Source organism: Mya arenaria, chromosome 3, assembly GCF_026914265.1.
Source record: "Mya arenaria isolate MELC-2E11 chromosome 3, ASM2691426v1".
NCBI classification, from domain to species: domain Eukaryota; kingdom Metazoa; phylum Mollusca; class Bivalvia; order Myida; family Myidae; genus Mya; species Mya arenaria.
Window position 1 is genome coordinate 65,608,984 of NC_069124.1, and position 113,112 is coordinate 65,722,095.

Genomic DNA, 113,112 nt, shown 5'->3' on the forward strand with positions numbered 1-113,112 from the left:
TCTAAGTAAACATTTTATTACATAGTAATAAAACACACAGAGCAGTATAAAAATCATAATTTATATTGATGATGATTTATATATGTTCATTCATAAGACCATTACATTATAAGTTATACTGTACCTGGTAATGTACATACAGATTCCTCATTAAAGATTATCACTGTCAGATAGTAAAACAGCCTTATGTATTATTTGTGTTAATTTTCAAAGTAAATGTTTTAGAATAGATGATATTTTTGTTATTAATAATACTCAAATAAGAATAGTAACCGCAGTCTTTGAACCATCTACCCCACCAACCAGAACTAAACTGTCCAGGTAAACAGTCAAGCGATTTATAGCTCATGACATTCTAATTATATCACAATAATGTAATATAAACTCATTTAAATGACAAATCTAATAAAAATAAATAAATAATAACAAACCTGGAACGATAATTAGTCCAAATTTATCGCTGTTATTATTCTTCGTTATAACCCGGAAATAAACCGGAAGTCACCGCAAAGGATTATCCGGATGAGCTAAAACCCGGTACCAGGTATCGATATCGAGAAAAGCCGTTATCACAGTTTATGATACCGGATTATGTTGATACCGTGTTATTTAAAGTATGCATTGGTTGTCAAAAAGCAATTAATAACGGACCGTGGATACTTGAAATCATCATCTGATATTAACCCTGATATCAACATAATTCGGTATCAGAAAGTGATACCGGATACCTGGGGATACCAAGTACCATATACCAGGTTTTTAGCACAAGCCTGCAAATCCGATGAATGTTTTTCATTGGCACTTAAACGGTTTCCAACATAAATTTAGGAATTTGTAAGAAATGTGTTTATGTTCAGTATTAACTAGTCTTACAATCTTAACATTGATAATTGTGATCTTGTATCGTTTTGGGCCGCGTCTTATAATCAAACTATGCTTTAGTTAAAATATTAGTATGTGTTCTTTTATGTGGGAAGTCAGAAAGATGTATGCTGAATAAAATACCAATGAACAAGAACTTGAATACCGTTTATAAGACATTCACAAGGCTGAATTAAGGATCTAATAGTAACGGCATTTTCGTAAGTTTCATCTGAAACGAAGTTTAACCCTTAATCTTACTTTCCTGGGGCATATGTTCGAACTTAACATTTCAGTAAGTATTATAAGTATTAGGTGTGACCCTGATGTTCCTTTTATAGGTCGGATAACAATTAGAAGTAGTTTGCATTGCGCTTTCCGTTGCAAACTACATGTACATAGAATGTTGTTGGCAATATATATGCGTTTTTTTCCTGTCTCATGACCGTAATATACAGAGATTTTGTGTGTTTTAGTCGTTTATCATGCCGAGGATTAAGTGATAAACAATCACATTGCCAGTACCTTCGCACCTAATACCATATCGTGGCAATAGGGGCTCCAGTATCATATTATTGGTTTATCACCGCTTCAGTGGAATAGATGTTAGTTGGAGTTGTGGACATGAGAAATTATATGGTTAAACGTGGGTTTCATTTGAAAACAATCAATGCTTGTATGACTGGCCAGACGAGATGTATCCCAGTATTCAGAACAAATGACGCTAGCTACTAGAGCGTGCAATGAATGATGAAAAAATGTAAAAAAATATGCCAGAGTGCGCGGCAGATGATATCTGCGAAAATAATAGGATTAGTCCGCTAAGTAAACCAGGACAAAGGTGACATGACAGTTAAGAACATTGATATAAAACACGACACTGACAATTATTGTAGCACAGTCCTAAACACCTTCAGAATTGAATAGAAATAATTGTAAACACTACAAGTGAAAATGTAAAATAATGTGAATAATGTTCAATGGATAAAATTTAGAAGCATAAATAAATAGAAACACATCCTGAAATAGAGGAAACCAACACAATTGAAAATGTCCATGCAAGTTCAATGTTCAATTAATGGCATAATCACGAATGCTCGTATTCTTAACGAAATGATTCGCTTAAGCAGATCCTATTAAATGATAACGCAACTTACACTTATCCAGATTTGGCTCATTTTGTGCATAGGACGGAAGGTAAAACTCCGTTTAAATAATTTGTCAACTATTTTCATGTTGTGTAAAATAGATTAGTATTATATAATTCGATATGGAAACTTACCCTCCCCCCAACCACACATACACAAAAATGATATTGAGTATTAATGTCAGAACGAGGGTTTCATTCCAATTTTATCGTTTGATTGATGTATATTATTTTCGAAATTGGTTGCCGAAAGTAGTTCGATTTCCTGTGAACACGCTATAATCTCATCGGATACAGCTCCATGTTATAAAATAATCTTTGTTCATTACGTTCGCTTGCTCACGACCTTATCGTGAACAGTATCCTTTCTGTCCTCCATTTAAGACCTTACAATATAGATACTCCTGAAACAGGAAAAACACAGCATGGTACATATGTCAGTTGAAACAAATTAGTAGGCATCTTTGAATACATGTTTCGCTATTTCCTAGTGCACGAAGATGGTATTAGACTAGTCGCAATCAGATTCTGTTTGTGTTAATCTATGATTTCGGATATTTGGATGTTTGCCTTTAAAAAGGGGTTTCGTTAAAAGGTAAGGCTACTGGGCTTGTCCCTGTAGTTTTTATTGTATTTCTAAAACAACTTGATAATGTTGGGAATATAGGTTAGGTTGAGTCCTCGAAAACCAAATTAACCTACTGTTTAAATTATTGCTGAACTATCGCGAACACCAAGGTGTATCGGTAAATGATTTATAATGTCAACCCGATATTCTTCTGCCTTGTCAGATAAACATTCTCCTTCCACGGTATTAACCTGGTATTCTCTATTTATGATAAAATATACGTAGCGTCTAAATTCCAAATCTGATTGTGATTTCTGCTAAAATATACGTAATCTTACACACTCAGATTTTCAAATGTTTTAATTTTCAACACGATACGGCTGATTCATGGGCTTATACTACAAGTTGATTTCACCGCTACAATCACTTTAACATTTATAGCATGCTTAAGAATTCCGAGGAATTTGATGCACAGCTTGTTTGGGGCGCCCATCATCATAATACTCATTCCAATAGCAGCTTCCTAGAAAATTGAAAACTTCGCCTGATTATCATACACAATCAATCAGTATGCCTACGGCAATTTAATGTAAAAGGGGAAATACTTAGATGTTACTTTACCATTTCATCTGAAACGATTGTCTGCACAAGTAATAAGGCAATTATAGTTTACAATATAAGGGGCACAACTGTGGAGTTACACCCCACAAGCGAACGTGACGGAGATATTTTGCTCGCTAACACTGTCACCACGTTTCATCATGATAAAAGTTATTGTCGGTATTATATATTTATACAACTACTATGTGTTAATGTTAAAAGGGGTATTTCGTTACAGTGGCGATTTACCCCCTCGAGCGCACTTTTCCGATATATAAGGCCCACAAACATTGCCACATAGATTCATAACGATTTGTTTATCAATTATTTAGTATTTTCCCTGCCAAAACCGTGAGTTTTTTAATATCAAAAAGGCATTGACATTATTAAGCGCATGAGAAACTTTAATGAGAAGTTGTGACCACAAACACTTTCACCAAAGTTTTATTATTATTAGATGAGACAAAAGCTATCTTCTGCACAATATTTACACCTTCACTTTTAAAAGTAAAAAAGTAAAAGGGACGTAACTCTGAAAACACTTGTGATTTACTCATTTATCACTAGGTTTCATTATAATTGGGTAATAATTGTTGACGCCGCCGACACGTCAACTGACGCCAATAACGCATATTGGTCGACATAAAATAGTGTCTAAGTTTTTAATGAAAGCTGTATTTTAATAAAAAAAAACTGATATATCATTTCACAACATTAAGTCGTGCAAAACGTTCTATAAACAAAAGAGGGAAAATCAGATACATTTTCAAAACAGCTGTGTAAAGTTAGCTAAACATACAACATTGGACATTGGACATTTAAAATCGAATGTTGCGCTGGCACGACATTGGACATTGGACATTCAAAAGTGAAAGTCGGGCTGGCACGACATTGGACATTGGACATTCAGAACTGAAAGTCGTGCTGGCACGACATGGGACATTCAAAAATGAATGTCGTGCTAGCACGACATTGGACATTGGACATTGGGATTTCAAAAATGAATGTCGTGCTGGCACGACATTGAACATTGGACATTCAAAAGTGAAAGGCGTGCTGGCACGACATTGGACATTCAAAAGTGAAAATCGTGCTGGCACGACATTGGACATTTGACATTCAAAAATGAATGTCGTGCTAGCACGACATTGGACATTGGACATTTTGATTTCAAAAATAGATGTCGCGCTGTCACGACTTGGACATTGGACATTCAAAAACGAAAGTCGTGCTGGCACGACATTGGACATTACAAATATTTCGTTCTGGTTAGTTGTTTAGTTAATAAATATCAATTTTGGACCTATGATAGACAGAGACTTCGAATGATCTTTAAAGATAGATTTTAACAGTTCACGCGTCCAATAATAATACGGGACCAGTACTGTTGTCGAATTTAACGGTTTGTTTTATATTTGAACAATTATTGAGCGCGATATTTATGAAATGTTGCAGATGTTAGCACCAATAAATTGAAATCCCAATTGAACAAAATTATAGTCATTGTATACATAAAGGCAGTAGATATATCACTACATAATGATCCTTTACAATTGTTATTGTATAATATCAATATGAATTATTGTTTGGGACGCAATTTTGCATAGCTCAATCCTTCAACAGCTAATGAATATTTTCCCTAAGATTTTAATGAAATATACTATTGAGATTAATCGGCTATTCATGAATCAACAAAGAGAAAACAGAAAATGGTTTAACAAATACCAAATAGTAAACTTAGTTTCATTTTACATTGCAATACCTTTCTAAAACATACAAAAACGGCTCTTTGACTACACATATTAAATGAGGATACATTATACTGAATTTATATAAACAGAAAAACGAACATGCCTGCCTGAGGATCTTTTATATGTTTTGTAATTTGTACCTATTTACGTATAATGTATAATGTTAATATTAAGTAAGTAATCATTCGACTGAAATTGATTAAAAAAAGAAAGGAACTGGTTGATTTGACATATTTGTTTGTTTTTTTAAAAAGGATGATTTTAACCGCTTGCATCTATGAAATTAATACGTGCTTAAGCAAAATAAGAACTAACAAACACGCGTTGTGTAACAAGTAAAATAATACTGAAATAAAATGTAAAATTCAGTCGTATTCTTTACTTTTATATAGGCCTATAGACTGTTTACAAGGTCCACAAGTCTCAGCCTACAGATACAACACACATAGCTTCTTTTCAACAACTTATTTATTCGTTTGTTTGTTTGTTGAAGTAAAACATGTGAAAGTTGTACACAGCATACTGGTCTTAAATAATCAGTTCAACTAAGCTTCATCGACGTGAGTTGTTCATATATATTTTAGTTGGTGATCTTTCGGCGGTCCTTGTTCATTCATAGAACACTGCAGTCGATGGAATACAACGCAGCAGTGTATATGCTAGTTAGTCAAAATGTTGGGTATATGTAGCATTGCATTCTTCTCAATCTTGCAACCTGTTTTTCTTCTATATGATTTTGGCAGTACAAAAATATCGGCCTAATACAGAATTGTGTAAAAGCTCTTTAGTAATGAAATTACTTGCCTCAATTCGAACATATTATTCGAATTCAAAATGTTCAACAACAACCCTATGAACTAAATATGAACTGACATACATTTTATAACTACAACTGTGGCGCACTCTGTACGAGATATATAAAATTTGCTCAAGGTAAGTAATAAAGGAAAAAGATGTGAGTAATGTATAGGCCAGTTGAAACATACCTTTTAAGAAAGAATAACTGTTCAAAATTTCGGAATACATTATAACTCACTTTCCATTGTCTCTGCATTTCTCTTATTATTTTAGTAGCTCTATATAAGTACAAACAACCTTCATATTATACCTTTAACCTGTACAAAGGTTGTCCAGTGTAGATCTTGAACCTCCAAAAGTATTACCTTGAACTGCAAATTACTGAGCTAGTTTGTTGACTCGTGAATCTCATTACGAACAGTTGTTAAACTCGGGCTCAAAGAAACATCATTAGCCCAGTTTTTCCTGATCTTCAAAACAACTGATGTTGCATTTCCCTTAACTCAGCTCTTAAGTATCTCATGCTCAAATGGTTTCTCGTTTACTATGTAACTGTGAAATTGCCTTTATTCTAAAATGATGTTTAGTTTGAAGAATATTCTGGGAAATAATGTGGTATGGTGAAGCAAAACTGATACATCAATGTTGTATAAATTTTATTTATGTGAGCATATCAATTCAATTAAGCAAACTTCACCGACGTCACTTGTATTTCAACGTAGATGATCATCTGGGCTGCCTATGTTCGCTCAAAAAGAACTGCACTCACTGAAATGCAACGCAAAATTTTCTATTTGTTTCTGGTCTATACATTATCATTTGCTTAGTGTACATGTCGATATACAGTGAAACCAGTCTCTATCTCTAAAATACTTCAATTCATACAAATATTTACACTACATCCATATATTAAGAGGTTGCCAAGAAACAAATGTATGTTCAAAGGGACACCATTCAAGCATTTCAAGATGTCAATGAAGGTTCAGTTATCAACAGTTAATTTTATTTATAAATATTTAAGCATGATTTACCTACAAGTGCATCATTTTAAACATACGTAGGGGTATTTAAGACAATAGAAAACAAAAACAAAGGATGATTTTAATTTCAAAAGTCGTGCGCATTTCAACGTCACTGTATTACACAAATAGTCTTAGTTGAAGATGCTCTACACTACCATATCAACATAATATAACATTATTTGTAGGAATAGTTTTCCGTATCTTTCTTATTCGGAGAGAAATCACCAAACTGTTACAAGGGTGTGCTGAATGAAATTTTATAAAACATTTTATTGACATTGTTTTGTATTTATATGTATAAATATTTTAGTATTATATGAATAAATGCGATCATCTGAACATGGAAGTGCAATGTAACTATTGCATTAGCATTTCCGGAAAACGTTTTTACAATTTTGGTTTGTCTTGTAATGCGTCAATTTTTGAGTGGTTATCTGCAAACCAGTGATATAAGACTGCTGACATAAGATCAGATCGCAGATTTTCGAAGATTAATGTTTACGGTTAAAAGCGTTACGAACGGTTTAAGAAAAATGCATGTTTTGAATTAAATATGGAAATCTGATTTTTTGTCAGCATTTTTATATTACTGGTTTCCATGCATTGTTGCATAAATTGGCTAGTTCCAAGACAAAAAAAAATAATAAAAAAGTTGTCAAAGCTTTTAATCTGTGGGAGTGCAGCATTAACATTTTAGCTATCATTTAAAGCAACAGAACCTACTTCAAGCACATGGTCCATTCTAGGCATGCCACTGGCTCCCCTAATTCTCTGACGTTTGCTTTGATTGTAAATTGTCCCTTCACTATGAACGGCAGTTCTGAGAAGTTTCGTCTTTTATTCAAGAAGTTATCTTGAAACTGAAAATTAACGGCCATTAGACATGCGGTAAAGCTCTTCCTTGGCTTGATTCGAAGGGCTTTTTCTTTCTGAAACAAGCTGTTTCATCAGTATAATCCCCAATAATGTTTTAGAACATAACACAATAGTCCTCGGTAATGTTACAGAACATAATACAATAGTTCACGGGAAGGTTCCAGAACATACTGCAATAGTCCCCGAGAATGTTCCAGAACATAATATAATAACCCTCGGGAATGTTCCAGAACATACTGCAATAGTCCTCGGGAATGTTCCAGAAAATACTACAATAGTCCTCGGGAATGTTCCAGAACATACTACAATAAGCCTTGAGAAATCTTTCACAACATCTATATTAAGACTATTGTTTATTCTAAAGCCTTGTTTTATTCCAAAACTTCATCATCTTGAATAAGTATAGAATATAGAATATTCTTAAACAAAACTGCTTAAATAAATAGCAGTATAATTAACTTGAATTTATCTAGGCCACCTAACAATGGAACTAGATTAGTGAGTGCTGAGTTCAAAATACATAAACATGTAACAACAGCATGTCCTCGATTTGTTTCATCTCTGATTTAAGTATAAACTTAATAACAAGGGCCTTTTCAAATTTCCTTCTTTGATCAAATAATTGACTTTTTTAATATTTACGACCTGGTAACTTTTTAAGTCGTTTAATCGAGATACTAAGTCATTTTCACGAACTATAAAGACATTTAGACGAGCTAGATTTCCGTTTTAAGCATAAAGGATATTTAAGAGTTTCCTTCCTGTCATTCATAATAGTTCTGATCTCTTTTAAACGGCTTTTCATAGTTATAATTAGAATTAGACTTATATATGTGAACAAATCTTATGTTAAAATGTATTGATTTGAGATTGTAAACTGTGGTTCGCCCATTAAACAATTGTTTCGGGTAAAATATATAATGGGCAAACATATATCGTAAAAATTTACCTATGGCCATCAGGGCATTTCATTGTGACAATAAACATATATATACATGTATATACCGGTTGAAAAGTACACGTCGTGATGTTGAGCGTTGACTTGACAAAGTGGCAAACGTCAGATACATAACATTTCTCTCCAAGAATATAGCAAAGCTCCGTTTCACCTGATGTCTTCAGTCGTATGCTCAAACTTGCCTAGGATGACAGAGAACGATTGATAAAAGAAAATATCATTTTCAATCCAGCTATGCTAGATTAATGGCCATGTTTATTGTTTTTAATTTAGACAAAAATAGTTAATGTCCGGTGGCATGATAATTCCAGCACTATGAACATTATTAGGAGCAAACAGAAGAACCCAACTGCCCTATCTGTAAACATCCCTTAACATAGGTCAACGCAATTCGAAAAGAAACTTATTTTCGAGTCGTCGTTCTGTGACGGTTGCAGTTACAACGCTATGTTTATGTGCTGTGATTATAAAATTAGTACGAAACACTGCATGTTCCCGGTTTAAACTTCACAATGTTTAAATGGTACAAGTGTTCAAGTACTACTACTTACATCAACCTTATTCGAGTTACCAATCATCTTTGTGAGCGTCGCATTCATACTCAGATTGACGTAGCCAAGGTCCATTTGCACGGGGTCGGGTTGAATGTCAAAGGTGAGGGGTACAGGCGTGCTGTTGCAATTCCGGAAGCTTAATCCGCATTTGACTGCATTTGGCTAAGACATATATAACAGGTTGTTTTTTTCGTGCACTATGTTTCTCATTGTTTAAAAACTCAGTGTTGAAGTATGTCGTTTCAAGCACCAAACTGTGTTTTATTTCTCATCTTCTGTGATCATTGGTATATAGGAGTGGACTTGACGATTATTCGGTCGCTCGGTGGCTCGGTCTTACCCGAGGGATAATTTGTGAAAGATTTGACGCTTTTAAATATTTTTTGAGCATAAAATGCAGATCAAAATCGACTTCGGTTACAAACCGCTTATTCTTTACGGAGGTATGTCCTCTTTTCAACTCAGAATCGCCCCCACTCCCCCCCCCCTCCGCCAAAAACAAAACAAAAAAAACGGTTTCTGGACAATTATATAAGTCATGACCGAGTTGACTGATTTAAATATATAATGGTATACGCATTTTACACGATGGATAACAATGTCATGAAAGGTCTGACGGGTATAAATAATATTCGGTACATATGTTTAACCCGACAAACCAGACCTAGCTTAGAACTTGGCAAATCAATGTGTCTAGATGATAACTAATGACAGGGTCGATGGATTTAAATACTTTTTGGTACAATGTACAACACCAAACAACATTTGACTATTCAAACAACTAATTCGTGACGGAGTTATGGCCTCTTTTTAACTTTAATTGGCTAACAGACGCTTTCTAAACAATTCATCATGAATACAAGTGTTTAACACATACGAATATATATAATAGTCGACTATGGTGACAGTCCACCAATGTTTGATGGAGTTATGGCCCTTTTTTAAATATATAGTTATATCATTCCTATATCCAGGCGGCGAATGGGGTTATTCATCACTCTTGTGAATGCTCTTGTTTAATATTTTTTGAATATTACTTATAATAACAATTTACTAGTATTTTTAGTATTTTTCACTGATAATTATATTAAGTAAAAAATAAATCACTTACCATATATATTGCAGAATCAACGGAATAAAAAGCACACACATAACATAGAAACCATGAAAATAAACATATTATAATAAGCTTAAGCATTTTGTCCTGATATTTAATACCTAAGCGGAAAGCGTGATAGTTTTCTTCTCGATTTTGTGGAAAAAAACAAAAACATTTGGTTCTTAATGGGTTTAACAGGAAATTACTTCATGTATATGTTACATATTGTGACATTATCTTACCGGACATGACGTCACAATTAAAAAGAAAGAAAATTGTGTTAATTTTTAAGCTATTTACGTATTTCTGGTTTGATATCATCTTAGTTTGAGTGATTTTGCTTCTAAACAAAATAGAAATGATCGGATGTATATGTGGTTTTACATTATCTCATGTTCTACATTTCTGAAATGCATTAAGAGCGAAATTTGGCATTGCATTGGTGATCAGTTTGCCACTAGTACAGGCGAAACAGGTAGGTAGCTTTAGCTATTTTCTTCCTGGAAAAGACATTGGATAAATCTGACACTCATCATACTTTAATGCACAATTGTATGCTACTTGTAATGGCAATATGTTATTTGGCTCTTCAAAGGCTCACTTAGTGACATATTTGCTAAACTCTTTGAATGAAATTGTGTATAATATTACGACTCGTGAAAGATCCTATATATTTAATTAAACCAAAAACATTCAAATACAACCCAATCGAAAGGTCAATCAAAACTCTATAAATATTCATTTGCGTACAAATAATCTTCCAAATTTGGACACATATAGCAATACCACAATACTTAACAAAATGAGCCGTTTCATTTGTTCTATTAGTCAGAATCCTTTTAAATAGAATGACCAGTTCACTTCATAACAGTATTATACATGTGCCCTTAGTGAAAAATCATTTACTTTAAATAGACATGGACTGCATAACGAGATTTCTGACCATCGGTAGGTTCGGATAGTTATCAAATGTGTTCTGTTATTTATACGAATTTCCAACATTTTGTACAAAGTCTGACCAAGATCCTGGAACATGAGGTGCAAGAGTAGAAATGTGACATCTGAAGTGTTAATAATATATTTTGCTTTTATATTTGATATTGTGGATATTTTTGTACTGGTATTACTTATATTCACATTTATCATCGAAGTTACAGAAAATACCTTCGCTTTATGAAGAATACATAGCACTATTGTCGTCTACACAATAAACAGAATTCCACTGACGCTTACCTTATTCGATCTTGATGGCGTATGATAATTTGAATATTCATTAATGGAAATGTTTTCTTAAAATTTAATGCTTGCTAGTTTTTCTTAGTGCAGTCCCTAGAGGTATTTGTGTGCATTTTTGTCCAGAGCGTTTCTTGGTATATTTTTGTCGGGGGATGTCTGAAGTTCATATTTAGCGAGGGTGGACAGCTGGCATCCTCCAGGTTACTATGGTAACCAAGATAACAGCCAATATGGCCGCTGTTTTCTTAGCCCATGACTAGTCTTACAGTATTTATTATAGCTATTGAACACAAACATTTATTGACTTAAATGTTTAAAGTAAGTTATGTTCTATGCTAAGCTTTCTAACATACTGACTATCAAGGTCACCAAAGGTCAAGGTCATTTCAAGGTCGTTCATTAAATGGAATGGTTAGATGTTTGATGTGTTATATTTAGAAAGAAAACATCTTTTTAATAACTTGTAATGAGGATTAAAGTCGTACTTTATCATTAGTGGCTAAAACAAACTTATTCACTGAATGATAATTATTAAACAAGGCCCTTGTCAATACTATTACTTTGAGATGTGTTTCATTTGATAAATGACATTGAAAACTACATTGAGACGGTCAGTAGTCAAATATTCAAATATGTACCCTCTAAGGCATAAAACAAAGGTCCACATACATACAAACACCACATACAAACGTACAAACATCAAAAAAGCTTAACCGATAACAGACCTTTTTCAAAACAAATCTAGTTGAGCTAGCACCCGAAAAAGGCTAGGAATGTCCATACCCCCACTAGCATAACATCGACAAATAAGATACTAACAATAACAAACTAAATGATTTAAACATGATTTGTTTACCAAATTACCTTATTAAATAATAATTTTGGCTGAACGAAAATCTCTGGTACGAAAGATATTGCGTTGCCCTTAAATAGAGGAAACGATACTGGGACAAGCCAAGCAGTCAACGTCTCCCTGCGATCTTCTTAAGTGGCACAAGGACCATTGAAAAACAGACACTCACCTAGAGACACGCACGTAATAAATATAATTATTTAGAGAGACACAACAGACAATCAACTAGCTGACTGTACATGGCCACAAGTTGGGCAGTAATGTTTTAGCACTTCTAACAAAAAGTAATTGAAGTGTAACATTCATGTTTCAGCATGTCAATATTTGACAACAATATTGTTTTTATAAAGTGGTATTTCCCAACAACGGAAGAAAGTATGAGGAAATTCGAATCGAATATTTCAAATAAACGATAAATATAACTAAAGTGTAGTCCCGAGACTCAATACGTCAAAACTTATTGGGAGTTCAGGGTTCAGGTATTAATTAAAATTTGAACACCTTTTGTGTAACAATTTCACAGAGGATTCACTGCAACAATCTTTACTAAATTGCACACTTTACTAAGATTATAACAACTGTACATCAACGCTAATGCTTGGTTGGTGATCCCTAGCAATCATTTAAACTCACTGCCTGTAAAATTAAATGGTGTGAACATTAACCAATATCTAACAAGCGGGATTACTATGTTGCTCCTCAAAATAAATATTTAATCTATTAAAATTTTTATGAACACTAAACCTGACGTAACCAAGTGTTTATTTGAAAGGAATTCAATAACACAGGTACGATCGGTTTTAATTAGGCCTCCATTACCTTCCTATACAATTATAATGATATATCAGAAACCAAATTAAGGTCACGCTTAGGTTACATTATATTGCAAACTGAAAGTGAAACTTGGTCGCAAGTGAAAGAAGGCCAACCTTGAGATATTAACATACTTTTTTAGAGACTTGTCCACAAAATATTGAGCATATTTCTATACAATCCAAATCATTACTAAATCGAAACACAATAAACTCAGGCAAAAAGTCAAAAGGTCATTATCGATATCAATTTGTAAACAAACGTGTTGATCATATTTTTATCAAAACGAAGGCATGTTTTAAAATTTAAATACCCTTCTTCCTAGCGAGTCATCTGGTTATGCAAATTATCAAGCATAAATTTATAGCATAACTTCTGATTTTCTTTCTCTACAAAGACCTATTTTATGAATGGTTTAGTGTAAGTTGACTTATTTTTATCTTATCTTTCTTTAATAAAAATCGATTAAACGTATGAAATTCAGCCAGTAACGGGCTATACATTTATTAGCAGCATTAAAACTACCTTAAACCTATCATCTACCTACGACAGAGCTTGATGTTGAAGCCCGTCATCTCTCCAAGACAGAGCTTAATGTTGAAGCCCGTCATCTCCCCAAGACAGAGATAAATGTTGAAGCCCGTCATCTCCCCAAGACAGACTTTGATGTTGAAGCCCGTCATCTCCCCAAGACAGAGCTTGATGTTGAAGCCCGTCATCTCCCCAAGACAGAGCTGAATGTTGAAGCCCGTCATCTCCCCAAGTCAGAGCTGACTGTTGAAGCCCGTCATCTCCCCCAAGTCAGAGCTGAATGTTGAAGCCCGTCAACTCCCCAAGTCAGAGCTGAATGTTGAAGCCCGTCATCTCCCCAAGTCAGGCCCGTCACATACCCAAGTCAGAGCAGAATCTTTAGGCCTGTCACTTACCCAAGTCAGAGCTGAATGTTGAGTCCCGTCATCTACCAAAGACAGAGCTGACTGTTGAGGCCCATCACCTACCAAAGACAGACCTGAATATTGACGCCCATCAGCTGAATGTCGAGGCCCGTCACCTACCAAAGACAGAGCCGATTATTGAGGCCCGTCACCTACCCAAGTCAGAACTGAATGTTGTGACCCGTCACCTACCCAAGTCGAAGCTGGATGTTGTGGCCCGTCACCTACCAAAGACAAAGCTGAATGTTGTGGCCCGTCACCTACCCACGACCCACTAACAATTCTCAGTTGTATTAAGTCTTAAAATATAACTTTTCTGACTTTTGTCGGAAAATCGTTTCCGAAAAGTAAGGACAGTCGAAACCTGTTGCCACGATATCCAAGGGACTGTCCAAGCGAATATCGATCAAAGCGGGAATGCTTAACAAAGAGTATAACAAATTGCGTCTTTTACATCCAGTTCGAGCCAACGAGATAATCGAGCCAATCGTTTCGACTGTATCTTCAACTTCTTAACAAACACAGTTGCAAATAAGATGTCTAGACTCACTTACAATCTTAACAATGAGAAATAGGACTTCTAGTTTCATTTTACATAGACCAATTATATTCAATTCATCTCTGTACATTCCACAGGAACTACGGGTGAATTCAATTTGCCTAGGGCCAAAAAACAACAAGTTGAACTCACTTTCCAGTGTCTCTGCTTTTCACCAATTACTGTAATTATTCAAGACAAATGCAAAAAAGTTTCATATAATACCATTAAACCTGTAAATAAATGTGTACAGTGTAGATCTTGAACCACCTAGAACCGGAGTATAAGCTTAAAGTGCCCATAACTGAGCTACCTTGTTGACGTGTTAATCTCATAACAAACAATTGTTTAAATCGGATTCAAAGAAACATCATAACCTCTTTTTCTGATATTCAAAACGACTGAGGTAGCATTCCCCTAACTCAGCTCCCAAGTATCTCATGCTCGGACAGTTTTTTTTTTGTTTATTACGGAACGTAACAATTTCTTTTATTTAAAAAAAATATAATGAGTCAGTTTTGTTAAAAAAGGGTAAACTCGATGCTTGAATGTTTCAGGAAATACTGTTTATTAGTATGGTGAAGCAAAACTTATACATCAATGTTGTACAAATCTTATTTATGTGAACATATAAGTGCAACTAGGCAAACTTCTCCGACGCCACTCTTTCAACGTAGATGATCATCATGTTTGTTCAAAGTAAACTGCAATCACTGAAATAAAACCCACAATTTATGTTTTACTTTTGGTCTGTAAAATTTACATTTGCTTAGTGTACATGACAATATACAGTGCAATCAGTCTTTATTGTTCCCTACAAAACTTCAATTCAGATGTTTACACTACATCCATATCTCAAGCGGTTGTCCATAAACAATAGTAGGTTTGAAGGGACACAATTCAAACATTGCAAGATGTCAATGGCGGCGCAGTTAGCAATAGTAAACAACACTTATCACTATGAAAAAATGATTAAAATACAAGTACATCATTTCATATGTAGGTGTATTTCAGACAATTGAAAATTTTACAAAGGTTGATTTTAGTTTCAAAAGTCGTGAGCATTTCAACGGCATTGTATTATATTAATATTCTTAGTTGAAGATGCTCTACACTACCATATCAACATAACATAACATTCATTGTACTATTGTAAGAATTGTTTTCCGTATCTTTCTTATTCGAAGAGAAATCACCAAACTGTTACAAGGGTGTGCTGAATGGAATTATTTAAAGCATTTCTTACACAAATAAAAAAAACAACAACATTTTATTGACATTACTTTGTATAAATATATACACATTTTAGTATTAAATGAATAAAACAAATCATCTGAACAGGGAAGTGTAATGTATGCTTTACATTAGCGTTTCCGGAAAACGTTTTAAAGCTGCATTCTCACAGATTTACAGTTTTTACAACTTTGGTTTGTCTTGTAATGCGTCAATGCGTTTCGGCCGGTTTAAGAAAAATACATAAATCACTTTTTGAACTTAAATATGAACATCTGTGATCTGATTTTTGGTAAGCAGTTTTATATCACTGGTTTCCAAGCATTAGTGACGTTCAAAGACAAAATATTAAAAAGTTGTCAAAAATGTTAATATGTGAGTGGGTAGCTTTAACATTTCAGCTATCATTTAAAGCAACAGAACCTACTTCAAGCACATGGTCCATTCTAGGCATGCCACTGGCTCCCCTAATTCTCTGACGTTTGCTTTGATTGTAAATTGTCCCTTCACTATGAACGGCAGATCTGTGAAGTGTCGTCTTTTGTGAAACAACTTACCTTGAAACTAAAAATTAACGGTCATTAGACATGCGGTAAAGCTCTTCCTGGGCTTGATTCGAAAGCTTTTTTTCTTTCTGAAACGAGCTGTTTCATCAGTATAGTCCCCAAGAATGTTTCAGATCATACTACAATAGTCCTCGGGAATGTTCTAGAACATAATTCGAAAGTCCTCGGGAATGTTCCAAAACATACTACAATAGTCCTCGAGAATGTTCCAGAACATAATACAATTACCCTCGAGAATGTAACAGAAAATACTTCAATAGTCCTCGGTAAGGTTCCAGAAAATACTGCAATAGTCCTGGGGAATGTTACAGAACATAATATAATAACCCTCGGGAATGTTCCAGAACATACTACAATAGTCCTCGGGAATGTTCTAGAACATAATTCAAAAGTCCTCGGGAATGTTCCAGAACATAATAATATAACCCTGGGGAATGTTCCAGAACATATTGCAAAAGTCCCCCGGAATGTTACAGAACATAATATAATAACACTCGGGAATGTTCCAGAACATACTGCAATAGTCCCCGGGAATGTTCCGGAACATACTGCAAAAGTCCTCGGGAATGTTCCGGAACATAATAATATAACCCTGGGGAATGTTCCAGAACATATTGCAAAAGTCCCCCGGAATGTTCCACAAAAATACTGCAATGGCTCCCGGAAATGTTCCAGAACATACGGTAGAAGTCCGCGGGAATGTTCCAGAACATACTAGAATAGTCCCCGGCAATGTTCCAAAACATACTACAATAGTCCCGGGAAATGTTCCTGAACATACTACAATAATCCCCGGAAATGTTCCAGAACATACTATAATAGTCCCCGGAAATGTTCCAGAACATACTACAGTAGTCCTCGGGAAGGTTTCAGAGCATACTACAATAACCATCGAGAATGTTCCAGAACATTCTGCAATAGTCCTCGGGAATGTTCCAGAACATACTACAATAACTCTCGAGAATATTTCGGAACATACTACAATAGTCCTCGGGAATGTTCCAGAATATACTACAATAACCCTCGGGAATGTTCCAGGACATACTACCCTATTATTCGGAAATGTTCCAGAACATACTATAAAAACCCTCCGAAATGTTCCAGAACATACTATAATAACCCTCGAGAATGTTCAAGAACATACTACAATAACCCTCGGGAATATTTCAGAACATACTACAATAGTCATCGGGAAGGTTCCAGAAAATACTACGGTAGTCCTCGGGAATGTTCCAGAAAATACTACGATAGTCCTCAGGAATGTTCCAAATCATATTACAATAAGCTTCGGGGAAGTTCCAGAAATTCTTCAACAATCATCGGAAAGGTTCCAGAAAAAACTACAATAGTCTTCGGGAATGTTCCAGAAAATACTACGATAGTTCTCGGGAATGTTCCAGAATATACCACAATAATCCTCGGGAATGTTCCAGAACATAATACAATAATCCTCGGGAATGTTCCAGAACATAATACAATAGTCCTCGGGAATATTTCATAAAAAACTACAATAGTCCTCAGGAATGTTCCAGAACATACTACAATAACCCTTAAGAAATCTTTCTTAACTTTTATATTAATAATATTCTTTATTCTAAAGCCTTTTTTAATTCCAAAACTTTTGAAATAAGTATAAAACATAGAATATTTTATAACAAAACCAGTTAATTAATAGCTGTATAGTTTACTTGAATTTATCTACGCCATCTAACAATGGAACTAGATTTTTGAGTGCTGAGTTCAAAATACATATACGTGTAACAACAGCATGTCCTCGATTTGTTTTATATCTAGGGCCTTTTCAAATGCCGAAAAGTCCTTGTAAGATCAAATAATTGCCTTTTTAATATTTAAAAAAGCAAACATGTATTCGTAATAATATCCTTTCTCAGAATGCATAGGTTGATTGGAGCTCACCAAAATTTAATAATTGTGAAATCAAGCTAATCCGTTTATTAAAATCTTTTTTAATCAAACATGAACAAAATTGCGCGCTCTGTTATACGATAACAATATGTATTAAATTAAAACTTTTAATATATCATACGTTTGTATAGAGATGACATTCGTGTCTTTTTTATCGTCAAAACGACCTAGTAACTTGTTAGGTCGTTTAATCGAGATACTATGTCATTTTCACGAACTATGAAGACATTTAGACGAGCTACGTTTTCGTTTTAAGCATAATGGAAATTGAAGAGTTTCCTTCCTGTCCTTCATAATATTTCTGATTTCTTTGAAAAGGCTTTTCATAGTTGTTATAATTAGCATTAGACTTATATATGTAAACAAATCTTTTTTGTTTATTACGCAACGTAACAATTTCTTTTATTTAAAAAAAATATAATGAGTCAGTTTTGTTAAAAAAGGGTAAACTCGATGCTTGAATGTTTCAGGAAATACTGTTTATTAGTATGGTGAAGCAAAACTTATACATCAATGTTGTACAAATCTTATTTATGTGAACATATAAGTGCAACTAGGCAAACTTCTCCGACGCCACTTCTCTTTCAACGTAGATGATCATCATGTTTGTTCAAAGTAAACTGCAATCACTGAAATAAAACCCACAATTTATGTTTTTACTTTTGGTCTGTAAAATTTACATTTGCTTAGTGTACATGACAATATACAGTGCAATCAGTCTTTATTGTTCCCTACAAAACTTCAATTCAGATGTTTACACTACATCCATATCTCAAGCGGTTGTCCATAAACAATAGTAGGTTTGAAGGGACACAATTCAAACATTGCAAGATGTCAATGGCGGCGCAGTTAGCAATAGTAAACAACACTTATCACTATGAAAAAATGATTAAAATACAAGTACATCATTTCATATGTAGGTGTATTTCAGACAATTGAAAATTTTACAAAGGTTGATTTTAGTTTCAAAAGTCGTGAGCATTTCAACGGCATTGTATTATATTAATATTCTTAGTTGAAGATGCTCTACACTACCATATCAACATAACATAACATTCATTGTACTATTGTAAGAATTGTTTTCCGTATCTTTCTTATTCGAAGAGAAATCACCAAACTGTTACAAGGGTGTGCTGAATGGAATTATTTAAAGCATTTCTTACACAAATATAAAAAAAACAACAACATTTTATTGACATTACTTTGTATAAATATATATACACATTTCTGATTTCTTTGAAAAGGCTTTTCATAGTTGTTATAATTAGCATTAGACTTATATATGTAAACAAATCTTATGTTGAAATGTGGTGATTTGAGATTGTAAACTGTGGTTCGCCCAGGTAAACAATTGTTTCGGGTAAAACATATAATGGGCAAACATATATCGTAAAATTATACCTATGGCCATCAGGGCATATCATTATGACAATAAATATAAATACATGTATATACCGGTGGAAAAGTACACGTTGGGATGTTGAGCGTTGACTTGACCCAGTGGCAAACGTCAGAAACGTAACATTTCTCTCCAAGAATATAGCAAAGCTCCGTTTCACCGTGCTCTGTCTTCAGTCGTATGCTCAAACTGGCCTAGGATGACAGTGAACGATTGATACAAGAAAAGAATTATTTTCAATCCAGCTATGCTAGATTTGTGTCATATTTGTTGTTTTTAGTTTACACTAGAGTAATAAATGTCCGGTGGCATTATGTTTCAAGTACTATAAGCTTTATTATGAGCAAACAGAGGAATCCAACTGCCATAGCTGTAAACATCCCTTACCATAGGTCAACGAAATTCGAAAAGAAACTTAATTTCGAGTCGGCGTTCTGTGACAGTTGCAATTACAACACTATGTTTCTATACTGTGATTATAAAATTAGCACGAAACACTGCATGTTCCCGGTTTTAACTTTAAAATGTTTTAATGGTACAAGTATTCAAGTACTATTACTTACATCAACCTTGCTCGAATTACCAATCATCTTCGTGAGTGTTGCATTCATACTGAGATTGACGTAGCCAAGGTCCATTTGCACGGGGTCGGGTTGAATGTCAACATGCTCAAAGGTGAGGGGTACAGGCGTGCTGTTACAATTCCGGAAGCTTAATCCGCCTTTGACTTCATTTGGCTAAGACATATATAACAGGTCAGTATTCCTTTTTTGTGCACTATGTTTCTCATTGATTAAAAACTCAGTGTTGAAGTATGCCGTTTCAAGCACCAAGATGTGTTTTATTTCCCATCTTCTGTGTTCACTGGTATATAGGAGTGGACTTACCGTTTTTCCCCTCCTAATCTTAGAATTTGCTAAGAAAAGATGTCCGGACATGAACTCTCATGAAAGGTTTGACGGGTATAAATAATATTTGGTACATATGTTTAACCCGACAAAACCAGACCTAGCTTAGAACTTGCCAAAACAATGTGTCTGGATGATAACTAATGACAGGGTCGATGGATTTAAATACTTTTTGGTACAATGTACAACACCACACAACATTTGACTGATTCAAACAACTAATTCGTGACGGAGTTATGGCCTCTTTTTAACTTTAATTGGCCAACAGACCCTTTCTAAACAATACATCATGAATACAAGTGTTTAACACATACGAATATATATAAAGTTCGACTATTGTGACAGTCCACCAATGTTTGATGGAGTTATGGCCATTTTTTAAATATATAGTTTATATCATTCCTATATCCAGGCGGCCTATGGGGTTATTCATCACTCTTGTGAATGCTCTTGTTTATTATTTTTTGAATATTACTTATAATAATAATTTACTAGTATTTTTAGTATTTTTCACTGATAATTATATTAAGTAAAAAATAAATCACTTACCATATATATTGCAGAATCAACGGAATTAAAATCACACACATAACATAGAAACCATGAAAATAAAAATATTATCTTAAGCTTAAGCATTTTGTCCTGATATTAAAATCAACAATGAGACCCTAGACTTAAGGAAACAAAATATTATACTGAAAGCTTTTTTATAATTTACAATGCATAAATTTCCTTATTATAACACAGATTAAGGTCTCATATAACACTGATTAAGCAGCAATAAATGATCACTTGTTATCACATGTTGTTTTTTCCGGCTAAAAATAGCCACCATGTATTTCACTGCATTACACATGTGTAATATAACATTACCCTGTTTTTATAGGTGAGATAATATATCACTCCGCGTGTTTGTAAAAAAAAATAATGGCAAAATTAATTGCTTAATTGGCAGTATTGTAGCAAGTCTTACGTTTTCTTTCTCATTTTTTATTTATGATGAAGATTTTCTTAAATAAAGAAGTACATTTTCCATTTAATACCTAAGCGGAAAGCGTGATAATTTTTTCTCGATTTTGTAAAAAAAAAAAAATTTGGTTCTTAAAGAGTTTAACAGGAAATTACTTCATGTACATATTATAAATTGTGATGTCATCTTACCGGACATGACGTCACAATTAAAAAGAAAGCAAATTGTGTTAATTTTTAAGCTATTTACGTATTTCTGGTGTGACATAATCTTAGTTTGAGTGCATTTTACTTCTGAACAAAATAGACACGATCGGATATATCTGTGGTTTTAAATTATCCCAAGTTCTACATCTCTTAAATGCATTAAGAGCGATAAATGCCATTGCATTGGTGGTCGGTTCTTCACTAAAACAGGTGAAACCGGTAGGTAGCTTAAGCTATTTTCTTACAGGAAAAGACATCGGATAAATCTGACACTCATCATACTATAATACACAATTGTATGCTACTTGGCAATATGTTATTTGGCTCGTCAAAGGCTCACTTAGTGACATATTTGCTAAACTCTTTGAATGAAATTGTGTATAATCTTACGACTCGTGAAAGATCCTATATATCTAATTAAACCAAAAACATTCAAATACAACCCAATCGAAAGGTCAATCAAAACTCTATAAATATTCATTTGCGTACAAATAATCTTCCAAATTTGGACACATATAGCAATACCACAATACTTAACAAAATGAGCCGTTTCATTTGTTCTATTAGTCAGAATCCTTTTAAATAGAATGACCAGTTCACTTCATAACAGTACCATACATGTGCCCTTAGTGAAAATCATTTACTCTAAATAGACATGGACTGCATAACGAGATTTCTGACCATCGGTAGGTTCGGATAGTTATCAAACGTGTTCTGTTATTTATACGAATTTCCACCATTTTGTACAAAGTCTGACCAAGATCCTGGAATATGAGGCGCAATAGTAGAAATGTGACATCTGAAGTGTTAATAATATATTTTGCTTTTATATTTGATATTGTGGATATTTTTGTACTGGTATTACTTATATTCACATTTATTATCGAAGTTACAGAAAATACCTTCGCTTTATGAAGAATACATAGAACTATTGTCGTCTACACACTAAACAGACTTCCACTGACGCTTACCTTATTCGATCTTGATGGCGTATGATCATTTGAATATTCATTAATGGAAATGTTTTCTTAAATGCTTGCTAGTTTTTCGAAGTACAGTCCCTAAAGGTATGTGTGTGCATTTTTTGTCCAGAGCGTTTCTAGGTATATTTTGTTGGGGGATGTCTGAAGTTCATATTTAGCGAGGGTGGACAGCTGGCATCCTCCAGGTTACTATGGTAACCAAATAACAGCCAATATGACCGCTGTTTTCTTAGCCCATGACTAGTCTTACAGTATTTATTATAACTATTTAACACAAACATTTATTGACTTAAATGTTTGAAGTAAGTTATGTTCATATGCTTAGCTTTCTAACATACTGACTATCAAGGTCACCAAAGGTCAAGGTCAAGGTCATTTCAAGGTCGTTCATTAAATGGAATGGTTAGATGTTTGATGTGTTATATTTAGACAAAAAAAAACCATCTTATTAATAACTTGTGATGAGGATTAAAGCCGTACTTTATCATTAGTGGCTAAATCAATCTTATTCACTGAATGATTGTGTGGACCCTGATCAAACAAGGCCCTTGTCAATACTGTTACTTCGAGAGGAGTTTCATTTGATGAATGACATTGAAAACTACATTGAGACGGTCAGTAGTCAAATATTTACCCTCTAAGGCATAAAACAAAGGTCCACATACATACAAACATCACAAACAAACGTACACACATCAAAAAAGCTTAACCGATAACAGACTTTTTTCAAAACAAATCTAGTTAAGCTAGCACCCGATAAAGGCTCCCCACTAGCATAACATCGACAAATAAGATACTAACAATAACAAACAACATCTAAAGCAAATGCGACTAAAAAAACATGATTTTTTTACCTGAATTAAATAATAATTTTGCCTGAACGGAAATCTCTGGTACGAAAGGTATTGCGTTGCCCTTAAATTGAGGAAACGATAATGGAACAAGACAAGCAGTCACCGTCTCCCTGCGATCTTCTGGTGGCACAAGAACTATAACAAAACAGACACTCAACTAGAGACACGTACGTAATAAAGATAATTATAAGAGAGACACACAAACACAGACAATCACCTAGCTGATGGACATGGCCACAAGTTGGGCAGTAATGTTTTAGCACTTCTAACAAAAAGTAATTAAAGTGTAACATTCATGTTTCAGCATATCAATATTTGACAACAATTTTGTTTTTATAAAGTGGTATTTCCCAACAACGGAAAAACGTATGAGGAAATTCGAATAGAATATTTCAAATAAACGATAAATATAAATAAAGTGTAGTCCCGAGACTCAATACGTCAAAACTTATTGGGAGTTTAGGGTTCAGGTATTAACAAAAATTTGAACACCTTTTTGTGTAACAATTTCACAGAGGATTCACTGTAACAATCTTTACTAAATTGCACACTTTTCTAAGATTATAACAACTGTACATCAACGCAAATGCTTGGTTGGTGTTCCCTAGCATTCACTCTCTCACTGCCTGTACAATTAAATGGTGTGAACATTAACCAATATCTAACAAGCGGGATTACTATGTTGTTCCTCAAAATAAGTATTTAATCTATCAAACTTTTTATGAACACTTAACCTGACGTAACCAAGTGTTTATTTGAAATAATTCTATAACACAAGTACGATCGATTATAATTAGGCTTTCATTACCTTCCTATACAACCAAAAACCAAATTAAGGTCATGCTTAGGTTACATTCTATTGCAAACTGAAAGTGAAACTTGGTCGCTAGTGATCGAAGGCTAACTTTGAGATACTAACATACTCTTTTAAGAGTCTTGTCCACCAATTGTTGAGCATATTTCTATACAACCCAAATCATATTATTAAATCGAAACACAATAAACTCCGGCAAAAAGTCAAAATGGTCATTATCGATGTCAATATGTAAACAAACGTGTTAATCATATTTCTAACAGAACAAAGGAAAGTTTTAAGATATAAAAGAACCCTTCTACCTAGTGATTCATATGGTTTACCATTATGCAAAATATCAAGCATAAATTTATCGCATATTTCTGAATTTCTTTATCTACAAAACCCTATTTCATGAGTAGTTTAGTGACATATTGTTTATTTTATCTTTCTTTAATAAAATCGATAAAACATATGAAATTCAGCCAGTAACGGGCTATACATTTAACAGAAGCATTAAAACTACCTTAAACCTGTCACCTACCTATTTGATGTTGAAGTTCGTCATCTCCCAAAGTCAGAGCTTGATATTGAAGCCCGGCATCTCCCAAAGTCAGAGCTGAATGTTGAAGCCCGTCATCTCCCCAAGACAGAGCTTGATATTGAAGCCCGTCATCTCCCCAAGACAGAGCTTGATGTTTAAGCCCGTCATCTCCCCGAGTCAGACCTGAATGTTGAAGCCCGTCATATCCCCAAGTCAGAGCTGAATGTTGAAGCCCGTCATCTCCCTAAGTCAAAGCTGAATGTTGAATCCCGTCATCTCCCCAAGTCAGAGCTGAATGTTGAAGCCCGTCAACTCACCAAGTCAGAGCTGAATGTTGAGGCCCGTCATATACCCAAGTCAGAGCAGAATGTTTAGACCTGTCACCTACCCAAGTCAGAGCTGAATGTTGAGGCCCGTCACCTACCCAAGACAGACCTGACTATTGAGGCCCGTCAGCTGAATGTCGAGGCCCGTCACCTACCAAAGACAGAGCCGATTGTTGAGGCCCGTCACCTACCCAAGTCAGAACTGAATGTTGTGACCCGTCACCTACCCAAGTCGAAGCTGGATGTTGTGGCCCGTCACCTACCCAAGACAAAGCTGAATGTTGTGGCCCGTCACCTACCCACGACCAACTTACAATTCTCAGTTGTATTAAGCCTTAAAATATAAGTTTTCTGACTTTTGTCGGAAAAGTAAGGACAGTCGAAACCTGTTGCCACGATATCCAAGGGACTGTCCAAGCGAATATCGATCCAAGCGGGAATGCTTAACAAAGAGTATAACAAATTGCGTCTTTTACATCCAGTTCGAGCCAACGAGATAATCGAGCCAATCGATTTCGAGCCAACGCGTTTCGACTGTATCTTCAACTTCTTAACAAACACAGTTGCCAATAAGATGTCTAGACTCACTAATAATCTTAACAATGAGAAATAGGACTTCTAGTTTCATTTACATAGACTAAGTATATTCAATTCATCTCTGTACATTTCACAGGAACTACGGGTGAATTCAATTTGCCTAGGGCCCAAAAAACAAGTTGAACTCACTTTCCAGTGTCTCTGCTTTTCACCAATTACTGTAATTATTCAAGACAAATGCAAAAAAGTTTCATATAATATCATTAAACCTGTAAATAAATGTGTACAGTGTAGATCTTGAACCACCTAGAACCGGAGTATAAGCTTAAAGTGCCCATAACTGAGCTACCTTGTTGACGTGTTAATCTCATAACAAACAATTGTTTAAATCGGATTCAAAGAAACATCATAACCTCTTTTTCTGATATTCAAAAACGACTGAGGTAGCATTCCCTTAACTCAGCTCCCAAGTATCTCATGCTCGGACAGTTTTTTTTGTTTATTACGCAACGTAACAATTTCTTTTATTTAAAAAAAATATAATGAGTCAGTTTTGTTAAAAAAGGGTAAACTCGATGCTTGAATGTTTCAGCAAATACTGTTTATTAGTATGGTGAAGCAAAACTTATACATCAATGTTGTACAAATCTTATTTATGTGAACATATAAGTGCAACTAGGCAAACTTCTCCGACGCCACTTCTCTTTCAACGTAGATGATCATCATGTTTGTTCAAAGTAAACTGCAATCACTGAAATAAAACCCACAATTTATGTTTTTACTTTTGGTCTGTAAAATTTACATTTGCTTAGTGTACATGACAATATACAGTGCAATCAGTCTTTATTGTTCCCTACAAAACTTCAATTCAGATGTTTACACTACATCCATATCTCAAGCGGTTGTCCAGAAACAATAGTAGGTTTGAAGGGACACAATTCAAACATTGCAAGATGTCAATGGCGGCGCAGTTAGCAATAGTAAACAACACTTATCACTATGAAAAAATGATTAAAATACAAGTACATCATTTCATATGTAGGTGTATTTCAGACAATTGAAAATTTTACAAAGGTTGATTTTAGTTTCAAAAGTCGTGAGCATTTCAACGGCATTGTATTATATAAATATTCTTAGTTGAAGATGCTCTACACTACCATATCAACATAACATAACATTCATTGTACTATTGTAAGAATTGTTTTCCGTATCTTTCTTATTCGAAGAGAAATCACCAAACTGTTACAAGGGTGTGCTGAATGGAATTATTTAAAGCATTTCTTACACAAATATAAAAAAACAACAACATTTTATTGACATTACTTTGTATAAATATATATACACATTTTAGTATTAAATGAATAAAACAAATCATCTGAACAGGGAAGTGTAATGTATGCTTTACATTAGCGTTTCCGGAAAACGTTTTAAAGCTGCATTCTCACAGATTTACAGTTTTTACAACTTTGGTTTGTCTTGTAATGCGTCAATGCGTTTCGGCCGGTTTAAGAAAAATACATAAATCACTTTTTGAACTTAAATATGAACATCTGTGATCTGATTTTTGGTAAGCAGTTTTATATCACTGGTTTCCAAGCATTTGTGACGTTCAAAGACAAAATATTAAAAAGTTGTCAAAAATGTTAATATGTGAGTGGGTAGCTTTAACATTTCAGCTATCATTTAAAGCAACAGAACCTACTTCAAGCACATGGTCCATTCTAGGCATGCCACTGGCTCCCTAATTCTCTGACGTTTGCTTTGATTGTAAATTGTCCCTTCACTATGAAGATCTGTGAAGTGTCGTCTTTTGTGAAACAACTTACCTTGAAACTGAAAATTAACGGTCATTAGACATGCGGTAAAGCTCTTCCTGGGCTTGATTCGAAAGGCTTTTTTTCTTTCTGAAACGAGCTGTTTCATCAGTATAGTCCCCAAGAATGTTTCAGATCATACTACAATAGTCCTCGTGAATGTTCTAGAACATAATTCGAAAGTCCTCGGGAATGTTCCAAAACATACTACAATAGTCCTCGAGAATGTTCCAGAACATAATACAATTACCCTCGAGAATGTAACAGAAAATACTTCAATAGTCCTCGGTAAGGTTCCAGAAAATACTGCAATAGTCCTGGGGAATGTTACAGAACATAATATAATAACCCTCGGGAATGTTCCAGAACATACTACAATAGTCCTCGGGAATGTTCTAGAACATAATTCAAAAGTCCTCGGGAATGTTCCAGAACATAATAATATAACCCTGGGGAATGTTCCAGAACATATTGCAAAAGTCCCCCGGAATGTTACAGAACATAATATAATAACACTCGGGAATGTTCCAGAACATACTGCAATAGTCCCCGGGAATGTTCCGGAACATACTGCAAAAGTCCTCGGGAATGTTCCGGAACATAATAATATAACCCTGGGGAATGTTCCAGAACATATTGCAAAAGTCCCCCGGAATGTTCCACAAAAATACTGCAATGGCTCCCGGAAATGTTCCAGAACATACGGTAGAAGTCCGCGGGAATGTTCCAGAACATACTAGAATAGTCCCCGGCAATGTTCCAAAACATACTACAATAGTCCCGGGAAATGTTCCTGAACATACTACAATAATCCCCGGAAATGTTCCAGAACATACTATAATAGTCCCCGGAAATGTTCCAGAACATACTACAGTAGTCCTCGGGAAGGTTTCAGAGCATACTACAATAACCATCGAGAATGTTCCAGAACATTCTGCAATAGTCCTCGGGAATGTTCCAGAACATACTACAATAACTCTCGAGAATATTTCGGAACATACTACAATAGTCCTCGGGAATGTTCCAGAACATACTACAATAACCCTCGGGAATGTTCCAGGACATACTACCCTATTATTCGGAAATGTTCCAGAACATACTATAAAAAACCCTCCGAAATGTTCCAGAACATACTACAATAACCCTCGAGAATGTTCAAGAACATACTACAATAACCCTCGGGAATATTTCAGAACATACTACAATAGTCATCGGGAAGGTTCCAGAAAATACTACGGTAGTCCTCGGGAATGTTCCAGAAAATACTACGATAGTCCTCAGGAATGTTCCAAATCATATTACAATAAGCTTCGGGGAAGTTCCAGAAAATACTTCAACAATCATCGGAAAGGTTCCAGAAAAAACTACAATAGTCTTCGGGAATGTTCCAGAAAATACTACGATAGTTCTCGGGAATGTTCCAGAATATACCACAATAATCCTCGGGAATGTTCCAGAACATAATACAATAATCCTCGGGAATGTTCCAGAACATAATACAATAGTCCTCGGGAATATTTCATAAAAAACTACAATAGTCCTCAGGAATGTTCCAGAACATACTACAATAACCCTTAAGAAATCTTTCTTAACTTTTATATTAAATATTCTTTATTCTAAAGCCTTTTTTAATTCCAAAACTTTTGAAATAAGTATAAAACATAGAATATTTTATAACAAAACCAGTTAATTAATAGCTGTATAGTTTACTTGAATTTATCTACGCCATCTAACAATGGAACTAGATTTTTGAGTGCTGAGTTCAAAATACATATACGTGTAACAACAGCATGTCCTCGATTTGTTTTATATCTAGGGCCTTTTCAAATGCCGAAAAGTCCTTGTAAGATCAAATAATTGCCTTTTTAATATTTAAAAAAGCAAACATGTATTCGTAATAATATCCTTTCTCAGAATGCATAGGTTGATTGGAGCTCACCAAAATTTAATAATTGTGAAATCAAGCTAATCCGTTTATTAAAATCTTTTTTAATCAAACATGAACAAAATTGCGCGCTCTGTTATACGATAACAATATGTATTAAATTAAAACTTTTAATATATCATACGTTTGTATAGAGATGACATTCGTGTCTTTTTATCGTCAAAACGACCTAGTAACTTGTTAGGTCGTTTAATCGAGATACTATGTCATTTTCACGAACTATAAAGACATTTAGACGAGCTACGTTTTCGTTTTAAGCATAATGGAAATTGAAGAGTTTCCTTCCTGTCCTTCATAATATTTCTGATTTCTTTGAAACGGCTTTTCATAGTTGTTATAATTAGCATTAGACTTATATATGTAAACAAATCTTATGTTGAAATGTGGTGATTTGAGATTGTAAACTGTGGTTCGCCCAGGTAAACAATTGTTTCGGGTAAAACATATAATGGGCAAACATATATCGTAAAATTATACCTATGGCCATCAGGGCAAATCATTATGACAATAAATATATATACATGTATATACCGGTGGAAAAGTACACGTTGGGACGTTGAGCGTTGACTTGACCAGTGGCAAACGTCAGAAAAGTAACATTTCTCTCCAAGAATATAGCAAAGCTCCGTTTCACCGTGCTCTGTCTTCAGTCGTATGCTCAAACTGGCCTAGGATGAAAGTGAACGATTGATACAAGAAAAGAATTATTTTCAATCCAGCTATGCTAGATTTGTGTCATATTTGTTGTTTTTAGTTTACACTAGAGTAATAAATGTCCGGTTGCATTATGTTTCAAGTACTATAAGCTTTATTATGAGCAAACAGAGGAATCCAACTGCCATAGCTGTAAACATCCCTTACCATAGGTCAACGAAATTCGAAAAGAAACTTAATTTCGAGTCGGCGTTCTGTGACAGTTGCAATTACAACACTATGTTTCTATACTGTGATTATAAAATTAGCACGAAACACTGCATGTTCCCGGTTTTAACTTTAAAATGTTTTAATGGTACAAGTATTCAAGTACTATTACTTACATCAACCTTGCTCGAATTACCAATCATCTTCGTGAGTGTTGCATTCATACTGAGATTGACGTAGCCAAGGTCCATTTGCACGGGGTCGGGTTGAATGTCAACATGCTCAAAGGTGAGGGGTACAGGCGTGCTGTTACAATTCCGGAAGCTTAATCCGCCTTTGACTGCATTTGGCTAAGACATATATAACAGGTCATTATTCCTTTTTTGTGCACTATGTTTCTCATTGATTAAAAACTCAGTGTTGAAGTATGCCGTTTCAAGCACCAAGATGTTTTTATTTCCCATCTTCTGTGTTCATTGGTATATAGGAGTGGACTTACCGTTTTTTCCCATCCTAATCTTAGAATTTGCTAAGAAAAGATGTCCGGACATGAACTCTCATGAAAGGTTTGAAGGGTATAAATAATATTTGGTACATATGTTTAACCCGACAAAACTAGACCTAGCTTAGAACTTGCCAAAACAATGTGTCTGGATGATAACTAATGACAGGGTCGATGGATTTAAATACTTTTTGGTACAATGTACAACACCATACAACATTTGACTGATTCAAACAACTAATTCGTGACGGAGTTATGGCCTCTTTTTAACTTTAATTGGCCAACAGACCCTTTCTAAACAATACATCATGAATACAAGTGTTTAACACATACGAATATATATAAAGTTCGACTATTGTGACAGTCCACCAATGTTTGATGGAGTTATGGCCCTTTTTTAAATATATAGTTTATATCATTCCTATATCCAGGCGGCGTATGGGGTTATTCATCACTCTTGTGAATGCTCTTGTTTATTATTTTTTGAATATTACTTATAATAATAATTTACTAGTATTTTTAGTATTTTTCACTGATAATTATATTAAGTAAAAAATAAATCACTTACCATATATATTGCAGAATCAACGGAATTAAAATCACACACATAACATAGAAACCATGAAAATAAAAATATTATCTTAAGCTTAAGCATTTTGTCCTGATATTAAATCAACAATGAGACCCTAGACTTAAGGAAAAAAATATTATACTGAAAGTTTTTTTATAATTTACAATGCATAAATTTCCTTATTATAACACAGATTAAGGCCTCATATAACACTGATTAAGCAGCAATAAATGATCACTTGTTATAACATGTTTTTTTTCCGGCTAAAAATAGCCACCATGTATTTCACTGCATTACACATGTGTAATATAACATTACCCTGTTTTTATAGGTGAGATAATATATCACTCCGCGTGTTTGTAAAAAAACAATAATGGCAAAATTAATTGCTTAATTGGCAGTATTGTAGCAAGTCTTACGTTTTCTTTCTCATTTTTTATTTATGATGAAGATTTTCTTAAATAAAGAAGTACATTTTCCATTTAATACCTAAGCGGAAAGCGTGATAATTTTTTCTCGATTTTGTAAAAAAAAAAATTTGGTTCTTAAAGAGTTTAACAGGAAATTACTTCATGTACATATTATAAATTGTGATGTCATCTTACCGGACATGACGTCACAATTAAAAAGAAAGCAAATTGTGTTAATTTTTAAGCTATTTACGTATTTCTGGTGTGACATAATCTTAGTTTGAGTGCATTTTACTTCTGAACAAAATAGACACGATCGGATATATCTGTGGTTTTAAATTATCCCAAGTTCTACATCTCTTAAATGCATTAAGAGCGATAAATGGCATTGCATTGGTGGTCGGTTCTTCACTAAAACAGGTGAAACCGGTAGGTAGCTTAAGCTATTTTCTTACAGGAAAAGACATCGGATAAATCTGACACTCATCATACTATAATACACAATTGTATGCTACTTGGCAATATGTTATTTGGCTCGTCAAAGGCTCACTTAGTGACATATTTGCTAAACTCTTTGAATGAAATTGTTTATAATATTACGACTCGTGAAAGATCCTATATATCTAATTAAACCAAAAACATTCAAATACAACTCAATCGAAAGGTCAATCAAAACTCTATAAATATTCATTTGCGTACAAATAATCTTCCAAATTTGGACACATATAGCAATACCACAATACTTAACAAAATGAGCCGTTTCATTTGTTCTATTAGTCAGAATCCTTTTAAATAGAATGACCAGTTCACTTCATAACAGTATCATACATGTGCCCTTAGTGAAAATCATTTACTCTAAATAGACATGGACTGCATAACGAGATTTCTGACCATCGGTAGGTTCGGATAGTTATCAAACGTGTTCTGTTATTTATACGAATTTCCACCATTTTGTACAAAGTTGACCAAGATCCTGGAACATGAGGCGCAAGAGTAGAAATGTGACATCTGAAGTGTTAATAATATATTTTGCTTTTATATTTGATATTGTGGATATTTTTGTACTGGTATTACTTATATTCACATTTATATCGAAGTTACAGAAAATACCTTCGCTTTATGAAGAATACATAGCACTATTGTCGTCTACACAATAAACAGAATTCCACTGACGCTTACCTTATTCGATCTTGATGGCGTATGATAATTTGAATATTCATTAATGGAAATGTTTTCTTAAAATTTAATGCTTGCTAGTTTTTCTTAGTGCAGTCCCTAGAGGTATTTGTGTGCATTTTTGTCCAGAGCGTTTCTTGGTATATTTTTGTCGGGGGATGTCTGAAGTTCATATTTAGCGAGGGTGGACAGCTGGCATCCTCCAGGTTACTATGGTAACCAAGATAACAGCCAATATGGCCGCTGTTTTCTTAGCCCATGACTAGTCTTACAGTATTTATTATAGCTATTGAACACAAACATTTATTGACTTAAATGTTTAAAGTAAGTTATGTTCATATGCTAAGCTTTCTAACATACTGACTATCAAGGTCACCAAAGGTCAAGGTCATTTCAAGGTCGTTCATTAAATGGAATGGTTAGATGTTTGATGTGTTATATTTAGAAAGAAAACATCTTTTTAATAACTTGTAATGAGGATTAAAGTCGTACTTTATCATTAGTGGCTAAAACAAACTTATTCACTGAATGATAATTATCAAACAAGGCCCTTGTCAATACTATTACTTTGAGATGTGTTTCATTTGATAAATGACATTGAAAACTACATTGAGACGGTCAGTAGTCAAATATTCAAATATGTACCCTCTAAGGCATAAAACAAAGGTCCACATACATACAAACACCACATACAAACGTACAAACATCAAAAAAGCTTAACCGATAACAGACCTTTTTCAAAACAAATCTAGTTGAGCTAGCACCCGAAAAAGGCTAGGAATGTCCATACCCCACTAGCATAACATCGACAAATAAGATACTAACAATAACAAACTAAATGATTTAAACATGATTTGTTTACCAAATTACCTAAATTAAATAATAATTTTGGCTGAACGAAAATCTCTGGTACGAAAGATATTGCGTTGCCCTTAAATAGAGGAAACGATACTGGGACAAGCCAAGCAGTCAACGTCTCCCTGCGATCTTCTAAGTGGCACAAGGACCATTGAAAAACAGACACTCACCTAGAGACACGCACGTAATAAATATAATTATTTAGAGAGACACAACAGACAATCAACTAGCTGACTGTACATGGCCACAAGTTGGGCAGTAATGTTTTAGCACTTCTAACAAAAAGTAATTGAAGTGTAACATTCATGTTTCAGCATGTCAATATTTGACAACAATATTGTTTTTATAAAGTGGTATTTCCCAACAACGGAAGAAAGTATGAGGAAATTCGAATCGAATATTTCAAATAAACGATAAATATAACTAAAGTGTAGTCCCGAGACTCAATACGTCAAAACTTATTGGGAGTTCAGGGTTCAGGTATTAATTAAAATTTGAACACCTTTTGTGTAACAATTTCACAGAGGATTCACTGCAACAATCTTTACTAAATTGCACACTTTACTAAGATTATAACAACTGTACATCAACGCTAATGCTTGGTTGGTGATCCCTAGCAATCATTTATACTCACTGCCTGTAAAATTAAATGGTGTGAACATTAACCAATATCTAACAAGCGGGATGACTATGTTGCTCCTCAAAATAAGTATTTAATCTATTAAAATTTTTATGAACACTAAACCTGACGCAACCAAGTGTTTATTTGAAAGGAATTCAATAACACAGGTACGATCGGTTTTAATTAGGCCTCCAATACCTTCCTATACAATTATAATGATATATCAGAAACCAAATTAAGGTCACGCTTAGGTTACATTATATTGCAAACTGAAAGTGAAACTTGGTCGCAAGTGAAAGAAGGCCAACCTTGAGATATTAACATACTTTTTTAGAGACTTGTCCACAAAATATTGAGCATATTTCTATACAATCCAAATCATTACTAAATCGAAACACAATAAACTCAGGCAAAAAGTCAAAAGGTCATTATCGATATCAATTTGTAAACAAACGTGTTGATCATATTTTTATCAAAACGAAGGCATGTTTTAAAATTTGAATAACCTTCTTCCTAGCGAGTCATCTGGTTATGCAAATTATCAAGCATAAATTTATAGCATAACTTCTGATTTTCTTTCTCTACAAAGACCTATTTTATGAATGGTTTAGTGTAAGTTGACTTATTTTTATCTTATCTTTCTTTAAAAAAATCGATTAAACGTATGAAATTCAGCCAGTAACGGGCTATACATTTAAGAGCAGCATTAAAACTACCTTAAACCTATCATCTACCTACGACAGAGCTTGATGTTGAAGCCCGTCATCTCTCCAAGACAGAGCTTAATGTTGAAGCCCGTCATCTCCCTAAGACAGAGCTAAATGTTGAAGCCCGTCATCTCCCCAAGACAGAGCTTGATGTTGAAGCCCGTCATCTCCCCAAGACAGAGCTTGATGTTGAAGCCCGTCATCTCCCCAAGACAGAGCTGAATGTTGAAGCCCGTCATCTCCCAAGTCAGAGCTGACTGTTGAAGCCCGTCATCTCCCCCAAGTCAGAGCTGAATGTTGAAGCCCGTCAACTCCCCAAGTCAGAGCTGAATGTTGAAGCCCGTCATCTCCCCAAGTCAGAGCTGAATGTTGAAGCCCGTCATCTCCCCAAGTCAGGCCCGTCACATACCCAAGTCAGAGCAGAATCTTTAGGCCTGTCACTTACCCAAGTCAGAGCTGAATGTTGAGTCCCGTCATCTACCAAAGACAGAGCTGACTGTTGAGGCCCATCACCTACCAAAGACAGACCTGAATATTGACGCCCATCAGCTGAATGTCGAGGCCCGTCACCTACCAAAGACAGAGCCGATTATTGAGGCCCGTCACCTACCCAAGTCAGAACTGTTGAACTCACTTTCCAGTGTCTCTGCTTTTTCACCAATTACTGTAATTATTCAAGACAAATGCAAAAAAAGTTTCATATAATACCATTAAACCTGTAAATAAATGTGTACAGTGTAGATCTTGAACCACCTAGAACCGGAGTATAAGCTTAAAGTGCCCATAACTGAGCTACCTTGTTGACGTGTTAATCTCATAACAAACAATTGTTTAAATCGGATTCAAAGAAACATCATAACCTCTTTTTCTGATATTCAAAACGACTGAGGTAGCATTCCCCTAACTCAGCTCCCAAGTATCTCATGCTCGGACAGTTTTTTTTTGTTTATTACGGAACGTAACAATTTCTTTATTTAAAAAAAATATAATGGTTCAGTTTTGTTAAAAAAGGGTAAACTCGATGCTTGAATGTTTTAGCAAATACTGTTTATTAGTATGGTGAAGCAAAACTTATACATCAATGTTGTACAAATCTTATTTATGTGAACATATAAGTGCAACTAGGCAAACTTCTCCGACGCCACTTCTCTTTCAACGTAGATGATCATCATGTTTGTTCAAAGTAAACTGCAATCACTGAAATAAAACCCACAATTTATGTTTTTACTTTTGGTCTGTAAAATTTACATTTGCTTAGTGTACATGACAATATACAGTGCAATCAGTCTTTATTGTTCCCTACAAAACTTCAATTCAGATGTTTACACTACATCCATATCTCAAGCGGTTGTCCATAAACAATAGTAGGTTTGAAGGGACACAATTCAAACATTGCAAGATGTCAATGGCGGCGCAGTTAGCAATAGTAAACAACACTTATCACTATGAAAAAATGATTAAAATACAAGTACATCATTTCATATGTAGGTGTATTTCAGACAATTGAAAATTTTACAAAGGTTGATTTTAGTTTCAAAAGTCGTGAGCATTTCAACGGCATTGTATTATATAAATATTCTTAGTTGAAGATGCTCTACACTACCATATCAACATAACATAACATTCATTGTACTATTGTAAGAATTGTTTTCCGTATCTTTCTTATTCGAAGAGAAATCACCAAACTGTTACAAGGGTGTGCTGAATGGAATTATTTAAAGCATTTCACAAATATAAAAAAAAAAAACATTTTATTGACATTACTTTGTATAAATATATATACACATTTTAGTATTAAATGAATAAAACAAATCATCTGAACAGGGAAGTGTAATGTATGCTTTACATTAGCGTTTCCGGAAAACGTTTTAAAGCTGCATTTTCACAGATTTACAGTTTTTACAACTTTGGTTTGTCTTGTAATGCGTCAATGCGTTTCGGCCGGTTTAAGAAAAATACATAAATCACTTTTTGAACTTAAATATGAACATCTGTGATCTGATTTTTGGTAAGCAGTTTTATATCACTGGTTTCCAAGCATTTGTGACGTTCAAAGACAAAATATTAAAAAGTTGTCAAAAATGTTAATATGTGAGTGGGTAGCTTTAACATTTCAGCTATCATTTAAAGCAACAGAACCTACTTCAAGCACATGGTCCATTCTAGGCATGCCACTGGCTCCCCTAATTCTCTGACGTTTGCTTTGATTGTAAATTGTCCCTTCACTATGAACGGCAGATCTGTGAAGTGTCGTCTTTTGTGAAACAACTTACCTTGAAACTGAAAATTAACGGTCATTAGACATGCGGTAAAGCTCTTCCTGGGCTTGATTCGAAAGGCTTTTTTTCTTTCTGAAACGAGCTGTTTCATCAGTATAGTCCCCAAGAATGTTTCAGATCATACTACAATAGTCCTCGGGAATGTTCTAGAACATAATTCGAAAGTCCTCGGGAATGTTCCAAAACATACTACAATAGTCCTCGAGAATGTTCCAGAACATAATACAATTACCCTCGAGAATGTAACAGAAAATACTTCAATAGTCCTCGGTAAGGTTCCAGAAAATACTGCAATAGTCCTGGGGAATGTTACAGAACATAATATAATAACCCTCGGGAATGTTCCAGAACATACTACAATAGTCCTCGGGAATGTTCTAGAACATAATTCAAAAGTCCTCGGGAATGTTCCAGAACATAATAATATAACCCTGGGGAATGTTCCAGAACATATTGCAAAAGTCCCCCGGAATGTTACAGAACATAATATAATAACACTCGGGAATGTTCCAGAACATACTGCAATAGTCCCCGGGAATGTTCCGGAACATACTGCAAAAGTCCTCGGGAATGTTCCGGAACATAATAATATAACCCTGGGGAATGTTCCAGAACATATTGCAAAAGTCCCCCGGAATGTTCCACAAAAATACTGCAATGGCTCCCGGAAATGTTCCAGAACATACGGTAGAAGTCCGCGGGAATGTTCGTGAACATACTAGAATAGTCCCCGGCAATGTTCCAAAACATACTACAATAGTCCCGGGAAATGTTCCTGAACATACTACAATAATCCCCGGAAATGTTCCAGAACATACTATAATAGTCCCCGGAAATGTTCCAGAACATACTACAGTAGTCCTCGGGAAGGTTTCAGAGCATACTACAATAACCATCGAGAATGTTCCAGAACATTCTGCAATAGTCCTCGGGAATGTTCCAGAACATACTACAATAACTCTCGAGAATATTTCGGAACATACTACAATAGTCCTCGGGAATGTTCCAGAACATACTACAATAACCCTCGGGAATGTTCCAGGACATACTACCCTATTATTCGGAAATGTTCCAGAACATACTATAAAAACCCTCCGAAATGTTCCAGAACATACTACAATAACCCTCGAGAATGTTCAAGAACATACTACAATAACCCTCGGGAATATTTCAGAACATACTACAATAGTCATCGGGAAGGTTCCAGAAAATACTACGGTAGTCCTCGGGAATGTTCCAGAAAATACTACGATAGTCCTCAGGAATGTTCCAAATCATATTACAATAAGCTTCGGGGAAGTTCCAGAAAATACTTCAACAATCATCGGAAAGGTTCCAGAAAAAACTACAATAGTCTTCGGGAATGTTCCAGAAAATACTACGATAGTTCTCGGGAATGTTCCAGAATATACCACAATAATCCTCGGGAATGTTCCAGAACATAATACAATAATCCTCGGGAATGTTCCAGAACATAATACAATAGTCCTCGGGAATATTTCATAAAAAACTACAATAGTCCTCAGGAATGTTCCAGAACATACTACAATAACCCTTAAGAAATCTTTCTTAACTTTTATATTAATAATATTCTTTATTCTAAAGCCTTTTTTAATTCCAAAACTTTTGAAATAAGTATAAAACATAGAATATTTTATAACAAAACCAGTTAATTGATAGCTGTATAGTTTACTTGAATTTATCTACGCCATCTAACAATGGAACTAGATTTTTGAGTGCTGAGTTCAAAATACATATACGTGTAACAACAGCATGTCCTCGATTTGTTTTATCTCTAGGGCCTTTTCAAATGCCGAAAAGTCCTTGTAAGATCAAATAATTGCCTTTTTAATATTTAAAAAAGCAAACATGTATTCGTAATAATATCCTTTCTCAGAATGCATAGGTTGATTGGAGCTCACCAAAATTTAATAATTGTGAAATCAAGCTAATCCGTTTATTAAAATCTTTTTTAATCAAACATGAACAAAATTGCGCGCTCTGTTATACGATAACAATATGTATTAAATTAAAACTTTTAATATATCATACGTTTGTATAGAGATGACATTCGTGTCTTTTTTATCGTCAAAACGACCTAGTAACTTGTTAGGTCGTTTAATCGAGATACTATGTCATTTTCACGAACTATAAAGACATTTAGACGAGCTACGTTTTCGTTTTAAGCATAATGGAAATTGAAGAGTTTCCTTCCTGTCCTTCATAATATTTCTGATTTCTTTGAAAAGGCTTTTCATAGTTGTTATAATTAGCATTAGACTTATATATGTAAACAAATCTTATGTTGAAATGTGGTGATTTGAGATTGTAAACTGTGGTTCGCCCAGGTAAACAATTGTTTCGGGTAAAACATATAATGGGCAAACATATATCGTAAAATTATACCTATGGCCATCAGGGCATATCATTATGACAATAAATATAAATACATGTATATACCGGTGGAAAAGTACACGTTGGGATGTTGAGCGTTGACTTGACCCAGTGGCAAACGTCAGAAACGTAACATTTCTCTCCAAGAATATAGCAAAGCTCCGTTTCACCGTGCTCTGTCTTCAGTCGTATGCTCAAACTGGCCTAGGATGACAGTGAACGATTGATACAAGAAAAGAATTATTTTTAATCCAGCTATGCTAGATTTGTGTCATATTTGTTGTTTTTAGTTTACACTAGAGTAATAAATGTCCGGTGGCATTATGTTTCAAGTACTATAAGCTTTATTATGAGCAAACAGAGGAATCCAACTGCCATAGCTGTAAACATCCCTTACCATAGGTCAACGAAATTCGAAAAGAAACTTAATTTCGAGTCGGCGTTCTGTGACAGTTGCAATTACAACACTATGTTTTTATACTGTGATTATAAAATTAGCACGAAACACTGCATGTTCCCGGTTTTAACTTTAAAATGTTTTAATGGTACAAGTATTCAAGTACTATTACTTACATCAACCTTGCTCGAATTACCAATCATCTTCGTGAGTGTTGCATTCATACTGAGATTGACGTAGCCAAGGTCCATTTGCACGGGGTCGGGTTGAATGTCAACATGCTCAAAGGTGAGGGGTACAGGCGTGCTGTTACAATTCCGGAAGCTTAATCCGCCTTTGACTTCATTTGGCTAAGACATATATAACAGGTCATTATTCCTTTTTTGTGCACTATGTTTCTCATTGATTAAAAACTCAGTGTTGAAGTATGCCGTTTCAAGCACCAAGATGTGTTTTATTTCCCATCTTCTGTGTTCACTGGTATATAGGAGTGGACTTACCGTTTTTTCCCCTCCTAATCTTAGAATTTGCTAAGAAAAGATGTCCGGACATGAACTCTCATGAAAGGTTTGACGGGTATAAATAATATTTGGTACATATGTTTAACCCGACAAAACCAGACCTAGCTTAGAACTTGCCAAAACAATGTGTCTGGATGATAACTAATGACAGGGTCGATGGATTTAAATACTTTTTGGTACAATGTACAACACCACACAACATTTGACTGATTCAAACAACTAATTCGTGACGGAGTTATGGCCTCTTTTTAACTTTAATTGGCCAACAGACCCTTTCTAAACAATACATCATGAATACAAGTGTTTAACACATACGAATATATATAAAGTTCGACTATTGTGACAGTCCACCAATGTTTGATGGAGTTATGGCCCTTTTTTAAATATATAGTTTATTTCATTCCTATATCCAGGCGGCCTATGGGGTTATTCATCACTCTTGTGAATGCTCTTGTTTATTATTTTTTGAATATTACTTATAATAATAATTTACTAGTATTTTTAGTATTTTTCACTGATAATTATATTAAGTAAAAAATAAATCACTTACCATATATATTGCAGAATCAACGGAATTAAAATCACACACATAACATAGAAACCATGAAAATAAAAATATTATCTTAAGCTTAAGCATTTTGTCCTGATATTAAATCAACAATGAGACCCTAGACTTAAGGAAACAAAATATTATACTGAAAGCTTTTTTATAATTTACAATGCATAAATTTCCTTATTATAACACAGATTAAGGCCTCATATAACACTGATTAAGCAGCAATAAATGATCACTTGTTATCACATGTTGTTTTTTCCGGCTAAAAATAGCCACCATGTATTTCACTGCATTACACATGTGTAATATAACATTACCCTGTTTTTATAGGTGAGATAATATATCACTCCGCGTGTTTGTAAAAAAAAATAATGGCAAAATTAATTGCTTAATTGGCAGTATTGTAGCAAGTCTTACGTTTTCTTTCTCATTTTTTATTTATGATGAAGATTTTCTTAAATAAAGAAGTACATTTTCCATTTAATACCTAAGCGGAAAGCGTGATAATTTTTTCTCGATTTTGTAAAAAAAAAAAAATTTGGTTCTTAAAGAGTTTAACAGGAAATTACTTCATGTACATATTATAAATTGTGATGTCATCTTACCGGACATGACGTCACAATTAAAAAGAAAGCAAATTGTGTTAATTTTTAAGCTATTTACGTATTTCTGGTGTGACATAATCTTAGTTTGAGTGCATTTTACTTCTGAACAAAATAGACACGATCGGATATATCTGTGGTTTTAAATTATCCCAAGTTCTACATCTCTTAAATGCATTAAGAGCGATAAATGCCATTGCATTGGTGGTCGGTTCTTCACTAAAACAGGTGAAACCGGTAGGTAGCTTAAGCTATTTTCTTACAGGAAAAGACATCGGATAAATCTGACACTCATCATACTATAATACACAATTGTATGCTACTTGGCAATATGTTATTTGGCTCGTCAAAGGCTCACTTAGTGACATATTTGCTAAACTCTTTGAATGAAATTGTGTATAATCTTACGACTCGTGAAAGATCCTATATATCTAATTAAACCAAAAACATTCAAATACAACCCAATCGAAAGGTCAATCAAAACTCTATAAATATTCATTTGCGTACAAATAATCTTCCAAATTTGGACACATATAGCAATACCACAATACTTAACAAAATGAGCCGTTTCATTTGTTCTATTAGTCAGAATCCTTTTAAATAGAATGACCAGTTCACTTCATAACAGTACCATACATGTGCCCTTAGTGAAAATCATTTACTCTAAATAGACATGGACTGCATAACGAGATTTCTGACCATCGGTAGGTTCGGATAGTTATCAAACGTGTTCCGTTATTTATACGAATTTCCACCATTTTGTACAAAGTCTGACCAAGATCCTGGAATATGAGGCGCAATAGTAGAAATGTGACATCTGAAGTGTTAATAATATATTTTGCTTTTATATTTGATATTGTGGATACTTTTGTACTGGTATTACTTATATTCACATTTATTATCGAAGTTACAGAAAATACCTTCGCTTTATGAAGAATACATAGAACTATTGTCGTCTACACACTAAGCAGACTTCCACTGACGCTTACCTTATTCGATCTTGATGGCGTATGATCATTTGAATATTCATTAATGGAAATGTTTTCTTAAATGCTTGCTAGTTTTTCGAAGTACAGTCCCTAAAGGTATGTGTGTGCATTTTTTGTCCAGAGCGTTTCTAGGTATATTTTGTTGGGGGATGTCTGAAGTTCATATTTAGCGAGGGTGGACAGCTGGCATCCTCCAGGTTACTATGGTAACCAAGATAACAGCCAATATGACCGCTGTTTTCTTAGCCCATGACTAGTCTTACAGTATTTATTATAACTATTTAACACAAACATTTATTGACTTAAATGTTTGAAGTAAGTTATGTTCATATGCTTAGCTTTCTAACATACTGACTATCAAGGTCACCAAAGGTCAAGGTCAAGGTCATTTCAAGGTCGTTCATTAAATGGAATGGTTAGATGTTTGATGTGTTATATTTAGACAAAAAAAAAACATCTTATTAATAACTTGTGATGAGGATTAAAGCCGTACTTTATCATTAGTGGCTAAATCAATCTTATTCACTGAATGATTGTGTGGACCCTGATTAAACAAGGCCCTTGTCAATACTGTTACTTCGAGAGGAGTTTCATTTGATAAATGACATTGAAAACTACATTGAGACGGTCAGTAGTCAAATATTTACCCTCTAAGGCATAAAACAAAGGTCCACATACATACAAACATCACAAACAAACGTACACACATCAAAAAAGCTTAACCGATAACAGACTTTTTTCAAAACAAATCTAGTTAAGCTAGCACCCGATAAAGGCTCCCCACTAGCATAACATCGACAAATAAGATACTAACAATAACAAACAACATCTAAAGCAAATGCGACTAAAAAAACATGATTTTTTTACCTGAATTAAATAATAATTTTGCCTGAACGGAAATCTCTGGTACGAAAGGTATTGCGTTGCCCTTAAATTGAGGAAACGATAATGGAACAAGACAAGCAGTCACCGTCTCCCTGCGATCTTCTGGTGGCACAAGAACTATAACAAAACAGACACTCAACTAGAGACACGTACGTAATAAAGATAATTATAAGAGAGACACACAAACACAGACAATCACCTAGCTGAATGGACATGGCCACAAGTTGGGCAGTAATGTTTTAGCACTTCTAACAAAAAGTAATTAAAGTGTAACATTCATGTTTCAGCATATCAATATTTGACAACAATTTTGTTTTTATAAAGTGGTATTTCCCAACAACGGAAAAACGTATGAGGAAATTCGAATAGAATATTTCAAATAAACGATAAATATAAATAAAGTGTAGTCCCGAGACTCAATACGTCAAAACTTATTGGGAGTTTAGGGTTCAGGTATTAACAAAAATTTGAACACCTTTTTGTGTAACAATTTCACAGAGGATTCACTGTAACAATCTTTACTAAATTGCACACTTTTCTAAGATTATAACAACTGTACATCAACGCAAATGCTTGGTTGGTGTTCCCTAGCATTCACTCTCTCACTGCCTGTACAATTAAATGGTGTGAACATTAACCAATATCTAACAAGCGGGATTACTATGTTGTTCCTCAAAATAAGTATTTAATCTATCAAACTTTTTATGAACACTTAACCTGACGTAACCAAGTGTTTATTTGAAATAATTCTATAACACAAGTACGATCGATTATAATTAGGCCTTCATTACCTTCCTATACAACCAAAAACCAAATTAAGGTCATGCTTAGGTTACATTCTATTGCAAACTGAAAGTGAAACTTGGTCGCTAGTGATCGAAGGCTAACTTTGAGATACTAACATACTCTTTTAAGAGTCTTGTCCACCAATTGTTGAGCATATTTCTATACAACCCAAATCATATTATTAAATCGAAACACAATAAACTCCGGCAAAAAGTCAAAAGGTCATTATCGATGTCAATATGTAAACAAACGTGTTAATCATATTTCTAACAGAACAAAGGAAAGTTTTAAGATATAAAAGAACCCTTCTACCTAGTGATTCATATGGTTTACCATTATGCAAAATATCAAGCATAAATTTATCGCATATTTCTGAATTTCTTTATCTACAAAACCCTATTTCATGAGTAGTTTAGTGACATATTGTTTATTTTATCTTTCTTTAATAAAATCGATAAAACATATGAAATTCAGCCAGTAACGGGCTATACATTTAACAGAAGCATTAAAACTACCTTAAACCTGTCACCTACCTATTTGATGTTGAAGTTCGTCATCTCCCAAAGTCAGAGCTTGATATTGAAGCCCGGCATCTCCCAAAGTCAGAGCTGAATGTTGAAGCCCGTCATCTCCCCAAGACAGAGCTTGATATTGAAGCCCGTCATCTCCCCAAGACAGAGCTTGATGTTTAAGCCCGTCATCTCCCCGAGTCAGACCTGAATGTTGAAGCCCGTCATATCCCCAAGTCAGAGCTGAATGTTGAAGCCCGTCATCTCCCTAAGTCAAAGCTGAATGTTGAATCCCGTCATCTCCCCAAGTCAGAGCTGAATGTTGAAGCCCGTCAACTCACCAAGTCAGAGCTGAATGTTGAGGCCCGTCATATACCCAAGTCAGAGCAGAATGTTTAGACCTGTCACCTACCCAAGTCAGAGCTGAATGTTGAGGCCCGTCACCTACCCAAGACAGACCTGACTATTGAGGCCCGTCAGCTGAATGTCGAGGCCCGTCACCTACCAAAGACAGAGCCGATTGTTGAGGCCCGTCACCTACCCAAGTCAGAACTGAATGTTGTGACCCGTCACCTACCCAAGTCGAAGCTGGATGTTGTGGCCCGTCACCTACCCAAGACAAAGCTGAATGTTGTGGCCCGTCACCTACCCACGACCAACTTACAATTCTCAGTTGTATTAAGCCTTAAAATATAAGTTTTCTGACTTTTGTCGGAAAAGTAAGGACAGTCGAAACCTGTTGCCACGATATCCAAGGGACTGTCCAAGCGAATATCGATCCAAGCGGGAATGCTTAACAAAGAGTATAACAAATTGCGTCTTTTACATCCAGTTCGAGCCAACGAGATAATCGAGCCAATCGATTTCGAGCCAACGCGTTTCGACTGTATCTTCAACTTCTTAACAAACACAGTTGCAAATAAGATGTCTAGACTCACTAATAATCTTAACAATGAGAAATAGGACTTCTAGTTTCATTTTACATAGACTAAGTATATTCAATTCATCTCTGTACATTTCACAGGAACTACGGGTGAATTCAATTTGCCTAGGGCCAAAAACACAAGTTGAACTCACTTTCCAGTGTCTCTGCTTTTCACCAATTACTGTAATTATTCAAGACAAATGCAAAAAAGTTTCATATAATATCATTAAACCTGTAAATAAATGTGTACAGTGTAGATCTTGAACCACCTAGAACCGGAGTATAAGCTTAAAGTGCCCATAACTGAGCTACCTTGTTGACGTGTTAATCTCATAACAAACAATTGTTTAAATCGGATTCAAAGAAACATCATAACCTCTTTTTCTGATATTCAAAAACGACTGAGGTAGCATTCCCTTAACTCAGCTCCCAAGTATCTCATGCTCGGACAGTTTTTTTTGTTTATTACGCAACGTAACAATTTCTTTTATTTAAAAAAAATATAATGAGTCAGTTTTGTTAAAAAAGGGTAAACTCGATGCTTGAATGTTTTAGCAAATACTGTTTATTAGTATGGTGAAGCAAAACTTATACATCAATGTTGTACAAATCTTATGTGTGTGAACATATAAGTGCAACTAGGCAAACTTCTCCGACGCCACTTCTCTTTCAACGTAGATGATCATCATGTTTGTTCAAAGTAAACTGCAATCACTGAAATAAAACCCACAATTTATGTTTTTACTTTTGGTCTGTAAAATATACATTTACTTAGTGTACATGACAATATACAGTGCAATCAGTCTTTATTGTTCCCTACAAAACTTCAATTCAGATGTTTACACTACATCCATATCTCAAGCGGTTGTCCAGAAACAATAGTAGGTTTGAAGGGACACAATTCAAACATTGCAAGATGACAATGGCGGTGCAGTTATCAATAGTAAACAACACTTATCACTATGAAAAAAATGATTAAAATACAAGTACATAATTTCGTATGTAGGTGAATTTCAGACAATTGAAAATTTTACAAAGAGGATTTTTATTTCAAAGTCGTGCGCATTCCAACGTCAATGTATATGAATAGTCCTAGTTGAAGATGATCTACACCACCAAATCAACACAGTATAACATGAATTGTAAGAAAAAAATCTAAAATGACCAAACTGCCACGGCATTATGGCACAAAATATATTGAAAATGTTTGTATTTATATATAAGTATTTTAGTATTATAAGTATTTTTAAGAATAAATGCGATCATCTGAACATGGAAGTGTAATGTATTCTTTGCATTAGCGTTTCCTGAAAACGTTTTAATATTTTAACAATCATTTAAAGCAACAGAACCTACTTCAAGCACATGGTCCATTCTAAACATGCCACTGGCTCCCCTAATTCTCTGACGTTTGCTTTGATTGTAAATTGTCCCTTCACTATAAACGGCAGATGTTCGAACTGCCGAGCTCTATTCAAGAAGTTACCTTGAAACTGAAAAATAACGGCAATTAGACATGCGGTCTAGTTATTGCTCTTCCAAGGGCTTATTGTATATATAAAACGTACGTTTTTATCAGCTTGGTAGTGGTTGCAAATCGACATCATTTAAAATACCATTTTTAAAACACATAAAAATAACATACTATTTGATTAAAACATGTCGACGGTTTATGGACAAGACCCTATTGATGCTATGCGCATTTCAACCGGCAAATATTTATAATGCGATGTATAATCTAAAGATAATATGCGGACGTTATATTAAATCAATGATGGTATAACTCTTTTATATGACATCATGTTAAGTCAAACATGCCAAAATAACTGAGAGTTTTGGAAATAAAATTGACAAAAACCCTTAGATAAAATAAATCAATTAAATCCAAGATTTTGGAAATAATTAAGCACTACTGAATTTTTTATACTTTTTGAGAGGTTAAGGTTTTTACTCCAATCAGAATGTTCCAGAACATACCACAGTAATCATCGAGAATTTTCCAGATTATACAATAAAAACATTGGGAATGTTCCTGAATATACTACAAAACCCCTTGAGAATTTTCCAGATTATACAATAAAACATTGAGAATGTTCCTGAACATACTACAAAACCCCTTGAGAATTTTCCAGATTATACAATAAAAACATTGAGAATGTTCCTGAACATACTACAAAACCCCTTGAGAATTTTCCAGATTATACAATAAAAACATTGAGAATGTTCCTGAATATACTACAAAACCCCTCGAGAATGATCCCGATTATACAATAAAACATTGAGAATGTTCCTGAACATACTACAAAACCCCTTGAGAATTTTCCAGATTATACAATAAAACATTGAGAATGTTCCTGAACATACTACAAAACCCCTTGAGAATTTTCCAGATTATACAATAAAAACATTGAGAATGTTCCTGAATATACTACAAAACCCCTCGAGAATGATCCCGATTATACAATAAAAACATTGGGAATGTTCCTGAATATACTACAAAACCCCTTGAGAATTTTCCAGATTATACAATAAAAACATTGAGAATGTTCCTGAACATACTACAAAACCCCTCGAGAATGATCCCGATTATACAATAAAAACATTGAGAATGTTCCTGAACATACTACAAAACCCCTCGAGAATTTTCCAGATTATACAATAAAACATTGAGAATGTTCCTGAACATACTAAAAAAACCCTCGAGAATGTTCCAGATTATACAATAAAAACATTGAGAATGTTCCTGAACATACTACAAAACCCCTCGAGAATGATCCCGATTATACAATAAAAACATTGAGAATGTTCCTGAACATACTACAAAACCCCTCGAGAATTTTCCAGATTATACAATAAAAACATTGAGAATGGTCATGAACATACTACAAAACCCCTCGAGAATGTTCCAGATTATACAATAAAAACATTGAGAATGTTCCTGAACATATTACAAAACCCCTCGAGAATGTTCCAGATTATACAATAAAAAAACATTGAGAATGGTCCAGAACATTCTACAAAAACCCTCGAGAATGTTACAGAGCACACCACAATAACCCTTTAGAATGTAAAACATACTACAATAACCCTCAAGAATAGTCCAGAACATACTACAATAACCATCGAAAATGTTCCAGAACTGACTTCAATAACACTCAAGAATAGTCCAGAACATACTACAATAACCACCGAGAATGTAGAACATACAACAATAACCATCGAAAATGTGCTAGAACAAAGTACAAAGCCTTCAAGAATGTTCCAGAACATATTACAAAACCCTCGAGAATGACAAAGAACATGATATAATAGCCCTCGAAAATGTTCAAAAACATACTACAATTACCCTGGAGAATGTTCAGGAGCATACTACAATACCCTCGAGAATGTTCAAGAACATACTACAAAGCCCTCGAGAATGTTCATAAACATACTACAAAGCCCTCGAGAATGTTCAAAAACAAACTACAATAATCCTCGAGAATGTTCAAGAACATACTACAAAGCCCTCGAGAATGTTCATAAACATACTACAAAGCCCTCGAGAATGTTCAAAAACAAACTACAATAATCCTCGAGAATGTTCAAGAACATACTACAATACCCTCGAGAATGTTCAAGAACATACTACAAAGCCCTCGAGAATGTTCAAAAACATACTACAATAACCCTCGAGAATGTTCAAAAACATACTACAAAGCCCTCGAGAATGTTCAAAAACATGGTACAATAACCCTCGAGAATGTTCATGAACATGCTACAATAACCATCGAGAATGTTCAAGAACATACTACATAGCCCTCAAGAATGTTAAAAAAAAACACTAAAAAGCCCTCGAGAATGTTCAATAACATACTACAAAGCCCTCGAGAATGTTCAAAAACATACTACAATAACCCTCGAGAATGTTCCGGATTATACTACAATAACCCTCGAGCAACCTACAAGAATATCGGGTTTTTTTCCTTAAGCTTAACATTTTGAATTAGTATGAAGCATAGACTATTTTCTACAAAGTCGGTTAAATAAATAGCAGTATAGTGTACTTGAATGTATCTATGCCATCTTGCAATGAAACTAGAGTATTGAGTAATGAGTTCGAAATACGTTTATATACATATACGTTAAAAAACTGCATGTCGTCGATTTGTTTTATTTAAGGAATGAATTGCGGGTTTGATGTCATTATCGGGGTATGAATGCAATTGGGCTGATCTAAGTGTGTGGAGGCCGAAGGACTCCACTCGTACTTTGACCAGCCCAATGCGTTCATATCCCCGATAATGACATCAACCCCGCAATTCATTCCTTATATTTACACCATTAGTTCATTACTTTATTCAAGAAACGTTAAAAAATACTTCATTTCATTTCGGATTACCTTTCAGTTATCCTTTCTTACCCGTTCTTTAAATAGGACGACCCGACTGTTACCGGAAACATTTTTTCAAATGACGTCACAATAACGCGGGAAAAGATCAACCACTTGAAATCACTTTAAAACGTAAAATTAAAACACCTTTGGCAACAAAACGTATAAAATATAATAACTTAGCACTTTCTAAAATGTTGATTTATATTTTACGGGACCTGCTGACACAATACAAACAATAACAAGATCAATAGTTTTTTATGTATATTGTTATGCGATGAATTGCGACCCGAACATATCCGAAGATGTTGCGTTCATCGATTGATGAACGCAATTGCCGAAAGGCAGTTCATTTAAGGAATGGAAGTTGAGGTGTAAATATTTCCGGTTTACGTATCAGCTTTATCAAATAATTACCTTTAATAATTAACTTATGTTAAAAAACAAAACAAAATATGTGTTCGTAATGATAAATCTTCTCAGAATGCGAAGGTAAATGAATGCTCACTAAAATTTCATGATCGTGTAATCCAGGTATTAAAAATCCTTTTGAATCAAACATGAACAAAAAAGCACACTCTTTGATACAATTAAAGTGTTTTTAGTATAATTATCATACATGGCATACAGATGACATCCGAGTCATTTTAATCACGTTAAAGCGACTAATGTCTGCCGTCTAAACGACTTTGTAACTCGCTAAGTCGTTTCAACGAGAAACGTCAGTCACGAAAATTGAGATTCTAGGTCGTTTTAACGAAAACTAAACACCTTTTAACGAGCTACATTGTCGTATGAAGCATAAAGGAAATTTAGGAGTATCCATTCTGTCCGTCATTATATTTTTGATTACTTTTAAACGACATTGCATAGTTATAAATGTAGAGATTTGAGATGGTAAACTGTGGTTCGCCCAAGTAAACAATTGTTTCAAGTTATTGCGTGAAATAAATATTGGGTAAAATATATCGTAAATGTATAACTACTGACATCAGGGCATATCATTGTGACAAGAAATATATACATATATACCGGTTCAATAGTACACGTAGGGATATTGAGCGTTGTTTTGATGAAGTAGCAGAGGTCCGATACGTAACATTGCCCTCCAATAATATAGCACAGCTCCGTTTCACCGTTCGATGTCTTCAGTCGTACGCTCAAACTGGCCTAGCATGACAGAGAACGATACCGGATAAATTTATTTTCAAGTTTGTAATTAACACTACAATAGTTAATGTCCGGTTGTATGATTTTTTCCAGAACTGTGATCTTTATTAGGAGAAAACAGAGAAAACCCTATCTGTAAACATCCCTCACCATAGGTCAACGCAATTCGAAAATAGACTCCTCCTTGTGAAAGTTGTACTTACAACACTATTTTTCTACACCGTAATTACAGAATTAGTACGAAACATAAAATGTTCCCAGTTTTTACTTTAATGATTTTAAAGGCCTAGTTTAATCCCCCCCCCCCAAAAAAAAACTGTGTATTGTACACAATGTTTGTGTATTGATCTGAGCCAATAAACAAATAAACAGGAAATTGGCCCCTACTGTGACATCAGTACAATAAGCAGGAGATGCACAGCTGGGGATTGTCATGCAAAACATTCCTTAAACTAGGCCTTTAATGGTACAAGTACTCAAGTACGAGTACTTCGCTACTTACATCGACTTTGTTCGAGTAACCAATCATCTTCGTGAGTGTAGCACTCATATTGAGATTGACGTAGCCAAGGTCCATTTGCACGGGGTCGGGTTGAATGTCAACATGGTCAAAGATGAGGGGCACAGGCGTGTTGTTACAATTCCTGAAGCTAAATCTGCCTTTGACTGCATTTGGCTAAAACACATATAACATTTTTTTTCGTGCAATATGTTTTTCATTCTTTTAAAATCAGTGTTGAAATATACCGTTTCAAGAAGCATGATGTGTTTTATTCCCCCACTCCTGTAATCAATGTTATATATGAGTGTGCCTATCAATTATTCGGTCGATCGGTCTTTTCCGAAGGATAATTCCTGAAAGGTTTGACGCTTTAAAATAATTGTACAGCATAAGATGCATAGTGTTGAAGTATGCCGTTTCAAGCACCAAGATGTGTTTTATTTCCCATCTTCTGTGTTCACTGGTATATAGGAGTGGACTTACCGTTTTTTCCCCTCCTAATCTTAGAATTTGCTAAGAAAAGATGTCCGGACATGAACTCTCATGAAAGGTTTGACGGGTATAAATAATATTTGGTACATATGTTTAACCCGACAAAACCAGACCTAGCTTAGAACTTGCCAAAACAATGTGTCTGGATGATAACTAATGACAGGGTCGATGGATTTAAATACTTTTTGGTACAATGTACAACACCACACAACATTTGACTGATTCAAACAACTAATTCGTGACGGAGTTATGGCCTCTTTTTAACTTTAATTGGCCAACAGACCCTTTCTAAACAATACATCATGAATACAAGTGTTTAACACATACGAATATATATAAAGTTCGACTATTGTGACAGTCCACCAATGTTTGATGGAGTTATGGCCCTTTTTTAAATATATAGTTTATTTCATTCCTATATCCAGGCGGCCTATGGGGTTATTCATCACTCTTGTGAATGCTCTTGTTTATTATTTTTTGAATATTACTTATAATAATAATTTACTAGTATTTTTAGTATTTTTCACTGATAATTATATTAAGTAAAAAATAAATCACTTACCATATATATTGCAGAATCAACGGAATTAAAATCACACACATAACATAGAAACCATGAAAATAAAAATATTATCTTAAGCTTAAGCATTTTGTCCTGATATTAAATCAACAATGAGACCCTAGACTTAAGGAAACAAAATATTATACTGAAAGCTTTTTTATAATTTACAATGCATAAATTTCCTTATTATAACACAGATTAAGGCCTCATATAACACTGATTAAGCAGCAATAAATGATCACTTGTTATCACATGTTGTTTTTTCCGGCTAAAAATAGCCACCATGTATTTCACTGCATTACACATGTGTAATATAACATTACCCTGTTTTTATAGGTGAGATAATATATCACTCCGCGTGTTTGTAAAAAAAAATAATGGCAAAATTAATTGCTTAATTGGCAGTATTGTAGCAAGTCTTACGTTTTCTTTCTCATTTTTTATTTATGATGAAGATTTTCTTAAATAAAGAAGTACATTTTCCATTTAATACCTAAGCGGAAAGCGTGATAATTTTTTCTCGATTTTGTAAAAAAAAAAAAATTTGGTTCTTAAAGAGTTTAACAGGAAATTACTTCATGTACATATTATAAATTGTGATGTCATCTTACCGGACATGACGTCACAATTAAAAAGAAAGCAAATTGTGTTAATTTTTAAGCTATTTACGTATTTCTGGTGTGACATAATCTTAGTTTGAGTGCATTTTACTTCTGAACAAAATAGACACGATCGGATATATCTGTGGTTTTAAATTATCCCAAGTTCTACATCTCTTAAATGCATTAAGAGCGATAAATGCCATTGCATTGGTGGTCGGTTCTTCACTAAAACAGGTGAAACCGGTAGGTAGCTTAAGCTATTTTCTTACAGGAAAAGACATCGGATAAATCTGACACTCATCATACTATAATACACAATTGTATGCTACTTGGCAATATGTTATTTGGCTCGTCAAAGGCTCACTTAGTGACATATTTGCTAAACTCTTTGAATGAAATTGTGTATAATCTTACGACTCGTGAAAGATCCTATATATCTAATTAAACCAAAAACATTCAAATACAACCCAATCGAAAGGTCAATCAAAACTCTATAAATATTCATTTGCGTACAAATAATCTTCCAAATTTGGACACATATAGCAATACCACAATACTTAACAAAATGAGCCGTTTCATTTGTTCTATTAGTCAGAATCCTTTTAAATAGAATGACCAGTTCACTTCATAACAGTACCATACATGTGCCCTTAGTGAAAATCATTTACTCTAAATAGACATGGACTGCATAACGAGATTTCTGACCATCGGTAGGTTCGGATAGTTATCAAACGTGTTCCGTTATTTATACGAATTTCCACCATTTTGTACAAAGTCTGACCAAGATCCTGGAATATGAGGCGCAATAGTAGAAATGTGACATCTGAAGTGTTAATAATATATTTTGCTTTTATATTTGATATTGTGGATACTTTTGTACTGGTATTACTTATATTCACATTTATTATCGAAGTTACAGAAAATACCTTCGCTTTATGAAGAATACATAGAACTATTGTCGTCTACACACTAAGCAGACTTCCACTGACGCTTACCTTATTCGATCTTGATGGCGTATGATCATTTGAATATTCATTAATGGAAATGTTTTCTTAAATGCTTGCTAGTTTTTCGAAGTACAGTCCCTAAAGGTATGTGTGTGCATTTTTTGTCCAGAGCGTTTCTAGGTATATTTTGTTGGGGGATGTCTGAAGTTCATATTTAGCGAGGGTGGACAGCTGGCATCCTCCAGGTTACTATGGTAACCAAGATAACAGCCAATATGACCGCTGTTTTCTTAGCCCATGACTAGTCTTACAGTATTTATTATAACTATTTAACACAAACATTTATTGACTTAAATGTTTGAAGTAAGTTATGTTCATATGCTTAGCTTTCTAACATACTGACTATCAAGGTCACCAAAGGTCAAGGTCAAGGTCATTTCAAGGTCGTTCATTAAATGGAATGGTTAGATGTTTGATGTGTTATATTTAGACAAAAAAAAAACATCTTATTAATAACTTGTGATGAGGATTAAAGCCGTACTTTATCATTAGTGGCTAAATCAATCTTATTCACTGAATGATTGTGTGGACCCTGATTAAACAAGGCCCTTGTCAATACTGTTACTTCGAGAGGAGTTTCATTTGATAAATGACATTGAAAACTACATTGAGACGGTCAGTAGTCAAATATTTACCCTCTAAGGCATAAAACAAAGGTCCACATACATACAAACATCACAAACAAACGTACACACATCAAAAAAGCTTAACCGATAACAGACTTTTTTCAAAACAAATCTAGTTAAGCTAGCACCCGATAAAGGCTCCCCACTAGCATAACATCGACAAATAAGATACTAACAATAACAAACAACATCTAAAGCAAATGCGACTAAAAAAACATGATTTTTTTACCTGAATTAAATAATAATTTTGCCTGAACGGAAATCTCTGGTACGAAAGGTATTGCGTTGCCCTTAAATTGAGGAAACGATAATGGAACAAGACAAGCAGTCACCGTCTCCCTGCGATCTTCTGGTGGCACAAGAACTATAACAAAACAGACACTCAACTAGAGACACGTACGTAATAAAGATAATTATAAGAGAGACACACAAACACAGACAATCACCTAGCTGAATGGACATGGCCACAAGTTGGGCAGTAATGTTTTAGCACTTCTAACAAAAAGTAATTAAAGTGTAACATTCATGTTTCAGCATATCAATATTTGACAACAATTTTGTTTTTATAAAGTGGTATTTCCCAACAACGGAAAAACGTATGAGGAAATTCGAATAGAATATTTCAAATAAACGATAAATATAAATAAAGTGTAGTCCCGAGACTCAATACGTCAAAACTTATTGGGAGTTTAGGGTTCAGGTATTAACAAAAATTTGAACACCTTTTTGTGTAACAATTTCACAGAGGATTCATTGTAACAATCTTTACTAAATTGCACACTTTTCTAAGATTATAACAACTGTACATCAACGCAAATGCTTGGTTGGTGTTCCCTAGCATTCACTCTCTCACTGCCTGTACAATTAAATGGTGTGAACATTAACCAATATCTAACAAGCGGGATTACTATGTTGTTCCTCAAAATAAGTATTTAATCTATCAAACTTTTTATGAACACTTAACCTGACGTAACCAAGTGTTTATTTGAAATAATTCTATAACACAAGTACGATCGATTATAATTAGGCCTTCATTACCTTCCTATACAACCAAAAACCAAATTAAGGTCATGCTTAGGTTACATTCTATTGCAAACTGAAAGTGAAACTTGGTCGCTAGTGATCGAAGGCTAACTTTGAGATACTAACATACTCTTTTAAGAGTCTTGTCCACCAATTGTTGAGCATATTTCTATACAACCCAAATCATATTATTAAATCGAAACACAATAAACTCCGGCAAAAAGTCAAAAGGTCATTATCGATGTCAATATGTAAACAAACGTGTTAATCATATTTCTAACAGAACAAAGGAAAGTTTTAAGATATAAAAGAACCCTTCTACCTAGTGATTCATATGGTTTACCATTATGCAAAATATCAAGCATAAATTTATCGCATATTTCTGAATTTCTTTATCTACAAAACCCTATTTCATGAGTAGTTTAGTGACATATTGTTTATTTTATCTTTCTTTAATAAAATCGATAAAACATATGAAATTCAGCCAGTAACGGGCTATACATTTAACAGAAGCATTAAAACTACCTTAAACCTGTCACCTACCTATTTGATGTTGAAGTTCGTCATCTCCCAAAGTCAGAGCTTGATATTGAAGCCCGGCATCTCCCAAAGTCAGAGCTGAATGTTGAAGCCCGTCATCTCCCCAAGACAGAGCTTGATATTGAAGCCCGTCATCTCCCCAAGACAGAGCTTGATGTTTAAGCCCGTCATCTCCCCGAGTCAGACCTGAATGTTGAAGCCCGTCATATCCCCAAGTCAGAGCTGAATGTTGAAGCCCGTCATCTCCCTAAGTCAAAGCTGAATGTTGAATCCCGTCATCTCCCCAAGTCAGAGCTGAATGTTGAAGCCCGTCAACTCACCAAGTCAGAGCTGAATGTTGAGGCCCGTCATATACCCAAGTCAGAGCAGAATGTTTAGACCTGTCACCTACCCAAGTCAGAGCTGAATGTTGAGGCCCGTCACCTACCCAAGACAGACCTGACTATTGAGGCCCGTCAGCTGAATGTCGAGGCCCGTCACCTACCAAAGACAGAGCCGATTGTTGAGGCCCGTCACCTACCCAAGTCAGAACTGAATGTTGTGACCCGTCACCTACCCAAGTCGAAGCTGGATGTTGTGGCCCGTCACCTACCCAAGACAAAGCTGAATGTTGTGGCCCGTCACCTACCCACGACCAACTTACAATTCTCAGTTGTATTAAGCCTTAAAATATAAGTTTTCTGACTTTTGTCGGAAAAGTAAGGACAGTCGAAACCTGTTGCCACGATATCCAAGGGACTGTCCAAGCGAATATCGATCCAAGCGGGAATGCTTAACAAAGAGTATAACAAATTGCGTCTTTTACATCCAGTTCGAGCCAACGAGATAATCGAGCCAATCGATTTCGAGCCAACGCGTTTCGACTGTATCTTCAACTTCTTAACAAACACAGTTGCAAATAAGATGTCTAGACTCACTAATAATCTTAACAATGAGAAATAGGACTTCTAGTTTCATTTTACATAGACTAAGTATATTCAATTCATCTCTGTACATTTCACAGGAACTACGGGTGAATTCAATTTGCCTAGGGCCAAAAACACAAGTTGAACTCACTTTCCAGTGTCTCTGCTTTTCACCAATTACTGTAATTATTCAAGACAAATGCAAAAAAGTTTCATATAATATCATTAAACCTGTAAATAAATGTGTACAGTGTAGATCTTGAACCACCTAGAACCGGAGTATAAGCTTAAAGTGCCCATAACTGAGCTACCTTGTTGACGTGTTAATCTCATAACAAACAATTGTTTAAATCGGATTCAAAGAAACATCATAACCTCTTTTTCTGATATTCAAAAACGACTGAGGTAGCATTCCCTTAACTCAGCTCCCAAGTATCTCATGCTCGGACAGTTTTTTTTGTTTATTACGCAACGTAACAATTTCTTTTATTTAAAAAAAATATAATGAGTCAGTTTTGTTAAAAAAGGGTAAACTCGATGCTTGAATGTTTTAGCAAATACTGTTTATTAGTATGGTGAAGCAAAACTTATACATCAATGTTGTACAAATCTTATGTGTGTGAACATATAAGTGCAACTAGGCAAACTTCTCCGACGCCACTTCTCTTTCAACGTAGATGATCATCATGTTTGTTCAAAGTAAACTGCAATCACTGAAATAAAACCCACAATTTATGTTTTTACTTTTGGTCTGTAAAATATACATTTACTTAGTGTACATGACAATATACAGTGCAATCAGTCTTTATTGTTCCCTACAAAACTTCAATTCAGATGTTTACACTACATCCATATCTCAAGCGGTTGTCCAGAAACAATAGTAGGTTTGAAGGGACACAATTCAAACATTGCAAGATGACAATGGCGGTGCAGTTATCAATAGTAAACAACACTTATCACTATGAAAAAAATGATTAAAATACAAGTACATAATTTCGTATGTAGGTGAATTTCAGACAATTGAAAATTTTACAAAGAGGATTTTTATTTCAAAGTCGTGCGCATTCCAACGTCAATGTATATGAATAGTCCTAGTTGAAGATGATCTACACCACCAAATCAACACAGTATAACATGAATTGTAAGAAAAAAATCTAAAATGACCAAACTGCCACGGCATTATGGCACAAAATATATTGAAAATGTTTGTATTTATATATAAGTATTTTAGTATTATAAGTATTTTTAAGAATAAATGCGATCATCTGAACATGGAAGTGTAATGTATTCTTTGCATTAGCGTTTCCTGAAAACGTTTTAATATTTTAACAATCATTTAAAGCAACAGAACCTACTTCAAGCACATGGTCCATTCTAAACATGCCACTGGCTCCCCTAATTCTCTGACGTTTGCTTTGATTGTAAATTGTCCCTTCACTATAAACGGCAGATGTTCGAACTGCCGAGCTCTATTCAAGAAGTTACCTTGAAACTGAAAAATAACGGCAATTAGACATGCGGTCTAGTTATTGCTCTTCCAAGGGCTTATTGTATATATAAAACGTACGTTTTTATCAGCTTGGTAGTGGTTGCAAATCGACATCATTTAAAATACCATTTTTAAAACACATAAAAATAACATACTATTTGATTAAAACATGTCGACGGTTTATGGACAAGACCCTATTGATGCTATGCGCATTTCAACCGGCAAATATTTATAATGCGATGTATAATCTAAAGATAATATGCGGACGTTATATTAAATCAATGATGGTATAACTCTTTTATATGACATCATGTTAAGTCAAACATGCCAAAATAACTGAGAGTTTTGGAAATAAAATTGACAAAAACCCTTAGATAAAATAAATCAATTAAATCCAAGATTTTGGAAATAATTAAGCACTACTGAATTTTTTATACTTTTTGAGAGGTTAAGGTTTTTACTCCAATCAGAATGTTCCAGAACATACCACAGTAATCATCGAGAATTTTCCAGATTATACAATAAAAACATTGGGAATGTTCCTGAATATACTACAAAACCCCTTGAGAATTTTCCAGATTATACAATAAAACATTGAGAATGTTCCTGAACATACTACAAAACCCCTTGAGAATTTTCCAGATTATACAATAAAAACATTGAGAATGTTCCTGAACATACTACAAAACCCCTTGAGAATTTTCCAGATTATACAATAAAAACATTGAGAATGTTCCTGAATATACTACAAAACCCCTCGAGAATGATCCCGATTATACAATAAAACATTGAGAATGTTCCTGAACATACTACAAAACCCCTTGAGAATTTTCCAGATTATACAATAAAACATTGAGAATGTTCCTGAACATACTACAAAACCCCTTGAGAATTTTCCAGATTATACAATAAAAACATTGAGAATGTTCCTGAATATACTACAAAACCCCTCGAGAATGATCCCGATTATACAATAAAAACATTGGGAATGTTCCTGAATATACTACAAAACCCCTTGAGAATTTTCCAGATTATACAATAAAAACATTGAGAATGTTCCTGAACATACTACAAAACCCCTCGAGAATGATCCCGATTATACAATAAAAACATTGAGAATGTTCCTGAACATACTACAAAACCCCTCGAGAATTTTCCAGATTATACAATAAAACATTGAGAATGTTCCTGAACATACTAAAAAAACCCTCGAGAATGTTCCAGATTATACAATAAAAACATTGAGAATGTTCCTGAACATACTACAAAACCCCTCGAGAATGATCCCGATTATACAATAAAAACATTGAGAATGTTCCTGAACATACTACAAAACCCCTCGAGAATTTTCCAGATTATACAATAAAAACATTGAGAATGGTCATGAACATACTACAAAACCCCTCGAGAATGTTCCAGATTATACAATAAAAACATTGAGAATGTTCCTGAACATATTACAAAACCCCTCGAGAATGTTCCAGATTATACAATAAAAAAACATTGAGAATGGTCCAGAACATTCTACAAAAACCCTCGAGAATGTTACAGAGCACACCACAATAACCCTTTAGAATGTAAAACATACTACAATAACCCTCAAGAATAGTCCAGAACATACTACAATAACCATCGAAAATGTTCCAGAACTGACTTCAATAACACTCAAGAATAGTCCAGAACATACTACAATAACCACCGAGAATGTAGAACATACAACAATAACCATCGAAAATGTGCTAGAACAAAGTACAAAGCCTTCAAGAATGTTCCAGAACATATTACAAAACCCTCGAGAATGACAAAGAACATGATATAATAGCCCTCGAAAATGTTCAAAAACATACTACAATTACCCTGGAGAATGTTCAGGAGCATACTACAATACCCTCGAGAATGTTCAAGAACATACTACAAAGCCCTCGAGAATGTTCATAAACATACTACAAAGCCCTCGAGAATGTTCAAAAACAAACTACAATAATCCTCGAGAATGTTCAAGAACATACTACAAAGCCCTCGAGAATGTTCATAAACATACTACAAAGCCCTCGAGAATGTTCAAAAACAAACTACAATAATCCTCGAGAATGTTCAAGAACATACTACAATACCCTCGAGAATGTTCAAGAACATACTACAAAGCCCTCGAGAATGTTCAAAAACATACTACAATAACCCTCGAGAATGTTCAAAAACATACTACAAAGCCCTCGAGAATGTTCAAAAACATGGTACAATAACCCTCGAGAATGTTCATGAACATGCTACAATAACCATCGAGAATGTTCAAGAACATACTACAAAGCCCTCAAGAATGTTAAAAAAAAACACTAAAAAGCCCTCGAGAATGTTCAATAACATACTACAAAGCCCTCGAGAATGTTCAAAAACATACTACAATAACCCTCGAGAATGTTCCGGATTATACTACAATAACCCTCGAGCAACCTACAAGAATATCGGGTTTTTTTCCTTAAGCTTAACATTTTGAATTAGTATGAAGCATAGACTATTTTCTACAAAGTCGGTTAAATAAATAGCAGTATAGTGTACTTGAATGTATCTATGCCATCTTGCAATGAAACTAGAGTATTGAGTAATGAGTTCGAAATACGTTTATATACATATACGTTAAAAAACTGCATGTCGTCGATTTGTTTTATTTAAGGAATGAATTGCGGGTTTGATGTCATTATCGGGGTATGAATGCAATTGGGCTGATCTAAGTGTGTGGAGGCCGAAGGACTCCACTCGTACTTTGACCAGCCCAATGCGTTCATATCCCCGATAATGACATCAACCCCGCAATTCATTCCTTATATTTACACCATTAGTTCATTACTTTATTCAAGAAACGTTAAAAAATACTTCATTTCATTTCGGATTACCTTTCAGTTATCCTTTCTTACCCGTTCTTTAAATAGGACGACCCGACTGTTACCGGAAACATTTTTTCAAATGACGTCACAATAACGCGGGAAAAGATCAACCACTTGAAATCACTTTAAAACGTAAAATTAAAACACCTTTGGCAACAAAACGTATAAAATATAATAACTTAGCACTTTCTAAAATGTTGATTTATATTTTACGGGACCTGCTGACACAATACAAACAATAACAAGATCAATAGTTTTTTATGTATATTGTTATGCGATGAATTGCGACCCGAACATATCCGAAGATGTTGCGTTCATCGATTGATGAACGCAATTGCCGAAAGGCAGTTCATTTAAGGAATGGAAGTTGAGGTGTAAATATTTCCGGTTTACGTATCAGCTTTATCAAATAATTACCTTTAATAATTAACTTATGTTAAAAAACAAAACAAAATATGTGTTCGTAATGATAAATCTTCTCAGAATGCGAAGGTAAATGAATGCTCACTAAAATTTCATGATCGTGTAATCCAGGTATTAAAAATCCTTTTGAATCAAACATGAACAAAAAAGCACACTCTTTGATACAATTAAAGTGTTTTTAGTATAATTATCATACATGGCATACAGATGACATCCGAGTCATTTTAATCACGTTAAAGCGACTAATGTCTGCCGTCTAAACGACTTTGTAACTCGCTAAGTCGTTTCAACGAGAAACGTCAGTCACGAAAATTGAGATTCTAGGTCGTTTTAACGAAAACTAAACACCTTTTAACGAGCTACATTGTCGTATGAAGCATAAAGGAAATTTAGGAGTATCCATTCTGTCCGTCATTATATTTTTGATTACTTTTAAACGACATTGCATAGTTATAAATGTAGAGATTTGAGATGGTAAACTGTGGTTCGCCCAAGTAAACAATTGTTTCAAGTTATTGCGTGAAATAAATATTGGGTAAAATATATCGTAAATGTATAACTACTGACATCAGGGCATATCATTGTGACAAGAAATATATACATATATACCGGTTCAATAGTACACGTAGGGATATTGAGCGTTGTTTTGATGAAGTAGCAGAGGTCCGATACGTAACATTGCCCTCCAATAATATAGCACAGCTCCGTTTCACCGTTCGATGTCTTCAGTCGTACGCTCAAACTGGCCTAGCATGACAGAGAACGATACCGGATAAATTTATTTTCAAGTTTGTAATTAACACTACAATAGTTAATGTCCGGTTGTATGATTTTTTCCAGAACTGTGATCTTTATTAGGAGAAAACAGAGAAAACCCTATCTGTAAACATCCCTCACCATAGGTCAACGCAATTCGAAAATAGACTCCTCCTTGTGAAAGTTGTACTTACAACACTATTTTTCTACACCGTAATTACAGAATTAGTACGAAACATAAAATGTTCCCAGTTTTTACTTTAATGATTTTAAAGGCCTAGTTTAATCCCCCCCCCCCAAAAAAAAAACTGTGTATTGTACACAATGTTTGTGTATTGATCTGAGCCAATAAACAAATAAACAGGAAATTGGCCCCTACTGTGACATCAGTACAATAAGCAGGAGATGCACAGCTGGGGATTGTCATGCAAAACATTCCTTAAACTAGGCCTTTAATGGTACAAGTACTCAAGTACGAGTACTTCGCTACTTACATCGACTTTGTTCCAGTAACCAATCATCTTCGTGAGTGTAGCACTCATATTGAGATTGACGTAGCCAAGGTCCATTTGCACGGGGTCGGGTTGAATGTCAACATGGTCAAAGATGAGGGGCACAGGCGTGTTGTTACAATTCCTGAAGCTAAATCTGCCTTTGACTGCATTTGGCTAAAACACATATAACATTTTTTTTCGTGCAATATGTTTTTCATTCTTTTAAAATCAGTGTTGAAATATACCGTTTCAAGAAGCATGATGTGTTTTATTCCCCCACTCCTGTAATCAATGTTATATATGAGTGTGCCTATCAATTATTCGGTCGATCGGTCTTTTCCGAAGGATAATTCCTGAAAGGTTTGACGCTTTAAAATAATTGTACAGCATAAGATGCATATCAAATACGACTTTGGTTACAAACCGTTAATTCTTTATGAAGTTATGGCCTCGTTTCAACTTAGAATCGCACAAAAATACGCTTTCTGGAGAAAAAGTCATGAACAAGTTGAAGGATTGAAATACTTATTCGTACGCGTTTTTAGCACCATGAAATACAATTTCAGTTTGACGCTGGTTACATACAACTATTTATTTACGGAGTAATGTCCCATTGTCAAAAATTTGCAAAAAATGTGTCCGGACGATAACTTATGACAAAATCGACGCTTATGTTTTGCTACCGATGTTGAACACTATAAAATACGAGTCAGGTTCAATTTTGGTAACAAACAAGTATTTATAAGTCGTTTCGTCCACTTTTCACCTTGGAATTTGCTTGGAAAACATTTTGAGTGCTCTATTTATTATATTGTGTTTTGTCAGTGAGAGTCATATATTAAGTAAAAAATAAATCACTTACCATATACATTGCAGAATCGACTGAATAAAATTCACACACACTCAATAGAAACGAAGAAAAAAAGATCATCATTAGCTAAAGCATTTCGTCCTGATACGAATTCATCAATAACGGCCTTAGACTAAATGAAATATAACATTTCATTGAAAGCATGTGAATAATTTGCGATGCAAAAGTTTCCTTGTTCCAACAGGAGTTACGCAAATGAACTAACTATATAGGCTAGATATTAATTTGTTACCTGTATAAACACTTCCTTGCAGTTCTAAAGAAAGAATACATTAAAACTGGCTTTCAAAATACTATTTTTTCATTATTAAACTTGATGCATATATAACACCGATTAAGAAGCAATAAATAATCACTTTTTATCACATGTTATACCTTGTTTCCGGTTTAATTTAGCACAGAATAAATATCACTCCGCGTGTTTGTAAAACAAAAAAAAATGCAATAATAATTGCTAAATTAGCAATATTGTAGCAAGTCATACGTTTTTTTTCTCATTTTAAATTTATGATGAGGATTTACTTGAATACAGTAGTATTTTTTTTTTTAAATCTTAAGAGGAAAAAGTGACATTTTGTCTTGATTTTGTGAGAAAAACATTCGGTACTTTATGAGTTTAACAGGACATAACAGCATAAAACAAATTTTAACGTCATCTTACCGGATATGACGTCAAAGATTAAAGAAAGTAAAAGTTGATCTTTTTTGTGTTAATTCCTACAGGATATCATCTAAGTAAGCATTCATTTTACATATAAACATAACTAAAACTCGCTGAATTTGCTCAATTTGTGTAGTATATTACGACTCGTGACACTTTATATCTAAAAACATGAATAATCAAATAACAACTTAATCGAGTGTGATTCCAGACTCTATAAATGTGTATTTGTCTACAAATTATCTTCCAAATTTGCAGACATAATGCTATACCCCAATTACCTTAACAAAATGGGGCGTTTCATATGTTCAATACGTCAGGATCCTTTAAAGTAGAAGGACCATTTCACTTCCTAACAGTATCATACATGTGCCCTTAATGTAAAATTGGACTCTTCAAATAATTGCAAAACAAGATTTCTGACCATCGGTAGCTTTAAAATAATCATTTCTAACACGCTTTAAGGACGCAAGACATGCGAAGTGTTTCATGCGGCGGACTTTAAACGATCAAATTATTATCAAAGATTAATATGAACCAAGCAATCATTGTCGACAGGTTTCGCTTTCAGGTGGTTTGGTAATACACCTTCTAAGAGGCCTAATGAAACATGTTATTATTTCCTTAATCGTCAATTTAAACAAATGAGCTGGTTAAAGCTTTTAATATCTTAAACCTAGGGTTCAGTATCAGGAAATATATTTGTCGTTGTGTATATAAGAGAATAGCCACACAGGACGTGCGCAGGGTTGCAAAATCCCATTGATAATGTTAAAAGGAAGTTTTTGTCCATTCCTTTTATAACGAGCAAAAATCACTTTTTGATATTTTAGATTAGATTAGACGCGGATGTGTCTACGTAAATAGTTTTGACATATTATGTCTATGCTAACCATTATACTCACAAAAGCTTAAATGTAATAATGCAAGTCGCAAAATAGTAGCATTAAGTATAATTAAAGTTCATTTGGTGATCTACAGAGAAAAAGAGCCAGCTCTGTTTTCTTAAGATCGTCAAATTTGGATTCGTTACTAATTTAGTGTCTATGGTGCATTAGTCGATCTAAGTAAAATTAATCATCAGACAATGTGAAAGATGTTTGGTACGTTCGACAGAATTGATACACGTAATATTAATGAACAGAAAATTTGAAAAAAAAACCTCGATTGTTAAAGGCCATACAAAAAAGCATACAGCAAATTGTTAAATGTGTTTGTTAAACTCATGTTTGTAACTTCAGAACTTGGATGCAACATATCTTATTCTTGCAGAATATGATTGATATGACTGCTCGCGAGATTTCAGACCATGTACCCATGGTCGTAGGTACGTCAGGGAACTAAAAAATACATAGTAAAATTCCAATCGAACTAATAAATATATTACGCACATAGATATATGTTCAATATTTGTGTATCTACAAGACAACCCGCAAGTTTCTTAAAGAACTGGTAGCCTGAGTGCCGTGATGGTGCACACATCTCGTAAACATCAAATGCCCCGAAGATCGAGACGTTCTGGCCGAACTGTATGGTGACGGGCTCGACGGACGGGGACGTCAAGACCACGGGGATGGCTATGGGTTTAAACCGTGACCACAGAAACCTGCCATCGTGGGACGAAAGTCACATTCTTTATTTCTACATTTTGACAAAAAGAACGCTTCTTCTGCGCTTCACACGATAAACGCATATTCTTTCAATTGAATTGATATTCCGATGAGCACAACATGTTCGGAATACCTTTGATCATACAAATGAAATCAGTGATTGTTCAATTTAAGTTTTATTGTGGTAAAATGCGTGTGATGTCAATAAAATAACGATATTCAAACATCTGAATATATCTTTCAGCGTTGTTGTTGGATTACTTCAAATTTATTTTGCAAATGTGTATAATACATATTTTAAAATATTAATCTTAAAACCGATAAACCGCAATTCTAAAACATTGAATCCTGAATTACAACTGCAATGTTATAACGCATCATTCCATATGTGAAGAGGATTTCTAACATATGCTGTTTACAAATTGATGTAAATTTACCTTTGCTGTTGTGTAATATTTTGAATTTGGTCACCAAGCCACACGATTCCATCCGACTGTTTCAGTTTCCGTCGTAACTGTTACACGGCCATGTTCAAAAATAGTGCCAACGAGTGTTTCTGATCATGTCATAACTTGATACATAATTTCTTGGTGCAACGTCAGCGCCCAGATCTGAAGTGTTCCTTTGTTATAATTACCCGTTTGCCCCTTCTGTTTTAATTAATACATCGAACCTTTTTCACGTGTCGTGAAATCATTTGCAATACTTATGTGGAAGACTACAGAAACAAGCTCAGTAGCCAAAGTTTAAACATTTACCCCGTTTAGTTGCACAAGGAAACGCTAAAGACATAGAACACAAAAAAACACATCACAAACAAGAAACATGGAACAGCAGCCCAAAACTCCACAAACAACACTGTGCATATAAATTATATAAAAAAAACTAGATATGTTTATAACGCAACTTTAATAGTATTACTTCGGAGATTCACTCTACCAGCAAAAACATTAAATTGCATTAATAGGGGTATTACAGTATCATTAAGAAAACAAAAATTGCTTTCAAATTTATTGAGATTTGTATTTATGCTTAAAAAAGATTGATAAAAGGAAGCAGAAGATATAAGTTATGTAAAGGACAATTAAATGGAAACCTTTCTAAATCGGATAACCAATAGAATGGATCATGTCTAGATCCCCTGGACAAACCGTCTTATATATGTATTTAGTATTTGCCCATAAAAAGCAGTTTCTTTTTTTTCCAGTGTCCCTGCATCTGACAAATTACTATAATAGCTTAATAAACACAAACAAGATTCAAATGATATCATTTTACCTATACACGAACAATAAGTCGAGTTTGGGCTTCGACCAGTAAAGCCTGGTATTGAGCATGAGCTATCATGTCGACTTGCTGATCTTATCGCAATCTACAATTATTTAAATCTGGTTCAAAAGAAAAATGATTATCTTAATGTACTGCATGTTTACACCAGCTGATGTAGCAATTGCCTTAACTAGGCTCTTAAATATATTGTGCACTGACTTAACGATGAAGTGTAACGATATTGTTTCTATGTTCACACAACAGACTTAAATCAAACTGGAAATGATCTGATTAGTTTGTTTATTAGTATGTTGACGCAAACGTATATGCCAATGTTTTTACAAAGTCTGTTTATCTGAGCCTTATCAGTTCAATTAAACAAACTCGTCGACGAAAGTTATCTTGCTTATTCAAAGTAGATGATATTCCGTGCTGCCTTCGTTTGTTCACAGATTACAGTCACTGAAATACAACGCAATATTGTATTACCTTCTTGTTTGTAAAATATATAGTGTTTTATAGTACATGTCAATATACAATGCAAGATGTGTGTACTACAAAGTCTTTGTCGCTCTCTTATAGATTTCATTTCAAACAAATATTTACACTACATACACTCATTAAGGTCCAAAAGCAGAAGTAGTTTTGTAGGGCCATGATTCAATCATTTTAAGATGCCATTGACGTTATAGTTTGTATTATTTTTGAATAATATAGTAAATTTGACGGAGGACGATTTCCAGCTCAAAATGCATGCGCATCTTAATGTAAAGTGAGACAATTTGATCATTGAAATTCAGTGTATGCTTTGGGTAAGCGTTTTTTTAAACGTTTCAACATTAATGAAAAAAAATAACCTACTTCAAGCAAATGGTCATTTCTAAGCATGCCACTGGCTCCCCTAATTCTCTAACGTTTGCCCTGACTATAAACTGTCCCTTCACTATGAACGGCAGGTCTTTGAAGGTAAGTGGAGTATTATTCCAGAGGTTACCATGAAACTGAAAATTAATGGACATTAGGCATTCGGTATTGTAACTCATGTATACGAATGGAAGGGCTTATTTAGTTTGTAAGACGACCTTTATCACCAGTTAAAGTAGTGGTGGAAAATCGACATCATTTAAAATACAAAAAGAAGCAAAGTATTTGATTAAAATATGTCGACGCTTTAAGGATCTAACATCATTTATGCTCAGTACGCATGAACTTCATTATTAGCGTCAGCCATGTGTACAATTTTGCAAATTTGAGTGATATTATAACGAGATTCTAATTGGCCAATATTTTATTTTTCTGCTTTTAATGCGATACGTATGTCATTTTTATTAGATACCAAAATTGTTAAAACGAATTGCTAAGTCGTCTTTTTAACGAGATAATAACACTTATTATATGCCTATCAAATTCCTTTTCCATATCAATCAGTGAAAATACAGCACGCCTTATTGAAAAATCAGTATCATGATACTGTCGTTTTCTGATACCGTATCATGCGAGAACCGTGTGTAATTTCGGAACTACTTTCGCTTTGCTAAAAATAGCGGGATAAAAAAACTGGTTAAACCTGTCAACGTTTAAATACATGTAAATATCTAACTTTACTTACACTCCATACATGTCAATATTGAGGAACATGGTTATCATGGTCTTCAAACGCTTTTTTGGTGGTTTCATTCGTATAGATAAAGTTAGTATAGGCTAGTTGGTAAAGCAAGTATAAACTATTTTAGCAATGTTAAAATAAATACATCATGTCCGGCTTTCAAACGTTTTCTTTTTTGTCATTAATAAACCTGATGCATATATGAAACAGATTTAGCAGGAACCAATAGTCAATTTATCTAAATAAACCAAACAATAACAGAAGACAGACAAAATCGAAAGTGAGTCAACAATCTATAAATATATTTTTTTGTGTACAAAAAATCTTCCAAATTTGGATACACACCACAATTACGTTAACAAAACGGGGCGGTTCATCTTTAAATGTGATAGTTGACTCTAGTTAAAGCAAATGGACATGAATTGCATACCCTATCTTTCTTACGGTTGGTTAACCTCAAAACAGGCATCAAACGTGTCCTGTCATTTGGAAAAATTCCCAACAGACATTTTTGACAAGGATTGATAAACATGAGGTGGATTTGAAAACAATAAATTTTGCTTTTATATTTTATAAAGTTGCTCCTTTTTGTACTTTCATCACACATATTCACATTTAACTTTGATGTTACAAAGGAAACACTTGCTAAAGAAACTCGCTTGATAAAGACGGAAAATAAAATATGTTGTCTACACTCTAAACACGATTTAACTGACATTCACCTTATTCGATTTTGATGTCGCAGGATCATTTGAATATTGAAATTGAATAAAAGAAATATTTTTTGAATGCTTGCTACTGTGTTTTATCATTGACTGATTAGTTGTTTGGCATGCCATAACCCGAACTGGTATCGAACATGCATTTTATTTAGAGGGAAAAACACATTAATTTAATTAACTTGAAATTATTGTTAAAGTCGGCTTACGTCAAAAGTGGCTATTATTTCATTATGTTACTGCAATAACGAGTGAAAGTTGATATGTTATTAATATGCAATCCACTAATATCCTTTTCTCAGGAAATTAAAGTATTTTACTGACATTGTATTGGCCAAACTGCATATGAAAAGGACCTTTTTAATGTACTTCGCTCGAGACACATGCCGAAACCATGTTCGCAATGAAATTAAAAAATAAATAGCCAATGCCTCCAATTTCAGTGATCTTTTCCAACACGCTACTAGAACGACGATATGCGAATAGCTTTGCACGTTCACGTTTATACTCAACGGTTAATACGAACTAATTAATCATTTTTGTCGACAGGTTTTGCTATAAGGAAGTTTGGTCAAGGCCTAAGCACGTTGTTTATATCCTTATGCGTGAATATTAATCAAATGAACTTAAAAGGCTGTGAACAGTTTTAAATATGTTCAATGGGGTAGTATAGTATCAGGAAATATATTTGTCATTATGCATACAAGGGAATAGCCACACAGAAACTTCACATGGTTCAAAATCCATTTATTTTGAAAGGAAGTTTTGATTCAGTAAAATATCCAATTATGTCGTTGTTTAAAAGAAGTAAAAGCTTTTAAAACGAATACAAATTTAGTTAATGATACATATGATACGCGGATGCGTCTCCAAAGAGTGTTTGCAAAAATCAATGCTAACCATTAAACTAACAAAAGCTTTAAGAGATAAATGCAAGTCGACAAGCCTTCACATAGCATGATGTATCGATGAATAAACAAATACAATATTGCATATGCCCATCATAATATTTTATATTTTTATTTTGAAATAATTAATCCAATGCTCTGACAATTGTGAGATTATGGCCATTACAAACTAGTATAAACCCCCAGTGGACTTGTGATCCAGTTAACATGTGTACCACTGACCGTTCCAAGGGGATACTCCCATCACTTATCTGTAAAATTATTTAAATGAGTGTGTGGTCTGTTTTTAGCGTTTGTTCGTGTGTATGTATTGTTTATACGTTTGTGTCACTAGTTTATTGTCATTGTTCATTGCACAGAGATTTGTATATAACTTAATACGGTAAGGTCGAATGACATGATTTTCCGTAACAGTGATACGTTACGACATTTTGCAAAAGGTACTGTCATTCTGTCCAGATAGAAATTGTATATAAATAAAAAATACTTGGAGTCGTTTTTTTAAGCCAAAATTATGTTGGGCATTGACAAGGGAAGAACAAATACAGTAAACTACCAAACATATGCAGGTTATCTACGCCCAAAATAACGATTTTAAAATGTTTGATTTAACTTAACTTCCTTGTTGGTGTAATTGTACCGATCTATAGGGCTACTGTTCTTCTGTATGTACTTGGTTCAAACTAATCATGTAAAGGGATCGTGGTCCCTTGTTAAATTTTGTATGCAATACATACAATCAACTAAAGACACAAGTGCAATACAGACAATCAAATAGCGACACACGTTCAATATACAATCAACTAGCGACACACGTGCAATACAGACAATCAACTAGCGACACACGTGCAATACATACCACCAACTAGCGACACACGTGCAATACATACAATCAACTAGAGACACACGTTCAATGCATATAATCAACTAGAAACACACGTGCAATGCATGCAATCAACTAGCGACACACGTGCAATACATACAATCAACTAGCGACACACGTGCAATGCATGCAATCAACTAGCGACACACGTGCAATACATACAATCAACTAGCGACACACGTGCAATACATACAATCAACTAGCGACACACGTGCAATACATACAATCAACTAGAAACACACGTGCAATGCATGCAATCAACTAGCGACACACGTGCAATACATACAATCAACTAGCGACACACGTGCAATGCATGCAATCAACTAGCGACACACGTGCAATACATACAATCAACTAGCGACACACGTGCAATGCATGCAATCAACTAGCGACACACGTGCAATACATACAATCAACTAGCGACACACGTGCAATGCATGCAATCAACTAGCGACACACGTGCAATACATACAATCAACTAGCGACACACGTGCAATGCATGCAATCAACTAGCGACACACGTGCAATACATACAATCAACTAGCGACACACGTGCAATGCATGCAATCAACTAGCGACACACGTGCAATACATACAATCAACTAGCGTCACACGTGCAATACATACAATCAACTAGCGACACACGTGCAATACATACAATCAAATAGAGACACACGTTCAATGCATATAATCAACTAGAAACACACGTGCAATGCATGCAATCAAATAGAGACACACGTTCAATGCATATAATCAACTAGAAACACACGTGCAATGCATGCAATCAACTAGCGATACACGTACAATGCATGCAATCAACTAGCGACACACGTGCAATACATACAATCAACTAGCGACACACGTGCAATGCAGACAATCAACTAGCGACACACGTGCAATACATAGAATCAACTAGCGTCACACGTGCAATACATACAATCAACTAGCGACACACGTGCAATACATACAATCAACAAGAGACACACGTGCAATACATACAATCAACGACACACGTGTAATGCATACAATCAACTAGCGACACATGTGCAATACATACAATTAACTAGAGACACACGTGCAATACATAAAATCAACTAGCGACACACGTGCAAAACATACAGTCATCTAGCGTCACGGAAGCATTAGGGACAATCAACTAGCGACAAGTAATACAGATAACCAATTAGAGACATGTTAGGCAATAAACACACTGAAATTGCAAACGATAATTGAGTGTCGCTTATTCAAATATTCGTATTGAATTCACAAACTTCATTCTTCCCTACCAATCGTACTAACATAAATCGAATTCAAAACTAAGGTTTCAACACCTGAACAGACGTTTGCATTCTAGTGAAATGTAGTAAATTCAAGATAAACTAGTCTCCTTTTATCCTGATCAAGTAGAGCAGTCATATTAATCGAATCCAAATGCACTAGGTAACTGCTCCCCTTTCCTACAAGTAATAATAACAATTTGATACGTTAATACTCGTGTTAAAAGAAGACAGAAGGAAAACACATTTGGCATTTCAAAAATATACATACATAGTCTGCGATCAGAAAACAACAAATATAATTATTCAAAGTTGGAGGATGTTTGTTGTTTGTTCAATGGAAATGCTTACAAAAATGTTTTGCCATATACATATAACAGATCGCTTCTGCTATGATGTGGGTACAAGGACAACAAAGTCGATACTGGATTTAAGTTGTTTTCAATATCAAGGGGTCCAACGTGAAATGTGTTCGCCGAATTTTAAGTGAGGGAATTGTGTGAAGCCGAATAAAATGGCGGCGTTGAAAGAAATTTCGGTGTTTCAAGGATGTATTTTCACCTGGTAAGTAAGTTATATCACCTTTCTCGCAATATAAATACGCCTACCCGGGGACCACACGTGTAAGCGTCTCTCGGTTTTTTAACCTATGTTTCTAGAGGCCTTTACAAAACAGTTATTGAATGTATAAGCTGAACGATTGATTGTTTACAAAGTGAAAATAGAAAATTGCGTGACTTGAAACTGTGTTTTCGGTCCAAGTTTACCATTCTTGTACCTGTTTTAGCTATTTCTTATTGAATATTTGCATTATTTATCTTTTCGACCGCTATTGCACTTACATGGGTATTATACGGCCGATTTTTTCATGTTTAAACACCTTTTATGTTGGGCGACGAAGTTTTATGCAGTTTTTGTGTGAAGCAGAATCAGAATATACATGCGTTAATAAAAGTTTAATTAAGACATGAGCCTTAACACATGTTAAGAATTATAACAAATGGAAATTCAAACGTACCGTGTATTTGTTATGCAAAATTACTTGTATAGTTTTCCAGCAATTCATCTATATGAATTCGGAAATCAAATTATTACTCTGTAAATAAATAAAAGAACTCTTGATGTAACACGAACGTCCCGCAATACGGCAAATACAATGAATGCAATATTATCAGTCTAATTTTATCTTACCAACGAAAATACGTTTTAAAGCAGTTTAAGTCTACCCATACCCATACCCAACCCCACCAACCCCGGCAGTTGTCTTGCAATGGATCTTTGGGTACAACGCTAAATAACAAAATATATGTATGAAATAAATGTTATGATATAATAATAAAGCACAATGACTTACTTTCACTGAAATGTACTGATATTTATGTTGTCTAACCTTGCCTAAAATAATTTGTTCAGCGTATATGGTATTCTTATCATTGCAGGATTATAGATAGTGGAATTTCACGCAAATGTATAACCCACTCAACTATTTATTCTAGACCCTTTAAGACTACCTTAAAATTGGTAGACGTATTTCAATGAACTTAAGTTATTGTCCGCAGTGAAGTGTTTATACCCTCAACATCGTCTATGAATTAAAAGAGGCTGTGGGTTCTTCCCGTACGATAAATTTATCTTCGGTCAGTGTAAAATGGTGAATTTTAGAGTATACAATCTTGCTAAAATAGTACACAGGTGTATCTGGTGTGTAATTTTGCATTAAAAGCACGTGGTATGTTCTTATCGGGTACCACATTTTCTTTTATTATTAATATTAAAATGTGTCTTAAGAATGCTATTAATGTTGCACTCACACAGATATTCCGTTTTTACAACTTTTTTTTATTTTTTGTCTTGGTAAGAACATTTTTTTGCGTAAGTAATAGTTAACTGATATCAAAAGATTGTTAATCAAAGATCAGATCGCAGAATTTCATATTTCCGTTAAAATAATAATGTTTTATAGCTTAAACCGTTACTTACGATTTAAAAAAAATGCATAAAACATAATTTTTTTTGAATTTAAATATATATTTTTTGTCGGCAGTCTTTTATAGCGGGTTTCCATGGATTTTCGCAAAAATGGCTCGTTCCAGGACTTAAATTAAAAAGTTGTCAAACTGTTTAATCTGTGAAAATGCAGCTTTAAAGCACGCTTATTCTGATTCTGCTTCACACAAAATCTGCATAAAACTTCGTCGCCCAACATAAAAGGTGTTTAAACATGAAACAATCGGCCGTATAATACCCATGTAAGTGCAGTAGCGGTCGAAAAGATAAATAATGCAAATATTCAATAAGAAATAGCTAAAACAGGTACAAGAATGGTAAACTTGGACCGAAAACACAGTTTCAAGTCACGCAATTTTCTATTTTCACTTTGTAAACAATCAATCGTTCAGCTTATACATTCAATAACTTTTTTTGTAAAGGCCTCTAGAAACATAGGTTAAAAAAACCGAGAGACGCTTACACGTGTGGTCTCCGGGTAGGCGTATTTATATTGTGAGAAAGGTGATATAACTTACTTACCAGGTGAAAATACATCCTTGAAACACCGAAATTCCTTTCAACGCCGCCATTTTATTCGGCTTCACACAATTTCCCTCACTTAAAATTCGGCGAACACATTTCACGTTGGACCCCCTAAATATGTGGTACTGAAAACTCCAGTCTAACTTTCACACTCCTCAGACCGATAGTAAAGCAATAGAGCTTAAACTTAGATAAACTATTTCAAATGCATAACTCAAGAAATCATGCCAGGTCTGCAAAACTTCGTGGAAATAACTGAGCTGAATATACAAGATCCAATCAGAACCAAGATGACATAAATCCTTGACCAATCATATTGCTTGGTTTGAAACATGCCAAGCCGGTTATTATAACAAAGGTGTTCCGAATATGTTACTTGTCAAAACGGCAGAAGACAGTTTGGTCTTATTATAAACGGTCTGGTCGCATACATAATACATTTCCATTATGTTATCCATTTAAATATGTTACGTATAAAGAATTTAAAACTAATTTTAAAACAAATACAAAATATAACAGTTTATTTGTTTAGATAATTTTATAATAAGTCTTACAAAAAAGAAAAACTTACTTAAATGAGAACTCGCCACCGAAGCATCCAATGTATAATGCATTTTCCTTGATATTGATGTCGAACCTGAAATTTCCTTGCAGTCTCAGAGGCTGGGATTTGAATGACTTTTTTATATTTGGTGGGAAGTGGTAAATGCCCTGCAATGTAAATTTTGATTTTTTTTACATGGTTGAAAAGCAATCCATGAAATAATTAGAATTGATAAGTTTCCTATTATATCACAAAATCCTTTGATCACCACCATTCTTAATTCTGTCACAACATCCGCTACTATGATTCCGTTAAGTAACTTATTTAAAAAAATACACACCTATTTTGACTCTTCTAGTTGTAAGTTACATCGGAACGCTGGGCTAATTTTCAGAAAGCAGCTTCGGTCAAAATTGCAAATTTCAAACAAGGATTTTTTTTTAGATTTTTCTATTTCTATTTATAAAACTTATTCAAATGGACTGCTTATTTAGACCATGGTCCTTTTACTTTTCTGAACTCTTAAACATAACAACTAACAGATTTATCTAATTCAGCTTCTAAACAAGTCAATAACCAACTTTATCCTTTAGTATGCCATGTGTACATACCTTTGGCAAAGGGCATGTGCAGTTCCATGGCACAATTGCACCACTTTCTAATTCTGTCACGCGCACAGGGCAAATTTTAAATTTACCATGTTTCATCTCCCATGCAAGCAGACGACAGATGTCTTTTATATGACAGATGTACCTCGGCAAAATGTAGCAAAGTTCTATTTCGCCATAATCGGCAGACTTAAACAGCATTGTGTTCAAGAGCTGTAAGAAAAGACAATAACAAATACCAATCACTCTTATCATTAAACTGTACACTGTCATTTTGGAAATAACCTCTCTGAGTTTTCCAAAATGACCGACCAGCTTGAAAATTTTGCTTTTGATGTAAATTAAGAATCATCAATATTTGATGGTTACAATTGCTGAATATGCTAAATGTGCCTTGCGTTACATTTTGCCAATACGAATTATATTTATGATGTTTCGTTTTCTGTAAAAAAAAATCACAGTTCTTAGTACGAATCTCAAATTCAGACTCAGAACGGGGGTGGATATGGGTCTTGCACCTGGATTTGAGACTACGTCACATAAAAATAAAATATAAGTACAGTCGAACCCCGTTGGCTCGAAGTCCCAGGGACCGGCGAAAATATCGAGCCTCAAGCCTCGGGGAGTTCGGGCCAAGAGGGAATGTTTACATTCAGTATTAAGAAATCACTCCTTTACCTTCAGCTCGAGCCATTGAGGAAATCGGGCCAAGCGAGTTTGAGCCAATGGGGTTCGACTGTACAACAAAACATCATACATATCATCCCTTTTGGAAAAAGGTGAGTGGGTATTAGGATTTTTAGTATAAACTGCAAATGTTATCATCAATGTTTTACTTGCATTCATGAGGCTTGATTCAATACGTTACTGAATATTGGCCCTGCTTTTATCCGCATTTTGCGTAAAGAAAAAAAAGGTACCATGGAAAATATTGATTTCATGCATTACACTCAGTTTGCAAAATCTAAGGAAGTAATAACATTTTGAAATCGTTGGAATATATTGACTATCATGTGTTTATGTTCACATAAGGGCATGCCCATAACAGCATGCGAGTTATAACAATGTATTCAATGATTTTGTATTGTTTCGTATTGAATTCCATTATACTGCATTATTTTATTTGATATTATTTTGCATTATACTTTTTTTGTACTGTATTGTGCTGTATCGTATGTAGTATATGTTTCGTATAGTATTGAAATGTTTTGTAGTGTAGTTCAATCGGACAGTGTATTGTGCATTACATTACAAAACCTTACATTACATAACATTGCAGTACAGTACAGTTCAGTATAGCATAGCACAGTATAGCACAGCACAGCACAGAACAGCACAGTACAATACTGTCGGAATAACATAATGCTCATACCAAGATACAAGTGTGTAAACATTCCTCTGAGTAGTTAAAAGCTGGATGCCGCCATACAAACAGATTCATAAAGAATCGGCAATACTATTGACAGAATAATGCATCTAGTTTTTGATTTATAAAATGACTTTCTGAAATGTTTTCTTTTATAATGCTCTAAATCGGAAAAAAAACAGCCATGACACATCAATTTGATTACAAAAAATACTTATTTTACTATAATTGGCGAGGGAACAAACGCACGTGATTGAAATAAGGCAATTGAATAAAATATTTGGAAAAAAACACTTGATATTTTGGAAAAGAGGTGTATAGAAGTTGCTGTTTACGTCAAAATCGAAAGAACATTTAAGGGAAACAACCATTGATGTAAATATTCTAGTTCCTGTCATTTTTATAGTCAAAAAGAGATTTCAACTCTGAGAAATCAGTTGGTCAAGATTTTTAGGAAAACTTTAGGATATTAGAGAAAGTTCTTTATTACCGTGGATAGAGCTTTTAAATGCGGGGTTTTTGGTCTTTATTTCACAAAAATTCTCCAAATATTAAGAAAGTTATCTTTAAAAACCTTACCTGAATCGAGACTTGTTGACATTTGTTGCCGTACACTTTACCAAATAAGTCACGTGGGTTCTCCACCGTGGTAACAGAGTGCCAGAAATATAGAATTATGTTGTTGTTTTCCTAGAGTTATATTATATGCACTCGTTTGACTCATTTGTAGGTTCGATCCTTAACTATGCGAGTTCTGTCTGGGGGGTTTCAAAATAGAAATAGAAAGGACCTACCTAAATTAAATTTAATATTGGTTCAAAGGACAACAGTCTAATAAAAAAAAAAATTAATTTGTACAGGCAAACTATAGAAGAAACCTATTAAATAAATGATATTGTTTAAGTCGTAATCGTATAATCATTGTTATAACCACTAACCATCTGCATTTCCATAATTTGTCTAAATAACTAGACAAACAGCTTCTTATATTATATATTATTATTCACAATATTGTTATACGTGAACATTCTCCATATTTCTTAAGCTATTCTTGAATTGTTATTGATATTGGCGACCTTGTAACGATGATCACGCGCATGAATATTTTGTTTAATATATTGTATATATTTGTTTGACGATATGCTTTATTGCATAAGCCGAAATAAACTTCTGTTCTTTTCTGTTCTGTGAACACAATCTTAGATTACAACAAATGTTTTCTTATTCAAGGTGTTATCAGCTTAAAACAGAAATAGTTTTAAAATATAGATAAACATCAAATGGACATTTCGACTTACTAACCAGGCTTAACTGCGCACCTTTAGTAAAGTAACGTTCAGATCCATCAAATTCGAACGAAATGGTAAAGTTTGTATGCAGTGCATTTTCATTAAAAGAGCATGAATTAAAGAAAACAACACGAATAGAAAGGAAACACGTGAGTATTAGTTACTGGTTGTTGCTCGCTATTTGTTGACAATAGCACTCGAGCCCGTTATGGACACCATCGGGCAATTATTGCTTTATGACGACTTGCCGGAACCAATCATTAACCTCGCAGTAATGCTCTCCATTGCATTATGTCGCATTTAATTGCTGTATCGGATCGCATCTTGCATTATATAATATATGCTGTAGATTGATACGACATACCTCCACTCTCTCCCCGTTTGCAGCCAAGGGTCTAGTAATGGTGATGCTGCCATTTAAAGATAGACTGGGACCCACTTCTAAATCCTTTGGGTCTGGATGAAGGACTACGGGGTTGGGGCCGAAGCTGAGGTGGTTTCCTGTTATTACAGCTTCCGTTTTGTTGCAGTTGGCAACTACCGACCGGTTCTGAACGAAATGTAATAACGTAAGACATGTCAATTATTACAGGGAGAAACATCACAGCACAATCAGTAGGTTGGAAGCTTATGAGAGAACAAATATACGAAATAAAAGAGGATTTTTGTAAAGTTAAAATAAAATATCCTTTCGGGTCAGTCATACATTTTCCATTAATATGAACCAAAATACACACATATAGCACCGAATAAATTGTGTGAAAAACAAACTGATTTATTTTGGGGCCAAACTACCAGACCTTTCAACATTTTGAGGACAACCTCTTGCAGTACTACTCAATTCACAGAACCAATTTCATCATTTTACATGCTCTAACTTGAACCACTATTTATTGGTAACTTATAAATTACCATGGTTATAAATATAATGTTGTTGCATAAGACGTTTCGATCGCTACTAGTTGATCGATCTCTGACAATATAAACCTTTACTTTTTTAATATGTGTGATAACATGGATAACTTACCGAAACAGCACTAAAATAACCATAACTGTTGCACACTACAAGTTTCCACGACAGGAGAAATATAAATATAGAATTTAAGATATCCATATTGTATTATGAATTTCTATAATGCTGTTAAAATCCAACGCTATTACTTAAGTTTGATGAAATTTGACAACATATGGTGAATAGGGATAAGCAATTTGGCTACAAGTTTTTATAGTTAGTGTCAGTCAGTATGGTTCTGGCATAATCTTCTATTCGGAAGTTTATTCATTTCCGTGAAATTAAATTCCTTATAAAATAGTAATCTTCCGTCATGTATGATTAATTGATTAACTGATCGATGTTAATCTTAAATCCATAAAGTACGATTAGACACTACGATATCATTGTTCTATATTTTGTTATAGAATCTAACCTGTTTCTGAAACACGCGTTATCTACAGCTGGCGCTAAGTATTGCGTTGCGTTTTTTCAAAGGCATGATTCTGGAGAAAGAATTAAGCCTATGGTATAAGATGGCAGATACGCCTACCACTGCTTCAAACGGTCAGTCTTAGTTTAATCAATCAATGGCCGCTGTTTCCATACAGTATATTTTTTGTATTTGCACATGATCTCTCTTCCTAATGTATTTATGTGTCTTACCTAAGCGGCTACCTCAAATAGAACAGCTACATAGCATTACAATTAATTCGTTTGTGTTGTAATATGACCTTATACAGCTTTGTTTCATTTGATATTATTTAAGAATTATCAACTTTATTTAAAGTGTATTTTCAGAACACAATATTCTGCAAGATAGCAATAATAATCATGTGTTCAAAGCAAACATGAGTTCGATTCACGGTCCTCTTTTATTGAGATGATCTACTCGAAACAATATATAAGGGTTATATATTTATTGATAAATTGACCTTTAGTCTCTTAAATATTCATTCGAGCTATAATCCTGACACTCCTTCCTGCAAGGCGGTATATTAATTAAATTATTTCATAATGCACAGTGCATCAGAGCCCGTATGCACTTAAATAAGAGAGTCTGAGTTTGTGACTCAGACTTAAATAAACTGAAATTTTATCATCTTGTAAAAATGATATTATAATATCGGAAAAGAATATGTTTGTGTTACGAATAACTAACTATACCCAGGTATGAAACTGAAAGTTTGAGTCAATATTTGTATGATGCGTTTGAAAATCTGAAATAACACAAATGCTAAAGCATGTCACTCAACGTTGCTGAGTATTTCGAGTTAAATGAAAACACGATAGTACATTCCTGGGATTCAATAGGGCAATATTATTTGGTTGAATTTAATAAAGGTTTAAAAACTTTTCTGTTGAACATTTTCTGAGAGGCTTCAATGCAACAAATGTTTATGCATTACACAATAATAATATTATAACAACTGTAAATCAACGCAAATGCTTTATTGATAATCCAAAACCATCTCTAACTGCCTGTAAAAGTAAACGGTGTGAAAAGTAACCACTGTCTTAAAAGCGAGACTACATTGTTGTTTTTGTTGCTCTCTCCCCAAGTGAATTCCTAAGTGTTTACCCCTCTCCCAACTTTAGTATATCTGTGTGAATCCCACAACCGAGGTTAATTCATCTCTGTAAATCCCTCTCCCCCAGTGATTTCGCCTGTGTTTATTCCTCTCCCGAGTAGGATTCCGCTGTGTTATCTCTCTCCCGAGGTGAATTCCGCTCTGTTATCCCTCTCCCGAGATGGATTCCGCTCTGTTATCTATATCCCGAGGTGAATTCCGCTGTGTAATCCCTATCCCGAGGTGGATTCCGCTGTGTTATCCCTATCCCGAGGTGGATTCCGCTCTGTTATCCCTCTCCCAAGGTGAATTCCGCTCTGTTATCCCTCTTCCGACGTGGATTCCGCTGTGTTATCCCTATCCCGAGGTGGATTCCGCTGTGTTATCCCTCTCCCGAGGTGAATTCCGCTCTGTTATCCCTCTTCCGACGTGGATTCCGCTCTGTTATCCCTCTCCCGAGGTGAATTCCGCTGTGTAATCCCTATCCCGAGGTGGATTCCGCTGTGTTATCCCTATCCCGAGGTGAATTCCGCTCTGTTATCCCTCTCCCGAGGTGAATTCCGCTCTGTTATCCCTCTTCCGACGTGGATTCCGCTCTGTTATCCCTCTCCCGAGGTGGATTCCGCCCTGTAATCTCACTCCCGAGGTGGATTCCGCCGTGTTATCTCTCTCCCGAGGTGGATTCCGCCGTGTTATCCCTCTCCCGAGGTGAATTCCGCTCTGTAATCCCCATCCCGAGGTGAATTCCGCTCTGTTATCCCTCTTCCGAGGTGTATTCCGCTCTGTTATCCCTTTCCCGAGGTGAATTCTGCCCTGTTATCTCTCTCCCGAGGTGGATTCCGCCGTGTTATCTGTCTCCCGAGGTGGATTTCGCCGTGTTATCTCTCTCCCGAGGTGAATTCCGCCGTGTTATCCCCCTCCCGAAGTGGATTCCGCTCTGTTATCCCATGCCCGAGGTGGATTCCTCTATGTTATCCCTCTCCCGAGGTGAATTACGCTGTGTTATCTCTTTCCCGAGGTGGATTCTGCTCTGTTACCCCTTTCCCGAGGTGGATTTCGCTCTGTTATCTATATCCCGAGGTGAATTCCGCTGTGTAATCCCTATCCCGAGGTGGATTCCGCTGTGTTATCCCTATCCCGAGGTGGATTCCGCTCTGTTATCCCTCTCCCGAGGTGAATTCCGCTCTATTATACCCCTCCCGAGGTGAATTCCGCTCTGTTATCCCTCTTCCGAGATGGATTCCGCTCTGTTATCCCTCTCCCGAGGTGAATTCCGCCCTGTTATCTCCCTCCCGAGGTGGATTCCGCCGTGTTATCTCTCTCCCGAGGTGGATTCCGCCGTGTTATCCCTCTCCCGAGGTGAATTCCGCTCTGTAATCCCCATCCCGAGTTGAATTCCGCTCTGTTATCTATCTCCAGAGGTGAATTCCGCTGTGTAATCCCTCTCCCGAGGTGGATTTCGCTCTGTTATCCCTCTCACGAGGTGATTTCCGCTCTGTTATCCCCCTCCCAAGGTGAATTCCGCTCTATTATCACTCTCCCGAGGTGGATTCCTCTGTGTAATCCCCATCCCGAGGTGAATTCCGCTCTGTTATCTATCTCCAGAGGTGAATTCCGCTGTGTCATCCCTCTCCCGAGGTGAATTCCGCCATGTTATCTCTCTCCCGAGGTGGATTCCGCCGTGTTATCACTCTCCCGAAGTGGATTCAGCCGTGTTATCACTCTCCCGAAGTGGATTCTGCCGTGTTATCCCTCTCCAGAGGTGGATTCCGCTCAGTTATCCCACTCCGGAGGTGGATTCCTCTGTGTTATCCCTCTCCCGAGGTATAGTTCGCTGTGTTATCCCTCTCCGGAGGTGGATTCCGCTGTGTTATTCCTCTCCCGAGGTGGATTCCGCTCTGTTATCTCTCTCCCGAGGTGAATTCCGCTGTGTTGTCCCTCTCCCGAGGTTAATTCCGCTCTGTTGTCCCTCTCCCGAGGTGGAATCCGCTGTGTTATCCCTCTCCTGGGGTGGATTCCGCTGTGTTATCCCTCTCCATGGGTGGATTTCGCTGTGTTATTCCTCTCTCGAGGTGTATTCCGCTGTGTTATCCCTCTCGGGGTGAATCCTTCTGTGTTCATCCCTGTCCCGAGTGCATTCCACTGTGTGTATTCAACTCCCCTAGTTAATTCCTCTGTGTTTATCCCTCTTCGTCGTGCAATCCCCTGTGTTTAATCCCTTCCTCCATTGAATTCATCTGTGTGTATCCCTCTCCCAAAGTTAATGATTCTATGTGTATCCCTCTCCCCAGTGAAATCCCCTGTGTTTAATCTTTCCCCCTGGTGCATTTCTCTTTGTAAATTTCTCACCCCCACTTATTACTCTGTGTTTATACCTCTCCCGGATGGATTCCGCTGTGATTATCAATCTTCCCAATTCATATCATTGTGACTTTATCCGCACCCTCAGTGAAATCCTCATCGTTTATCTCCCTCACCGGTATATTCCTGTTTTTTCCACTTCCAAGTGCTTTCCTCTGTATTTATCCCTTTCCCCAGTACATTACTCTGTGTTTGTCTCCACAGTGCATTCCTCTGTATATTCCCCTCTCCCTTGTGCTTTCCCCTGTGTTTATTCCGTTTTACCAGTAAACTCCTCTGTGTGTATCCCTCTCCCAAATTTAATTCCTCTATGTGTATCTGTCTTCCCCAGTTTATTCCCCTGTGTTTATCCCTCTTCCAAGGTAAATTGCTCTGTATTTATTCCTCTCCCCAGTGCATTCCTTATTGTGTATTTCCCTCCCCAAATCATTCCTCTGTCTTTATTCATCTCCCCAGTGCATTCCTCTGTGTTTATCCCTCTCCCAGTGCATTACTCTGTGTTTATTCCTCTCCACAGTGCATTCCTCTGTGTTTATCCCTCTCTAAGTGCATTCCTCTGTAATTATCCCTCTCCCAAGTGCATTTCTCTGTGTTTATCCCTCTCCCCAGTATATTCCTCTGTGTTGTTTATCCCTCTCCAAGTGCATTCCTCTGTGTTTATCCCTCTCCCAGTGCAATCCTCTGTGTTTATCCCTCTCTCCAGTGCATTCCTCTGTGATTATCACTCTCCCCAGTGCATTCATCTGTGGTTATCTCTCTCCCAGTGCATTCCTCTGTGTTTATCACTCTCCCCAGTGCATTCATATGTGTTTATCTCTCTCCCAGTACATTCCTCTGTGTTTATCCCTCTTTCAGTGCATTACGCTGTGTTTTTCCCTTTCCCAAGTGCATTTCCCTGTGTTTATCCATCTCCCAAGTACATTCCTCTGTGCTTATCCCTCTCCAAGTGCATTCCTCTGTGTTTATCCCTCTCCCCAGTGCATTCCTCTGTGTTTATCCCTATCTCCTGTACATTCCTTTGTGATCATCCCTCTCCCCAGTGCATTCCTCTGTGTTTATCCCTCTCCCGGTGCATTCCTCTGTGTTTATCCCTCTCCCCAGGGCATTCCTCTGTGTTTATCCCTCTCCCATTGCATTCATCTGTGATTATCCCTCTCCCCAGTGCATTCATCTGTGTTTATCTCTCGTCCCAATGCATTCCTCAGTGTTTATCCATCTCCCCAGTAAATTCCTCTGTGTTTATCCCTATCTCCTGTACATTCCTTTGTGATCATCCCTCTCCCCAGTGCACTCCTCTGTGTTTATCCATCTCTCCAGTGCATTCATCTGTGTTTATCTCTCTCCCAGTGCATTCCTCTGTGTTTATCCCTATCCCCAGTGCATTCCTCTGTGTTTATTCCTCTCCCAGTGCATTACTCTGTGTTTATCCCTCTCCAAGAGCATTCCTTTGTGTTTATTCCTATCCCCAGTGCATTCCTCTGTGTTTATCCCTATCCCCAATGCCTTCCTCTGTGTTAATCCCTCTCTCTCTCAATGCATTCCTCTGTGTTTATCACTCTTCCAAGTGCATTCCTCTGTGATTATCCCTCTCCCAAGTGCATTTCCCTGTGTTTATCCCTCTCCCAAGTGCAATTCCCTGTGTTTATCCATCTCTCAAGTACATTCCTCTGTGCTTATCCCTCTCCAAGTGCATTCCTCTGTGATTATCACTCTCCAAGTGCATTCCTCTGTGTTTATCCCTATCTCCTGTACATTCCTTTGTGATCATCCCTCTCCCCAGTGCATTCCTCTGTGTTTATCCATCTCCCAGTGCATTCCTCTGTGTTTATCCCTCTCCCCAGGGCATTCCTCTGTGTTTATCCCTCTCCCATTGCATTCATCTGTGATTATCCCTCTCCCCAGTGCATTCATCTGTGTTTATCTCTCTCCCAATGCACTCCTCTGTTTTTATCCATCTCCCCAGTGCATTCATCTGTGTTTATCTCTCTCCCAGTGCATTCCTCTGTGTTTATCCCTATCCACAGTGCATTCCTCTGTGTTTATTCCTCTCCCAGTGCATTACTCTGTGTTTATCCCTCTCCAAGAGCATTCCTTTGTGTTTATTCCTATCCCCAGTGCATTCCTCTGTGTTTATCCCTATCCCCAGTGCCTTCCTCTGTGTTTATCCCTCTCTCTCAATGCATTCCGCTGTGTTTATCCCTCTTCCCAGTGCATTCTTCTGTGTTTATCCCTTTCCCCAGTGCATTCCTCTGTGTTTATCCCCCTCCCTAGTCCATTTATCTGTGTTTATCCCTCTTCCAGGGCATTCATCTGTGTTTATCCCTCTCCCAGTGCATTCATCTGTGTATATCCTTCTCCCATTGCATCCATCTGTGTTTGTCCCTCTCCCCGTGCATTCCTCTGTGTTTATCCTTCTCCCAGTGCAATCCTCTGTGTTTATCCCTCTCCCCAGTGCATTCCTCTATGTTAATCCCAATTCTTAGTGCATGCCTCTGTGTTTATCCATCGCCCTAACGCATTCCTCTGTATTTATCCCACTCCCCAGCGCATTCCTCTGTGTTTTCCATCGCCCCAACGCATTCCTCTGTATTAATCCTTCTCCCCAGTACTTTCTTCTGTGTTTATCCCTCTCCCAAGTACATTGCTCTGTGTTTATCCATCGCCCCTACGCATTCCTCTGTATAAATCCCTCTCCCCAGTGCATTCCTCTGAATTAATCCTTTTTCCCAATTCATCCCTCAGTGTTTATCCATCGCTCCAACACATTCCTCTGTATAAATCCCTCTCCCCAGTACATTCTTCTGTATTAATCCCTCTCCCCAGTACATTCATCTGTATTAATACCTCTCCCCAGTACATTCCTCTGTATTAATCCCTCTCCCCAGTACATTCCTCTGTATTAATCCCTCTCCCCAGTACATTCCTCTGTGTTTATCCCTTTCCCCAGTCCATTCCTCTGTGTTTATCCCCCTCCCCAGTGCATTCATCTGTGTTTATCCCTCTCCCAGTGCATTTCTCTGTGTTTATCCCTATCCCAGTACATTCCTCTGTGTTTATCCCTCTACCAGTTTATTCCTCTATGTTTATCCCTCTCCCAAGTACATTGCTCTGTGTTTATCCGTCTCCCCGGTACATTGCTCAGTGTTTATCTCTTATGCTCGATTTATAGATATTACTAACAACAGGGACAGGTATGAATAACTAGTTTCTATGTGTTTTATCCAAGACACATGTCCTTTTAAAAAGAAATTTTGTAAATAAGATTTAAGTTATTATTTCGTTGTGTATGATAGATAAGTTCGTTGATGAAACAAAGTCATATATCCGAGATTGAAATACCTTGGTTTCATGCAATATTGGTTTAGAGGTTTATACTACACTAAAACTGTGTGTTCTTAGGCTTATGATGAAGCATTTATAGAGTTTAAAATTTAGTTCCCATTGCTATCTCTACCAATCTGCCACGCTCAATTGTATGTATACATGTCTTAATTTCCGAAATCAAACGTCTGATTTATGGACACATATTTAAATCGCTGCAGACTTTTAAATGTTAAAACACACTTCAATTCCACGAAAATGACTGTCGCCTGTTTGGATCGCCAAACATAGTCAAACTAATAATAATATTTTTTTGTAATCTTTTAATATAGTAATTTTAAAACATTTTATATTTATTATTTCGAATCAATTAGTAAGCCAACTGCATTGTCTTGTAAAAGGGGCATAACTGTGGTGTAACTTGAGCAATTTATCTCAAGTAATTGTCTGCAAAAGTAATATGGTAACTATATTTTACTATAAAAGGGATATAGCTCTGGAATTACATTGGCGAATCACCCTTTGACCGTATTTGACTGAGACATTATGCCTGCAAGCACTGTCACAAAACGTATCATGATTGGATATTTAAATCTAATCAACACATAAAAAGTTGTGTACACAATTTCTCTATAAAATAAAACGATATATATATTTAGAACTATTTATTACTTATATTACAATATATATATATATTAAATCCAACCCATGCAGATATTTGTTTTTAATTGCGCTAAGGACTGGAAACAAACTTAAGTTAATAGAAAATGTTGAATTGGAGGTCCCGATAAAGCCTTTATGTTTGAAAACAAGGAAGATTTTAACTGCTTGTATTTTGAAATTTATAGCATGCTTCAACAATAGGGCTACAGTGAAACAGCAAATGTTTACATAATTACCCTTTAAAGCTGCAATCTCACAGATTGAACGTCTTGACAACTTTTTTATTTTTTGTCTTGGAACGAGCTAATTTGTGCGAAAATCCATGGAAACCAGTTATATAGGACTGTTGACAAAAATTGGATCGCATATTTTAATATTTAAGTTCAAAAAATGATGTTTTATGCATTTTTCTTTAAACCGTTAGTAACGGTTTATGCAATAAAACATTAATTTTCGAACGGAAATATGAAAATCTACCATCTGTATTTTTGTCAGCAATCTTATAACATTGGTTTGAAGATATTTACGCAAAAAATATAAGTATCTATCATGTGTTTCCGGTACGGATAGAAAAATCCGACTCGAGGACACGCGCGTAAGCCGGTAACGAGACTTGCCGAGTTACCGGTCACGCAGCGGCCCCGAGGGTCGGATTATTCAAACCGGACCGGAAAACATGATTGATATTTTTTCTTGCATATCTAAAATTATGAATTTGTGGAAAAAATGACGTAGAAAACGCACATTTGTACAGTTCACCAAAAAGCGCGTGCGACGTTGTGTACTGACGTCATAAAGCGCAGTAATTTTAAATCACTATTGACGTCATTATTTATTTTCAATTTTATTTAAAAGTGTTGTATACTTATATGTTTGAATCCGCTTTATTGTAATTGCATAATATACTTTTTATAAACCATACAATAAAAGAAATAAAAAGTGGCGCGTTGTTGCGCGTTACTCATCTTACATGCGGGGTGTAAGATGAGTTTTTCCAGCACACGTCCGGTATGCAAGAATTGCCCTTTCTTGCATACCGGACGTGTGTTTCCGGTCATGTGACCGGTGCTGGAAAAGATTCTTATAGATACTTATATTCCAAGACAAAAAATAAAAAAAGTTGTAAAAATGGTAAATCGGTAAGAGTGCAGCTTTAAATAAGGAAGTTAAATGTAATATTCAAGTCGTTGAATCTATTAATAAGGACACATGCCTTTTATACTTTTAAGATGTAATTGTTTTCATGTTTAAGTTTATATCTAAATTTCAAATATAACTTCCTTAATCCAGCGCACAAGTTTGCTGTGCAGTGACTTCTTGTCATTAACTATTTTACGCTACAGAATGTTACATATAAAATGATTATCTTCACCAAACAGCTCCGATACTATTTTTTTTCTTTGAAACAATACGTTTATTGGTTAAAGCAAAACATGTATATGTTAAGTATATGTTAAAGGAAGATGTACACAGTCTATTGAAATAATAAGTCCAAACAAGCAAGCTTCTCTCGACGAGAGTTGTCTTTGTAATAAAGGTGATGATCATCCGGGTTGTCCATGTTTATTCATAGAAGACTACACTCACTGAAAAACAACGCATGATATTAAGATTTGAATAGTGAAAATGTAGTGTATATGACGTGCTTTTATACATTGCATTTTACTTATTCTTGCAATCTGTTTTCATTTGTTTTGTTTTTTCTCCAAACAAATGCGTGCAGGACAAGCTGCTAATGTAACAAGACCATGCATACCAACGGCCAAATACAGAAGTGGGTTTGAAGGTCCAATATCTCAGCCCTTTTAAAAAGTTATCAAAATTTTATATGTTTAGTTCAATCGTAAGTAAGAATTAAACTGGAACATGATTTCGAACATGTAAAATTCAGATTTAGAGTTGGGTACATCATTTTTTACAAAGTAAAATTTGAAAAGAATTTGGTTAAATAGCAGTGTCGTTAAACGCAAAACATAGCATTTTGGCTTGAATTTCAAGCGCTTGCTGCAAAGCGATAATCCGTGATCAGCCTGAACAGCAAAACTAATAAACATCGAGGCGCGAAAACCCTGTACAACGTGACGTATGTATTAAATTATTAATAACATTAATGAGTAAGATAATCTATTGTACAACTTTATAGCAACATAACCTACTTTAAGCACATGGTCACTTCTACGCATGCCACTGGCTGTCCCATTTCTCTTACGTTTGCCTTCACAGTAAATTGTCCCTTCACTATGAACGGCAATTGTTTGAAAGGGATCCTCCTAACAATATATATGGGTATTGCCTGAAACAAAATGGCACTTGGCATGCAGTCTTGAGCTTTCTGTGTATTGAGAGAAGGGTTCGTGGGGGACATAGTTACAATTTACTGGTGCATAAGAATCAAGGGCTTTTGATTCTACTCAACGTGTGACCAGGAACGCCATGCTTATCTTTCTGCACGTGCGTTACATTTCAGCTTAACATGGCAATTGGAATGATAAATAAATTGTACAAATATAATTGTATAAAACTGAGTATCTGAACTTTAAATCCACTCATAAAAAGCAATATTTTCAGAATTTTGCGTGAAATATGAAATGTGCATTAGTCCGGAAATAGTGTTCTCGTGGCCATCAGGACATAATAAAGTTTCATAAAATTAATATACCGGTATAGTACAATCCTTCTTGTCCAGCGCTTTCTTCAGGTAGTAGCAAACGTCCGACACGTAACATCTCTCTCCAAGAATATAGCACAGCTCCGTTTCACCGTGCTCTGTCTTCAGTCGTATGCTCAAACTGGCCTAGGATGACAGAGAATGACTAAAGATTCAATTTTTATCCCTGTAGACTAGATTATTTTTTATGTTTAGAATATGTGGCGATAGTCCACTGGCACCGGATGTTCACATTCAATACCGTGCATTCTTATAAAAAAATATTTTCCGATGTTTTTTCACATTTTTGGTATTTTATTTTTTAGTTTGGAATTATAAGATTTATTTGATTTTTTTTAAAAAATACTTATGTTATTACATGCTTTAAAAAGAAATAAAAGGACATTTTTTTCAGAAAACGGCCTGATTTTATAAAAGAGTGTAATTACCAAAATGGTATTTCATTGTTTCACTGTTTAAAACAGTGAAATATCATGTTTATTTCACTGATAAATCTCTATAAATCAGCTGAAAGCATGTAATAAAAGGTGATTTTATCTCCTTCGAAACCACAACATATCCTCAGTTTTCAAAATTCTCAAATGATCGATGTTCTTCGCTACTCACATCAACTTTGCCTGTTTTACCAATCTCCTTCGTAATTGTTGCATCCAAAGTGAGATTAACGTAGGTAAGGTTCATTTGCACGGGGTCGGGCTCAATGGAAGCATTGTTAACGAAGAAGGGTACAGGCGTGCTGTTACAATTCTGGAAGTGAAACCCGCCCGTGACTTCATTGGGCTGAAACATATAATAAAGGTCATCCTACAAAGTTTTAGTATTCAATGAGTACAATATTGTTGCCTTTTTCATTGTTATTCAAATTTGAAATTTACAATGTATATATATATATATATATATATATATATATATATATATATATATATATATATATATATGCGACATATATATATGCGACATATATATATATCAATTTCTAATACTAGAATTGTCGTTTCATGTTGTATAATATTTCACTTTCTGTTGTTTTGTTTTCACTAAAAGCCATGTAGAAATAAGATTTAAAACACTTACCATAGAGATTGAAGAAGGAATGGAATAAAAGTCACAGGCACAAAATAGAAACCAAGTGAATAAACAGAATATCTTTATCACGACCATTTCTTTCATAGTATGCATCACACGACTGTAGACTAAAGGTAAATACAATTGTCAATGCAAAAATGTCCTTATTTAAACAAAAGTAGACACATCCGTCGATTTTTAAAATGGTCTGACAAATCATTATTTGGTATACACAGGGGGGGGGGGGGGGGGGTACACGTATTCCGAATCTGCAAGGGTTTAAGTGAGGTTTTAGAACTTTAGCAATGTTTTCTGCTTTAACATTATTTAAATGTGGTATTTTAATTTCATATCAATTCCTTTGCTGTACAAGAGCCTTCATGGTATTTGTTTTTGTTTAACCACCTAAATGTGTGCCCCCCTGATACATGAATGAACTATTCACAGCTGATTTTAAGGACTTCATATTTGGCATATAAACTGCCACCTTCATTCCACTTCCATATTACACATACCCACTCTTGATGTCGCATTTATAAATAAATACATGTTGACATGATTTGGTAGTTATAGCGTATTCTTCTATATTGTTGAAGAGTTTTCTCATCATCGTATTAAGTGTCAGTGTTTTGACGTGTCATGATATTGGAATTGAACAATTTTAAAATTTAAGAACTCATAATAATGAACTTTTCATTAACCGTTATGCATTAGTGATTCCATCATTTGTTAATATAGCCATTATATAAATTATGTGTGTTTTTTTGTGATTTTGTACATTTTGTATTGTTTGTTTGTGTTGATAAACAGTGTGTGTTGTTTGTGTTTTATGTACATTTCGTGTTGTTTGTGTTTTATGTACACTTCGTGTTGTTTGTGTTTTATGTACAGTTCGTGTTGTTTGTGTTTTATGTACAGTTCGTGTTGTTTGTGTTTTATGTACATTTCGTGTTGTTTGTGTTTCATGTACAGTTCGTGTTTTATGTACACTTCGTGTTGTTTGTGTTTTATGTACAGTTCGTGTTGTTTGTGTTTTATGTACAGTTCGTGTTGTTTGTGTTTTATGTACACTTCGTGTTGTTTGTGTTTCATGTACAGTTTATGTCTTTCGGGCCTCATAACAGGGTTCCTACTTTGAAGTGTTATTACTGGCCTTGTCTCTGTAGTTTTTATCATATTAATTATTGTAACCAGTGTTAGCTTCGTCCATCGTCGTCTTTCGCTTTGAACAATCTTTCAATCTTATATTATAGTGTGACTCATTATCAAGTAATCCTCTTGAGGCAAACACTAAATTTCCTGTTTTTTATAAAATGAGATTTGTTTTCATTAGTATGTACATTTTCTCACTGGCGCACTATCGAAAGCTAAACCATTACAAACTAATAAGTATGAAATCCACCATGACCTGAAACACACGGAAACAAATATCCACTAAATAGATACTTAAAACAGAACAATAGTTTTGACAAAACGGAAATCTATATTATTAATACCAACATAAACAATAAAAATACTTATATAGCATGTTCATAAAAAAGCCAAGTAGTCATACTCCTACTGTGAGTGTTTTTGCGGGCTAAATATATAACATAAGCATCACCTATACACAACTTGAGACACACAATCTATACCTACAATAAACAACATTCGCACTGACAATACACACAGTGAACATCGAGACACACAAAAACCTACAATCAACTAGATGCACACAGCTATACATACAATCAACAACATGCACACAGCAATACAGAAAATCAACTAGATACACACAGCAATAAAGACAATCAACAACATGCACACAGCAATACAGACATTCAACTAGATGCACACAGCAATACAGACATTCAACTACATGCAAACAGCAACACAGACATTCAACTAGATGCACACAGCAATACAGGCATTCAACTACATGCACACAGCAATACAGACATTCAACTAGATGCACACAGCAATACAGGCATTCAAATACATGCACACAGCAATACAGACATTCAACTAGATGCACACAGCAATACAGACATTCAACTAGATACACACAGCAATACAGACATTCAACTAGATGCACACAGCAATACATACAATCAACTAGATGCTAACAGCAATACAGACATTCAATTAGATGAACACAGCAATACAGACAATCAACTAGATGCACACAGCAATACAGACACTCAACTAGATGCACACAGCAATACAGACATTCAACTACATGCACACAGCATTACAGACATTCAACTAGATGCACACAGCAATACAGACATTCAACTAGATACACACAGCAATACAGACATTCAACTAGATGCACACAGCAATACATACAATCAACTAGATGCTAACAGCAATACAGACATTCAACTAGATGCACACATCAATACAGACAATCAACTAGATGCACACAGCATTACAGACACTCAACTAGACACACACAGCAATACAGACACTCAACTAGATTCACACAGCAATAGAGACATTCGACTAGACACACACAGCAATACAGACAATCAACTAGATGCACACAGCAATACAGACATTCAACTAGATTCACACAGCAATACAGACATTCGACTTGACACACACAGCAAAACAGACATTCAACTAGATGCACACAGCAATACAGACATTCAACTAGATTCACACAGCAATACAGACATTCGACTAGACACACACAGCAATACAGACATTCAACTAGATGCACACAGCAATACAGACATTCAACTAGACACACACAGCAATACAGACATTCAACTAGATGCACACAGCAATACAGACATTCAACTAGATGCACACAGCAATACAGACATTCGACTAGACACACACAGCAATACAGACACTCAACTACATGCACACAGCAATACAGATATTCAACTAGATGAACACAACAATACAGACATTCAACTAGATGCACACAGCAATACAGACACTTAACTAGATGCACACAGCAAAACATACAATCAACTAGATGCTAACAGCAATACAGACATTCAACTAGACGCCCACAGCAATACAGACACTCAACTAGATGCACACAGCAATACAGACACTCAACTAGATACACACAGCAATACAGACACTCAACTAGATGCACACAGCAATACAGACATTCGACTAGACACACACAGCAATACAGACACTCAACTAGATACATACAGCAATACCGACATTCGACTAGATACACACAGCAATAAAGACAATCAACTAGATGCACACAGCAATACAGACACTCAACTAGATACACACAGCAATACAGACACTCAACTAGATGCACACAGCAATACAGACAATCAACTAGATGCACACTGCAATACAGACAATCAACTAGATACACACAGCAATACAGACATTCAACTAGATGCACACAGCAATACATACAATCAATTAGATGCTAACAGCAATACAGACATTCAACTAGATGCACACAGCAATACAGGCATTCAACTAGATGCACACAGCAATACAGACAATCAACTAGATGCACACAGCAATACAGACATTCAACTAGATGCACACAGCAATACAGACAATCAACTAGATGCATACAGCAATACAGACATTCGACTAGACACACACAGCAATACAGACAATCAACTAGATGCATACAAGCAAAACAAAATCAACAATATGCATACAAGCAATACAGACATTCTACTAGATGCACACAGCAATACAGACATTCTACTAGATGCACACAGCAATACAGACATTCATCAAGATGCACACAGCAATACCGACAATCAACTAGATGCTTACAGCAATACAGACATTCAATTAGATGCACACAGCAATACAGACAATCAACTAGATGCACACAATAATACAGACATTCTATTATATGCACACAGCAATACACACATTCAACTAGATGCACACAACAATACAGACATTCAACTAGATGCACACAGCAATACAGACAATCAACTAGATGCACACAGCAATACAGACATTCAACTAGATACACACAGCAATACAGATATTCGACTAGATATACACAGCAATACAGACAATCAACTAGATGCACACAGCAATACAGACATTTAACTAGATGCACACAGCAATACAGACATTCAACTAGATGCACACAGCAATACAGACATTCAACTAGATGCACACAGCAATACAGATATTCAACTAGATACATACAGCAATACAGACATTCAACTAGATGCACACAGCAATACAAACATTCAACTAGATGCACACAGCAATACAGACAATCAATTAGATGCACACAGCAAAACAGACATTCAACTAGATACACACAGCAATACAGACATTCAACTAGATTCACACGGCAATACAGACATTCTATTAGATGCACACAACAATACAGACATTTAACTAGATGCACACAGCAATACAGACATTCAACTAGATGCACACAGCAATACAGACATTAAACTAGATGCACACAGCAATACAGACATTCAACTAGATACACACAGCAATACAGACAATCAACTAGATACATACAGCAATACAGACATTCAACTAGATGCACACAGCAATACAGACATTCAACTAGATGCACACAGCAATACAGACATTCACTTAGATGCACACATCAATACATACAATCAACTAGATGCACACTGCAATACAGACATTCAACTAGACACACACACCAATACAGACATTCAACTAGATACACACAGCAATAAAGACAATCAACTAGATGCACACAGTAATACAGACATTCAACTAGACACACACACCAATACAGACATTCAACTAGATACACACAGCAATAAAGACAATCAACTAGATGCACACAGAAATACAGACATTCAACTAGATCCACACAGCAATGCAGACATTCAACTAGATAACAACAGCAATACAGACATTCAACTAGATGCATAAAGCAATACAGACATTTATCTAGATGAACACAGCAATACAGGCAATCAACTAGATACATACAGCAATACAGACATTCAACTAGATGCACACAGCAATACAGACATTCAACTAGATGCACACAGCAATACAGACATTCACTTAGATGCACACATCAATACAGACATTCACTTAGATGCACACATCAATACATACAATCAACTAGATGCACACAGCAATACAGACATTCAACTAGATGCACACAGCAATACAGACATTCAACTAGATACATACAGCAATACAGACATTCAACTAGATGCACACAGCAATACAGACATTCAAATAGATACATACAGCAATACAGACAATCAACTAGATGCACACAGCAATACAGACATTCAACTAGATGCACACAGCAATACAGACAATCAATTAGATGCACACAGCAAAACAGACATTCAACTAGATGCACACAGCAATACAGACATTCAACTAGATTCACACGGCAATACAGACATTCAACTAGATGCACACAACAATACAGACATTTAACTAGATGCACACAGCAATACAGACATTCAACTAGATGCACACAGCAATACAGACATTAAACTAGATGCAAACAGCAATACAGACATTGAACTAGATACACACAGCAATACAGACAATCAACAAGATACATACAGCAATACAGACATTCAACTAGATGCACACAGCAATACAGACATTCAACTAGATGCACACAGCAATACAGACATTCACTTAGTAGCACACATCAATACATACAATCAACTAGATGCGCACTGCAATACAGACATTCAACTAGACACACACACCAATACAGACATTCAACTAGATACACACAGCAATAAAGACAATCAACTAGATGCACACAGTAATACAGACATTCAACTAGACACACTTACCAATACAGACATTCAACTAGATACACACAGCAATAAAGACAATCAACTAGATGCACACAGAAATACAGACATTCAACTAGATCCACACAGCAATGCAGACATTCAACTAGATAACAACAGCAATATAGACATTCAACTAGATGCATAAAGCAATACAGACATTTATCAAAATGAACACAGCAATACAGGCAATCAACTAGATACATACAGCAATACAGACATTCAACTAGATGCACACAGCAATACAGACATTCAACTAGATGCACACAGCAATACAGACATCCACTTAGATGCACACATCAATACAGACATTCACTTAGATGCACACATCAATACATACAATCAACTAGATGCACACAGCAATACAGACATTCAACTAGATGCACACAGCAATACAGACATTCAACTAGATACATACAGCAATACAGACATTCAACTAGATGCACACAGCAATACAGACATTCAACTAGATACATACAGCAATACAGACAATCAACTAGATGCACACAGCAATACAGACATTCTACTAGATGCACACAGCAATACAGACATTCACTTAGATGCACACATCAATACATACATTCAACTAGACACACACACCAATACAGACATTCAACTAGATGCACACAGCAATACAGACATTCAACTAGATGCACACAGCAATACAGACATTCAACTAGATGCACACAGCAATACAGACATTCAACTAGATGCACACAGCAATACAGAAAATCAACTAGATACACACAGCAATAAAGACAATCAACAACATGCACACAGCAATAAAGACAATCAACAACATGCACACAGCAATACAGACATTCAACTAGATACACACAGCAATACAGACATTCAACTAGATACATACAGCAATTCAGACAATCAACTAGATGCACTCAGCAATACAGACATTCTACTAGATGCACACAGCAATACAGATATTCACTTAGATGCACACTGCAATACAGACATTCAACTAGACACACACACCAATACAGACATTCAACTAGATACACACAGCAATAAAGACAATCAACTAGATGCACACAGTAATACAGACATTCAACTAGACACACACACACCAATACAGACATTCAACTAGATACACACAGCAATAAAGACAATCAACTAGATGCACACAGAAATACAGACAATCAACTAGATGCACACAGAAATACAGACATTCAACTAGATAACAACAGCAATACAGACATTCAACTAGATAACAACAGCAATACAGACATTCAACTAGATGCATAAAGCAATACAGACATTTATCTAGATGAACACAGCAATACAGACATTCAACTAGATACATACAGCAATACAGACATTCAACTAGATGCACACAGCAATACAGATATTCAACTAGATACATACAGCAATACAGACAATCAACTAGATGCACACAGCAATACAGACATTCTACTAGATGCACACAGCAATACAGACATTCAACTAGATGCACACAGCAATACAGACATTCTACTAGATGCACACAGCAATACAGACATTCAACTAGATAATACAGCAATACAGACATTCAACTAGATGCACACAGCAATACAGGCAATCAACTAGATGCACACAGCAATACAGACATTCAACTAGATGCACACAGCAATACAGACATTCTATTAGATGCACACAGCAATACAGATATTCAACTAGATACACACAGCAATACAGACAATCAACTAGATGCACACAGCAATACAGACATTCTACTTGATGCACACAGCAATACAGACATTCAACTAGATACACACAGCAATACAGACAATCAACTAGATACACACAGCAATACAGACAATCAACTAGATGCACAATGCAATACAGACATTCAACTAGATACACACATCAATACAGACAATCAACTAGATACATACAGCAATACAGACATTCAACTAGATGCACACAGCAATACAGACACTCAACTAGATGCACACAGCAATACAGACACTCAACTAGATGTACACAGCAATACAGACACTCAACTAGATGCACACAGCAATACAGACACTCAAGTAGATGCACACAGCAATACAAACACTCAACTAGATGCACACAGCAATACAGATATTCAACTAGATACACACAGCAATGCAGACACTCAACTAGATGCACACAGCAATACAGACATTCAACTAGATGCACACAGCAATACAGACATTCAACTAGATGCACACAGCAATACAGACACTCAACTAGATGCACACAGCAATACAGACACTCAACTAGATGCACACAGCAATACAGACACTCAACTAGATGCATACAAGCAAAACAAAATCAACAATATGCATACAAGCAATACAGACAATTGACAAGATACACAAGCAAAACTTATATTAACAAGATACACACAAAAAATACGGACACTAAACCAGAGACAAACGTACAATGTAAACAATTAATTAGAGACACAAAGGCAAAAAAGCCAATCACCTAGAGACACGCAAGCAATACAGATAATTAACTAGATTAACGCAATCAGTACAGACAACCAACTAGATAAGACAACCAACTAGATACACACAAGCAATACAAGCAATCAATAGCATGCATACAAGCAATACAGACATTCAACCAGAGACACACATGCAATACAGACAATCAACTAGAGACATACATGCAATACAGACAATCAACTAGAGACACACAAGCAATACAGACAATCAACTAGAAACACACATGGAATACATACAATCAACTAGAGACACACATGCAATACATACAATCAACTAGAGACCCACATGCAATTCAGACAATCAACTAGAGACACACAAGCAATACAGACAATTATTAATACACAAACATGCAATACAAACAACTAGCAGCATACGAATACACCTAACCAATACATATATTAACTGAATACACACACTCAAACAGACATTCACTTAGAAACACATTCAGTACTTCATTGTTTATTTTTTATTGTGAGCACGATTTATTATAGTTCACAAGGCATTAATCAGAAATTGTTCAGAATGGTGAAGAATTTCTATGTATCCCATGTATGGAAGTTTTAAACAAACAGGAGTCAATGTTTCATGTGGATTTATTTATGTGGAGATTTAAAACTGGAGATGGTCGTAGCACAATACCGACAACCCACTAGATGTGATAGTAGCACACTACGGACAACCAACTAGATGTGGTCGTAGCACAATACAAACAACCAACTAGATGTGGTCGTAGCACTATACAGACAACCAACTAGATGTTGTCGTAACACAGTATATACGACCAACTACATGTGGTCGTAATACAATACAGACAACCAACTAGATGTGGTCGTAACACAGTATAGACGACCAACTACGTGTGGTCGTAGCACAATACAGACAAACAACTAGATGTGGTCGTAACACAGTATAGACGACTAACTACATGTGGTCGTAGCACAATACAGATAACCAACAAGAGGTGGTCTAAGCACAATATAGGTATCCAACTAAAGATGGTCGTAGCACAATAGGGAATACCAACTAGATGTGTCCGTAGCACAATACAGACAACCAACTAGATGTGGTTGTAGCACAGTAATAAAAACACTAGAAGTGGTTGTAACAGAATACAGATAAACAATTAGAGGCAGTTTTAGCACAATACTGATGAATAAGGAGTGGTGGTCGTATAAAAGTTCATGCAACCTATTACTGGTCGTCGTAGCACAAGACAGACAACCAACTAGAGGTGTTCGAGTCACAATGTAGACTACCAACTAGAAGTGGTCGTAGACAATACAGACAACCCACAAGAGATGCTCGGAGGCATTACAGACAACTAACTAAATGTGGTCGTAATAAAATACAGACAACCAACTAGAGGTGGCCGTAGACAATACAGACAACCATCTAGAAGTGGTCGTAGATAATACAGACAACCAACTATAGGTGTTCGTAGACAATACAGACAACCAACTAGAGGTGATCGTAGCAAAATACAGACAAATAACTAGATGTGGTCGTAATACAATATTAATTACTTAGTATAGGTGGTCGTAGCGCAATACAAACAAAAAATTAGAGGTGGTCGTAGCACAATATAGACAACCAACTATATGTGGGCGTAGATAATACAGACAACAAACTATAGGTGGTCTTAGACAATACGGACAACCAACTAAATATGGTCGTTGACAATATAGAAAACCAACTAGAGATGGGCGTAGACAATACGGACAACAAATAAGAGGTGGTCGTAGCACAATATAGACAGACAACCAACTAGAGGTGGTCGTAGACAATACAGACAACAAACTACAGGTGGTCGTAGACAATACGGACAACTTGCTAGAGGTGGTCGTAGAAAATACAGACAACAAACGAGAGGTGATCGTAGACAATACGGACAACCAACTATATGTCGTAGCACAATACAGGCAACCAACTAGAGGTGGTCGTAGCACATTACAGACAACTAACTAAATATGGTCGTAATACAACATAAACTACCATCTACAGGTGGTCGTGGCACAATAGAGACAACCAACTAGAGATGGTCGTAACACACTACAGATACATAACTAGAGGTGGTCGTAGACAATACAGGTATGCATGGCCACAAACACACTGAAAATGATCATTGAAACAACTACAACGATGATTGCGTTTTGTTTAATTGAATATTCATTCGTCTTTTATCCATCAACTTCATGCCTTCTTACAAACCGTTTCATTACGAGACGTTTACAATTTAGAGAAAAGAAGTAGAGTCAAGATACACTTTCTTCTTTTCCTGATCAAAGGAGTGCAAACATATTAATTAAGTCCAAATGCTCCAGATAACTGCTCCCCTTTCCTACAAGTAATAATTATAAAATGATACGGTGATACTCTCGCTAAAAGAAGACAGAAGGAGAACATATTTTGCCCTTATCTATTTTTTTTATCACATATTGAACAGCCATTAAACAATTAACATGATTATAATGTTATAACAGACATTTGGTTTTCCTTCATTAATGTATCTATTGATAGTTGTTAAAATATATACATATATATGTAGTGTTAAAGAACCTCACTAAAAGAATGAATGAAATATTAATAGGTTTACTTAAAAAAGAAAATTTTAAAACGAATACACAATAGAATAGTTGATTGTAGAGCATAGATCACAATGCGTTTGACAAAAATATAAAGTTGAAATAGAAACCAAAAACTTACTTAAATGAGAACTCGAAACTGAAACACCCAATGTTCAATGCATTTTCCTTGATATTGATGTCGACCTTGAAATGGCCTTTCAGTCTGAAAGGCTGGGTGCCGAATGTCCATTTTATATGTGGTATCTGATATTTGCCCTGCAATGTAAGTTTTGCAGTATGCATATGGTTGAAGGCGTTTAATGAATCAATCAAACTTAAGTTTTTTCTATAGATAAGAATCAATCGTTTCCAACACTTGAGTTAATGCAATTCATAAAAATCAGTTATGACGTAAACATTAAGTACTATAATGATATATAAAGGGTGGCATGTTTCAATAAAAAGCCCCAAAAAACGTTTACAATATATATCAACAAAAAGATGGTGAACGGTTAATCGAATTTACAACAAACAAAAAATCCAGAGGTTGTTTATAAGGTCCTATAATATTTTCCCTTTTTTTGCTCGTGGACTGTTAACACGTTCTTCATAAATGCAATTTTTGTTCGATTGTGTATCGAAGACCTACATCAGATTTAAAAGATGCAAACGTAGAAATTATATCGCGGAACTGCATGTATTTTATGAGGGATTTCAACAACACAATTAGGAAATTAATTATCCCACAAGAGGCTGACCTTTGTGAATAACAAAAGCCTTCAGTTCTGAGATTTGGGCAAATGAGAATATCCATGGAAAGGTATAGGTTATTTAACCTGTTCCACAAATCTTGAACAATATTCATCCCAAGAAAAAGTTTTCAAATGTCTCTTGTTTATTCAGAACATAATTGACGTAAGTTTTCAATTGTATTATTCTAGAAATAAACAGATATTGTTCTGAAATGATAGAATTGCAATAACAATCGAACATTACGATGGCAGTGTAAATTTTTTATGCCACTTAGTTAACTCGTTGTTTGTTCCAAGAATTTGATTAAATCGATATTATTTTCCATGATTTTCTTCAAAGGTTTTATTTGCAGTATATATTGAACTAAAGTATTTATTTTAATTTAACTATGCTCCGACTTCTGAACAAGTGTGCTAAAAATAGAATTTACATGGCATTCTTCTTTAGAAACATGTTTTATCTTACTAAGCTGTTAATTGGTAATTGTTTAAATAATCAAAATATTAAAGAGCAATACGATCAAGGCGTATTGTCTCATTGAAATCCTAAAACTCTTGCTATGCATTCAAGGATGTATTAAACAAATTCGATAACCTTTCATAACAATTCATTTATGATATTATACGGTTCGTTTAATTACATTAATGTAAGTTATTATTCAATAGTACTGTTTTAATTGAACTATTTTCAAGAACTATTTCTCTTTTTTTTGAAAACTGTTTCTATTATGGGAAGAAAACATTTCGTTAAGAAACTTATTACAAAAAGCTACGCGTCATATTTACTACAATAGAACGCAAGGTCCATTTTCAGAAACCATCTTAGTTGAAAACTGCAAAATTAAAAAGCAATATTTTGATTTATTTACTTTTTCATTGCAATGCATTTAAATCCAAGCACTTGCACCATGGTCTACATACATTTCACAACTTTACATCATAGTAAATAACAGACGTCCTTAATTCAACTTCCAAACAAGCCAATAACCAACTTCGTTGAACAATATCCTAATTGTGTCATGAAAACTGACCAAGTGTACGTACCATTGGCAAAGGGCATTTGCAGTTCCATGGCACACGTGCATCGCCTTCTAATTCCGTCACATTCACAGGGCAATATGATATATTTTTTCTATCAAGAAGATCGCAGATGTCTGTCACATGACAAACATCCCACGGTAAAATGTAGCAAAGCTCTGTGTAGCCATCGGTAGACTCTATCAACACTGAGTTCAAGAGCTGCGAGAAAAAAGGAGATACAATGTACCAATCACTCTTATTATTCGCAATACTCTCTAGACTACCAACAAGGCGGTACCTAACAATCCTTGATAAGCACATTTAGTGTTTATATAGTATATATACTGCTGTTTGAAAAGTTGTGTGCTGTTGTTCCATGTTCCTTGATTACGAGGTTTCGTTTTTGTGTTCTATGTCTTTTTCGTTTACCCAGTGACATTAAACAGGGTTTACTTCTAAACTTTTGGCTACTGAGCTTGTTTCTGTAGTTTTTCATATGAAAAATGAAATTTATCGACAAGCTTAAACATTATTAAATAATCTTATTTAAGTATAAGCAAAAGTCGGCTTTACCTTTCTGTGTTTACCTTTTGTCTTATAGGCACCGGTATATATTCACTGACGTCCTGAGACTCAGCTCAGAAATGTAAAATTTTAAGTTTAACAAAAAGGTACTCATGTCATTCCTTTGACAAAAGTTGATTGGATAATAATTACACAAATAATCTATGGAAATGTGTTCTATGATTGTATTGTAGATTATGTACCTTATCTTTAAAAACGATTGAGAGACCATTATTAACATGTTGTACTGATCATATAAAATTACGAAATCAATTGGCCATATTTAGATTGCCCTAACATAATTTCGAAAATAAGAGAGGCAGAGTTCAAACTGTTGTCAGAAAAATATTTCGTTATAAAAAAAATTCATTGCCCTCTTGACTCGTTCTCGAATCGCAACTGACAAACATCAACCATACAAAGGCCACTCGGATTATTATTATTATTATTATTATTATTATTATTATTATTATTATTATTATTATTATTATTATTATTATTATTATAATGCGTTAAATGGCTCAAATGTACGGTAAATAATTGTGTTCATATTTGGAGGTCTTTACTCTGCATAACAAGTTGAACATTGTTTAATCGAACATATTCATTAAAATTTGTCAATACTATTGACAAAGTAATGGAGGTTTAAAAATGCATCGTGAACGACAAATGTTTACTTCAGGAAATTATCTATTGACAATCGAAATCGTTTAAAATATAGATACACGTGAAATGATACACCACCAATTAACTAGAAATTATCCGTAATCCGTTCGTAAGTATATGGAAAGTAAACACGTCAAGATAAACACTATAAAGTGTAATGGAAGTTGATTCCTTGTGTTTTATTTAAAGAAATCAACTTACTGTTGATAAGAAACGTTGCATTAATCGAATTGATAACGAAACGTTTCTAACTGACACATTAAATAAAGTAATCTGTAGCTATTTATGTTCAGTGAAATTTAATAAAATAACATGAATGAAAAAAGCTACACTGAATGGAAAGGTTATTCATACGCATCTTTAGTATGTGACAATCAACTATTAGCTGAAACTTTCCTTTGGGTCTCAGCTCCTTGGGCCATTATGAAAGTATTAAGTATATCATCGCATAATGGTTTGACACCACACAAGCATCAACCTCTCAGTATTGTACTTCACTACATAATCTCGTATCATTACGGTACATTAGTATCGGATCGTATGTTAAAGTATCTGTGCTGTAATGTGTTTATTAATCTCGAATAAGACATACCTCCAGTCTCTCCCCAATCATTAACCTTGTAGTATACCAAGACATACCTCCACTCTCGTCTCGTTTGCCACCACTCTTGTAATGGTGAAGCTGCCATTTACAGACAGGGTGGGGCCCACTTCTACATTATGCGGGTCTGGATGAAGGACTACGGGGTTGGGACTGAAGCTGATGTGGTGTCCCGTTATAACAGCTTCCGTTTTATTGCAGTTGGAAAATAGGGAATGGTTCTGCACGAAGTGTAATAATGCAAGTCATTACAGCGAAGAGAAAAAATATCATAGTACAATCATTATGTTGGAAACTTCTGATGTCCAAAAATGTACAAATAAAAATATAACTTTTGTAACTTTTGAATGGATTATCTTATCGGATCGCTTACACATTTATTATCTCATTCGAACCAAAGTTGAGATATTTCATAAAACTGATGACAATAACCAAGCAGTTCTAATTTTTTAAACAATCTCTACCTAATGCACTATGTGTAACATGTCTGGTTTTATCTCTTCTAGTTGAACTCATTTAATTTAGTTTTAGCAAAACAATCAACAATCTACGACAATCTCTTGCAAAAAGTACTTTTGCATTCACGAAATCAATGTAATCAATTGATATACTTTAACTTGTACTTCTATGTTTAAGATAACTTCATTTATGGCCATGGTTATAAATATAATGTTATTGCATATCACGTGAAAAGATGGGCGTTTACTTTTATGATTCATAAAAACTTACCGAAACAGAACTAAAATGACCATCCCTGTTGCATACTGAAAGTTTCCACAACAAAACTAGCATTAAGAGCAAAGAAACTAATATATCCATAATGTTCAACCCATGTGTTTCTATAACGCTGTATAAATATGTCTGTACGTATTTACTTCAGGTACAATAGTATGAGGAAATAAATCTATATGAATAAAGATGAGAAATAAGTTGACAAGTTGTTTCCTTGCGACGTGGAAGTTTATTCATGTACGTGTAAGTTAGATCTTTATACAGAGTGTTTCATAATATTTGTTACCATTTCGCTGTATGACATTTTTTAAAATACGGAATGTTCTTTTAAATAAAGTTCACCAAGTGTTAGGAGATATAATAAAGTTTCAATTGATAAATAACAAGAGCCGTTTTACACAAAATAACTTCCCCTGAAGTATGTGGTGTAGGACCATCTTGTTGAAACCAAATACTATTTAAGTATTCATCTTTCCGTCTTAATGCTAGCACAAATTTCTTCTTTAAGATGTCGAGAACTGTTAATTGTCTCAACATCACCGTTAATTGTCTCAACATCACCGTTAATTGTCTCAACATCACCGTCAATTGTCTCAACATCACCGTCAATTGTCTCAACATCACCGTCAATTGTCTCAACACCACCGTCAATTGTCTCAACATCACCGTCAATTGTCTCAACATCACCGTCAATTGTCTCAACACCACCGTCAATTGTCTCAACATCACCGTCAATTGTCTCAACACCACCGTCAATTGTCTCAACATCACCGTCAATTGTCTCAACACCACCGTCAATTGTCTCAACATCACCGTCAATTGTCTCAACATCACCGTCAATTGTCTCAACATCACCGTCAATTGTCTCAACATCACCGTCAATTGTCTCAACATCACCGTCAATTGTCTCAACATCACCGTCAATTGTCTCAACACCACCGTCAATTGTCTCAACATCACCGTCAATTGTCTCAACATCACCGTCAATTGTCTCAACACCACCGTCAATTGTCTCAACATCACCGTCAATTGTCTCAACATCACCGTTAATTGTCTCAACATCACCGTCAATTGTCTCAACATCACCGTCAATTGTCTCAACATCACCGTTAATTGTCTCAACATCACCGTCAATTGTCTCAACACCACCGTCAATTGTCTCAACATCACCGTTAATTGTCTCAACATCACCGTTAATTGTCTCAACATCACCGTTTTTTTATCCTCGAAAATGGACCAATAAATCCCTCCCGATGAACTCAAGGCTGCCCAAACTGTTAAATTCTGTGAATGTATAGATCTTTCAATGCAAAGGTCTGGGAGGGGGGGGGGGGGGTCTGTACACCAGAAGCGACAGTTTTGTTTGTTCAACTGAGTCTTAAATAGAAATATGCTTCGTCTTAGAACCAAATAGTGTCCGCTGTATCTGGTCGATCTTACATCCAGTTGACAAAGGAAATTCGGGTACTAACGTCAGTATCTTTTAAGGGTTGCTTTATTGAAATTGTGTATGGTGATAATTTTAAGTCATACCTCAGTAGACACTAGAAACAGTAACTTTGTTAGTAATGCTACCTAATGATTTACGTACAGACTTCTATAGTGTTTCTTTAATAACAGATTTCACCTGGTCGATGCTCTCGAAGACCTGACGGCTTTCGATCAGTGTTACCATGTCGTCTGTCATTAACTGACCAAGTCTTTTAACTATTCTGTGCACTTACATCGTACTGAGTTTCTCATTCTCAGGATATCGTTTTTCCATTGATCTAATGGCTGTGAACGGCGAATAACTCTCATAATACAGCTTTTATCACATGCTTACCCTTGTTTTCCGTGTAATATAACCATTACGTAGATTTAAAAATTTAACCATGCTAGAAATTCTTATCTTTTCATCCATGGTTAAGTGATATGTGGCGGTTGTACTAAACCACCCTGCCATTCGTCCACATCGTGATTATTTACATTTTGCTCCTAGTATGACTGATAATGGTTCTTGAATATATAGTTAAACCGGTTCTAGAGTTAGGGTTAGGGTTGTTGACAGATGCGCCTACCATTAGGGTAAGGGTTGTTGACAGATGCGCCTACCATTAGGGTAAGGGTTGTTGACAGATGCGCCTACCATTAGGGTAAGGGTTGTTGACAGATGCGCCTACCATTAGGGTAAGGGTTGTTGACAGATGCGCCTACCATTAGGGTAAGGGTTGTTGACAGATGCGCCTACCATTATGGTTAGGGTTGTTGACAGATGCGCCTACCATTAGGGTAAGGGTTGTTGACAGATGCGCCTACCATTAGGGTAAGGGTTGTTGACAGGTGCGCCTACCATTGCCTTAAATGAGCAGTCTTAAACAAACAAAGACTGCCGTTTCCATAAAATAGATGTAGTCAAGGCTTCTGCATGGTCCCTCTTCCAAACCGGTAAACCCAGAGAGAATAGTTACAGCTGTGTGGTAATTACAAGCGTAGACATTTTTAAATTATTTAATTATGATTTATAAACTGTATTCAGAATGTATATTCGGTCAATAATATTCTGTCTAGAACAACTCATTGAACTTTAGGGGTAAAAAGGAAAACTAAAATCGATTCACTGTGAACATTTATTTAGATGATGCACTCCAAACAAGACTTTCAGTTATATACAATGAACAAGGGTCATAATATGTGTCCAATAATTTGACTTGTAGTTTCTGTGTCAGTCATATGCGCTAGGATCCTGGCTTCCCTTGCTGCAAGGCAACATAGTGAATTATTTTAATAATGCACATATATTGCGTTCGAAAAACCTAAAAAGAATTATTCTTAATTATGTCAATTATACTTTTCTCGATATAAGTAAATTTGTTTTTAAACAAAACGTTACTTACATGTGTAAATAATATAATGGCAACTACAAAGATAAAACTATAACCCTGATATGTAACCAGTATCCCCTAGTACACAACGTTGGAGATCAAACAAACATTACGCAGCTATCAACATGACGTCATTGTTGACGCGGTCTGTGCAGAATAAGAAACGTTCGGAGCACCTCGGCCATTTTCATCGAAAACAACCTCGGTTGTATAAGGACGGTTTACAATGTCAGAAATCGGTTCACTTTAACTAACCTCCAAGTAGATCGCGTCGTAATTTCAATTTAGCAATTAAACTACTTTTTACGTATTGTCTTTACTCTTTGGAATCTTAATTATGATTGCAATCATACACTTCATTGGCAATCAATTTAAACTAAGATCGAAAAATACAAGCTAAGATACTACATGTTATTCATAATATAATTCAAAATTTTACGATCTACTTCTACTAATGTACCGGCATACATCCGAGGTTGTTTTCGATAAAAATGGCCGAGGAGTTCCGAATGAATACGGAAGAACCCCATGTGTTAGAAGAGAGAGGGGGGATACTATTATTCAGATTACCACAAAAGACGGCAGGAGCGCGAGATACTACTCTCAAACAGGTAAATAAATTTAATTACTTGAACATAGTACGTTATCATAATAACTACCTGAAAGAGAATTTAAAATTGAGGCAACCGATGTGATGTCTGCCCTGTTTCAAGTTTATGTCGATGTCGAAATCTCCTTCGAGACGAACATGCTGCTGTGGGAATTGAAATTTAAAATCTGGCCACCAGTATATACCCTGAAAACCAGATGAAAATTGCATAAAGTTAGATCAAAAAAACAAATTGTTTCTCACTTCCGGTGTAATGGAGGTCTTACTCACTTGGTCGTTAATTGAAATTATCTAAGCGTGTTTCTTTTTAATTGCCGTATATTTGTGTTATTTGAGCATTGTCAAACTCTAATGATAAAAATCCAAGTTGAGGAAACGAATGAAACTTGACATCCGAGACATTTGTACAGTGATATCAGTTTAATATAGTGTCAATGCAATGGAAAACTATAAGGACAATACGATTATATATTTTTTAAAGCGAGAATACCTCGATGATGGGACATGAACAGTTCCATGCCTTGTTGATGTGTTCCGTTTTGTCATAAATTAATACGGGACAGTGGTTCTTGAACCGGTACCGATAATCTTCGATTAGGCCACATAGGTCATTTGAATGGCAGAAGCGTAAAGGCAGCCATAAACACAGCTCTGTTGTTTCATAACCAAGTGTCGTCAGCTTAATCGAGTTCAGCAACTGAAATTCGAAGGAGTGTTATTCTGTCACCTGTAAGTATGGACATCACGACATAACGATTCAATAGCTGATCGCATTATCAATAAGATAAATTGAAACTAAAGTTAAATAAGTAATAAAACCATATGAAATATTAAGAATTATTCAAATCAGCAACAAAGCCAATACCATCACTCACATATCAATCAATATTTACTCGTATGTCATCTCATACTTTCCTACCTTTATCATCGTATGTCATCACTCTCTTCCTTACTTCTATTCGTATGTCATCACTCTCTTCCCTCCCTCTATTCGCATGTCATCACTCTCTTCCCTTCTTCTATTCGTATGTCATCACTCTGTTCCCTTCTTCTATTCGTATGTCATCACTCTATTCCCTTCTTCTATTCGTATGTCATCACTCTCTTCCCTCTCTCTATTCGTATGTCATCACTCTCTTCCCTTCTTCTATTCGTATGTCATCACTCTCTTCCCTACTTCTATTCGTATGTCATCACTCACTTCCCTCCCTCTATTCGTTTATCATCACTCTCTTCCCTACCTCTATTCGTATGTCATCACTCTCTTCCCTACCTCTATTCGTATGTCATCACTCTCTTCCCTACTTCTATTCGTATGTCATCACTCACTTCCCTCCCTCTATTCGTTTATCATCACTCTCTTCCCTACCTCTATTCGTATGTCATCACTCTCTTCCCTACTTCTATTCGTATGTCATCACTCACTTCCCTCCCTCTATTCGTTCATCATCACTCTCTTCCCTACCTCTATTCGTATGTCATCACTCTCTTCCCTACCTCTATTCGTATGTCATCACTCTATTCCCTTCTTCTATTCGTATGTCATCACTCTCTTCCCTCTCTCTATTCGTATGTCATCACTCTCTTCCCTACTTCTATTCGTATGTCATCACTCTCTTCCCTACCTCTATTCGTATGTCATCACCCTTTTCCCTACTTCTATTCGTATGTCATCACTCTCTTCCCTACCTCTATTCGTATATCATCAC

The 113,112-nt window shown here is 35.3% G+C and overlaps 7 protein-coding genes and 1 long non-coding RNA gene across 10 annotated transcripts; all 8 read right to left on the minus strand.

Annotated features, from left to right (window-relative positions):
- Nucleotides 1-15,272: 15,272 nt before the first annotated feature.
- LOC128227041 (uncharacterized) lies at nt 15,273-22,555 on the minus strand. Of its 2 annotated transcripts, XM_052937217.1 has the most exons (5): nt 21,191-22,555; nt 20,297-20,470; nt 19,790-19,927; nt 16,270-16,406; nt 15,273-15,322 (listed from the first exon to the last, which is right to left on the minus strand). In XM_052937217.1, exons 1-5 carry the CDS (start codon nt 21,275-21,277, stop codon nt 15,304-15,306), a joined length of 555 nt encoding a protein of 184 aa, XP_052793177.1. In that variant the 5' UTR covers nt 21,278-22,555; the 3' UTR covers nt 15,273-15,303. The 2 variants fall into 2 exon arrangements, with proteins under 2 accessions (XP_052793177.1, XP_052793178.1); XM_052937218.1 differs by lacking the exons at nt 15,273-15,322; nt 16,270-16,406 and adding an exon at nt 18,347-18,963 and having other exon boundaries at nt 21,191-22,552.
- A 5,388-nt stretch (nt 22,556-27,943) lies between these two features.
- LOC128226206 (uncharacterized) lies at nt 27,944-31,666 on the minus strand. Its single transcript, XM_052936099.1, has 4 exons — nt 31,545-31,666; nt 30,651-30,824; nt 30,159-30,281; nt 27,944-27,985 (listed from the first exon to the last, which is right to left on the minus strand). Exons 1-4 carry the CDS (start codon nt 31,629-31,631, stop codon nt 27,944-27,946), a joined length of 426 nt encoding a protein of 141 aa, XP_052792059.1. The 5' UTR covers nt 31,632-31,666.
- Nucleotides 31,667-36,350: 4,684 nt separating this feature from the next.
- On the minus strand, nt 36,351-42,665 carry LOC128229371 (uncharacterized). The gene is made up of 5 exons (XM_052941254.1): nt 41,462-42,665; nt 40,567-40,740; nt 40,060-40,197; nt 37,464-37,600; nt 36,351-36,517 (listed from the first exon to the last, which is right to left on the minus strand). The coding sequence occupies exons 1-5, from the start codon at nt 41,546-41,548 to the stop codon at nt 36,499-36,501; spliced, it is 555 nt and encodes a 184-aa protein (XP_052797214.1). The 5' UTR covers nt 41,549-42,665; the 3' UTR covers nt 36,351-36,498.
- Nucleotides 42,666-46,625: 3,960 nt separating this feature from the next.
- On the minus strand, nt 46,626-54,447 carry LOC128229372 (uncharacterized). The gene is made up of 5 exons (XM_052941255.1): nt 53,262-54,447; nt 52,208-52,381; nt 51,568-51,705; nt 47,520-47,656; nt 46,626-46,877 (listed from the first exon to the last, which is right to left on the minus strand). Exons 1-5 carry the CDS (start codon nt 53,346-53,348, stop codon nt 46,859-46,861), a joined length of 555 nt encoding a protein of 184 aa, XP_052797215.1. The 5' UTR covers nt 53,349-54,447; the 3' UTR covers nt 46,626-46,858.
- A 3,988-nt stretch (nt 54,448-58,435) lies between these two features.
- On the minus strand, nt 58,436-65,054 carry LOC128228647 (uncharacterized). The gene is made up of 5 exons (XM_052940078.1): nt 64,871-65,054; nt 64,009-64,182; nt 63,368-63,505; nt 59,320-59,456; nt 58,436-58,677 (listed from the first exon to the last, which is right to left on the minus strand). The coding sequence occupies exons 1-5, from the start codon at nt 64,940-64,942 to the stop codon at nt 58,659-58,661; spliced, it is 540 nt and encodes a 179-aa protein (XP_052796038.1). The 5' UTR covers nt 64,943-65,054; the 3' UTR covers nt 58,436-58,658.
- Nucleotides 65,055-68,148: 3,094 nt separating this feature from the next.
- On the minus strand, nt 68,149-69,415 carry LOC128227769 (uncharacterized). The gene is made up of 2 exons (XR_008259851.1): nt 69,281-69,415; nt 68,149-68,881 (listed from the first exon to the last, which is right to left on the minus strand). It is a non-coding gene; the product is annotated as an uncharacterized LOC128227769 (long non-coding RNA).
- Nucleotides 69,416-89,055: 19,640 nt separating this feature from the next.
- Nucleotides 89,056-98,844, minus strand: LOC128227771 (uncharacterized). 2 transcript variants are annotated; one of them, XM_052938603.1, is made up of 5 exons: nt 92,801-98,844; nt 92,333-92,506; nt 91,718-91,852; nt 91,215-91,328; nt 89,056-90,644 (listed from the first exon to the last, which is right to left on the minus strand). In XM_052938603.1, exons 1-5 carry the CDS (start codon nt 92,903-92,905, stop codon nt 90,642-90,644), a joined length of 531 nt encoding a protein of 176 aa, XP_052794563.1. In that variant the 5' UTR covers nt 92,906-98,844; the 3' UTR covers nt 89,056-90,641. The 2 variants fall into 2 exon arrangements, with proteins under 2 accessions (XP_052794563.1, XP_052794561.1); XM_052938601.1 differs by having other exon boundaries at nt 91,215-91,351; nt 92,801-98,830.
- Nucleotides 98,845-101,607: 2,763 nt separating this feature from the next.
- Nucleotides 101,608-108,084, minus strand: LOC128227770 (uncharacterized). Its single transcript, XM_052938600.1, has 5 exons — nt 107,927-108,084; nt 107,236-107,418; nt 105,391-105,585; nt 103,734-103,870; nt 101,608-103,368 (listed from the first exon to the last, which is right to left on the minus strand). Exons 1-5 carry the CDS (start codon nt 108,014-108,016, stop codon nt 103,329-103,331), a joined length of 645 nt encoding a protein of 214 aa, XP_052794560.1. The 5' UTR covers nt 108,017-108,084; the 3' UTR covers nt 101,608-103,328.
- Between the last annotated feature and the right edge of the window lie 5,028 nt (nt 108,085-113,112).

Bases quoted from the DNA above. Each gene is read 5' to 3' on its own strand.
- LOC128229372 (XM_052941255.1), bottom strand. From the start codon at position 53,348: ATGCTTAAGCTTAAGATAATATTTTTATTTTCATGGTTTCTATGTTAT. The intron at 52,382-53,261 runs GTAAGTGATTTA...TATGTGTTTTAG, and splicing joins TTGATTCTGCAATATATATG to CCAAATGCAGTCAAAGGCAG. The intron at 51,706-52,207 runs GTAAGTAGCGAA...CTGTCATGCTAG, and splicing joins GTTACTCGAACAAAGTCGAT to GCCAGTTTGAGCGTACGACT.
- LOC128228647 (XM_052940078.1), bottom strand. From the start codon at position 64,942: ATGATGATCTTTTTTTCTTCGTTTCTATTGAGTGTGTGTGAATTTTAT. The intron at 64,183-64,870 runs GTAAGTGATTTA...TATGTGTTTTAG, and splicing joins TCGATTCTGCAATGTATATG to CCAAATGCAGTCAAAGGCAG. The intron at 59,457-63,367 runs GTATATATGTAT...GTTATTTTTCAG, and splicing joins CTACGTGTACTATTGAACCG to TTTCAAGGTAACTTCTTGAA.
- LOC128227041 (XM_052937217.1), bottom strand. From the start codon at position 21,277: ATGCTTAAGCTTAAGATAATATTTTTATTTTCATGGTTTCTATGTTAT. The intron at 20,471-21,190 runs GTAAGTGATTTA...TATATGTCTTAG, and splicing joins TTGATTCTGCAATATATATG to CCAAATGAAGTCAAAGGCGG. The intron at 16,407-19,789 runs GTATATACATGT...GTTAATTTTTAG, and splicing joins CAACGTGTACTTTTCCACCG to TTTCAAGGTAAGTTGTTTCA.
- LOC128226206 (XM_052936099.1), bottom strand. From the start codon at position 31,631: ATGCTTAAGCTTAAGATAATATTTTTATTTTCATGGTTTCTATGTTAT. The intron at 30,282-30,650 runs GTAAGTAATAGT...CTTTCATCCTAG, and splicing joins GTAATTCGAGCAAGGTTGAT to GCCAGTTTGAGCATACGACT. The intron at 27,986-30,158 runs GTACTTTTCCAC...AACATTCCCCAG, and splicing joins AACGCTCAACGTCCCAACGT to GACTATTGCAGTATTTTCTG.
- LOC128227770 (XM_052938600.1), bottom strand. From the start codon at position 108,016: ATGGATATATTAGTTTCTTTGCTCTTAATGCTAGTTTTGTTGTGGAAA. The intron at 107,419-107,926 runs GTAAGTTTTTAT...CACTTCGTGCAG, and splicing joins GTCATTTTAGTTCTGTTTCG to AACCATTCCCTATTTTCCAA. The intron at 103,369-103,733 runs GTAAGTTTTTGG...TATTACTTGTAG, and splicing joins AGTTTCGAGTTCTCATTTAA to GAAAGGGGAGCAGTTATCTG.
- LOC128229371 (XM_052941254.1), bottom strand. From the start codon at position 41,548: ATGCTTAAGCTTAAGATAATATTTTTATTTTCATGGTTTCTATGTTAT. The intron at 40,741-41,461 runs GTAAGTGATTTA...TATATGTCTTAG, and splicing joins TTGATTCTGCAATATATATG to CCAAATGAAGTCAAAGGCGG. The intron at 40,198-40,566 runs GTAAGTAATAGT...CTGTCATCCTAG, and splicing joins GTAATTCGAGCAAGGTTGAT to GCCAGTTTGAGCATACGACT.
- LOC128227771 (XM_052938601.1), bottom strand. From the start codon at position 92,905: ATGCATACTATGAAAGAAATGGTCGTGATAAAGATATTCTGTTTATTC. The intron at 91,853-92,332 runs GTGAGTAGCGAA...CTGTCATCCTAG, and splicing joins GTAAAACAGGCAAAGTTGAT to GCCAGTTTGAGCATACGACT. The intron at 91,352-91,717 runs GTATATTAATTT...ATTTTGTTTCAG, and splicing joins AGAAGGATTGTACTATACCG to GCAATACCCATATATATTGT.